Source organism: Sciurus vulgaris, assembly GCF_902686455.1.
Source record: "Sciurus vulgaris genome assembly, contig: HiC_scaffold_150_arrow_ctg1, whole genome shotgun sequence".
Lineage (NCBI taxonomy): Eukaryota > Metazoa > Chordata > Mammalia > Rodentia > Sciuridae > Sciurus > Sciurus vulgaris.
The window spans coordinates 2,563-146,741 of NW_027632903.1; the positions used below are offsets into that span (position 1 = coordinate 2,563).

Consider the following 144,179-nt stretch of genomic DNA (forward strand, 5'->3'; position numbering starts at 1 on the left):
TAAGAGTGTTTGCCTGGCATGTGCAATATCCTGGTTTCCATCCCACACACTAAAAATAAATAATATTATTAAAGTGTCTAATAACTCTTCACACTTTAAAAAATCAAGAATATGTCTTAGATCCAGAAGAAAAGGGAAGTCACAGGGCCAACTACAGCCCCCCAAATTGGAGAAATAGGTGAACATGAGGAATCACAGCCTACCAGAGCATAAAACCACAATGTGAAAACTTCATGGAAAGTAATGCCTGGGTAGGGAAAATCTAAACTTTTTTTTTTGTCTTTTTTTTTTAAATTAAGCTTTAATTGATGTATTTCTGGAGGCTCAATGTGTATATGTCTGAGAAGTAAAAATTTTAAGAGTCATAGTCATGGGAGATGGACATGTTTCTTGTAAATTTTACCTTCAGGAACTCAGTTTTCTGTAGAGAAAATTTGAAAAAATCCTCTCATGCCCTGGCAGGCCATTTATCATTAAGTTATGCACTCAGTCTTGCTCTTTTGCCTTTGATCCCGTGTAGGCTATACCTATTAATTTTTATATGGCTTAAATTTGTATCTGTAAATTATTTCTTAGCCATCTTTTTGACTTGGACAGATTATTTTATCTCTGCAACTTCATTTTCTTTGTTGTAGAATAGGAAAATATTACCTGTCTTGTAGTAGTGTTGTAAGATTAAAAGACTAATAAATGATAAAGCCCTTAATAGAATGCTCTGTGTGTTGGCTTATCAATTATCGTAAGCAAAGACCTGTCTCCTTCCATAGAGTATTTGCAGCATTTCATTTATGTAATTTAATTTTCTAAACAGTTTAACTCTCAGTTTAATCTAACAGAACTTTGTATTAAGGAATAATAAATACCATCATGTATTTCTTTCTTTCCTTTTCTTTTTCAGTACTCAGGATTGAATCCAGGGCTTGCACAGGTTAACCAAGGCCTTACCACTGATTTATACCCTACCCCTAAAATTTTAAAACTGAGAATGCCCTTTTTCTTGTTAAAATACCATATATGTTTACTAAATTGAATTTTATGCCTCTTTTTTTCCCCTGTGATAGGACTTTCTGTTAATTATAGGTAAGTGATTTAGTGACAGCTGTTAGATTAATTTTCAGATATATTCAGATTATTACTATTTGCTAGGTTATATATATATATATATATATATATATATATATATGTATTTATTTATTTATTTATTTTTACCAGGGATTGAACTCAGGAGCAATCCATCACTGAGCCACATATCCAGCCCTTAGTCACTTTAAGACAGTGTTTCTCCCAAGTTACTTAGGGCCTTGCTAAATTCTGAGGCTAGCTTTGAAGTTTCCATCCTCCCACCTCAGCCTCCTCAGCTGCTGGGATTCCAGGTGTTTGACACCCCCCCTGGCTTTCTAGATTTCTTAAGCCAGATTTTTTGATCATTTATGAAATCCCTTTTCAACAATTACATCAGTAAAAGAAATACAGTATTCATTGGATCTTTTTGGTTTTTGAGATTTTTATTACATAATTTTATTCACATAATTTACATAATTGTTCTATTTTGTTATTTTTGATCTATTACTATGTCTTGTTTTTTGTGATCTTTGCATTTAGTTCATGATATAGAAATTTAACATTTAATAATGGAGAATTTTCACTTTCAGATTATTGAGAAAAGATTCCACTTCTAATTTTCTGTTGCCTTATAACTTGAAAATGTGTCATAATTGTCCCATTTTGTACTGCTCTCCCTTGTAAAATTGATTGATACAAAGTATTGACATTTTCCACCAAGAGTCAGTAGACATTTTTCCCCTCACTGATAGAAACATAGATGACAGGAGCAAGCTTTTCCTTCTGGACTCCTGAAGCTCAGACTGCTGGTACTTTCACCCTACTCTGCCTGAGTCAGGAGGTGTGTCTTCTGTGGGAGAAAATGAGGCCAAAAAGGAAAGAAGAGCATTAGGTGAGGAGATGAGAAGATGGCACTGAGCCTTTGAGGCCTTCTGTTCTTTGTTTCTATGCATGACCTCCAAATCCTGTGAGACAATAATTTCTGATTTTGTTAGCTTGACTTGGATTTCTTTCACTTAAATTATGAAATTTCTGACTAAAAATTCAGTATTAATGTGAATAATACTGTTCCTACATTGGACTTTCTAAGTATTTAAAGATAATTTGGATTTTAATCTCAGGGTAAATATTTATTATACATAAGTAAACTCAGCTTATATATAAACTAATATTCAGAATCCATAGTGTGGAAATAATAAAGTATCTCATTTATTAATGACCCTTACTTAGAAGTAAAATTATTTTTGGGTATAGAATATACCAGTATTCCTTCCTCTATAAACTTTTACAGTGTAGGAGTTTCCTTTAAAGAGAAGGGCAGAGATAAAGTCAGAGTACTCATAATTTCTTTAATTAGGCGTAAATATTTTTTTAGGTACTTGGACTTGAACCAAGTTGGGCTCTGAAATACATCCCTAGTACTTATTATTTAATTTTGAGACAGGATGTTACTAATTTGCCAAGGCTGGTCTTGAACTTGTTCTTTTCCTGCCTCAGCCTCCCCAGTTGCTGGGATCAGAGGTGTGCTGTATTGTGAATGTCTTATTATTATTTTTAATCAAAGTAGCTGTGGTAACCACATTGAAGTGGCAGAAAGGGGTTAAGAAAACTTGGGTGAAAAATAGAACAGAAGAGGTCTGAGTTACATGTTTGCTAGATGTTGGTAAACATTAGTGATGGTTTTAGGTTCCATAGATTGTCCCATTCTGGATTAAATGCTAGACTCCTGCAAAAGGAATTCGTGACAGAGGTGAAGAAATATCTTAGTTTTCTTGAGGTTGAGGTTCATGATAATGTAGATAATTATATATTATGCTCAGCCTTCTTGTATTGCTTTTTAATAAGCTGCTGGTATTATGTTGACTCACACAATCTGGTTCTTCTGTTACTTAACACTAATTACTTAAGGGTAACACATGAGATGGGAATTGGAAATGAGTATAGTAATAGCCCCTTAACCCAGAGTTGATATCTGTTCTAAGATTCCCAGTGGATCCCTGGAAATACAAGTAGTACCAAATTCTTGTATATAAAAACTATGCTTTCTATTTATCTCTCAAAAACATTATTAGGTAGGCACTTTAAGAGGTTACCAATCTAGTTTAATTGTGAAAAAGAATAGTGTAATATACTGTAGTAAAAACTATCTGAATGTCTTGTCTTTTAAAATATCTTAATTCCTCGTTGCACCAAAGTAATGCCAGACTGTGGGTGACTGAATAACAAAATCATGGAAATCATAGATAGGGAGACTACAGTGCTTAAAATTTTCAGGATCATTTCAGAATTCTTTGAATATGATTAATGAATAGGGGTTGTGATGAATATTAACAATATTAAATATCCCAGTCCCAAAATAAACTTGACCCTTGACATCAGAATGTGGTAACCCAAGTATTTGAGGTATCTATGCCACAGTCTTCCAGTTTTTTACTGTTTGTCCCTATGTAAATTGAAACTTTAATGTTAAATATGGTTCCTGGAACTCCACTGAAATGATCTTAGTTATACAGACCTTCATTGTCATTCCTAACGCATACATTCCAAGTTTAGATTTATAGTAAAGTGGTCTGTATCCCAAAATATGACTCCACTGGTTACTAAAGGAATAACTTTGATGTCATTAATTTCTTATAGGTCTTCTAACTAAGAAAAAGGGAAAATATTTGTCTTACCTGAGAATGCATGTGTATTTTTGATTACTTTGCTGCCAAATCTTAAATAAAACTTTAGAGAGGTATGCTTTTCACAAATTTTACCTTTATTCTTGGATGTCATATATTGGAATCATACAGGATACTATTTTGTGCATGTTTTCTTTCAGTTAGAATGATACTTTGAGATTCATCTATGTTATTCAAAGGACTAGTATTTTGTTTAATTGCTAAATAGGATTTAATTATGTGGATGTTTCACATTTCTGTATGGGTCTTCTAGCTGATGGATACTTAGTCTGTTTCACAATAGCTAGATTGTGGAACCAATCTAGATGCCTTCAATTGATGAATGGATAAAGTTTTTGTTCTGGCAAATTTCCTATGAACATTTGCATACAGCTCTTTGTATGGACATGTATTTTTATTTTCTTAGGAGTAGAAAGTGCAGGGTTGTATGAAAAGTGTATGTCTGTAACTTTAAACCATCTGTTTTTCATTCTCACTAATAACTTCTGAATAATTTCATGTACTCTGCATCTTGTCAACACTTAGCATTATTAGCCTTTTTTAACTTTAGTGGTGGGTCTGTCATGATATAGCATCATGGTTTTAATCTGTAATTTCTAAAGAATAATGATGATCATCTTTTTATGTGCTTTTTCATTTATTTTGCTCAAATGTCTGTTCAGCTCTGTTACCCATTAAAAAATTAGGTTTTGTGTTCATTAAATTCCAGGAGTTTTTTTTTTATAATTTATTTATTTTGATTCATTGTAAACAAATGGGGTACAAATTGTTTTTCTGGTTGTATATGAAATAGTCATACCACTTATGTAATCATACCTGTACATAGGGTGATGATGCTTACCTCATTCTGTCATTTTTTTCTCCCCCCAGCACTCTCACCCCTCTGTTTCCTCTATACAATCCATCCTTCCTCATTCTTGCCTCCCTCCAACCCCCCATTATGTATCATCATTCGCTCATTAGAGAGATAATTTGTCTTTGGTTATTGGGATTGGGTTTTCTCACTTAGTATGATATTCTCCACTTTACGGCTCAGTAATATTCCATCGTATATATACACCACAGTTTCTTTATCCATTCATCAATTGAAGGCATCTAGATTGGTTCCACAATCTAGCTATTGTGAATTGAGCGACTATGAACACTGATCTTGCTGCTTCACTGTAGTACACTGATTTTAAGCCCTTTGGGTATAAGCCAAGGAGTGGGATAGTTGGGTCAAATGGTGGTTCCATTCCAAGTTTTCTAAGAAAACTCCACATTGCTTTCCAGAGTGGCTGCACCTATTTGCAGTCCACCAGAAATGTATGAGTGTGCCTTTTTCCCCACATTCTCGCCAACACCTATTGTTGCTTGTATTTTTGATAATTGACATTCTAATTTGGGTGAAATGAAATCTTAGGATAGTTTTGATTTGCATTTCTCTTATTACTAGAGATGTTGAACTTTTTTTTATGTATCTGTTGATTGTTTGTAGATATTCTATGAAGTGTCTGCTCATTTCCTTAGCCCATTTATTGATTGGGTTATTTTTATTCTTGGTGTAAATTTTTTTTGAGTTCTTTACAGAATCTAGAGTTTAGAGGTCTATCTGATGTGTGTGTGGCAAAGATTTTCTCCCACTCTGTAGACTCTCTTAACAAGGTTTATCATTTCCTTTAATGAGAGAAAGTTGTTAGTGTGAATTTATCCCAATTATTGATTCCTGCTTTTATTTTTTGTGCTTTGGAAGTCATGTTAAGGAAGTCTGGTCCTAATCTGACATGATGAAGATTTGGCCCTACTTTTTCTTCTATGAGGTGTAGGGTCTCTAGTCTAATTCTGAGGTCCATGATCCATTTTGAGTTGAGTTTTGTGCAGGGTGAGGGATAGGGATTTAGTCTGATTTTGCTGCACATGAATTTCCAGTTTTCCAAGTACCATTTATTGAAGAGGCTATGTTGTCTCCATTGTATGTTTTTGGCACCTTTGTCTAGTATGAGAAAACTGTATTTATTTGGGTTTGTTTGCACGTCCTCTATTCTGTTCCATTGGTCTACCTGTCTAGTTTGGTGCCAATACCATGCCATTTTTGTTACTGTTGCTCTGTAGTATAGTTGAAGGTCTGATATTGTGATGCCACCTGCTTTTTTCTTTCTGCTATGGATTGTTTTTAGCTATTCTGGGTCTTTTAATTTCCATGTAGTCCAAGTTACTGTTTTTTTTTTTTTTTTTTATCCACCCCTCTCTTTGTATCTTATTTGAGGATTTGTTTCTAAAGTCAATAATATTTTCTTTATTTTTCTTCAGGAAGTTTTTGTTTTGTTTTTTAGCTTTAGGTTTTACACTGTGGTCTTTGAAATGATGAGTTGAAGTTTGTTGAATGAGTGAGGTAAGGATTGAGGTTTTGTTTTTCTGTCTTTTTTTGGTGCATATTGCTGATTGAACTCAGGGTAGATTAACCACTTCCCCAGTCCTTCCCAGCCCTTTTGGGACATGCTGACCTTGACCCTATGATCCTCTTGTCTCCGTTTCCCCAGTAGCTGGTTCTGTAGATGTGTGCCACTGCGCCTGGCTTGCTCTTTGTTTTCTATTTATCGTATATTTTTTGTTTTCCTTTCATTGATTTGAATAAGTATTTTTAAGTATTTCATTTTATTACCAATAGTATATTTGCTGTATTTTTTAGAAAAAGTATAAAGTTTTATTGTTTTGTTAGCAAAATAGAAAGATAGAAGATTCCTGTCCCAGAGGCTGTGATACTCTGTTTTCTTTTTTAAATTTATTTTTATTGTAAACAAAGGGATACATGTTGTTTGTTTGTACATGGAGTAATGGCATACGATTTTTGTAATCATAAATTTATGTAGGGTATTGGTGTTTGATTCATTATGTTAATTTTCCTTCCCCTGCTCCTCCCACCCCTCTTTTCCCTCTATACAGTCCCTCCTTTCTCCATTCTTGTCCCCCTTCCACCCCCGATTTTTTTTATATTTTCTTTTTTTTTTTTTTTTTTTTTTTGTGGTGCTGTGTTTCTAACCAGTCATAGAGTGCCTGATTAAAATGGAAGTACATCCCCAGCCCTGTTTTATTTTTTCTATGACTGCTAGAGAGTTTATAGTAGGCACAATCTTCTTTAAAGTACAATTAATCTGCTTGATGTATTAAATAAGAACTCTGTGGTAGCAGATCTCTAATTTTCCACCTTCTGTCCATTTTGGTATTTTTCTGCATTTTATTTTTAGGAATGTTGTAAAACCCATACATTATAGTCAGCTTTTCTACTGCTCTGATCAAAAGAGCTGACAGAAACAATTTTAAGGAGGAAAGTTTATTTTCAGGTTTAAGGTTTCAGAGGTCTCAGTCCACAGATGGTCAAGTCCCTTGCCCTTGGCTTGAGTGAGGCAGAATATCATGGCAGACGTGTGTGACAGAGAAAAGCAACTGGGGATGTGGCATCAGAAATCATGGGGAGAGCTCCTCTCTACCACAGACAAATATACAAAGCCCACAGGTATGCCCTCAGTAACCGACCTTCTCCAGCCACCTGCCTATAGTTACCATCCAGGTAATTCCTATCAGGGGATTAATGTTATGACTAGGATAATGATCTCATTATCCAATCATTTCACTTCTAAACCTTCTTGCATCATCTCACAGGTGATTTTGTGGGGGACACCTAATATCTAAATAATTAACAACCACAGTTCATTGTTATTTTTATCTGCTTTAAATAGACATTTATCCCTTAAAGAGGAAAAGATGTATTTATCTAAAGACTTGTTTTTATAAAAATTTGTTAGAGTGGGTTTGGAGAGGGATCTTTGTCATAGGGCTAGTTTAGCCCAGTTTACAAGGTCTTAGCTGAATGCTTTGAGTTAAAACCTCTTTGGTCAGATAAAAAATGTCTGTGTCCACTCTGGTACTTAAGTTTATAGTGTCCAAGTACTTGCATGTTAAGTAAAGATTGATTCTTTGTCCATTGAATCTCACACATTGTTTGTCCATCTATTTTAACTACTAACGATGAAAGGGTGTCCTACAAATTACAGCTGTCACTGACTTCCAAAACCAGTTAGAGTTTCCGACTGGGTTTCTGCTCTGCTCAGATTCCCAGATTTCCCCATTCTGATCAGAATCTGGAAAACACTTCAAAAGCACAAGGCTTAACTGTCATAGGGCTCAGGTAATTTGTTTTCTCTGGGGAAACACAGTTCCATTTCATTGACCAACATTTACGAATGGTTATACAATGCATTTTGCAAATTTTTTAGGTGTTTAAGGTGGGGGGGACTCCCTCAAACATGTTAGTCCATCATGGCCAGACTCCTTTAATTTTCTGTAAATACAGGATTCCATGTGATAAGAGCCATTCCAATCTATTTTATAAATGAATAGATCACATTTTTAGGCAGCCTTCCAGCAGCAGTTGTCCTTGTATAGCCAACATTCATTTTCTAATCATTCATTACTAGATATTAAGTAAAGTAAGAAATGGTAGCTTTCTTAATAGTATTGTAAGTAGTGCCCTGGACCTACTATTTTACTGGTTGCTTTTTAATGCCTACAGTCAATTACCAGAAACCTCTCACTGGCCCCTGTTCCTATAGTAGTTGTAGCTTTAATATATAATCTCAGCATTCAAGTTTGGATTATTGTGTTCTTGTTCTACAATACTCCAGCACATATAGTAAAAGATTTTGTATTAGTTCTAACCACTATGGAAATAATTTAAGAACATGAGGCTCTTAAAAATTTGCTTTAATATTGGAGCAGAAAAAGTGATTGAAAATGGCTAATTTTTATATTAAGGAGACCTTAAATTACATTAATTACTTAAAGAGTGTTGCCAGAATTATCTCCCAGTTGGTTTGTTATTTAGGTCTATAGGCTTCAATTATTTTTTCTTAGCAGAATTAACCCAGTCTCCACTCATCATCCAAGAATGACCCTTCAGGTAAGATTTTAAAAATTACACTGGAACTCTCATTGCAGGTTGCAATATACACCTATGAGAGACTTCATAGACATAAATAGGTTTTTCATCTGCCTAATAAATAAAACTGTCTTATTTACCAGATATTTTATTTCACTATAACAAGTCTTTGTGCCAGATTTGGCATTTAAATATTGACAAATGAGTACAAATAACGTCCCCTAGTTTTATCATTTCTAGGCAAACAATACCATTATCAAAATATTGTGCTTTTATTTAAAACTTTTTAAATGTCTTCGTAAAAGTCATTTATAGGCAAATATTCATATTCAATGTATGCATGGGGTAAGATTGATCTTTGAGTAGCTAGAAGATCTTATGAGTCACAATGTTGGCTATTAAATGGATTTCAAATAGCTGTCAAAGTATCATTTCGTAAAGGGAAGGAGCTTACGTAGTTTGAAATTGTAAAACATTTTTCCCTTTGAAATTATATATATATATATATATATATATATATATATATATATATATATATATTTTTTTTCTTTTATTTTTGAGAGGGGGCTTCGCTAAGTTGCTTAGGGCCTTGCTAAGTTGCTAAGGCTGGCTTTGAACTCTGCTTTCTACTGCTTCAACCTCCCAGGCCTCTGAGATTACACGCATGGCCACAGTACCCAACTGGATGTGGAATTTTAATAAACATTGTCTTGGTAAATTTGCATATTCAGTTTTTGTACCTGAAAGATTACTGATTTGTACACTATTTAAATATTGTGTTATAGTTGTTGGTATTTAGATTTTCACCTACATAACAAAAATGATATGGTTGATATTTATCCTTTTTAAAAAATATTTAAACTTTTTGAAATGTTAGAAGAGAATCTTAGGCAAAGGAAATCATGGGAAGAATAGTGTAGACCTATCATGGATAAGGTTTCTTTGTTTCAGGTATTGAACTCAGGGGCACTCTACCACTATGGCACATCCCCAGCCTATAATTCCTTTATTTTGAGACAGCAGATTCTAACTAAGTTGCTTAGGGCTTTGTTAAGATGACTAAGCCGACTTAACTTGCCATCCTTTTCCCTCCCAAGCTCCTGGGATTGCAGGCCACCATACCCCACAGAGCTTTATTTTTTATATCTTTGCAGTACTGGGGATTGAGGACAGGGATGCTCTCCTACAAAAGAAACACTTTCTAGATTTTATTTTGAGATGGAGTCTCATGAGATGTCTGTGTTGGCTTTGAACTTGTGATCCTTTTGCCTCAGCTTTTGGAATTGCTGGTATCACAGGCATGTGCCACTGACTCAGATTTTTCTTATAATTTATGTATAATTCTCTACAATAGAAATTTCTTGAACATTATGTAAAGCATAGGCTTGAATTACATTTGAATTAATGATTGATGCTAACCAAATGCGAAGATAATTTTCAAGGATTTTGCTTTTCCTTCTAATTGTTGTTGACTTTTAATAGTCTTCTTTGAATATATCTGAATGGATGCTTACTTTCATGAAGATTTGCTAATTTTTTCCCCAGTGCTGAGCATTGAATCTGGGGCCTGGTTTATGCTTAGCAAATACTGAGCTATATCCCCACACCATCAGTTTTGTTTATTTTAAAGATTATTTTTTAAAGCTTACAGTGTTAGTGATGTAGCCCAGTTGTAGAGAGCATGCTTAGCATGTGGAAAGCTTTAGATTTGATTCCTAGCACACATGCATGCTCTCTATCTCACACACACACAAACAAGCCTTACAAATTTAGTATGTCGGAGTTGCAACAAAAAATTATTTCAGTTTTTTTGAGGTGAATGGGTGATGGTACATGGTAGTAATTAAAATATCTTTCTTAAAAATGTTACAATATCTTAATGAATATTCTGTTTTTCTGTTGGGAAGTTTCTTTTGAGAAGGCTTTGGATTTAATTATTTTTAATGAATTGTTCATTTATTTTCTGAAATTCTTGTTTCACTTTATTATGTATTTTAAAGTTATATTTCTGTGGCATGTAAGCAATTTATCATTTTTTGCAACTCTTGCCACCATTCATATTCAGAACTTTTTCATCCAAAACTCTGTATTCATTAAACTCTAATTTCCCATTCTTCACCCCCTACTAGTCCCTGGCAGCCACCATTCACATGTTCTATGAACTTCGCTACTATTAGTACTTGAATATAAGTGGCAATAGTAGAGTATTTGTTTTGTGACTGGTTTATTTCATTTAGCTTAAAATCCTCAAGCTTCATCTATATTGTGACATGAATAGAATTCCCTTCCTTTTACAGACTGAATAGCAACCATTATATATTTGTACCACATTTTGTTGATTTATTCATCCATTGATTGATAGTTAAAACCATTATAGCCATTGGGAATAATGCTGATGTGAGCATCAGTATACATACATCTATTCATGTTCCTGATTTTATGACTTTTGGGTCTATAGCCTGAAGTGAAATTGCTGAATCATATGGTTATTCTGTATTCAAATTGTTTTAAAGTTGGTCATTTATTCTAACATCTCTGAAAAATAAGTTTTTAGTGTTCTATGCTTGAGTATACAGTGAAAGGAAAAAACACAGAGACAGAACTATCACTTAATGCCACATTTTAATATTAAAGTATCTAATTCAGATGAAGATTTCAAACAACTAACATAAGACAACTGTACTCACTCATCAGTGGTTTCTCATTACCAGTGTGGCATTCCAAAATATCTTCTTATTCGAAATATTTGGATCAAATTTGATCTTTGATACTAGTGGGCAATTTGATAACTATGAAATTGGAAGAACATTATTTATTAAAGATGAACATGTAGAAAGTCAAATGAAAGTAAATCACAAAAGCAGCTAAGACTAGGGTCCCCTGTCAAGCCCACACTATTGTGCCTTGCTGTCAGAGAGTCTCATCTTCTCAACCATTGTATTACTATGGTTTAAGAAGCACTTCTGTTATAAAAGGCAATTCAAATGCTTCTTAATATAATGACATACTAATGCTTGCCTCTGTGCCTTGACTCTGGAGTTTCCCATCAACATGAAAGGTCTTTTTCCCCCTGCCACTAACCCAAATTCAAGACAGTGTAGTACAGATCAATTCCTACATCTTCAATGAAGTCTCCTCAATGAGCATAGGCTACCTTGATGCCTCTCAGATTCCAGTACCATACCTATGGTTACCATTTCATACGTAACTTTATCTCTTCAAATATACTCTACACTGCTTGGAAATGGTATTCATATTTTTATACTTCTTTTGTATCCCCAGTTGAAATAGTAATTGTAATTGGGCTAATACTTTATTTTAAAATATATTTATGGGCACTTTAGTTTTTAAAGTTATAACCAGTTACACTATCACTAATAATTATAATGCCACCTTTCCAAATGATTAAAACAAAGCAAAAGAAAACATAATTACATTCTAATAGGCTACCTCGAATGGAAGAAAAGTACAGAAATTGAACACTTACTTTTTCATAAACAAGTATCACATAAAAGAGGACTGAAAAATTTTGCTCTGGATTACCTACTATCTATCTACCATAATTAAATGAGCAAATATCAGAAATCTCATCAATGTGTAAATCATGACATCAGATGCTCTTAAAATTATGTATATTAACTTCCCTTATCCATAACCACAAACTAAGACCTAGTTATTTGTAGATCATGAAATGTTATTGGTCTGAAGGGAATACAGCCAAAGAATTAGAGGGAGCTTTGCAAATTCATCTATCAATCTTGCTAAAGTTAAGAGAATGAATGTCTTAATGTCAGAGTATTCTCATATGAAAACACTTTTGTTGTGCCACACCTTAAAGGTCAAGAGATAAAAATTAATTATATAAATTATGTGTGAGAGTATGGAATTATTTTATTCTACTTGAGAGAATCAGGAGAGGAACAAACTCTCTTTTACACATCATTACAAAAGCCCAAATTGAATGAGAACACTAATAAGAAAAATGACTTCCTTTTAAAACGCCACCTCTAATAAATGTTACAAAGAATCTTAGACACAAAAGTTCTGAAAATTTCAAGGGTAGAAGAACAAAACAATAAATATTCTGGTATTAAACTTGTGTTCTTACATATACCTGATATTTTCCACTGGAACTAAAAACAAGACTAAAAAGGTAAATATCTCTCCTTGAATAATTTCTTTTCCACACAAAACATGTCTTTAACATGTTACAAAACATTAATATTCAGATATTTCAAATATTCTCAAACTTTATTTATAGCATCATGTTGGTAAACATATCAGTCAAAATAAGTAAATTCCCTACAAGTTAGAGTAACTTTAATCCCTCATGTTCTCATTATCACTTTAAACATTTTTTTAACCACTTTACTTTTATAACATAAAATAAAAGTTTTGCCTATGGTGTTGGATTTTACAGAATCATAGATTCAGAAGTCCATATATTTATTTTTCTCTATACACATATATACCATATTATAGCTTGGTAATTACCCAATTAAGCAAAATGCTTAGAAACAATGACTTAGTATAAATACCCCACCATCCTTACAATGCACAATATTACAAGGCACCTAAGTAAAAATATTTTAATTATGATTTTTACATAAATTTCCATGAGTAATAATTACCTTCTGTTATTCAACAGTCCTCTCCCTCAACAAAGAGAAGCATGAGTTAGCCAAGAATCTTCAAAGGCTTTAAGTGAACCTACCTGCTATTGGGATACCTCCCAGGCATGTGTTGTGCTGTGGTGGGAGATTCAAGTCCAGGGAATTGCTATGTGAGGTGGGATTTACTGTGTGTTTCAAGTGCATGATGCTATTGTATGGAAAGGCCATCCAAGAATAGTAGGCCACCTGACCTGGAAAACTGAAGGAATTGTAAATTGCCTAGTGCTGCTTCAATTGAGGAAACCTTTGTGGCATGACAGGAAAGGTACAGTTAAGAGTTTGTCTATACAGCAGATTTAGGAATCCAGAGCCTAGACCTTTGGAAGTTGATGTATGTGAAGAGGAGTTCTGAACAGATGTGGGTGAAAGAGAAAGTTTATCTTGGATAAACAATTCCTGCTCACTGAGGTCTGCTAAGTAACATCAAAAGGATCAAACCCCAAGTTATCCTCTGGTTGTTTATTAGAACCAAAGTCAAATGCTGCTTGCCAGTCTGTAGAGGATGATACTGGGATTTTTTTTTTTCTGATGTTAAGAGACTCTGTGACTCTGATGCCATAGGCCAATCACTAGATGTCCATGGGGAACTGGGAAAAGGAGGAAGCCTACTTGGGATAGGGTTGGAATGGCAAAAGTTGTCAAGAGAATAATGACTGTGACTCTGTTACTGCCTCTTCAAATGGGGACCTTGTACTGTGATTGCATGAACTTGTGGGGATGCCTGGATTGGGTTTTGTTAAACCAGGTTGTGTTGAAGGTGTATCACTGTTAGATTCTGCTGTGAATTACCACAATGTCCTATACTGAGAGAATCTGAAGGTGTATCAATGGGGCTCTGCAGTGATGTCACTTGGTTCTGATTTTTATCAACTGAATCCATAAATAATTGAAGAAAATTGGAATTAACTTATACAATTCTTGAAATAATTTCTGTTCATATTATTGTTGTTCACCCATGAGCATTTCCTCTTTTGTGAACTTTCCTGCCTCACCTCCCAATTCATGTGGATATATGCAGTCAGGTTTTGGACAATGTATATCTTTTGTAAGAAGTAACTGCAGTAGTTTTTGTACCTAGAGATGTCTTAAGAGTTCTGCCATCTAACACCACATTGTTGACACACTGTAAAGCTCTTAGAGTATTTTCTGACCAGATACAGGTCAGATATAAGCATTGGCACTAGGACCCTGTGAGCCTGCATATGATGTGCTATTATTGATGACAAATTTTATGTGCTTTACCAAACTTCCCAAATTATTATGGTTGTTTTAAAACCTCTGGGTCAGCTAGGCACTGGAACAGACTTACAAAAAAGTTGAGGTTTGTTTGCAGGGCACATTTAAAAAAAAAAAAAAAAAAAAAAAACACCCACAGTGGAAGGTAGTTTTTCTGTTTTCTCTTATTTTGTTCTCATTTTTTATCCTTTGCAGTTCTTCCTGTGAGAGTGGTTTACAAATTTCTGGATCTTCTGGATGTGGCTTTCTGTGAGCAGGACAAAGACTATTTTCATGAGTGCAACATCTAGGCCAACAGAATTGACAAATCTGGTAGACACAGGTAGGTGCAAGGGAAAAAGTTCATCTCATACATCTCAAGGGCTCCACGCAAAGACTGCATTCCACAGGGTCTCCCTTAGCATCAGGATTTTGAGATTCTTCATGTTCATTAAACAGTAACAAAAGTTTATACTAATTTAAGGGACTGAGAGCTAAACTTCAGAAGTTTGAAGACCCACCTGCCTTCCCTCAGGTTTTCCTTAGTCAACTCCACTTGCTGTCATGTCCCCAGAAGAGACCACTGAACTAGTGTCTGGGAAAACTGGATTGCTTCAGCAGATCCAACATCTTTGGCTGAGAAAGTTTCTGCTTTTGGTCAATTCCGCAGCCAGCCGGATCACCATCTTTCATTAGGATAAGACTTCCCCTGTTTTTAATTCTATGAGAAATCTTGTTATTTCCTTAGTGTCTGTATTCTAGATTTACACCACAATGTTCAAGGGTTCTGTTTTCTTTATATCCTGAGCAATATTTCAAAAAATTCTTTAAAAAAATTTTAAATAGTAGCAATGCTAATGGAGGTGAAGTAGTGTTCCATTTGTTTGATTTGCATGACTCTAGTGAGTAGTGATGTTGATCATCTTTTGTGGTACATATTGGCCTTTTGTATGTCTTTGTTACAATGTCTGCTCAAGTGTATGCTAGTTTTTCCAGGCTAACATAACAAAATACTGCAGACTGGGTGGCTTAAGCAATCACTTTATTTTCTCATAGTTCTGGAGTTTGAAAAGTCTAAAATGAACATTCAGACAGTATTCAGTTTTTGGTGAGGGCTCTCTTCTTGGAGAGTGAGCCTCTGGTGTCTCTGAAAAACTCAATAATCCTGTTGAATCATGACAATTGAAGATCCTATTTAATCTTCATTTCAACTGTAAAGATCTCACTTCCAAATAAATTGTCACATTAGAGAATAGGGCTTGAAGATTTGAAATTTGAGGGGACACAAAGTTCATAAAAAAGTACTCTACCCACATTTGAGTTCTATTTGTTGTTTTGTAGAGGTATAAAAATTTTAAAATATATTCTGGATACCAATCATTTATCAGGTATATGCTTTATGCACATTTTCTCCTGTGGATTGCCTTCGTATTCTTTGATAGTGCTCTTTGAGACACAAAGCTTTTCACTTTGATGTAGAATAGTGTATTTTTTTTTGTCCTTTAGTCACTTAACATCCATGCCAACCAGCAAACCAGTGTTGCAGTATCACAGTACTTATGTTCAAGTAACCCCTAACCCATAGCCTAACATTACATCACAAAGGCTATCATTTACCTCTCTTCTTATCATCACATACATATTGTGTCATCTCATATCATGACAGGAAAGATAAGTACAGTACAAGAAGATATTTTAAGAGGTGTAACCACATTCACATACCTCTTGTAACAGAATTTTACTTTTATTACAATATTTTGTGTCTTTGGTTTTCATATTCAAGAAATAATTGCTAACTGCATTGTCATGAAGCATTCCCCTGTTTCCTTATGAGAATTTTTGAATTTTAGCTCTTATGCTTTTATCCATTTTGATCTAAGTTTTATATTTAGTATAAGGGAAGGGTCCAATTGTATTTAGGCACATACAGTTTTCCCAGACTATCAAAAAGATTGTCCTTCCCTTACTGAATATACTTAGTATCTTTGTTAAAATAGTATGATCATAGAGTAGTCACTTTTATCCATGAATAGGATGTTCTAAGACCCGTGGATGCCTGGAACTGTGGATAGTACTAAACACTGTACATACACTGTTTTTACCTATTTTGTGCAAAATTTCTATGATAATTTATAAAATAGCCACAGTAAGAGATTACTGATAATAATAAACAGTAACAATGACATGATTAAACAGAACAGTTAATAACAATATATTGTAAAAAATGTTATGTGAATGTAGTTTTCTCTTTCTCAAAATGTCCTCTTAAATCCTTCCTGTCATAATACAGTACTTGTGATGAGAAGAAGTGAGGTAAGTGACAGTCTTTGTTTCAGGCTATGATGTGATACTGGAATAGTTGATTGGATGGTTGATATGGCTACTAAGTAACTAGGGGACAGGAAATTTAAATTATGGACACAGGGATTCATGTCCTTACACAGATGATATTTTATTATCATACAAGAGCATGCAGTTTAAACCTCGTGAATTGTTGCTGTAATTTTAATACTGATATTTAATATTCTTGTGCCATGTTTGACCTCAGGTAACTGAACCACAGAAAGTGAAACTTGGCAAGGAGGACTACTGTATAAGTGATTATTTCTCAACTTTATATTTCATTCCATTAATTTATATGTCTCCACTGCCTTCTGTGGCTTTTTTTCTTTGGTTTGGTTTTACTTTTTTGTGCTGCTGGGGAGGGAACCTAGAGTCCTTCCTCATGCTAGTCAGCTGGTCTACCAGTGAACTTTAACATTGCTCCAATGACTATAACTTTGTATATTTTGAAATCAAGAAGCCTGAGTTCTCTAAAATTCTTCTTGATCTTCAAGGTTGTTCTGACCATAGGATCCTTTGAAATTCTGTGTGAAATTTAGGAGGAAATTGTCTATTTCTGCAAAAAAGAAAAGTCATTGAAATTTTGATAGTTATTATATTGAATCTGTAGATCAGTTTGGGTAGTATCAACATCTTCCATTAATATCTCTCAATTTATATATTTGTATATTCACTTTTGGGTGGCATTTCGTAGTAAGAACTGTATTAGTCTTTTGCTGCTTCAGTTAACTTCATACTTAAATGTTTGTTCTTTTTTGATGCCATTGTTCTTGAAATTGTTTTCTTAATTTCCATTGTGTGTGTATGTGTGTGTGGTGCTATATCCCCAGCTCTCCCTTTTATATTTTGGATCATGAACAGAATTGCTAGATTTTATGGATTTTATATAACTTGTTTATCCATACTGATGTTTATCATTAATTTGGTTGTCTTATGTAAAAGACTAAACATTTTTCCCTCTTCCTTTTTAATTTTTAATTTTTATTTATTTTTTTGCCATGCTAGGAGTCAGGCCCAGAGTTTTCAGCATGCTATACTGCAACTATATCCCTAGTCTCCCTTTAGTTTGCTGTTGTTTTTGAAAGCTGATGTTACTTTGTGTCTCCTCTGTTTGGTCCAGATATGGAGGTGGCAGGTGTTGTGATCCTTGATAATTGCAAATATACTTCAAAGTGATAAGTTCAATTTTTAAGAAAGGGAACAAAAGAGTAAGAATATAAAAATACTTTTTGTTTTTAATATAAGAAATAATTTTTAGTATATTAAGATTTGTGCAGTTACCACCACTAATTTTAGAACACTATGAATACCCTGTCCTTGTTACTCAAGTGTACCACCTCTCTATCTTCTAATTGAGCTTTAGTTTCTATAGATTTTGTTTGTATGGATTTTTCTGTTTTGAATAGTTCACATAAATGGAATTATATGGTTTGTGACCTTTTATGTGCATTTTTTCACTTAATACAATAGTGGTTTTTTAGATATTTCCTTTTTATTTTTACAGACTTCATTTGGATTTATTGTTCACAAATGGAGTACAACTTTTCATTTCTGTGGTTGTACATAATGTAGATTCATACAATTCTTGTAATCATATGTGTACATAGCATAGTGACATCTCTCATTCCACTCTTTCATACCCCAACAACCTCCCCCTTCTAATTTTTCTAATTTCCCTCTATGTAATCCAAAGTTGCTTCATTCTTCTCTTCCTCCCAACCCCCCATCATTATGTATCAGCATCCACTTAAGTGAAAACTTTCAACCTTTGGTTTTTTGGATTGGTTTATTTCACTTAGCTCGATAGTCTCCAGTTCCATCCATTTACCTGCAAATACCATAATTTTATTCTTCTTTACAACTGACCAATATTCCATTATGTATATTTACCAGTTTCTTTATTCATTCACCTACTAAAGGGTATCTAGGTTTCTTCCACAATCTAGCTATTGTGAATTGAGCTGCTGTAAACATTGATGTGACTGTGCTACTGTAGTATGCTGATTTGAATTCTTTTGGGTATAAAACGAGGAGTGCACTCATTCTTCCTTTTCACTCATAAATTATCTGTAGAACATTGGTATTTTTCTTGTATATACTCTGCCCTTCACTTACTTCTAAGGCTCTTACCTTCTTTTTTCTGGATTCCGCTTGAAACCAATATGCTTCTTCAGGCATACTTGTCCCCCTTGTCAGTTACATAATTTGATGGGTGGATTAATTTTTCATCCTCTCTTCCATGACAAAAAATGAACAATTCCCTTCTGATCACTCTAGTATCTCCTTTATTATTTCAAATCATTATCTCATCCATATTTGTCACATTTCTGACAAATTTCATTTTTTAAACTAGAGTTCATTCTTAAAAGCCCAGGTTGTCATCCAGCTGGGCTTTCAGGCTGGGAGGCATATTGAAGTTTTGCCAAGTTTGATTTTAAACATTAACATTTTTGTCAAAATGTCCTAATGCAAGTTGTCTATTGCTTTCTTGGTATAGTTAGAATTCATTCTTTTAACCAATGTTTATCTACACAACAGACATACTAATACCATTTTTTTAAATTTGGAAATATTCTCTTGAGTGAGACTGTGAAATAGTTGTAGAGTGATTTGGAAAACTTCATTCCAGGTAACTCCACTTACATTTTCTATATTCTTTGCTAAGATCTTCTATAAAATTGCATATGACCCTGGATCTGATCTCTAGCACTGGGAAAAAAAAAAAAAAAAACTACTCTAAATTTCTATGTGACCAACTGTTTCATATTCCACATGTGAATGAGATCATACGATAGGTACCTTCCTTTGCCTGGATTATTTCATTTCCCATAATGCTCTAAACAAAATTCCTCAAAGCGTCAAAGTTATCTGCACAGGAGAGAAGATTAACAGAGTGAAAGATAACATATAATATAGCAAAAAAATTGTAAATTATACATTTAATAAGGAATTAATATATTAAAACATCAAACAACCCGATAGCAAAAATCAAAAGAAGAGGGGGAAGGGAATCATATATCTAAGTAGACATTTCTTGAAAGAAGGCATACATATAAGCGGGGCACAGAGTCACATGCCTGTAATCCCAGTGGCTCAGGAGAGTGAGGCAGAAGGATTGCAAATTCAAAGCCAGCCTCAGCAACTTCTCAAGGCCTTAAGTAACTTAAGAGTCCCTGCCTCTAAATAAAATACAAAAGGTGGGGGATGTGGCCCAAAAGTTCAATCCCCAGATCCAGAAGCAAAAGAAAAAAAGATGTACAAATAATCAAAAGATGAAATAATGTTCAACATCAGAATCATCATGGAACTGCAAATAAAAACCACAATTTAGAACCACCATCATGAAAACATGTAAATTCCTAAAAAAAAAAAAAAATTGAATATAGAAGTACCACATGATCCAGAAATCCCACTACTGGATATATGTCTAAATCAGTATGTCAAAGAGATAGTCCATGGAGGAAGGAGGGACCTCATAGAGGGAAAAGAGGGGTGGAAGGGGTGAGGGGAAGGAAAAAATAACAGAATGAATCAAACGCCATTACCCTATGTAAGTGTATGATTACACAAATGGTACACCTCTACTTCATGTACAGAGAAACAAGCTGTACACCATTTTTTTCACAATTAAAGAGATAGTCCATGTTCATCACAGCATATTCAAAATAGCCAAGAAGTGGAAACACCTGTCTACTAACCAATGAGTGGATAAAGAAAATGTGATATATAAAAACAATGGAATACTATTCAGGAATACAAAGAAGGAAGTTCTGTCATTGTAACAACATGGATAATTTTACTGAGGATCCTTGAATGTTATCTTCAGGATCACTTTTATCTTGCTGCTTTCAAGGGTATCTCTTTATCTTTGTCTTTCAACAACTGGGTTATAATGTGTTTTGTTGTTCTGTATGTGTTTTTCTACCCACAGTTTGTTGAGATTCTTGGATTTGTGGATTCAAACATCTCATCACTGAGCTGGGGCTATAGCTCAGTGGTATAGCGCTTGCCTTGTATGAGTAAGGCACTGGGTTCATTCCTCAGCACCACCTAAAAATAAATAAATAAATAAATTTATTGTGTCCATCTACAACTAAATTTTTTTAAAAATTTCATCACATTTGAGATATTTTCAGTCTTTTTTCTTCAAATAATTACTCTGACACTTTTCTTTTTTATTCTTCTGGCACTTTGATCATGTGTGTATTTTCCTACTTAACAGTGGGTTACAAGTTCCTTAGTCTTCATTCAGTTTTCTTTAATCTCTTTTTATTTTTAGATATGATAACTGCAAATGTTTTTTTTATTCAAGTTTGGTGGTTCTTTTGTTTTTCTACTCAAAATTTCTGTTGAACCCTTGCAGTTAGTGACTTCTTCATTAATTTTTTTTTCATTTTCAGAAATTCTATTTGTTTTTTATAATTGTTATGTTTTGTTTATTTTCTCATTTTATTTGTATGATTTCCTGATTAAATGTTATTCTGTCTATATTTGTTTTAATGTTTTCTTTTTAATATTTTCATTTATGAAAAGATATTTAAGATAGTTGCTTTAACTTTTATGTTCAAAAATTATGATAATTGCATTTCTCCAGGAACAATTTCTAAGATTTTCTTCCTTAGAATCACCCATATTTCCTATTTCATTTATATCTTATGATTTTGTGTGTGTGAGTTTTGTTACTGAAAATCAGGCTATTGATAAAAACAGGAATTTCTCTGTCTTTGCAGACTTGATCTGTGCTATAATAGGCTTTGACTCATTAACTCAGAATCAGCCTGTTTAATGGCATTCTATTTTCTAAGCAAACATCGTGGTACAATTAGTGTGTGACTTTTTTTTCTCAATACACAATGCTTTTTAATATTGTAATTTCATTACACCTTTCCTGTTATGATTTAGATATGAGGTGTACCCCCAAATCTCATATGAGACCATTAAAGAAAGTTTAGAGGTGACGTTTTTGGGTTATGAGAATCTTAACCTAATTGGTGTATTAATCCAGTGATATGGATTAACTGGGCTGTAACTCTAGGCAGGTAGGCTTCTGAGGGATGTACCTTTGGGTTTATCTTTTGTTTCTGTTGAGCACAGAGTGCTCACGCTCTCTCCCCCACCACCCAGTGCATGTGTTCTGACCTGCTTTCCTACATCATACTTTTCCACCATGATATTCTGCCTCACCTCAGGCCCAGAGCAATGGAGTTGGCCATCTATGGACTGAGACCTCTGAAACCATGAGCCAAATAAACTATTGCTCCTGTAAAATTGTTCTAATCAGGTCTTTTGGTCAGAGAAGCAAAAAAAAAAAAAAAAACAACAAAATAAAAACTGAGTAAAACATTACCCAAGTTTCTCTCCAGACTTCCATTGTACATTTTCAAGTATAAAGTTTGCTTCAGGTGACTACTAGTCTTTACTCCTCCTGTAGTTTTCAGTAGCAGTGACCTTTGCTTCTCTCATGTGAGACATGAGACAGCAACCTGTGCTTTGGGCAGCTCCTAGACATGTTAAAATGTTGTAAACCAACTATGATCTGCTGCCTCTCATTTGCACAAAAGAACTGGTCTCTGCACTGCTGTCTCCTGTCCAAGACTGTGCAGTGCCTGGGAATGGATGAACAAAAATACACTTAAAAGACATGACATTTATTATTATATTTAATGTGGTATTTTTAAAATTTGATGTTTATTTGGTTGCTACTGACCTTTGAGTATATTTCATAGCTTCTATGAAGTTACTGTAGCCAGTTTATGGATGTTTAAAAAGAATGTTTTCATAGAGGAACAAAGACTTGGCCCTTTCTACTATGTTGTTTTGCTGAAACCACTGAAGATCTTTTTAATTCTGTATAATATCCCCTTTTATAAATGTACCACAGTTTGTACATACACCTTTTAAGGGAAATCTTGATTGCTTCCAAGTTTTGACAGTTATGAATAGCACTGTTATAATTTTTAATCTTTGCCCAGGTTGTTGTGTGAACATAAGTTTTCAATTCATTTTGGTAACTATCCAGGAGCATGATTGCTGGGTTATATGGTGATAGCATACTCGTTTTGTATGTACTTGCCAATCCTCCAGACTATACCATTTTGTAGTTTTACAAGTGATGAAGTAAATTCCTTTTGATCCACATCCTCACCAGGATTTGTTGTTGTCAATGTTTTGTATTCTTGTCATCCTAGTAGGTATGTACTATATGGTCATTTTAAATTGTCCTTCCATAATGGCATGTGATATTGAACATCTCCTGATATGCTTAGTTGCCATCTGTGCAGCTTTGGTGATGCATGTGTCCAGATCATTAGAACATTTTTAAATCATCTTATTGTTGAGTTTTAAGACTGATTTGTATGTTTTGGATATCAGACCTTCATATTATATATATTCTACACGTAGATGTTCAGCTGTTCCAGCAGTATTTGTTGAAAGGTCTGCTTTTGCTCCTTTGCATTGCCCTTGGTCTTTGACAAAACTCATTTGCTATATGTATGTAAGATGGCAAAAGAGAGGGAGAATTCCCACAATTGTGGAGGCTGGCAAGTACATTCATAGGTCCCTGGTGGACCTGTGTCACTAATATCCTGCCTGGACTGAGTCATTACAGGGTTTCATTGACTTTAAGCATGAGGCATGGTAATAACAAAAGGTACCCTAAGAGGCTCCTGTATTCCACACATACATTTTTTCACCTCTATTGTGGAATAGCACTCACTTTATCCTTAGTATCATAATTGATCACCCCTACCAGCATAGTAACTTCCTCTTTTGTCTTTTGATTGAGAGCCATGAGAAACCTAAAGACACTGAAAGGCACTCTTAACTTCCATTTCATTAGAATCACTGCTTTGTGTTCTGGTGAAAGCAGTCCTCCTTTTATGAATAGGTCTTGTAGGTCAGCAAAGCACAAGAACAAAGTGAGGGGAAGCAAATATTTTGCTAGTGGATAGCCAGGAGTAATAGGAATTGGGACCTCTATCATTTGCTATTATAAATTCCTGGAATCATAAATTTTGACTATGGAGTGCTGATTCAGAGAAAATACAGCCTCATGTGGAATACCACACCCCAAAAATGCAAGGTATAGCCATCTGGCTGCCAGTTTAGCTGAGCCTTCATAACACCATTACATATTTTGTTAAACCAGATGCACTAGGATGATTGGGAACATGATAAGAACAAAGAATATTAATGATCATGAGCCCACTGCTGCACTTTTAATTTGAATGACTTCCTGGATTGAAAGCAATGCATTGGGAAATAACCATCATAGAGGTTAAGTCAATTTCTAAGCTCATAAGTGGTAGTTTTGGAAACCAACTTGTTTTTCTTCAGACATTTCTATTTCTGCCCATATTTTACTTTATTTATACATCCCATATGGCTTTTTTAAGAATGCATTTGGAGATATAATACTTTGGCTAAAAAAAAGCACATAAGTCCAATTCTAACAAAAAGTAATATTTTATTTAAGACAAATCATTTCAGAATACAATGAAACATAAAATTATTTATATTGTGCTGAAATGTACAAGTTTGTCAAAAAGGGGAAAATGATCATTTAGTCTTGAGGCCAGAATGTTAAACACCAAGGTGTTCAGTTCATTACACTGGATGGTGATTTTATTGCATAATCACCATGTTTCTTCAAGTAATAGTCAATTCTCAAGTAGCAATGTCTTTGGCCAGCTGGGCAGCTTCTGTGGCAATTTACTTAACATTTAAAAATAGGTAGTGTCTTGTTTGTAATGCTTAGAGCCTGAGTTATATTCAGAATCTCTTTTTACTCAAGAGATGTATACATCTATTCACTTAAACAGATGCATGTGTCTGAACAGCTTCTGATTTCAAAGTTATTTCCTTCACTTATTTATAAAAATTCTGAACACATTCCCTGATGCTACCCTGGCATCATTATAAAAATAAAAATAAAAAAAGAAATATCTCCCAGATGCCACTGACTCTGAACAGATTCACCACAGAAAGAAGGCACATAATTCTGGTACTGTGCACATAATTCACTGAATCTTGTACAGCATACTACCTATCAGAAAATTAATTGGAATTAAATAGTTTTTAAAAATCCACCATGAGGACTACCACCAATTAAAATGTGAGCTGTGATTATTTTTAATAACAAAAATCTAAATTAGTATTTCAATGGTAAAAATAATTCAAATTTCTCCAGATTCCTTTTGTCTTTGTGCAGTGTCTATATTTCAACTGCAACTACACAAAGTATAGAAGCTGAACTGTGTAGGTTTTATGTTTATTGCTAGAAATGGCCTGATGGATCAGACACAGGGTTCACTTTAATGTAATCTAAACTTTCTTATTCTAGCTACATGATGAAAATATAGCTGATAAAACATGATTTAAGTAAATAATGAAGATTTTGCAGCAAAGACATAAATAATGAACATTTATTTTTGTTTTTATATCAACATAAAGCTTATGGCAAAGGAAATTTTGCTGTTCTTTTATACATTACAGATTGATGTATGATGTGTAACTCCATTCAAAAATGTGACCTGCCTTATAAAAAGCTAAAAAATTTAAATCAGAATGATAAAAAAATAGTTCTATACATCTATACACAGATGTTTTAAATCCTATAAAATGTATATTCTTCATAATCGGAAGGAAATTTAGTTATGTTTTTTCTTCAATCAGGAGAAAAAGGGAAATTATTTAATCCTTTTTGTCTGAATAAAAAGTGGGCTGCTCAGGTAATCAGAAAAGGCAAACCCTGACTTTGTTGTGTAATTACTGGAAGAATATAAGGCAGCATAAATCATTTTTAGTGTTATCTATGTAAAAGACACAGAAGAGCTATTTATATGAACATTTATACTACTGCCCCTAAATAAGAACTTAGATTATTATGTAAAATTCAACCCATGGTTTGGCTAAAATGAAATATTACAATGTATCATACTGCAAGTAGTCATTACCTCTGGAAATTCTTTCCTTTTTGATAAAATTAATTATAGCATCATTACATTTATTTAAAAGGGATACATTTTATGTGTCTGACAAAATTCAGGTGACTCGTGAGGAACCAGTTATTCTTTTCATTTAATAAAAATATTGTAAAATTATTTCACTCTATTATTTTTATATCTTAAATTTTATTAAAAATATCATTGAGCCATTTAATATATAACTCACCCTCAAAGTGCTGTATTTGATAAATTAGTAAATTTTGCATTTTATGGGCTTCACTCACCCCTCTCATTTCTCTAAAATTTTCTTATAGTTTTTACAATTATGGTTTGAAAAGGTCTTCAAGTGTTACACATAATGAGAGCTAACATATATTGAGCAATATTCCTGCCAGGACTGGGCTAACAATGTAAAGTGATATTTCATAGTGATTATTTGCTTTTTCCTGAAAATTAGAGATACAGATCCCCTTTTCATGTATCCATTGGACATGTTTATGTCTTCTTTTGGCAAATGTCTGTTCAGCTCCTTATCCCATTTTTAAGTCAGGTATTTGTTTTTCTACTACTGAGTTGTAAATCTAGAGGGTGCTATCTCATTGTTACCCCCAAATTTCATTGCTAGTGACAATTTGAGGAGCATTATTGCCCTGTTTCTTTCTATGGGTTTTACAGTTTGGGCTCTTACATTTAGGAGGACTTTTATCCATTTCAAATTGATTTTTGTGTATAATATGACATAGGTCCAATTTCTTTCTTTTGAATGTAGATATCCAGGTTTTCCCAATATCTTTGATGGAATAGACAACCCTCTTTCTGTTGTATTCTGGCTGAATATTAGTTGGGATTATGTGTTTTGGTTTGATTCTGGGGTATTTATTCTGTTCTACTCGTCTATGTGTCTTATGTTGGTGATAGTACTATATAATAATTTTTAGACTATTATAATCAATAGTGTAATTTTTAAATCAGGAAGTATAGTGCATCCATCTTGTTTTTCTTTCTCAGAATGTTTTGGTCATTCAGGGTCTTAAGTGGTTTCATAAACATTTTAGGATCTTTTGTTCTATATCTGAAAATTTTCACTGATATTTTTATACATATTACATTGCATCTATGTATTGCTTTGGGTGGGATGAATATTTCAACAATGAACTGCTTAGATCAGAAGAATAGAGGTTTATAATGTTTTAATACACAATGTATAAAATACAGTAGGTTAGATATAAAATATGCCATAGAAACAAAGCAATATGCACACATATTTGGAGACACTCCTGCATGTTTTGCCATGTAGCACAGGTTTGGAATACAGTTTTCAGTTGTACCTGTATTTCCTGTTTCCCTTACTCATATTTAAAGAGAAAGATTTTGCTTTAAAACCAAGGGGTTTTTCTGTTCCTTGGCAACCCATTTTTCCTAATATAAATTGTTAAACTCATTAATTAATTGTGCTGAGCCCTTGAATCACAAATATTAGTTAACTTATTAAGTTCTGCCAGATATACTGCTATATTAGCAGGACTGACAAGCATTTATAAAGAATTCCCCAAGAAGATAATCAGGTACTCTAAGCTATATTGGACACTAAGATTTTGGAATTATTTTCAGATAATAAAGTTTTTTTTAAACTTTGGAGTAGTTTAGACAGATATTTTGCAAAGATAGTGAAAAAAATTCCATATAACCCACACTATGTTCTCTATTTTAAACAATTCATGCTAGTACAACACTTTTGGCTCCACAAACAAATCAGTATTGACACAGTAGAAACTTCATTAAGATTTTCTTAGTTCTTAATTAAATATTCTTTTGATGTTCCAGTATCCTATTCAGGATACCATTTGGTATGGCTTAGTCTATTTCTTAATGCTATAACAGGACATCTGAGATTGAGTGATTTATAAAGAAAGTGATTTATTCAGTTCACAGTTCTGGAGGCTGACAATTAAGAACAGGTGACAATAACTGCTCAGCTTCAAAGATATCATGGTGAAAGGGGAATCAAGAAAAAGCCAGGGAAGTCAAACTTACTTTAAAACAACTCACTCCATGGTAAAAACTTCAGTGCTAGAAGAGAAACAACCCTTTCATGAAGCTCTATCCCCATGATCAATACCTGGCTCCACCTCCCAATTCCACCACATGCTGGAATTATATTTTGATGGGGATAAATCATCTCAAACAATGTCAACATATTTTATTATTGTATATCCTTAGGTATCTCTTTTCTTTGGTAGTTCCTCAGATTTTTTCTTTCTTTTTTTTTTTTTTTTTTTTGAAGACTGAATATTTCAGAAATACTGGTCAGGAATTCCACAGAATGGTCCTTTGACTGGAGGTTTTCTGCAATTAGATTGGGATTATGACTTTTGAGAAGACCACAAACTTGAAATGTTGTTTTCACTGTAGCATGTTGAGGGTACATGCTATGGCTGCTGAGTTTTAATTGCTGTTGTAACCTTAGCCGTGTGCCTGGAGTAGTGTTTATTAGAGTTCCACACTGGAAATTTAATTTGATTCCTTTGTTCTCTATGGAAATTTAGAAATGTGTAGCTATGCTGAGGTCACAATTAAGTAATAACAAAATATTTACTATTGTGAAGCAAATAATATGCTCATTATCTTCCATTACCACACATTTTGTGTTTGTGTGAAAAGAGCAACTAAAATGTGTAAATTTAGCAGGAATAACAAACACAGTACAGTTTTATTACCTATAGTCCTCATGTTGTATGTCTTTAGTGGACTGAGACCTCTGAAACCATGAGTGCCAAATAAACATTTCTTCCTCCTTGATGTATTCTTCTCAGGTCTTTTGATCATAGCAGTGGAAATATGACTAAACAAACACACACATATTTACATAATAAGTTTATATTAGATAATAACTCAAAAATAATGATCATAATAATGAAAAATTTTAAATGACAATAACATGAACAATTTACAAAGAAAATATATGAATCACAGATACAAAAAATGTACTCTATTATTCTGTGCAAATATACAAATTAAAACTATAATGTCATCACTTGTCTAGGTCATGGAGAAGCTAGAGCACTCAAATACTACTAGTGTGAATGGGAAGGGATACAACTATTTTGGAAATGTTGGCAGTTTTCTTACATATTACAAAGAAGTCTATTATATCTTTTAGCTGAGATATTTTCCTTATAAGAAAAAAAAATCAGAGCTTATGTGTATGCAACACTTTGTACAGGAATATTCACAGCAATTTCATTTATAATTATAATAAAAAAACTAGAATCTATCCAAATATTCCCAGAAGTGAATTATATATAACAGATTGTCAATCAGTAAGAACAGGAAAGCAAAGCTCCATTTCTAACAGAGGCGTGTATCCGTGATTCTCAGAAGGGAATGATCCACTTCCATGGGACACCTGGCGATGTCCAGAGGAACTCTTGGTTGTCACCTCTGAAGGGGCTACTGCTGGCATCTAGTGGGCAGAGACCCAGTGTGCTGCCAGATGCCCTGCTGCACACAGGACAGCCCCCACAACAAAGAATCATCAAGCCCAAAATGTCACCAGTGCCTGGGTTAACTCACAGGGCACATTAAAACAGGGGAACATGAGGTGTCATATGAAAAACACAGTGACAGGGAAGAACCCAGGGTGCTGTGGCAAGTGGAAAAAACCAGGTGTGGAACAGCAGGTGGATTCATCCCCAGAGACACCTGACCACATGTGGTGCAGGTGCTGGCTGTCCCACCAGGCACTGAGAACAAGGCTGGGCTTCTGGAGAGAATCTGATAATCAGGAAATTGGCGGCAGCAGTGTGAAAACCATACTTTGCTGGACTTCTTCATCTGTTTGGAATGCTTTTTAGTTTCATCTGGTGGCTGGTATCACAGGCTACTCAGGGCGGGGGCCTCTGAGTACCCAGTGCCCAGATTAAAACTGGTTGCACTGGTTTTATTTTGCAGAAGGAGCCAGGAAGGGAGAGTTGGACCTTGGAATTAGGAGTCAGTTTTGTTTTCTGATTTGCACTTTTTAGCATTTTCCGTGATTTCACACCCTGCCTGTTCATGTATTTTTTGAAATATGTGTTTACATCATACACACATCCAGAGACGGGAATGGTTAAGAACATGGGGGGTCTCCTTACAACGTGAAGTATCATGGACAGATATCTATGCTGTAGAGTGAAGTGAGAAAAGCTAGATTTGACCCCAAGTATAAAAAAAAAAAAACTCAAAAAAGGTCAGAAACGATGCCTTAAAATAGCAGTGATGATGTTGCTATTCTATAGTTGTTGCACATTTCTTCTCTGATCTCTATTTTCCAATTCTTCTATTTTACAATGGAGGAAAGATAAGTATAACTGAAAGCAGAACCATAACTGCCCTATTATCTTTTCTGATTCAGTACTTTGCCCCTCCTCTCTTTATTGGGCCCACTTTTCTTGTTGGACTGATCAGGGACAAACCTCTCCTTGCAGAAGAATGTCATGGAATTCCTGGCATCCCTGAAGCCAGTGGCCATTCAGATAGTGAGGAACATGCATGGGAACAAGACAGGTGAGGCCTGGGAGCTGGGCCTAGTCAGGGAGGCTGGCACAGGGTGGGGCATGTCTCCTCTCCTGGTGGTGGTCCTCACTCTACCCTGGTCAGGACACGGCTCTGATGGCCTCTTTCCTGCCTCTGGCAGCCGGGTGGACAGTGTTAGAATCCTCACCTGTCTTTTCTTGCCCAGCCTCCGCTCTTCTGGCAGGTTCCCCTGTCTGTTTAGATGGAGGCCAGCAGTCCTGGGTTTGCTGGGCTGAGTTCATGCTGGTGGAAGATGGTGGGGTAGACAGGGTGCTGCTCTAAGGCTCCACGGGTACAGGTTCCATGAGGCTGAGGCTGTGGAGGCCTCCCATAAGCAGGAAAGACCCCCCACCTGCTGGTGCTGTGTGAGTCGCAGTCTCTGTTGCTCCCTAGGAGTGGTGCTGGCAGGCGGCGCTTTACTCTGAGCATGCGTGGTGCTGCCCCCGGTTGTCTGCCCTGGACAGTGAGCCTCTGCCCCTGGCCTTGGAGCCCTGGATCTGGCTACCCAGAGGCAGGGGACATGGCTGGAGGGAAGTTGGCACTGGGAGAATAGTCACAGAGTCCAGCCCTCCAGTGCTAGGCCAGGTCATGGGGCCAGTTATGAGCATTTCTCCTTTGCAGAACATGGTCAGGGAAGGGCTGAGGCCGAGAGGGAGTCAGAAAGGCCCTTGTTTCTGACAATTGGCTTCTGGCGCCTTCAGCCAAGCAAGCCAGGCTGGTGCAGAGGGCTCCTCAAAAGGGAGTTTGGTCTAGTGGGGAGGGAGGGGGTTGTGCTTTGGAGGCTTCCAGCCTCTGCCCTGAGCTGTGTGCAGCAGCCCTAGTGACTCCCAGCATCTGCAGGGCCTGCAGTTAACCTTTGTCCTGGTCCCCCTCAGGGTACATCTTTGTGGATTTCAGCAGCAAAGAGGAAGTGAAGAAAGCCCTGAAGTGCGACAGGGCGTACATGGTAAGGGGGCGTTGGCAGAGCCCCTCGGGCTCCTCGTTCCTTCATGGGCTCCTTCATGTACGTCTGTGCTGAGCTCTTCCTCCCACCTGACACTGTGGGCTCTGAAGGTACAGCAGCAAACAGAGGGACTGTGGAGAGGCAGGCAGCACTGGAGCCCATGAGCAGGCACATGACCCTGGGCAGTACGGGCGGTCATGGCAGTGATGAGGGCTGGGGTTGGAGGAGGCAGGCCTCCAGTGGGCCAACTGTTGGGCCTCCTGGAGTGAGGAGCATGCTCTGGCCTCTGGGCAGGGTTGGTGGAGGTGCAGAAAGGGCACCTTCCCCGAGCTGGGACGTGGCCCTCCACCATCTCTGGCATGGACGGCGATTGGACTCAGCCATGGACTCCTGGGGATGCGTTGTGTCAGGGTAGACAGGGTCCCCAGGAGTCCTGCTGGCAGGTCAGTGGAAGGTATCTATCAAGCTCTTGCAGTGTGAGTGGAGGCAGGCCATCCCTGTGGCCTCCTTAGGCATGCAGGGTGGTTTTTGCAACCTGCTCACCAGCAGGTGATTGTTCAGGGTCAGGCTGTCACAAGACCTTTCACAAGGCAGAGCCACCAGCAGTGCCAGAGTGGGCTCAGAATTCAGAGGACATGTCACTTGGCCTATGACAGCAGGCTCCAAGGGCTGAGGCCATACTGGCAGGCTGGGCTAGGTCCCAGGGGCTCAGGCTGCTGCCCCTCTGCAGAGCCTGCTGCCGGGCCCCCGGGCCCATTGCCTTTCCCAGCTGGAGCATCTGGCAGCCTGCAGCCAGGAACTGGGTCCCCAGCCAGGTGTGTCAAGTCCCAGGCTCCTTGGACCCTCTCCTCCTACAGGTGGACTCTACATCAAGGTGTTCAGGGAGAAGGACGTGCCCATAGCCAAGGGGACCCTGCAGAACAGTGTGCAGCCCTGGCAAGGCTGGACGCTTGGGAAAAATGAAGAGGAGGAGGACCTGGCTGACTACGGGAGGCTCTTTCTGTGCAATCTGCCCTACACCAGCACCGAGGAGGACCTGGAGGTGCTCTTCTCCCCCTATGGTAGGTCTCTGCTCCTGACCGTGCATGTAGGCCCTTGCTGCGTCTGGCTCCCACTTGGCTGGGTCGGCCCAGTCTGCCTCCCACTCGCTCTTGACCTCGGGCAGTGGCTCCAGCTGGTCTCCTCATCTGAAAACAGAGCTCTCTGTCCCCACTGCAGATCTAGTGGCATCTTCTGCTTTCTGAACTTGAACTTGGATTCATTTTTTTTTTTTTTAATGGTGCTGGGGAGTGAACCCAGAGTCGCTCTGCCACCAAGCTACATCCCCAGTTTTTTTTTTTTTTTTTAATTTGACACTGTCTTGGTAAGTCCATGAGGCTGGCCTTGATCCTCCTGCCTCAGCCTCCCAAGTTGCTGGGACCACAGGCATAGCCAGCATGCCCTGCAGAAATTGATTCCTTAGCTCTCACCATCCAAATGCAGAGCAGGAGCGATGGAGGCATTTTCCTGAGATTCTTTGTCTTCTGGTGTTAGAATTCAGCAGCCGCCCAGCCTGTCCCACCCACCATGCTCCTGCCTGGGAATGCTTTTCTTTCTTAAGTCTTCCCAAGTAAACCGAGCTTCTGAGAAGAGGCAACAGCCAGGGCCATCTTTGGTTTTGCTGCCGTTGCTTCTTGGGCTGGGAACTTGCAGGCCGGTAGTTCAGCTTGGTCACAGGGGCCATTTGTCAAGGGGAGGAAGGTGGGCTCGCAGTGCAGGTGGTTCTGTGCTCTGGAGATGCTGCCGGCGCTCTTGTCTCCCAGGAGGCTGGCCTGGGTGTGGAGGATCAGTGAGGCTGTGTGAGTGTGGCTCGGGCCAAGGACGGCTCAGAGGTCCCAAGTGGAACCTGCTTGCAGGCCAGGTGATGGGACCTGAAGGTCTGTCCACACTGTCCTGCTCCCCAGGTCCTCACATGGGCTGGTGTCCTGGCCACATGGCATCACTGGGTGGATGGGAGGGCTTGACCTTAGACTGCAGGTATCCATTTGGGATGTGGCCACACCTGGTGTTCAGAGTGGAACCACTGCAGACAGTGTCCTCTGAGAGGGACGGCGTCATGAATACTTAGTGGCACTAACTGCAACAGGCCCTGGGTAGTGACCGCACACTAACTCTTGGACCCTCGAGGCCACTGTCTCTGGGGTGACCGTTGTGCCATTCACAGGCGAGAGGAGGCAGCCTGTGTGGGCAAGGCCACTGCCCAGGACAGGCTGTGCGCAGCAGGCCATGGAGCCAGGTGCAGCCTGGCATGTTCCTCCTTGCTTCTCTTAGTGTGGGGGGCGACAGGACTGGGAAATGACACCCTTGACCTGGAGGTGGACCTCATGGCTGGCAGTCACCGTCCTTCCCTCAGGCTGAGTGGACTTGGCCAGTGCACGGCAGCTGTGCTGTGTTCGTATGGCCAGCACTTAGTGCCCGGCTCTTTCCCCCAAGCTTGGGCCCGGCTCTAACACAGGTGACTTGATGCTCTCCTGTCCTCAGGTCCCCTGTCAGAGCTCCACTATCCCATCAACAGCCTGACCAAGGAACCCCAAGGGCTTTGCCTTCATCACCTTCATGTTCCCTGAGCATGTGGTGAAGGCCTACGTGGCAGTGGATGGGCAGGTGTTCCAGGTGAGGTTGCTCATGGGCCTGCCAGGGTCGCCGAGCCTGGTGATGGAGGAGGGATGGCTCTGTGGAATGCAGGGAGCTCTGCTCTTCAGGGTCACCTTGCGATGTGCCCAGGCCACCTCACCTCCGGTGTAACTTCATTCACAGCGTATGGACCTTGTGGGCTCCAGGCCAGACCTGGCCCACACACGGTCACTCATGTTCTCCCTGTGCAGAGCCTGGGGGCACAGTGTGAGGGGCTGTGGTGTATCACAGAAGGGCACCTTTCCCTTGGCATGTCAGGAAAGGTTGGCCGTGTCAGGGACCCCAGCGCCAACTGGACCGAGAGTAATCGTGTGTCTGCTCTGTCTGCTGTCCCTGTCCTCCTGCAGGTCTGGCCCTGGGTCCAACTCGTTTAGGACAGGAGGCCTCACTAGACAGGAGGCCCCACTGGAGAGCAGGGCTGGAGGGTGGGAGGGCAGCTTGCCCACTTCCTCCCCTGTCCCCGCAGGGCAGGATGCTGCACATGCTGCCTCCACCATCAGGTAGGAAACCAGTGAGGATGCTGACACCCCTGGCTCATCCTACAAGAAAAAGGTGTCCAAGGACAGAGTCAGCAGCTCCAGGTCCTTGCCAGCCCTGCCCAGGCTCCACCGCCCTTTCCCCCTTTCCAGGCCGCATGGTCCTTTTTGCTCTATAGCTTGAGGTTCATCCTCACCTCCGAGCCAACTTCCCCACTGCAGATGGGGAGAGCGGTGCCGAGCTCACTTATGCTCTGAGGTATCAAGTCCTCTATGAGTGGATGGTTGCCACCTGCTGGGCCCTGGCACAGGTCAGCTGCTGGCACTGCCAGAGGTTGGATCTGTCAGCCCCACTGCCTGCGGGTGGGGAGCCCACCCAGGACAGGCAAGCTGGCAGGAGGACTAGGAAGGCGGGGAGGCTTATCACAGGCTATGTGTCTGTGAGAGAGCGCCTGGTGGGTCCCAGCGTGGTCTGTCCTGCTCTGCCCCCACCCGCAGATTCCACAACTGGAACACGCTGTTCATGGGGCCCAACACCAGGGCTGATGCCATCACACAGAAATAAAGTGCCACCAAGAGCCAAGTGTTGGATCACGTGAGTGGCCTGTGACTTGCGAGCTTTGTATCTGCAGACCTTCTTGGCAAATTTGTCCAGGGCTGGACCCCTGCGGAGTTCTTTCTGGGCAAAACCAGGAGCGCATTTCAGCCATGTGGCAAGGGATGTCCCTTGATTCTGCCCATTGGCTGCTTTCTCCACGGTCCTCTGCCCTTCCTCAAGACACTAGAGGCCAACCTGTCTGTGGAGGTGGACAGCAAGCCCATGTGTAACTGAATGGCCTGGTGGCCATGTTTTCAAAAGAAGCAGAAAAATTAATTCTAATAAATGTCATCTTCAGCTAATGCGTCTGAGGGATCGTCACTTCACTGTGCCCAGCATAGTCACAGGGTGTTTCTCCCCCCTCGTTCCCACCCAGGCCACTGAATTCCATGCATAGCTGGACATGGGTTTGAACGAGCCACGCCTCAGGTGCCCAGTGGCTCATGGCTGCCATGCTAGGCAGTTCAGGTTGGCGTGAGTTGGAGGGAGGGATAAGGGACAGTCGCAGTGGCTCTGGTGCTGCAAGTGCCCCGAGCACCCCGAGTACCAGGGCTTCACAGTGCTGGCACAGGGTCCTGCCTTCTAGAGCCTTCTGGTGCCTTCTGGAGCCTCCTAGTGGAGACAGGTGGAGAGAGGAGAGCCCGGGCTTGTAGGGGAGGTGACAGAGCAAGGACTGCTTGGAGTGAGGGGTTGGGGTCAGGTTGAGCCCTGCAGAAGCCCCCAGGGGTTGCAGGAGGAGCTGCAGACATGCCCACTATGGAGAAGGGAAGAGCCCAAGTGAGTGCGGAGATACATGACTGGAGAGGGCAGCAGAGGGAGTCAGGCAGGTGTGGCTGGGTGAGAGCCACTGCTGAACCCACTTCCACTGGGTCTGCTCAGCTTCTGGCTAGAAAGAGCAGATCAGGTCCACCTGATGGCTGTGGGCCTCCTTTCCCCTCTTTCTCAGGTGACCAAGTGCAGTGTGGCTGTCCATGTGCCCCTTGGGGAGACCCAGCTGGTACAAGAGGTGTGGCACTTCCTTCTCCACAACGGGATCAGCCTGGACTTCTTCAGCCAGGTGGGTCCCCACTGCCCTCCCTGTGGACTCTGATGGCCCCTAATGATGGCTGCTGCAGAGCTGGGGACGGGGCTCCAGGGAGGCTGGGGGTATGTCGACAGGCCCTGTGGTGACTGGAACCAAAATCTGAGGGCTCACTGCTCAGCTGCCCCCAAAGGGACAGGCTGCTTCTGGGGCTTCTCCATCTATGCCTGTGGCAGCAGGTGGCCTGAAGTTCCACACTGAGATGCCAGTCTGATCAGTGGAACAGTAGCTGGGGCACCTGGGAGGTCCAGCAGGCTGGTCATTCACTGTCAGGGTCTGCACGATTCAGTGGGAGGGCTGGGGGCTGACTTCTCAGCAGAGCTGCCCAACTGTGGAGCCAGCATATGGCCTGCTGGAGAGGGTGGCACCTCCTGGGTCTGCTTCCCAGACACCTGGCCCCTGGCGCTCCAGACAGTGCTGGTGTCAGACTGAACCCCTGCTGCCATCCCTCACAAGTCCTGTCTGCTCCATAGGCCACAGCCGAGTGAAGCAAGACCATGATACTGGCCAAGAACCTTCTCACAGGCACCCTGGCAGCTGAGTTGCAGGAGACCGTCGGCCACTTCCGGAGCCTGGGCCAAGTGCTGCTGCCCAAGGGTGGTGTCACTGCCATCTTGGTGTTCCTGGAGCCCCTGGATGTGCACAGGGCCTTCCAAAACTTGGCCACTCCAAGGTAGGGCTGCCACAGGGGAGAGGGAGCTGGCATGTGGGAGGGCCCTCAGCCTGAGCTCCGCCCTTCCGCAGTGCACCTGCAGAAAGCACCCTGCTCTGCCCCCTGCCCCATCCCTGCTTTCCCTGGCTTCCTTTCCTGCCTTAGCCTGAGCCTTCACTGTCTGCCTCTCTGCTGTCCTGTACCTGTGATAAGCTGAAAGTCAGTTCCCTACACAGGGCTGTTTAAGAATATCTATAGCCATGACACGTTGGCTTAGACCAACAGAAAGTTACCCGTGGCAGAGCATGCAGGCAGGTGTCCAAGTCCAGGGCGTGGCCAGCGCCTCTGAGGGCTCAGAGAAGGACCTGTCCTTGTCTCTGCCACCATTGGGCTCCTGGTGTCCCTCGGCTCCCTGAACCACTACCATCCCACTCCCGTCTGTGCCCCATCTTTGGGCCTTCTTGGTCCCACATCTCCTCCTGGGTTTACAGCCCACCCAGATAACACAGGACATCCCACCTCGGGATCTTGGTGACAGTGGCATGGGACGTCTACTTAGATTCTGGGGTGGAGGCATAGCCGTCTCTTGGGGAGACACCTTTTAACCCACCACGAGTACTTTGTCCAGCACTTTAATGCTTTGCAAACCACGGTCCCCCAATGATCCTCAGGGCAGACATTGCAGGTGTTGAGGTCATTTCTCCACAGCTGCTGCCCCCCATGGTCATCCCCAGCTCTGGCCCTGCCCACTGTGCTGCCAGGAACTCAGTGTGCTCCAGACACACAAGACAGGTGCCAGAGCCAGCACCACAGACGCCCTTCTTCCTTCCTCCTGCTGCTGTGGGAGGGAATCATCACCAGGTGAAGGGTGGTGAATGGCCTGCCCAGGCAAGGCCATGTCCCTCTTCTGCACATAAGGAAACTGAGGCCCAGTGACCCAAAGTCACCCAGCTGAGAAGTGGTACAGATCCACAGCCTACTCCCGAGCACGAGTTTTCATTTTTCTTTTTTTTTTGTTTACTGGGGATTGAATCCAGGGACATTTAATCAGTTAGCCACATCCCCAGCCCTTTTTTATATTTTATCAGAGACAGGGTCTCGCTGAGCTGTTTAGGGCCTTCCGGAGTTGCTGAGGCTGGCTTTCAACTTGAGATCCTCCTGCCTCAGCCTCCAGAGCTGCTGGGATTACACACATGCCCCACAGCACCTGACTGCTTGTGTGTGTGTGTTTTTTTTTTTTTTTTTCCTGATTGTAATTAACTTGTGAGCCTCGCATTGTGAAATTTGAAACAATTCCCAGAGGTCCCAGGTTGACAAGTCTCCTTCCACCCTGCCCTGCAGCTCACAGCGTCTTCTACTGTAGCAGCCATTAGCAACATCTGTGTCTCCTTAGTTAAGAAACCACCACTGCACGTGTGTGTGGAACAAGAGCGCTTCTCTGGGTGACCACACTGACTTCCTGCTGGAGCCTCCCCTTGCTACCAGTTCTTCAGCTTGTCACACTCCCCCTTTCATCCTCTGACTAGAGAAAATGCAGGGGGCACCTTGACTCCACCCCGGTCCAAGGCAGCAGAGGCCTGGGCTCTCCTTTGCAAGCTGAGGTGCAGCCCAGGGGCTGGAGTGTTTTCTCTTGGGGCTCCAGGCCGCATTTCTCTTTCTGGCTCCTCTGCCCTGGGGAGCACCCATCTCCTCTGACCCTCAGACTCTTCATCTGTATGTGGGACTGAGTCTTTCTCCAGCCACGTCCCAAGATGGAGTCCCACAAGGTTGGCACCTTTGCCTCTGCAGTTCCACCACGTCCCACTGTATCTCAAGTGGGCTCCAGTTGGCATCTTCTCTGGCACAGCCCCACAGAGGAAAGAGCGCCAAGAGGCACCAACGATATCTGCAGAAAAGAATGTGGTGGATCCAGAAATGGGTAAGAATGGTCTATGTGGGAGGAGAGCAGGGCAGCACGGAAGTGTTCATCAGGCCACTGGTTTAACACTTTGTTCATTTGCACACCAACGGACTTCAGTATCTTAATTGTATAGGTGTGTAAAACATTCCTGAAAAATAGAGCATCAGACCCAGGCACAGTGGCACACACCTGCAGTCCCAGGGGCTTGGGAGGCTGAGGCAGGAGGATCGTGAGTTCAAAGCCAGCCTCAGCAACATAGTGAGGCACTAAGCAACTCAGTGAGACCCTGTTTCTAAAATATAAAATAGGGCTGGGGGTGTGACTCCGTGGTTAGGCACCCCTGGTTCAATCCCTGGTACCAAATAGAGCATTGTGAGCACAGTGTAAGGTAGCAGCTGCGGGTAAGGAAAGAAGACCTAGATTTCTTAATACTCAGAATAGTGGGGAAGGACCCTGCTCTGTAGGTGGGGAGAGCTGTTGGCAGGGAGGAGAGCCCTGTTTGCATGTGGCACAGTGCCCCCTGGTGTCCAGAAACTGCACAGGCAGGAAAGGGAAGAGCAGTGGTGGGCCACCCTGGCCTGGGCGGTCCCAGCCCCCTGGCTGACCCACACAGTGGGTTTGTGAGCAGGGTAAGCGTTCCTTGTCAGGACTGTTGTGCAGATTGCAGGACCTGGCACGTCCCTGGACCTCACCCCTCTCAGAATGCCCGAGAACTGATACCTGCCCCATACCTACAGCTGCCCCAGGAGACGGGCAGCTCCCAGGGACCCACAACCACACCTTGTAGTCAGACACCTTCAGGAGCCTCCTGTGGACTGGGTTGTTTGACCCAGGTGTTAAGATTCTACCCCTCGGCCCACCACACACAGGGTTACCAATTGCTCAGTTTACTAAAATGAGAATTTTCCTCTTAAATACAGATAAGCCCCTTGTCTACCATCTCCATTGTCCTCATATATTTACAAAAAAAAGTGTTTTATGGCAAAAAAAAAAAAAAAAAAGCAGAGGGCTGTGGAGCCTCTGATTGCCCCTGTAAGATTTGAATCCGTGGCCTTGCCGGGTTGGGGCCTTCCTGCATGCCTACGGCTCACGTAAGTGTGCCTGTGAGTCGTCAGGACTGGCCATCTGTAAGGGCATTTGGGACTCGCTGGCCTGGAAGCCACACCCATCCCTTTACTCTCTGCCTGTTCCTTCGCTCTGCGGATGGAGCGCACCCCATCTGCTAGGTGGATGGTGAAAGGCGTGAACCTTCCCAGTCTGTCCTTGGAGCCACCCAGGTCGGCTTTGTGGTGGGGTCCTTTCCACCCTCCTTGTACTCCTGGACAACTTCCCTTGTGGGGTCCTCCTGGGTCCCTAAGCAGCCATCACCCTGCAGCTGCCAGCCACCGTGGCTTTCTGTCTTTCAATTCTGCTGCTGCACATGAACCCGGGTGATGATTTCTGACCCAATTGAACCCTCCTCTCAAGCACACACACTGGCGGGGTCAGGAGGCTTGCAGACAGCTCTGGTCTGGCTTCTTCCTCCCTGCTTTGGGCTCAGTCAGGGGAAAGGCGCATGGGACACCATGCCTCCTGGTGCGTCCATCTCCCATCTGGCTGGGCTGATTTCATTTGAACTTGATGGTACCCTCTCAAGCAGGCACCTCGTCTACCTCACTGTCCATGCAACCTGCGGAGTGCCAGGCCCTGGGAGTGCAGAGAGGGTGTTTCCCCAAGGCAGAGAGGGGTCCACTCCCTGCCTGCTGGCACCAAGCTCTCCATGTCCTCACACTGAGGTGCTGCTTCTGGGGAGCAGGACATGCATGCCGGTGATGGTGGCCAGGGTCCCTGTCCCATGCCCTCTTGGGCTGGGCAAGCTGCCTCCCTTCAGGCCATTTCTGGCCCTGAACAGTGAGGGTGGCACCCACGCACCCCCGAGGATGGGGGGAGATGCCATGCTGACCACTGTTAGCCCCACACAGCCCGAGTGCACGTCTGTTACTCTGTCGCTGCTGTCCAGGGTGACCACAATGGACATGGCCCAGATTTCCCAGGAGTACCTGGGCTGCTCACAGCCATGTCTGAGGAGGGCCTGGGGTGCAGGTCTGCTCTGGGGCATGAGCAGTGTCTTCTCAGCACCAGTGTCTGGACCCTGTTAAAATGCTCTTTGGTCCCCAGGCTCAGGTTAGTGTTGAGGGTCCTGACAGGCCTGCAGCTTGGAGGGACTGGTGTCTGCCCACTGGCTGACAAGAGGCCTCAGAGCTGGGATCTGTCCAGCCCTGCTGGGTTCACCGCAGCCTGTGGTAGCTGATCTCCTTTTCTGACCACGTTGCCTGCACAGCCCCCAGTCTCTGGTCCCGAGCTGTGCCCTCTCCCCTGCAGAACCCCACCCACCCTCTGCACATTGTTCCAGATGCTTCCTCAGGATGATAAGAGGTGGGGGGACCAGCAGACCCAGGCCCACAAACAAGATCCTCACCTCCAGATAAGGAACTCTGGAGTGGGGGGTGTCCTGGAAAGCAGTTTGCATACGTCTGCCGGCAGCCACAGCACGGAGCCTAGAGGAGTGGCACGGCGATTATAACAAAGCTATGTGGCGCTGTGTGACTGGATTTGATTGTGGGGCTGTGGTGGAAGCCCCTTCTTGCCTCCTGCCTGCAGCCCAGTGGCTCCTGCTCCTGCTCCCATAGCCGGCCCCTCCGCTGCTTCCTCCTGCCGGGGCCTGGCGATTCTGTTGGTGAACATCTGCTTGAGTTTTGCAGTCACTTAGTTTTTCTTTCCCATCGTCCTTTGTCTCCCCATTGAGGCCAGCAGCAAAGTACTTCTTAAAAAGAACTTTGGCTGGTGGCCTCAGCCCTGGGCCACATCTGGACGCCCCTGGATCTGAATGCGGGTTGCAGTTGGGTTTGTCGTGGTGGCTCGGGGGTGCTGGTAGGTGCTGGAGTGACTGGGTCAGGCTGGGTCCTGTCCTCAGGGCCAGCAGGGACACAGTCCCCTGAACACAGATGTCTGGCCTGGAACCTGCAGGAGAAGGGCTGGGCTTCCCCAAAGCCACCTTCTTTCAGAGGGGATAATGGGCTCCCCTGGGTGCCAGCCCGGCCAGCTGGACATGCAGGGTCCAGGGGCAGTGTTGGTGGTGCGGTGTTACTTCTGGGGTGTCGTATAGGCCCAGGGGCTGTTGCAGAGCCTCGATGTTCATCTCCCAGTCATCCTGCAGGCAGCTCTGGCCATGGTCCCCACTCACATATGGAAAAGAGTAAGCCGCGGGGTTAGTGGCCTCTGGAGGTCACACACTTGGAGGGCGTGGGGGTGTGCCCCACAGTTGTGAGCCCTGAGGCCTGAGACCTTGCCCGTCTGCACTGCTCCTTTGAGCACTCAGCTTGTTGGCCATCTGCAGATGTTTCTGGAGTGTCCTCTCTGGACAAGTGCTGGGGGTGCAGTTGTGATGCATTAGGCTGTGTCCTGTCCTCAGTGAACTCCCCTTTAGTTGGGGACCCAGATGCAACCAGTAAGGAAGGTGGTTTCAGAACAGGCTAGGAGTTCTAGAAAGAGGACACCAGGGTATGGTGGCCTTTTTTACTAGTGTGGCCAGGAAGAGCTGTCTGAGGGCAGGATATTTGGACTGACACTGGGCAAGCAGAAACCAGGCCTGGGAAGACAGGAGGGGAGCTGGTTGGGCCAGGAGGTAGCAAGTGCAACGGGGTCAGCATGGCACTGGCAGGCTTGAGCATCAGTGAAGAGGCCAGTGAGGTCAGCAATGAGGTCAAAGGAGCTGGCAAACTGGGAGCAGGCACTAAGAGGCCACTGGAAGGCCAGCCACTCTGTTGTCCAATGACAGGTGATAGTAAAAAGGCTTCTGGATGAGTAGTGGATCTTGTTTTCTTAACAGCTCAACACAGTGCAGGAGAGAGAGAGAGAGAGTGTGTGTGTGTGTGTGTGTCTGTGTGGTTTTACTCCAGGCTGCAGGAGGGATGCGGAGGCAGGGTGGCCCCGTCACTGGCCCAGGCTGTGTGTGTGGTACACAGCAGAGCCTGGTGGTACAGGCCCACAGCCTTGTGTTCCCACATGCATGTCCCATGGCTCTGCCCCTCCTGACTGCTGTCTCCAGGCCCCTCCTCTCCAGGCCCCGTGGTCAGCAGATCTCTAAAGACTGCCATGCCCTCTTCTTGTAGCATTACAGGATCCGGGCACTCCAGGGGCAGGGATGTCATCGTGGGCCTGAAGGGTTAGGGTGTGGACGTCTCTGGAACTAGCCAACCTGTGCTGTTGGGGAAAGGCCGGGCACAGGGGAACACGGCTTTCATCTCCAGCCAGCTGCTTTTCCCAGTGCCCCTCCCTGGGCGGGGCTGAGAGCGGCTGACCTGCTCAGGGAGGGATCTTTCCTGAGCACAGTTACTGAGGTGCCCACTGACCCAGCCTGCTCAGCTCAGCTCGGCTCTCACTAAACCCAAACGCCACACCCCAGGTGGTGCCTGTGACCATCTGACCAGGCTCCTGGGCCGGGGTCGGGTGGGGTCGACTCCACCTTGCTGAGGGCCCTGGGCTCTCCAAGGTGTCCCTGGGAGACCCCTGGGACAGTGCAGGAAAGGTGATCAGTCTTTGCCAGAGGTCTCTGAGCAAGAGAGAGGTGTCTGCTTGCTGCCTGGCACAAAAGCCATTGAGTTAGGTTGCCAAGATTGAAAAACTGGATTTTCCAGTGTAAAGTTGGGTTTTATGCTTCTTTTCAAAACTCTGAACTTCTGGCCATACCGAGTTGGCCTCCCCAGGGGGCAGAAGCTGGTGATTGCTGAGGAGAGGCTACCCCCTGCACTGGCCATGAACCTTCTGGGGCACCATTGTCTCCATGCCTCTCTCCTCTGTAAGTTTCTGTCAGTCTTCTGGGAACCTGTCTTGCCTTCCTGAAACTACTTGGCGTTTAACGTTGGGATTCCTAAGGTCAGCTGTTTGTATGTGTGATGTGATTGATCTCTGTGGTTGTGGATGAGGCCAGGTAGCCAAGGCACCCAGCTGAGTCCTGGCAAATGACAGGAGATTTACTGCCAATTCTTTTCTTGGCCTTTAACCTCTGAGATGCAGGATGACCAGGAGTCCCAGAGGGTCTTCCTACTGACAGTCTTGACTTTCACTTTGATTGAAGTTCTCCTCCAGGACCTGGAGTCTGATCTGCTGTGTCCTTAGTAGGCTGTTTTCTCGTCTCTCCTTTGAAAGTGGGTTTCTGTGTATCAATGGCCACACCTGCAGTCCCTTGCTGGGTCTGTTGGTTGTTTCTTGGGCGGGGGAAGCCTGCATGCAGATTTCTTCCTTGTGGTCTGGGACCCAGGAAGCTGGAGGACTGGAGGTGTCCTCTGGGCCCTGGGAGGGATCCAGCTCGGTCACTACCTGTTTCTGTGAGGCTTGAAAGGCTTGTTCAGTGGCTAAGCAGTTGACAACTAATCAGAACTGGAAAGCTTCAAGCCAAAAGCAAGAGGCAGGGAACAGGGCCCTAGAGTTTGGTGTGACAGAGCAGGGAAGGTCTGAGCACCCAGAAGCCCCCTTAGGCCCTGCACAGGTGGGAGCTGTTGGAGGGAAGCATGCTAGGGAGAAGCCCATGGGCTCCTCTTGGGCTGTGGGAACTCGGGAGCTTCTGCAAGCCTGGGGGGCAGAGATGGAATCTGGGGCAGGGTGGCCACCTGCTGAGCACCAAGGTGGGATAGGGTGTGAGGAATCCCCACCCTGGGGCTGTAGGATAGCTGTTGAACCTTTCCTGGGAAAGGGGCTTGTCCCCAGGCCCAGCTCTCAGGACTTGGTGAAACTGGGGAGGTTGAGCCAAAATGAGTGCATTTCCCTAAAGTAGGGTTTCTCCAATGGTCCTCAGGCTGAGGCATCCACCACCCTCACCGGGACAGACACCCACACTGGGCCCTGGCCAACCACCCATGGCCCTGCCCCTTCTGTCCAATGTACCCATGGGCACTGCCACTAACTGGCAAGGCCATGTTTTCCCTCCCTCTCCTGGGAACCTGTTCCTTCAGAGGGGGTGAGGTGCAGGGGCAGTGGTGACAGGTACTGGTGCAGCTGCCCAGGTCTGCTGCTATGGAAGTGGCCATGGCCCCTTCCCTCTGTTCTTACAACTGCATGCACATGTGTACTTTCCCTGCCTGAGCAGACTGATGGAACCACACACCACCCTCCTCATCTTCACTTTCTGCTCCCAGGGTCCATCAGCGCCCTTCAGCGTTCCTCAGCACATTGTTTAAGTGGCGACCTACCATCCCAGGCTCCGGCGGCCTTGCTGGTCTATCTGTGACTCTGCGGTGAGTTTTCCCAGTTTCCACTATTAGGAAATACTATGACTTCCTTGTGTATAGACAGAATCACTTTTGACATACATGCATGTGCAAGGGGTATTTGAAATCCATATTCAAGGGGTTTTAGAATGCTCTGTTTTCCCATTCTGTAATTTTTGCAAAACTCTAAGATGCGTTTCAGTTTGAAAGTTCACTAAGTGCTGTTTTTTAAGGAAGAATAGCATTTTCCTTAGGTTCATGGTTCAAGAACATAGTTTCCATAATTTATTTTGAAGTTAGTATGAGTGTAGCCTAGTCCTATCTGGGGCTTGTAGGTTTGGATCTCTGTCATATTCTTTTTAAAACAGAGCAGGATCTGGGTGCAGTGGCACATGTCTGGAATTCCAGCAGCTCGGGAGGCTGAGGCAGGAGGATCTTGAATTCAAAGCCAGCCTCAGCAAAAGGGAGGCGCTAAGCAACTCAGCGAGACCTGGTCTCTAAATAAAATACAAAATAGGGCTGGGGATGTGGTTTAGTGGGTAAGTGCCCCTGGGTTCAATCCCTAGTACAAAAAAAGAAGTGAAATACCACAGGGGCGCATGGTGGGACTTTGTCTCTCTCCCTGGCTCTCTTGCTGCTGACACCTGTGGTCCCTCCTGACTGTGCCACAGAGGCAGAGCCCCTTGGTACAGCGCTCTGTGCTTTAGGCCCTGGCTTTGTGGGTAGATGTTACTTAATGGAGTGGTTTGTTTTTGATGGGGTTAGTGGTTGACAGAACTCAGAAGGTGAGAAGCCAGCAGGGGAAGGAGCAGAGGCCCCCATAGCCAAGGGCAGAAGAAGAGGAGGAGGAGGAGGAGAAGGAGGAGGAAGACAAGAGCCTTCCAGAATGTGCTCTGTTTATTAAAAATCTCAACTTCAGCACCACAGATGAGACACTGAGGGATGTGAGTATCCACCAGAAATGGGAGATGCTCCAGGCTGTGATGCAGGCAGCATGTTTGCTCTGGGTCCGGCATGGCTCAGGTGGTGGACAGCCCACCCTGCCACACACCACCCCTGCTGTCAGTTGGGGGGGGGTCAGAGTTCCAAGCATGCTTGGAAACAGTTTGCAAACTGTTTCTGTTGTGAGCAGCCCAGAAATTGATGCCACCACTGTGTGTGGCCTGATGGAGCCTGCAGGAGACTTGTCAGTGAGGTGTCCCCATCTGGCACATTGTATGGTGTGAGTCTGCACCTGTGGGAGGAGAGCAGGAGGGGCGGGGTAGAGAGCTCCAAGCCGGGGTTTAGCAGATGACCAGTGAGCATGGCAGCCCATGGGTGGCAGGGCCAGGATGGGCGAGGGGCCCCTCCCAGAGTATGGGGTCTGCAAGCTCCCCACCTCCCCAAATGGGACTCCCCAGCAGAAGTGCTGCTTTCAGTGAATCGAGCACAGCACAGAACAGATGTTCACCAGATTTCCTGCTTAATGGATGAGTTACACAGCTCACAGCCGTGAACTAAGAGAGATGACCAGAGGATAGAAATCCTCTGATTCCCCTTTCAAAAGGTCCCCTGAGCCCTAAAATTCTATAGAGGGTTCAAGAGAAGAGGCAGTGTCCACTGACCCCGACTCTGTGCCATGACTGTCCCTAGGTAGGAGGACAACCACAGCAATGAAGAGGCCCAGACCCAAGCAGGCAGCATGGCCAGGGGCCCCAGAGGACCTGGTGAAGCACTGATACCGATGCGACTTAGTTTTAGAGGTGCACCCTAGCAGTGTCTCAAAGGCAGGTGACTCAACCTGTCAGGCCAGCTCTGGTCCTGTGTCGTCCTTGTCACTTCCGGCCTGCTGTGGGACATCACTATTGGATCAGTGTCTCCTGGAGTTTCACAAACGGCAGCTCAAGGGTGTCCTCAGAATTGAAGGCCCTGGAGCTGGAAGGTTCAGCCAGGACCATCTAGTTCAACTGGGAGATGGAGCTTCAGAGAGGTTGCCTCACTATCCTGAGCTCACACAGCCCATTAGAGCACTGTTGGGAAGCACACCCAGATCACAGGACCCCTGTCCCACCACCTGAGTGTGGAGCCCATAGCCGGGGGTAAGTCCTCCCGGGCCTGGATCCTGGCCTCCCTCCTTGCTAATGGGCAAGCCCTGCAGCCTTTCTGTGCCTCAGTTTCTCTGGCTGTCATAGAGGCATGAGTGGAACTTTCCCACTGGGTTGTTCTGAAGGTTTGACTAGGACGACTGAGATCCTCCTGGTAGAGGGTCCTAGCCTGAAGCACAAGTCTGCTGCTGATGTGTGTGAGGGTCTGGGCTCCTCCTGCTACCCATTGCTCACTTGGTGGACAGTACTGAGCACCTGCCTGTCTTTGGTACTGAAGACAGGGCCAGAGCCAGGGCCACGTGGAGTGTGCCTTAACTGGGCTCTAAAGGGAGACAGGGAAAGGGAGGGGAAATGTAGAGTGTGACTTACAGGTTTTTAGAATTATTTTGGCTTTAAGCACAGAGGGCAGTGAGGTGGTAGGGCCTGGGGTCAGTAGATTCCATGCCCCTGAACTGATACCGGCTTCTGGGGTCTGCAGCAGGCCTCTCAGCTGTTCCAAAGCCTAGTTCTTCCCTCTGTAAGTGGAGGAAGAAAGCAGCCCAGCTGCCGTTTCAAGAGGCCCCGGGGACTGGCAAGGTTACTTGGAACAGGCCATTGCTTACCACATCTGAATGACCCAGGATCTCCGTGGGCAGACATGGGAGGACAGCTCAGCAGGCTGCAAAGTGGCTCAGAGCCTGACTCAGCCGCCTAGGCCCAGGTCCAGCATGTCTGGCTTTGTGACACCAACTGCTAGCTCCCTGGCCCTCGGCTGCCCATCTGAGGGCATATCTGGGTCACTAGGTGGGTGGATGGTGTGGGGCCTGGCACAGGCCCGTGCACAGTGAGCAGCCTCCTCGGGTCAGCTCTGTGTGCCTCCTGCTTCCTGTGCCTGTAGGTGGACCCATGGTGACTGGAGAGTCTCCCGCGCAGGTGGCGGATGCTCCCATTAGTCGGGGGCTGCATGATCCTCTCTTCTCCAGGTGTTTTCCAAAGTGGGTGTCGTGAGTAGCTGCTCCATCTCCAAGAAGAGCAAAGCAGGTTACCCATGGAAATATGGACTAGAAGGAAGTGGTTCCAGAAGAAATCGTACCTGCGGGTGGAGAGGGCGGCCAGGCTTGTCTGAAACAGCCCCTCCTCTCTCCTGGAGACTCCTGCTGCACAGTCAAAGACACCCACACATCCTGGGATGTCCAGAGCCTCACAGGCTGTCACATGGTCCTGGAGCTATGCACGTAGTGGGCAGGCAGTGTATCATCAGCACCTGAGGGCTTCCTCCCCACTCCTTCCAGAAGGAAGGACCGATTGTGAACTTAACCCGCTTCAGTTCCAAGGGAAATGACCCATACATAGAACTTCTAGATCATTCCACCAAGTCATTAATCTGCAACTCCCTGGCCCTTAGGTAGTGGGCAGGCAGAGACCACCTGGCCTCTCCCTTCAGCCCTGTGTCTTGTTCAGAGGCTCCTGGCCTCCCCTCATTCATGTGCTGATTCCCAGCAGAACATGAGCAAGGACACATCCTTTGTCCTTTATCACAGCCACGTACCCAGTGCAGCAGCCCTTTGATTCACAGACATTGTGGGGTGCAGCACAAGCCAATAGTGACCACTGCTCATTTACTCCTTAATTGGTCTGGACCACCAGGCAGTGAGCACCAGAGATGTGGTCCCTGTCCCCAGGTACCTGCAGTAGCTGGGGGACATGTGAGCTGGTTGGTTCAGCACAGGACCAGGAGGAATGTGGCAGGTTCTTCAAGTCAGAGTGGGCCTAGAGGCAGGGAGGCTGAGCAGCCTGGTGGCAGAGACCAAGGCAGGAGGTGGAAAGGGAGGCAGTTTTCAGCTTAGGAAGTGGCTTTTATGCCCTGTAGGGGTTTGGACTGCAGCCTGGTGGGGAACCACCGAGGGTTTTAAGCAGATGCTTCTGTGCATGCATGAAGTTGGAGGTCCCTTGCCTCTGTCTTCTCAGGCTGCTGTGGCAGCAGGTAAACCAGGCTGCAGGGACACTGCCACTCTGGGAACCTGCCCTTGCCCCTGAGAGCACTCAGCAGCACCTTGCCACCCATTGTTGAAGTTGGAAGCAGCTCTTGGGGTGTCCACTCTCCTTTCTGGAGCCTGCCATCCAGCCAGGCATTGGGGAGAGCTAGGTGGCATCTGGTCAGCTAGGTGCAGCAGGATGAAGCCATGTTTGGCCTGGGGCTGGTGTGAAGGATGGCCAGGCGCAGGTGGCTGTGTAGCAGCAGGTCATACTGCTAACCCTTGAGGGGCACAAGGAGAGATAGTGGGCAGAGCTTGTGCAGAACTGGCACATGGGGGGGCCAGCAGAGCTGGGTTCTTGGCACCAGCATGTGCCCCCCTCCCTCAATCCCAGGTCAGCATTTCCTGTGGGCTGAACCCACAGGCACAGAGGCCAGGAGCATGTGCTGCTCTTGGCAGAGACCAGCCTCCCAGGCAGTATGGCCCTGCCGTGTTGGAGGGTGGGTGAGCTCCTCTTTCTCAGGAGTACGTTTGACACTCAGATACAGATGCCACCAGCCCACTGCCCACAACTTTCTGCCCCCAAACAACAGCTCTCTGCTCAGAGAGCAAACTGACAGTCACCATGGGACAGGACTGCCTGTCTCCTGCAGTTCCAAGTCACGTTTGGGCTGTTCACAAGGTTCCCCAGTGCACCTAGCACTGGGTCTCTCAGCCTCTGAATAGAAACACACTTGCAGGGTTCTGCAGGGGAGGCAGAGGTGCAGTTAGAGACCTTGTGCTTAGGGGTGCTCCATGAGACTCCCCAGCATTACCCCTCTATGCCTGACACACAGTCAGGAAGCAGTGCCCCTGGAGAGGCTGCTGTTGCTCTTGCTCTCTGACCTCCTGTTGCCTTGGAATGGGGAACCAGGCAGAGCCAGGGCACCTTCACCACCCTGTTAGAACTTTAGACCTGAAATCTAGGAACCAGATCCAAGGGTCAGTAATGCACACAGGAGGCAGCCCTGGGTGCTTGCGACGCCACATGGAGGCAGGGCTGTCCAGGTAGTGGCTCCTTCTGGAGAACAGTGGTCAGCCCTGTCAGTTTCTCCTCCCTCATTATGGTGGGATCCTATTAGGAAGTTAATTATCACATCAGTCATTTGTTAATTAATAGTGGCATTGGATTCACTGGGGCAACTAGTCATAAATGGCATCCCTGGAGCTGAGGCCATGTGGGGGCTGGAAAGGGAACTGGAAAGGATCCAAAGCCGAGCACTGGCTAAGGCTGTGCTCCCTCTCATGGTGGGTCCCCTGTTCCAGGAGTGCTGCTTTCTGTGGGGTTTGAATTCGTGGAGTACCTGAAGCCAGAGCAAGCCCAGAAAGCCCTCAAGCAGCTGCAGGTAAGCAGGCTGTGAGGCAGGGTCCATGCTGGGGGCCCATCACCTCTGAAACTGGGGGCAACCCCTGATCTCTAATCCTGCTGGGCCCATCCTTTCACCAGTTTTCCAGGGGACAATGCCCAAGCAATGAAGACCCCTCAGCCCTACACAGCCACTTTCATTCACTTACTCCACCCACACGCTTGTGTTGTGGGCCTAGCACTGTGGTAGGCCCTTCCTCTTTCTGGTGGGGAGACGGGCAGTGGAGCCATGAATTAATACAAGACAAGATCATGCTGAATGCTTAGTCACATGACTTCAGAAGTGGGGCTGCCTTAGGCTGGGTGGGCAAAGGGGTACCCCTGAGGTGCAGATGACTGAGGTGACACCTGCCCACGTGAAGTCACCTGCATAGAGACCTCGAGGTAAAGCTGTCCAGGAGCAGGGGATGGCATGTGCAAAAGGCCTGTGTCAGGCACTTGAGGAATAAGTCCCCGAGGGCAGCTGGCACAGCAGTGTGTGGCAGGCATCAGGGTAGGTGGAGGTGTTTAGGACTAGATTTGCAGGTCACTGAAGAGACTGGATGTCAGCCTGAAGACCGGGCGAGACTGTTGGAGGGCGGGGAGCACATGGGGAAGTGTCTCATTTGTGCTTCAGGACAGTTTCCAGCCCCTTTGTGGAGATGAGATGGGAGGAGGGTGGACAGGAAGCCTTCAGTGGCCAGAGAACAGTATCTTGGGCCAGGGATGGGCAGCAAACATGGGGGGAGGGGCTGGAGAGTATTTGAATGTAGATTGAACATCCTGTGCAGATGGAGGAGACAGCCTTCTTGCTGAGTCCTAAGACCAGGGATAAATGGGACCCTTAGCAGGAGGAGCCATCACCGCAGGAAGCACATGGCCAGGGATCTGTACCACCCCCGGGGAGATGACCTCACTGCTAGTGACCACATCTCCCTCACTGAGGCCCATGTGTCAGGTCCTGCCAGTGCAGGGAAGAGGGAAGAGCACTTCCTTGTCTTTGGTTAGACACCAGAACTCCCCACTGTCACCAGCACTGTGTGCTGTCAGCTCAGACATGGCTTCTCAGACCCTGTGGTCATCTTCCTCTTGCACTCAGGTCACAGTTAAATTCAACTCCTGAGCGCACTGCTCAGCCCCAGCTGTGTGTACCTGTGTGCCTATGGCCAACGAGGATTGCTTATGCAGACCCACCTGGCTGTATTTTCTGGGAGGTTGGAGGGACTTTTGAGGTATTTCACTCAGACGCCAGCTTCACCCCCCAAGGACCATTGCTTTAGTTGCAGGGCACTGGGACGGGGATTTTGGGAGCTGCAGACTAGATAACACGCTCTCTGCAAGCCACACCATAAGGGCCCCTGAACCTTCAGATGCTTTTAAACAGTGACCAAGACTGTGCCCTTGAATGCTGTAAAAGTCAAGGCTGCCACAGAGTTCAGGCAGAATTTGGAGGCTGAGTCTCTGTGACCACTGGTCACTGCCTGCCTCTCACCCTAACATATTGGGGAATGCCCTTCTGTGCCTGCTCTCCCATCCCCTCAGCATGGCCTCTGTGAGTTCAAACTCTGTGAGCACAGTCTCTGTGAGCTCTTCCTCTGTGAGCAAGGCCTCTGTGAGATTGGCCTCTGTAAGAATGGCCTCTGTGAGCAAGGTCTCTGTGAGCATGGTCTCTGTGAGAACAGCCTCTGTGAGCATGGCCTCTGTGAGCTTGAACCCTGTGAGCTTGGAATCTGTGATAACGGCCTCTGTGAGCAAGGCCTCTGTGAGTAAGGCATCTGTGAGCTCAGCCACTGTGAGGTCAGCCTCTGTGAAAATGGCCTCTGTGAGTAAGTCATCTGTGAACTCAGGCTCTGACCTAGGCCTCCATGAGTTCAGCCACTGTGAGGTTGGCCTTTGTGAGCTAGGCCTCTGTGAGCTCAACCTCTGAGAATGGCCTTTATGTGCATGGCCTCTGTGAACAAGGCCTCTGTGGCAAAGTCCTCTGTGAGAATGGCCTTTGTGAGTTCAGCCTCTGTGAGTATGGCTTCTGAGAGCTCAGACTCTGTGAGGAAGGTCTCTGTGAGAAAGGGCTCTGTGAGCACAGCCTCTATGAGCAAGGCCTTTGTAAGCAAGGCCACTCTGAGCATGGCCTCTGTGATCACAGCCTCTGTGAGAACGGCCTATGTGAGCAAGCCCTCTGTGAGGAAGGCCTCTGTGAGCTCTGCTTTTATGAGCAAGACCTCTGTGAGCACAGCCTGTGTGAGAACGGCCCCTGTGAGTGTGTCCTTGTGAGTATGGACCCTGTGAGCTCGGCCTCTGTGAAGCCCTGCCTATGTGAGCAAGCGTTCTGTGTGCTAGGCCACTGTGAGCATGGCCTCTGTGAGCTCACTCTGTGAGCAAGACCTCTGTGAGACCGGCCTGTTTGAGACAGCTCTCTTTGACCTCGGCCTCTGTGAGAAAAGCCTCTCTGCACACAGCCACTGTGTGCACAGACTCTATGAGCAAGGTCTCTGTGAGCTTGGCCTCTGTGAACAAGGTGTTTGTGTGAAAGGCCTCTGAGAGCACAGCCTCTGTGAACAATGCCTCTGTGAGCACAGCTTCTGTGAGCTTGGAGTCTGTAAGCAGGGACTCTGCAAGCAAGGTCTCCATGACCAAGGTGTGAGCAAGGCCTCTGTGAGCCTGGCTTCTGTGAGAACAGCCTCTATGTGCACAGCCTCTGTTAGCATGCCCTCTGTGAGGAAGGCTTCTGTGAGTAAAGCCTCTCTGAAAAAGGCCTCTTCGAGGCCTCTGTAATCAAGCCCTCATTGTGGAAGGCCTGTGTGAGCACAGCCTCTATGAGAACAGCCTCTTAGAATGGCCTTTGTGAGAACTGCCTCTGTGATCATGGCCTCTGTAAGCTTGAACTCTGTGAGCAAGGCCTCTGTGAGCAAGAGCTCTGTGAGTTCAGCCTCTGTGAGAATGGCTTCTATGTGCATGGCCACTGTGAGCATGAACTCTGTGAGCAAGGTCTCAGTGAGTATGGCCTCTGTGAGCAAGCCCTCTGTGAGGACAGCATCTGTGAGCAAGGCCTCTGAGAGCTTGGCCTTTGTGAGCAAGGTGTCTGTGAAAAAGGGCTTTGCGAGCACAGCTTCTGAGCATGGCCTGTTTGAGAATGACCTCTGTGAGTTCGTTCTGTGTGAGCTCAGACTCTGTGAGCGAGGTCTCTGCAAGCAGAGCCTCTGTGAGCAAGGCCTCTGTGAGTTTGATTTCTGTGAGAATGGCCTTTGTGAGCAAGGCCTCTGTGAGTTTGATTTCTGTGAGAATGGCCTTTGTGAGCAAGGCCTCTGTGATCACGGTCTGTGTGAAAATGTCCTCTGTGATCTTGGCCTCTGTGATCTCGGTCTCTGTGAGCAAGGCCTCTGTGAGAATGGCCTCTATGCCCTTGGCCATTGTGAGCACAAACTCTATTAGCAAGGCCTCTGTCCACACAGCCTCTCTGTGTACAGCCTCTGTGAGCATGGTCTGTGTGAGAATGGCCTCTGTGAGCTCGGCCTCTGAGCATTCCTCTAAGAAAGTCCTCTGTGAGCTTGGCCCCTGTGGGCAAGGTCTCTGTAATCATGGCCTTTGTGAGCAACCCCTCTGTTAGCTAGGCCTCTGTGTGCAAGCCCTCTGTGAGCCCAGCCTATGTGAACACAGCCTCTGTGAGCACCACCTATGTGAGCAAGGCCTCTGTGAGCTCGGCCTCTGTAAGCACAAACTCTTTGAGTAAGGCCTCTGTGAGCATGGTCTCTGAGAAAGCCCTCTGTGAGCTTGGACTCTGGGAGCAAGATCTCTGTGATCACAACCTCTTTGAGCAAGCCCTCTGTGAGCACTGCCTCTGTGAGCACAGCCCCTGTGAGATTGGCCTCTGTGAGCTCGTACTTTGTGAGAACCAACTCTCTGATCTTGGCCTGTGTGAGCACTGCCTATGTGAACTAGGTCTTTGACAGCACAGCCTCTGTGAGCTCGCCCTCTGTGAGCAAGGCCTCCATGGGCTCTTTTTCCTTCATACTGAAGAGAAGCATAGAGGACACAGCAAATGTGTGTCATGGGTTGGGAAACCAGTCACAGGTTGACCAGGGTTCCCTGCTGGCTGTGGAGGCCAACCTGTTTCCAGGACCTTTTGCCTTGGAACTCCTGAGCGGAGTGGCCATCACACTGCCCCTGCTCACTTGCTTTCATCTCGTGCTGCAGGATGGGAAGGGAAATGGTGTTGAGCAGCAGCAGACTCCCTTGGCTTCTTTCTCGCCTGGCTCAGGGATCCCTGCAGGACTCTGGCTGCCTGTGTCCACTCTTGGCCCATGTGTATCCCCAGCCAGCACTCGGCTTTGAGCCCTCAGCCACCACAACCCACTCAGTTTGCAAGAAGGAGTTGTCTCCTTTCCGGGAGAAGATTTGAGGCTGTAAGCCATTTTCTGGACAAGATGCACACTGATGGAACATGGGAGGCAGATGGCGGGAAGAGGCAGGAGCAGGCCACACCTGTGCAGGTGCACAGATACCCGGCTCCCAGAATCACTCATATTTAATCCACTTGCAGGAAGCATTTTCCCATGTGGTGATGCAAGGTCCTTATAGAGCTTTAGAGAAGGCAGGAAGCAAACCAAAGAAAGCAGATGGGAGGTATCAGGTGGGCGTGGTAGGGAGAGTGACCAGGGGACATGGGTGGCCAGCTGAAAATGTCCAGTATGCCCCGGTCTCACCCTGCTCTGTCCCTGAGTGGGCATGCTGTCCAGGTGCTCCCCTGGAGCACAGAGTCAGGGACCCAAGCCCACAGAACTACACTAGGGTGCTGGGGCCTTGAGACCATGTCTGGAGGGCCTCAGTTGATGGAGGCATGAAGCGGTCCAAGGCCGATCCCTGGTGCTGGTTGTGGACAATCCTTAGTGACTGCTGGCTGCCCTTGCCAGGGTTGCTTCCCTCTCTGCTGGACACCAGCCCCTGCCAGGACCTGGACCTATGGCAGGCCTGATCTGGCCCCAGATGGGGCCAGGTGGGAAATGGGAGCTCAGAAGGTCAGGTGAAGAAGAGTGAAGGAGGGTTGGCCAGCCCTCCTGCCCAGAGAAGATGAGCCCTGCCAAGAACACAGAGCCCCAAAACTGCTGGGCATGGAGGCAGAGAGCATGCCCAACACTGGTCCAGGGAGTGGGTGTCACCATGGACCTTGGGGAGCGCCTGCCCTGGGCCCAGCTGTGGCTGGCATCTCTGTCCCCCAGAGTCCTGAGCTGTGCCCTCTGTGTGGGTGAAAGAAGAGGTTGGGCCTCTGGAAAACTCTGAGTTTGTGCTGAGACCAGAAATGACGGATGCACAGTGATGGCCTGGGGAGGTGTCCTGCCAGATCCCAGTGGTGCTGGGGAAAGCAGCACTGACCTCGCTGCTGGGGAGCAATAGCCACATGGTCACTCCCACCTGTAAGCATGTGAGCTCTCTATCAGGAAAGGTGGAGAGACCTGTGTTCTCCCACACTAGGATATGCCAGGGATCTTGGTGCAGGACCTCAGCCTCAGCTCAGCAGAAGCCATCTGGGAACTGCCTTGGGCTCTGGCTGGCTCAGTAGAGGGGCCCAGCAAATTGTGGCAGGTGCTCTGCCCCTCCCTGAAGCTCCTGCCTGCCCACGGACACTAGGACTCCTGTGGCCCCACTGCCCAGATGCCTCACCTTTGCGTGGGCTCCCCCTCTGTACCTATGCATCTTAACACTAGTCAGCCGCCATCAAAGCACATCCCACCTGACACTTGCTTACTACCCTCTGTGGGCTGCTTTGCTAGGCAGGATCTCAAGTGTCATTCTGAGAAGTGAGTTTTAGCAGATACAGGCTAACAGACAGGTGGAGGCCAAGGTGCCCAGCACCATGCCTGCAAGGTCAGCTTGGATGGGAATGCTTCCTCTGCACTTGGCTCTCAAGCCGAGCCACCTCTCAGACTGTCCCTGGTCTGGATGCTTCTGTGCAGCCTCCATTATGTTCTTTGTTCAGACTATGTTAGATATGACTTCTTCAGTTAGAAGAGGAAGTGCAGGGTGGCTCAAAACAAAGTTCATTTTTACAAGATGACATGGAGATCACAATGTCTGTGAATTCAAGTCCTGCCTTTTTCACTTAGGATTATGCCATGAGCATGTCCCCATGTCATTAGATGCTTTACTACAGGGACTTTGGATTTATACAGAGATGCTTTATGGAAATGTAGTCACTACTTTTAAATCGACTCAATTAAAACCACTGTCTTGATGAACACTCCATTGTTTTCCCCAGGTTTGGTTTTAAAACTTACAATTCACATTCTTGGTGGTCCAGTTCTTAGTGTGTGTCTGTTTGATTGTTTCCTCAGGAGAAAAGTCAGGAGTTAGAATTGCTGATCCAAAGGAGGTAAAGGTCTAAGACACGCCTGACACATGGAAGATCTGCTCTTCTGAGATTTCACACAAAAGGACACACTCATCAGAAAGGTACAGAAATAATGCTTAATTCCTAGCAACAGCTGACAACCTGAGTGTTTTATTTTGTTTTGTTTTGGAAAATCTGCTTTTTTTTTTTTTTTTTTTACCATTTAAAGAATGGCACCTGGTTTAGGTTGTGTTCTCTTGTAGCCGGTGAGGTAACAGGGTGCTTATTAGTCTTTTCTGAATTGCCTATTTGTATCCATAATACTTTCTTCCATGGAGATAACCTTTTTTCTATTGATTTGCAAGTACTCTTTACATATTGAGAAAATTAACAGCCTTTGGATACTGCATGTTTTAAGTATTTTCCCCAACTTATCATTCTCTCCTATTTTTTAACATGAAAACGGTATGAAATTTTTAGGTTGCCAAATCCATCAAATTTTTCCTTAGTGTGTCTACGTTGATATCATGTTTACAGAAATCCATCTCCACACCAGATATGTATGTATTAAATATTCTTTCCTTAGTTTCTTATGACTTTGCTGTTGTAGTAATTCATCTGGAGTCTGTATAGATATGTGGTGTTCTACGTGTCCAATGTATTTATCTGTTTACAGTTGAGCAGTTATTCTGGTTCAGTTCATCTCCACTGATTTAAGGTGCAAGTGGCCTTACACTAAAGGGCTGCACACTCTGGTTTTATCTTTGCCTGCTCTGTTGAACTCTGCCTTGTCTCTGGCACTGACTCAGGCTTCCTGTTTCCTTACCCTGGTGAACTTCCACATCCCATTTCATATAAATTAGTGAAGTTCACAAAACTATGCAGGAAGATTTTTTTTGTGTGTGTGGGAATTTCATGTGGTTTGCTAGTCAATTTGGGGTGAACTGGCATCCTTAGAGTATATATCGGATTGTTCATCTAGGAAAAGAAAGTGCTTTTATTTGGTTTGTTTCCTTAGTAAACATATGGCTGGATAAAGGGTATTTTTCATCATGTTTATTGACTTTTATTTTTATGTCACATGATTATTCTGAACAGCTTTCTAATTATTGCTGATGTATAGAAATTCATTATATTCATAATAGTATTATTTTGCTGCTGACTGTATACCCTGACACCACAGTTCACATTTCTTGGCTCTTTGTGATTTGCTGTTTGAGAGAGGGGCAGAGGAGAAAACCTTCCTGTTGCCAATAACAACAGTGGCTCTTCTTTCCAACTCCTGGGTTCCAGATGAGGGTGGGTGACAGGAATGAGGGTCACATGCTGACTTTGCTCCTTGCAAGGTGCCCACAAAGCTAGGGACGCACTGACCACTGATTCTCCATCTGGGGCACAGGTCCCTTGTGAAGTTTGGTGGTTTTGGGTACCAGGATTGAAGCAGGGAGTACTCTACCACTGAGCCACATCCCTGGCCCTTTGATTTTGAGGCAGAGTCTCCCTGAACTTGCAATCCTCTTGCCTAATCCTCCCAAGATGCTGGGATTGCAGGCATGTGCCACCACACCCAGCCCTGGTAAAGCTTTAAATACATATTTGGTTTCTGTCCATCTTTACTGGACTTTCCAGCCATGGCTCACTAGTACTCCTCGACATTCTTCTGGCCTTTCTCTATCTCTAAATGCATATGTATTTTCACTCTAGGACTTGAAATGTGTAAATTTGAAGTCTGGTTTCTCTGGTGGCCGTACTTGGTGTTTCTAAGATCTGAGCTCTGCTGGAGTTCTTTGCCAACCTCAGGACTAGCTCTCACTGTGCAAGACCAGGGAGGACTGTCCTCCCTGCCTAGAAATGCTCTAGAACATGTCAAGTGAGGTCTGGGGCCTTACAGCAGTAAAGAACCAGTAGGGGTTCCTCGGTGTTGGGGGAACTTTTCCGTCAGTGGTGAAACTGCGTGTATGGTTGCACACCTGTGCCAGGAGCACCCCTGCTGTGTCCCCCACTCAGGTACCGTGGATTCATGGTTGCACTCTGTGACTGTTTAGAAAGGCCTTGCTGTCTTTCTGAGTGATTCGTGTCTGGCACAGGGTCCTGCACTAAAGGCTGCACCCACACACACTCTGAGGGATCTGGGTCAGTGACCATCTGGGAACCTCCATTTCAGCTGATGTGCAGTTTACCCTGAATGCTCTGGCACCTGCCAGGGAGACTCGCCACACTTCGTGAGTCTCACAGGCTTCTGCTCACTGTGGGAGCTCTCTGCACTTTCTGCTCTTCATGCGTCTAACAGAGCTTCTCTATGAATTGCCCTGGCTTTCAGCAAGCCCCAGGAAGGGATCCCAGGTCTGCAGTGAGCTTTCCTACTGCCAGTGGGCTCTGCTTGCTTCCATGGAGACCTAAATCCCCAGCTTGCTTTGTGGTTTCTCTGAATCCTCCTGTGTCCCATCTTCCTGTTCCCTGCCAGTCCTTACCCAGTTGTCTTCTGGGCAGTCTTCCTCTTTACCCCATCTCCTCTCTTGGTTCTCTGCAGCCTGTGTTCTGAGCATTCTCACTGAAGACATGAAAGAAATGCCTTCAGTTTTCTTCAGCCTTCCACAGAGGGTGCTGTTCCTCTGAACCCTGTTCTTCATGCTTGATGAGACCTGGCCCTTTGCCTGTGTGGCTGTGTAGCTCTGCCACCTGTGCTGGGTTCTCCTCTCATTGCAGATCCTGGTCAGGAAAGGTAGCCAGTGGTGCCCTTTCCACCTGCCATGGGGTCTGTGGTCAGGTGTTACACACTGTCCCTGGCAGGTGTCCAGCTGGCTAGATCTGTGTCAGGAGTGAGACTGGCCTGCTGCTCTCTAAGTACAGTCCTGGATACATTGGAAAGCCATCTGTCCCTCTTCCCTTCCCTAAAACAATGTGGGAACCGCTCAGCCACTGGAGCCTGGGCTCTACCCACCACCTCCTACTGCTGGCCAATCCACCCTTGGGTCAGGGAGCCCAGGAGGGGTGCAGAAAGAGACCAGGAGAACCTGCTTCTGAGAGGGTCCCAGGGCAGCAGGTGGAAGGCGGCAGGGGAGGGCTCTTGAGGGTCTTCCCGGGGCACTGCCGGCCTTCCTGACCTCAGTGCTCTGCTGCATGCCAGACCCCATCATTATTCATCATGGGCCAGTCCATCCTGAGTGCTTCCTCCTGGGCTTGGTCAGCAGTGACCCCCAAGGTCAGGAGGAGCCAGGCATTTCCCAGCCCACATTACTTCCTCAGCCCTCACAGCGATCCCGTCATCCACAGATGGGGCGTCTCCTGTGGTCCACAGCCTAACCGCTTTTCTGTTTTTCTCTCCTTTACTAATTATTCTGCAGGCAGAAGTTTTCAGCTGGTACAAGAGAATAAACTCTCTGAAATAAGGTGGCCATGTGCCTCTGGAATGCCCCTTTATTTTAGCAGAGAAAACGGCAACAGCAATCATGGCCTTGCTGGCTCAGGGCGGAGGGGCAGCTCTGACCGCATGCTGGGTCTCTTCCATGTCTCTATGGCCACGTAGCTGTTTCTTGTATTCCTCTTTCCCATCCAAGGTCCCATCCTGGGCCTGGTCATCTTGACCCTCAGAGGAAGCCTGTTTTTCAAAGGGAGTTTGTTCATGGCCCACTGTGATCTCCTGTGCTCTGTTGGCCCACCTGCCCCAGGCCAGCTGCCTCCTGGCCATGGGCAGCTGTGGTCCACAGCTCTGCCCTGGCCCCAGGGCATGGATCAGCCCCTGGCTGCACTGGCACACCCACCGCCAGCCCTCCTTAGGCCAGGCCCTGCAGCCTCCACTCAGCCTGCCTCTCCCCTGGCCCTTGCTCCCAGCTGCTCAGGACTCAGCCTGAGCACTCGAACTTTGCCTCAGGCTACAACAAGCCAAGCCAAAATAAGCTCCCTGAGGCGGAGGCCAGCAGAGGACTGAAAGGCAATGTGTTTTTGGCACCTTTGTGAACTATCATTTACAAACCTGGGGATTGAATGCTGGATCCTTTTCTGACTCACTGAGAAATGTGTGTTGGTACTGAAGCTGCTGCATACTGAATTTGGAGCAACTGACCCTCAGACACATCAGTGACTTGACTAAGTTGGAAGCAAAGAGAATACTTGGACAGGAGGTCATCTACTTTAAGTCAAATGCTCTATTATATTCTACTCCTGCCCCCTGGTCTCTGCACAGCCCCATCTCTGGGTGCTAGGAACTCCAGAGGAAACAGAATAATCTTAGAATTTGAAAGATGGTTGGATGCTAATATTTCAGACACATATGGCTTTGAGCTTTGCAGCTATTGGTGTATGCATAGATACACAAATATAAAATAATTTTACAGTAAATGAAAGTTTGATGTGCACCTAGAATGGGTTTAAAACCTGCTGGATGTATTGGAGAATGTAACAAACTGACTGCAGTGCCTATACTCAAGTACTCATATTTGGCATTATCGAAAATTCCTGGATAAACAATTGAATGGCACTTTGCATCAGCACACATGGGGTCTAATTACACACTAAAGTTTCAAAGGAAAAGCATAGGATGTTAAATCATCTCTGAGTTCAAATTCTGATTCTGCTACTTATTCTCTGTGTTATCCTTCCTCCCTGAAATTCAGATTTGTTTTTATAAAGAAAGTGAGACTCTTGCAAGTAAATATCATATATGAAATATGAAACATGATTGCCTGCCTATTGGGAAATTTTTTTTTTCTAAAAGTGTGTACTATGTCCTCCTGCAATAAGTGAATTTTCTTTTTGTAACTGTGACCCCTAAATGACAAACAACTTCAATTCCCATGTTATTTTCAGTCAAAATATACAACATAACTGGCAAAAACAACTGAGCCACATCTGCACTGTCATATCCTCAGCCCTTTTTACATTTTATTTTGCAACAGAGTCTCCCAAGATTGCTGAGGTTGGTTTTGAACTTGCAATACTCCTGCAGCATCCTCCCCAACTGCTGGGATTATAGGTATGTGCCACTATGCCTGGCTGTTTTCTTCTTCTTTTTTTTTTTTTTTTTGTTTTGTTTTCTTTCTTTTAAAAAATTCTTTCTATATAGATATACAGGACAGTAGAATGCATTTTGACATGTTGTACACAAATGGAGCATAATTTCTAATTCCTCTGGTTGTATATGGTGATGAGTCCCACCAATAGTGTAATCATACATGTATATAGGGTAGTAATGTATTTCTCATTCTATTGTCTTTCCCACCCCCACTGCCCCACTCCTCACCTCACTCCCCTCTGCACAATCCAAAGTTCCTCCATTCTTTCCTACCCCCTCTACAGATCAGCAATGGCTTATCAGAGAAAACATTTGGCCTTTGGTTTTGGGGATTGGCTTATTTCAATTAGCATGATATTCTCTAGTTCCATGCATTTACCTGCACAAGTCATAACTTCATTCCTCCTTAAGGCTGAGTAATATTCCATTGTGTATATGTACAACAATTTCTTTATCCATTCATCTGCTGATGGGCACCTAAGTTGGTACTATAGTTTAGCTATTGTGAATTGAGCTGCTGTAAACATTGATGTGACTGCATTACTGTAGTATGCTCATTTTAAGTCATTTGGTTATAGCCTGAAGAGTGGGATAGCTGGGTAATTCCTTTACAAGTTTTCTGAGGAATGTCCATACTGCTTTCCAGCATGGTTGCATTAATTTGGAGTCCCACCAGACATATATGAGTGTACCTTTTCCCCCACATCTTCGTGAACATTTATTATTGCTTGTATTATAATTGCCATTCTGACTAGAGTGAAAGAAAATCTCAGCGTATTTGAGATTTGCATTTCCCAAATTTCTACTAATATTGGATATTATTTCATATATTTTTGAACATTTCTATTTCTTCTTTTCAGAACTGTCTGCTTAGCTCACTTGCTCACTTGTTAACTGTGTTATTCATTTAGTTTTTTTTTGTTGCTGTTCATCTTTTTTTTTTTTTTTTTTTGGTCCTTGTATATTCTGGATATTAATCCTTTGTTAGAGGAAGAGCCAGCAAAGATTTTCTCCCTTTCTTGAAGTTCTCTCTTCACACTCTTAAATACTTGCCTTGCTTACAGATTTTTAATTTGATGCCATCCCATATATTAACTCTTGGCATTATTTCCTGAGCTTTAGGGGACCCATTGAAAAAAAATTCCTGTGCTTATATAGTGAAATGTTTTGACCCTGTTTTCTTATAGAATTTGCATAGTTTTTGTTTAGTTCCTAGGTCTTTAATTCATTCTGAGTTGACATTTTTGCAGGTTGAGAAATGAGAATCTAGTTTTATTCTTTTATATAGGGAAAACAGCTGTACCAGCACTATTTGTTAAAAAGTCTTATCTTTTCTCCAGTGCATGTTTTTGGCAATTTTTTTCAAGGATTGGATGACTATGGATGTGTGGATTTGTTTCTGTGTCTTGTAGTCTATAGCATTGCTCTATGTCTGCTTTTAAACCAGTACCATGTACTTTTTGTTACTATTTCTCTGTAGTATAATTTGAAGTCAGGTATTATGATCCCTCTAGCATTACTTTTTGGGCTCAGTGTTTCTTTGGCTATTCTGTTTTTTTTTTTTTGTTTTTTTTTTTTTTTAATTCCCCAAATGAACTTTAGGACAGTTCTTTCTAATTCTATGAAGGAAGTTATTGGTATTTTGATGGAGATTGCTCTGAAACTGTATATTTCTTTTGGTAGTGTGGAAATTTTGACAACATTCTTCCTATTTCAGCTCATGGTAGGTCTTTCCATCTTCTGAGGTCTTCTTCAAATTCTTTCTTCAATGTTCTGTAGTTTTCATTGTGGATGCCTTTCATCTCCTGGTTAGATTTATTCTTGGGTATTTCTTTTTTGAGGCTGTTATAAATGAAAATGTTTTCCTAGTGTCTTTGTCAGCAGATTCATTACTGATATATAGGTAAGTATTGATTTCTATCTTGATTTTGCAACCTGCAACTTAGTTGAATTTATTAGCTTTAGTAGTCTTCTGGTGGAGCTTTGAGTCTTCTAGGTATAGGATCATATCATTTACAAATAGTGATAATTTGACTATTCTTTCCTTTTTTTATCTTTTTCATTTCCTTCGCTTGCCTAATTACTCTGCCTAGAATTTCCATCTCTATATTGAATAGAGGTGGTGAGACTAGACATCATTGTATGTTTCTAGATTTTGAAAGAAGTATTTTCACTTTTTCCCCATTCACTCTGATTCATTTGGGTTTTTCATACTAGCCTTCAGGATATTGAGGTAAATTCCTTCTCTTCCTAGTTTCTTCAGTGTTTTTGTCATGAATGGGTGCTGGATTGTTTTGATTGTTTCTTCTGCATCTATTGAGATGACTACATGATTTTGTCCTAAATTCTATTTAGGTGGTGACTTACATTTATTGATTTACATGTGTTAAACTATCCTTGCATCACTGGGCTAAGACCAATTTGATCATTATATCAAATACTCTTAATATTTTGTTGAACATGATTTGCTAATATTTTATTAAGAATTTTTACATCTAACTTCATCAGAGATATTGGATATTGGTCTCTAACTTTCTTTCCATCATGTGTCCTTATCTGATTTTGGTATGAGTGTGATACTGGCTTCTTAGAATGAATTTGGAAATATTCCATTGCTTTCTATTTTATGGAATAGTTTCCATAAAATTGGCATTAATTGTTTTCTGAAGATCTGGTGGAACTCTGCCAATGATCCGTCTGGTCCTGGGCTTGTCTTTGTTGGATGGCTTTTTATTACTGCTTCTATTTCATCTTTATTTATTGGCCTGTTTAGGTTTTCTCTGTACTCTTCAATCAAAAATGGCAGGATTTGTATATTTGTCTAAAAATATATCAATTTTGTCTAGATTTTCCAATTTATTGGATTGTGAGTTTTCAAAATCATCTCTAATGATCCTCTGAATTTCTGTGATGTCTGTGGGGATATTTCCTTTGTCATCTTGGTTTGGTCAGCTTTTTTGCTGTTGTGACCCAAAGATCTGACAAGAACTATTAGAGGAGGAAAAGTTTACGTTGGGCTGACAGTTTCAGAGGTCTCAATCATAGATGGTGATATCCTTTTCTGGGGTTCTGAGACGAGGCAGAACATCATGGTGGAAGTGTGTTCTGGAGGAAAGTTATTCAGGTCATGGTGATCAGGAAACAGAGAGAGGCCTGTGCTAATGCGGGCAAACTATAATCCCCAAAGCCACATCTCAAGGGACCAGCTTCTTCCAGCCATACCTTACTTTTCCACAGATACCATCCCATTAATTACTATCAGAGAATTAATATACTGATTAAGTTAAACCTCTTATTATCCAATCATTTCATCTCTCAAGTCTCTTACATTGTACCACACATGAGCTTTTTTAAGACATCTCATATCTAAACCGTAACACATGTCTAATTTTATTAATCTGGTTCTTCTTGCTTTGTTTTGTTTAGGTTGGCTGAGTTTGAACACCTTTTTTTCCAACTCTTTGTTTTTTTTGATCCTTTGTCCTTTTTTATTCTCTAATTCATTGATTTCAGCTCTGAACTTAGTTATTTCCTCCCTTCTACTGATTTTGGAATTGATTTGTCCTTACATTCTGAGGGTTTGAAATACATCAGTAGGTTGTTTATTTGGGATATTTATTGTTTTCTTATGCAGTCACTCATAGGTATAATCCTTACTCTGAAAACCACTATAATAAGGTTTCAGATTTTCTGATGTTTTATCAATATTCACATTTACTTAACTTTTTTACCACTAAAATGCCCAATAAGAGCAATTTAGAGGAGGAAAAGTTCATTTGGTGCTCATGTTTTCAGAGGTCTCAGTGCATAGATAGCTGATTGCATTGCCGTGGGACCATGGGGAGGCAGCTCATTGTAGGGGAAGGACCCAGCAGAGGAAATCCACTCATTCTGTGATGGGATCAGAAAACAAAAGAGAGGGAGATAAAGGGGTTTAGGAAGAACAAATTTCCAGACCATGACCCTAGTGAATTACTCCTCTAGCCACACTACACCTGCCAGTAGTCACCACACCAGCATCCATTCAAAGTAGAACAGATTAGGTTCAGCTGTCATAATTTAATCATCTCATCTCTGAATATGCCTGTATTAACTGGAGTTTTGTGTGGACATCTCATATACAAATCAGAATAATAAACTGTAAATTGATGAGACAAGTGAGTTGGAATAATTCAGTATTATTATACTGGAGTCTGTAATGTAGACTCTAATTCAGGTAATATCTGTTTTAGGTAATTAGGTACACCAACATTTGGGGAATAAAAATTTGCTAGAAATATATGCTATTATTTGACTATTCCATTTATTAGTTTGATGTTACTTTCTTTGTCTAAGTCTTTTGCTTGAAATATGCTTTTTAAAAAAAATATGAGATTATCTACTCCTGGTTATTGGGCACTTCAACTATATGCTATATAAATTTCAATTCTTTTCACTTTCAGCCTTTGAAAGTAAATTGCCTTTGCCATATATCTTATTTTAAAATCTATTCTGTAATCCTTTGCATTTAAATGTAATGTTATTACTGAGAGATGTTGATTAGTTCATGTCACTTTATTTCTGATGATTAATTTGGTGCTATTTCTCATTTGCCCATGAGTCTTCAAATGTGAACTCATGATTTGTTTTACAAGTCTACACATAGTATTTATTCAAACACTTTCTGTAGAGTCAACTTAGAAGTCATTAATTCTTTTAGTTTCTGCTTATTTTATTTCTTATTTGATTCTAAATGATAACCTTGTTGTATATAGTAATCTGGATTGACAGTTTTCTTTTTTTAAAATATATTTTTGGATTTTGATAGACCTTCAATTCATTTATTTTTATGTGGTGCTGAGAATCAAACCCAGTGCCTCACACATGCCAGGCAAGCACCCTACCTCTCAGCATCAATCCCAGCCCTCAGTTATTTTCTTTCAGGGCTTGAAACAGATGATTCTAAATCTTTCTGTGCTGAGAAATCAGAAGTAATTCTTATTGACTCCCCTGTAAATGTGAGAGGATTTATTTTTTCTTGAGGTTTTAAAAATTCTATTCTTGCTGTATATATTATTCATTTCAATTCCAATGTATGGTGAAGAGGTTCTTTTTTGATCTTGTCTATTTGGGGTTCTGAGTTCCTCCCATAGTTAGATGTCCATCTCACTCTTAAGGTTTCAAAGATGTCCTGTCAGTATTACGCTGAAGAAGAATTACAGGCTATTAGCTTCTATCTCACAATATTCTTCAATTCCAATGATTTGTAAATTTAATGTTGACCCAGAGTTCTTGTATGCTTTGATCTTAATTACTTATTTTCTTTTTTTATACTACTATATGGATAGTCTAGACCAGCCACTTTGTCTTCCAGATCTGTCATTCTGTCTTTAGTAAGGTCTACTCTATTAGAGAGACTTTTGAGTGAACATTTTATTTGATTTATTGAGCCCTTCATTACTAAGTTCCTGCTAAGTTATTGTTCAATATATCTATCTCTTTTTCAAATTCTTTATTCATAGCCTGTATTTACTTCTTTAATTCATTCAGTTATTTTTCTGTGTTCTCTCAGAATTCATTGATTGTTTTTATGATCATGCTTGTGAACTTTTATCTGGTATTTTATACACTACAGTATCTTTTGAATCAGTTGGTAGTGAATGATGAAATTTGGATGGTGTGGCATTACCTTGTTTTCCTTATTTCTTGTATTTCTTTGAGTTTTATGCATCTATTTTTGTATGAATTTCTCTTCATACCATTTTAAGGCACAGCCTTCTCTTTCCAAAATATCCTAGATTGTTCTAGATTGAGAACTCTCATAGTGTGGTATCTACGGACTTTGTGTTAATTCCCCACTTTTACTGTAGGAGTAGGTGTCCATTAGTGGGACCTGGAGGTTCTTCCTGCAGTCATTACTACTCAGGGCCTGTCTGTTAGGGTTTTTTTTGTTTGTTTGTATGTTTGTTTGTTTTGTTCTTTTCTATTCTTTGTTTTTAAGTACTGCAGAAGGGGAGAGCTAGGGAAGAGTAGGTTTACTTTAGATTATGTAGAGGGGAGTGAAAGGAGGGGAAGTGGTATGGGGGTAGGAAGAATAGTGGGTGAAACAGGCCTTATTACCTCATATACAAATATGACTGCATAACTGATATGATCCTACAATATGTACAATCAGAAAAATGAGAAGTTATTCTACATTTTTTATGATTAATCAAAAATGCATAAGTGCCTTCTACTGCCATGTATAAATAATTAGAACAAATACAAAATTTTTAAAAATCACAGAATTTGAGTGTGCTTAATTTGTGTGGAGCAGTAGGCACTATCTCTCATCTGGATTTAGCTTACCAGAAGATTCTCTACTCTGAAATTCTAGTGTTCACTTAGATTACCAGCACCAATCTGGAAGCTGGAGTAGCCTAAAACAGAAGCTGGTTGAAAAAGCTTTCTACTTCCCTTTACACCAACATAAGGTAAGATGAAATGGGAAGTACAGTTTTGTCTGGACAAACCAAATTGTTGTATTGCTGGGGTCGGGCATCTACAGAGTTCTTAGAGGAAATTTCTGACAATGAGGCTTAGCTCTAATAAGGGTTTTAGGAGCTTTGTTGGGTGGTATCTGTTCTGGAGAGCACTCCCCTTAACTGAAATAGACTTTGGATGGCTGAGAGAGTAGTCTGGGGAAACCGGGTACACAGAGGATGTTCTTTGGAAGACCTGTCCTCATGTTACTGAATCTCTATGCCTCACTTCTGTCTACTTTCCAAGCAGGTATGCAGTGTGCTAATACCTTCTTCAATGCCCCCATGCCATCCTTGTTTCTGAGACTGTAGATGAGAGGATTAAGCATGGGTGTGACAATGGTATAGAAGGCAGACACTACCTTGTCCTGTTCAGGTGTGTGGAATGACAGGGGCAGCACATATGTGTAGAAGGTAGCCCTGTCGAAAATGCTGACCACAGTCAGGTGGAATGAACATGTGGCAAAGGCCTTTTTGCAGCCCTCAGCAGAGTGCATGCGGTGAAAGGTGAACAAGATGAGAGCATAGGAAGTGGAGATGATAGAGATGGGAATGAGCAGCATGAGGACACAGCAGATGTACATCAGGGTTTCATACAAAGATGTGTCAGCACAGGCCAGTTTGAGAACTTTCTTGCATCCTCTTTGGTCTCTCTTTGTACCCCTAGTCTCCTGCATAATAACCAAAGTGACTTTGGGGGACCTCATCAAACCAGGTCACTTTCTGCTGAAGCCTGCATTGTGTGACAGTCTATTCTAACTCTTATCTTGAAGTTGGCTCCTACCCCCTCCAGTGTGCTGGTCACAGGGCTGCAGCCCCATGGTCACCTTGCTGATCCTCTCTCCCCTCTCAGTGTTTCCAGCCCAGGACCTCCATCCCCATCTTCCCTTGCCCAGGCCCCTCCACACATCTGAATCCTGTGTGCTTCAGGGGTTGGTGCAGAGGCCACCTTCTCAGAGGACTGCTCTTGATGCCTTTGTGTTTCTTCCTGGTTCTTATCACCACCTGATGGGCTACAGGTTCATTTTGCTTTTGTTTGACTGTTGGTCTGGAAATTGAGCCCTGTGTGGGTGAGGATCAGTGCCTATTGTGTTATCCACTCTCACCATCTAAAAGAATGAAAGGTGTGTTGTAAATACTTGTTAAATCATTAAATGGATGGCTTTTAAAACACATCAGTCAATGAAATGCAGATCATGTATTTTTGATTTTTAAGTTGATCCACTTCTTGGATAAATTATTTTAAATACTTCTAGGTTTGTTTTATCAAGTGTGCTAATGGAAAATACATTTAAAAAAAAATACCAGGCCTGAGCTGGTTCAGTTTGAGGATGAGCACTTGCCTAAAGTGTAGAGGTCCTGGGCTCCATCCTCAGAACCATGAAAATAAGGCAAACAAGGAAATACATCCCAGGCCTTTGTATTTGTCTTTTCACCAAAATAAAATTGTCATAAAACAGGAACCCCCCACATTTTATAAACAAACTTAGTTCTAGGAAACAAAGAATGAAATTATGGCATTTGCCAGAAAATAGATGGAACTGGAGAATATCATGTTAAATGAAATAAGCCACTCCTCAAAACCAATAGCCAGATGTGGATGCTAACCCACAACAAGGGAGGGTGGAGAGGGGAGAATAAAACAGACTTCTAAGGTCAAGAACCAAGACAAATTTACTCCTAAGTCTCTGAGGTTTATGTATATAAATTTAGGACAATTACTCCCTGATCCTTAAAATCCAGACACCTCCTCACAGAGTACCTAAAATGGCCACCTACTTGACAATACAAGATGGATTTACACTTTCTTTTGTCTTCTGAATCTGCCCTTGCTATGACAACTCTTCCTTCAGGTAGGGCCCAATGACTATGTTAAAGATAACTGAAGCTTCCATTGTTATTGGACATGCAGAGATTGTACTGTAGGGTTAAATGGTTAGAGTTTGAATTTCCCCTGTTAAAAATAGTTTTTAAAAAGCAAAAAATTGTTATGCATGATTTGTTTTAATAGCAAGTATTCATCTCCTTCCTATTACCATAAAAATTGTATCTTAAAAAGTGCCAAGAGATTTATGATTAACTTTCTTCTTTAATAAGTTTAGTAAAGTTGTAATAGGTATAGCAAGTGTTAAAACATGTGGGCAGAAGAATCCTCCTCCTATAACTCCACAGCTCATCCCTGAAACCCAGGAACACACTTTTGTGTATGACAGAGAAATCACAGAGGTCAGGGATGAGATCACTCTAGACACAATATGATCAAAAATGTCTTTGAATAAAGCTGAGAGGAAGGAGAGTCAGGGAAAGGGTGCTGTTGTAAACTGCACCCAAACTGATTCAGTCCCTGATTTGAAGTAGAGGGAGCTGTTAGGGGCATCATAGGCCAGAAGGCTGGCTCTGGGATCTAACAAACCAGGTCTGGCAACTCAAAAACCAAGCAGAAAATGTCCAGGTCAAAAGCATGAAAGAAGATCTGTAGGGAGGTTGAGGGGACCCATCTCCTCAGCCCTGAATTGAGTGTCTGAAATGAGGTTTTATAGAAAGAGAGTGAGGATGAGGATTGGGGCTTGGAAGGCTTTGCAGAGTTTCCAAAGCATGACCTCTTGACCAGGTGTGCTCTTTTGATGGTTATCTCAGGACTGGTCAGGCAAGGCCTTGTGCAGTAAGGAAGCTCTTGTTGCCTGGCAGGGGCCTCTGCTTCTCAAATGAAGTCTATAAGATCTGACTTTGTTCCTGGAATCCAAGGTGACTTGGAGCAATGGAGGGGAATGCAAAATGGAGACAGAGGTTCCAAGTTTTACTCCTGCTTTCAACCAAGCACTAGGCATTAGCAGGCAAAGAAAAGATTCTAAGTTCTTGTTACAGGTCTATGGACCAAGGAATATCTCTGGCTTCTTACAAGCTGGAAAAGCCTAGAAAATGAACCTGAGGTTTGCATGAGGGAATGCAGCCCTGCTGACAAAACCAGGATTTGAGCCAGTGTATCCACCTTTGGAATTGTGATCTTCTGGACTATAATATATTAAACTGGCCTTTTGATAACACAATAGCTTTAGGAAACCAATATACCAATGATATTCTCAGTTTTTAAATAAAATGTAGACAAGTTGCTGATAACAAGTTGGCCTGTAACTATGCAGTCCTCAGTGTATCAGACGTTGCTGTGCATGCTCCAAGGTTTGGATGAGGCCACTCTTAGCCCAGCAATGAAGTCATGACTCTAAGCGTCATCATCTCACAGTTGGCAAACCTGTGCTCAGAGAGGTGAAGCTGCAGTGCTGAGTTAAGGCTCAGAGACCCATCCTCCATCTTCCCTGCTCTCTGCTACTACTCTTAACTACTGTCAAATGACAAAATATCTTTTTATCCTATGCATCAGTTAAGTTTGAATCACCTAGTAAAAGGTAAATGAATACAAAGGAAGGAGTTATAATCACACTCAGGAAAACTTTGTCCTTCAAACATAGTCAGTAAGTAATAAAGTAGCAAAAGGAAGATAATTTGTTAAGAAATTGAAAATTCCTTCTATCTTTTGGAAAATCTCCATATGAAGGTAGGAAACACACACACACACACACACACACACACACACACACACACACACACACACTGTTCTCAGCCATCATCCCTTTAGAAAGGCCATGAAACTCCTAGCTCATAATTCTGACTGTTGAGCATCTGTCACAAGGACAGCTTCTTATCTCCAAGTGAACAGGGTGCCTGTCCTTCCTCTGGGCATGCTCCCAGTCCTACACCAGCATCTTCACCATTACATCATGTGAGATCCATATTGATTCATGGTGCCTGGGAGTTGAAGGAGATTTTCTGCAAATCGTGTCAGGAGGAGATGGAAGAGTTTACTCTAATCAAGAACCCGTAAGGCCAAGGCTACTGTAGAAAAAAAGCAACACAGACATTTAGAAAAAAAAAAAATTGCATGGAAGTGCAAGTCTAATTTAAAACTTTGTGAAATAAATTAAAATAGTATTAGAAAAATCCTGTCAATGATTTAAAAAACTACAGCTGTGAGCTAAGTTAGCATATGTTTTGATGCAACTGGCTTTTCCTACAGTATTTTCCTAGGTCTAAATGTCCCCAAATATGAAGGAGTTGGGTTTTGTTCCTTAAACAACATTTTGAAAAACACTTCAAGGGAAACGACGACTTGTGCAACTTGAACCCAGTTTTCTCACACAGTGTCTTTCTGGTCCTGGAAGCACACCACAGCATTCTCTTCAATAGGGCTTCCTGAGAGTGTGGTGCTCAGAGAGGTACAGGCAACCTCCAGACCCTGAACCTAGGACAGTGTTTACAGGGACACCCTCAATCTCATGATTTACTGCCAGAGCTGACTGTGCTCTCCAGAGTTAATACTAAGCATCACACCTTGGGGAAGTGAAGGTAATGGGCCTTCTTTTTCATCCAGGTAGTCTCCTTTGTCCCTCTTGCAGAGTCAAGGACACAGTCCTGGGCTCTCTCCCTGGGCACGTGTTGAACACTGCTTACCTGGTGCCACCTCCTCTTCTCTTTGCCACACCCATGTGAGGCTATGTAGTGGAGGGGCATGCAGTCCTCCTCCCACACACTCCTCTGGGTCTCAGGTCACAGGCACAGGGCTGACACCTACGGCCATCCTTTCCCAGACCAGGAGCACCTGGAACTTGCTTAGCAAGAAGATGGGAAGCAGTGGTCACTTGTGCCTCTGTTGCAGAGACCCAGGTGTGGGGTGGAGACATTGTATCACAAGTGGGCTCCACCAGTCTGGCAAGTTTGAGCCCCCAGTGAGAGCTGGGCTGTGTCAACATTGGGGACTGAGGAAGGACCCTTGAAAATTGCTGGTAGAAATGGGCACTGATTCAATATGAAAATCTGAAAGATAATAAGCATAAATTTCACTAGGATATTTTAATATGAAGATAATCAGATGAGTGGCAACTTGTTCTATTAAAATACTCATCTTGGTGTTATTTCCAATAAGAAAGCAGAGGAAACTGAGCATTTGCCATCTGAATACATACTGAGTAACTTAGGTTTCAGCATATAAAGGAACTCCAAGTGGCCATCGTGAGATGAGAGAGGACTACACCATCTCCATGGTTTGACAGTTTCATTGTGCTTTTAAGAGAAGATGGTGGCTTGTGTGTGTACTTCATGTACGCAGTCTAACACCAGCTCTCCATCTTCAGACTGAAAGCATTCAATGCATTCATGGCACCTGTTACAATTGAATTTTAGAAATACTCGGAGTTTATTAATTTCAAATTAGAACCATTACTTGGAATCAACCCTGCCTTCAGCAGAATTAACTACCCTTTCTGCCTTTGAAGAGAATCCCCATAGCTTGTCTGGGAGGAGGAAAAGCAGTTGTCTGCAGAGCCCTCATCGGCTGTTCAGAATCTGAGGCCACAGGTTTGTTCTTAACTGTGTTCAAAGAAGCTTCCTCTTTGCACCTTTCTAAAGGCACAGCCTGCATCACTAGTGCTCACTGTAGCTAAACACCTTGGACACTCATGGAAAGAGCAATACTGATAACGCCAACCAGCACAGCAGCCCCAGCCTCGCCTCACACCTGAATTTTCAGTCCTAGGAAAGAGAGTCCCTTCCTGCCTCCACACTGGAGCCTATGTCCCCTACAGTACCTACCACCTGCCTGCTCCAATAGGAAGGAACATCTGTGAGAAATCTGCCCAAAACCAGTGGTGTTTCTTTATCTGAGTCAGTATTGAATACTACCTAGAAGTCACTTAAGAATTAGTTATGTGGGAAAGAATTTAAAGTTCTTTTGATTTTAGCTCAACATACAATTCTATGTGAGCTTTTACAATTCATCTAATTTAATTGACTTTCAGTTTCCATGCAGTCCTTCAAACAGGAAATAACTAGAAAAAGTGAAAAAAAGATTTATTAAATTGAAATTTGTATATTAGAGTGCCACACCTTCTAAATGAAATGGTTTCCACTCATTCATTACCCCGGTATTTACTGACAACATTTTCTCTCAGGAAATGTCTAGATGCTTGGAAAGCATCAAAGAACAAAGTGAAGATCCTATTTTTCATTACATGATAAGTAAAATTTGAATAAAATAAAATGAGCCTAAACGACTCATCAAATAAAAAAGAAAGTCTGTGACCTAATGCAGAGGTGTTTATGAATTTCTTACCTTGCTTCTTTCAGCTGGTTTGCCCCAGCCAGTCAAAAACAACTGAAGCATTTCTGCAGTCCTCATAATGTTGAGTGAAGCAGGCAAGGGGTGTTTGACAATGAACTTGTTTGTCTGTCAGATTTATGAAGTTCTGCCCTTAATACAATCTCAACAGAAGAAATAATTAACAAACCTGCCTACTGTTTCACTCATTGTTTTCATGGAAAACAGTCTGTTGTTTCAGGTCAATCTGTGGATGCAACATAGATATCTGCCATTATTATGGCCCTGCCCCAGTATGTATGAACTCCTATATGGAGTCAGGACCAATGTCCGTGGTCAGGGCCTTTAGCAGAGCCCCACTTCATTCCACCAGCCTCAGAGATATGGCAGGCACATGCTGTCACCCTCTACACCCTAGGTGGCAGAGGTCTGCTTTCTCCTCTCCATGCTAATTCAACATCTGAATAATTGTTGTCAACTTATCACTCCTTTTCTGAAAACTTCCTTGTGTTTACTAGACTATAGAATACTTACTTTGTGTTCTTCACTGTTATAATTTTATGTTGCATAAATGTAAATATTTACTTACATAAAACAATATATCAAAGCCTGAGTTCAGATAATTTCATGCCCACACGGCTCATATTTGTAAAAAAGACCTCACAGGAGGTCTTTTTACTTTCCATATTGGTCCTCAGACACTTAGTAGACCAGTTCACCTGGCATCTGGCAAAAATTAATCATGACTTTTATGAGCACATCACACTTGGGAACCTTTGTCCCAGGCCATTTTCAGGATTATCATGCTGGCAACTGTGTTGTGCACAACCTGCTTGTCTCCTTTGGCAATTGTCTGCCAGTTAATATCAAGGTTTGCACACAGTGAATATTAGACATAAGATGGCCTGACCTGAGTCCCCGTGCCTGTTGCTCAAGTGAGGTGACAATTTGTCTGAACACCAGCTTCTCCATCTCCCATGTGGCTAATTAATTTTTAAATACTGCATAAACTTTGTGAGGATCACAGAATACAATTGAATATGTTTTAAAATATAGGTACAGATCTTTATTCTTCTTTTTGCAATCATCTGGAATGGTACATGCCCTGTTGCAAGTATGCAATTAATTAAATTAATTTTAGATTTTTATGATTGTCATTTTCAAGTTAATGCATTATCTTTCATAAAGAGGAAAATCTAGTGACCACAAATTTTCTCATATGGGAATTTGGTGAACTGACCTTCAAAAAAGTCCCTTCTTGTTCCCTTTTAGTTTGTGACTCATCTTGGTGTCGGAGGAGTGGACACCTACCATGTGTCATGTATGATGGGTTTTCCAGATTTTTAGAGATCTTATTAAAGTAGAGCATAGGAATTGTCAATGTTGATCAGCCATCACAAAGTGACATTTCATGTAACTGCCACCAACTTTTCTGACTAGATTTCTCAGTGGCATGGCAGAGTTCCCCTCCCTCCATGATTAGCCAGTGAGGCCCGTGATCTCTCAAGGGATTTTTCAAATGCTCTTCTATTACTTGTTGCATTTCAAGTGTTTTGAACATTTTGAATTATCAATCAATGTGTAAGTTAAATGTCCTTGTTAATCATGAAAGAAAATTAATCTTGGAAATATGAGAGCAAATATCCTAGCAGTTATTAAAACATGCCTCAGGTAATGTATGGGTTCCATGGAAATGGGAAGGAGACAGAGTCCCAGTGGAGGAGAAATGGGAAGTGTGGTATGCAGGGTCCTTGTGGAGGGGAAACAAAAAACAGAGGTGCTGCAGGCAGAAGGAAGGAGAAGGGATGGTCAGTAGGGCAGAGCGACATAATGTTCAACAGTCTGGAGATGAACTGAGGCAACTGTGAGGATGTTTCTAAAACTAATCCCAGGCTGCCTTGCTCTCAAGAAATGCACCCCTCCAGCCATCCTTCAATCTCCTTTCTTCTCCTTACCTGTTTAATATCAGGATAAAGTAAAATTCTCAGAAACTTGTGAGACAAAGCCAGGCTAGTGGTTGGAGTGCTGCAGGGGACGCTCGTCACCAGTGTGGGCATGCTAGAGGAGATGTTTCCCTCCACCTCAGAGTTGGCACTCAAAGAGCAAAGGTTGGAGTGAACATTGCTTAATCTTTGTCAATGGCACATCACCTGAAAATCATCTTTTTCTAAACCTTGTGGTGGTGCTAGAGGAAAGGAGCACTGAGTGAAACCCCACAGTGTTTTATTTCTCAATTTTGAGGCCCCTACACAGAAGAAAGTGAAGTAAGTAGATCATGGAAGGATCCTTGTCCTCTGTTCAGATGAAGTTGTATTCAGGTTGACCACCTGTCAAAAAATCACATGTAACCCCAACAAATTGGAAAAGAAATGCATGTCTACCAGCACACCAATGAAAGAGAGTAAGAACAAAGATCAAGTGGTGTTGAAGGCAGATACAACCTTTTCTTTCTCTGGCATATAGTAGAAATAGGGGAGAACGTTAGTATAGAAGGCAGCCCTATAGAATATGCTCACCAATGTAATGTGCCCAAAGGAAAAATGTTAGCTAGGCAAAGGTCTTGATTTGCTCATTCCACATTTATATTTTTCCACTTTATTAGAGTAATGGATGTTATTTTAGACTTGTATCAACATTAAAAACTTAAACAGAGTCAATTTTCAATCAATCAAGCAAACAATAATTAATTTTCAGTTATACATTAGACTATGGAAAGAGAGGTATGGTAAGAATCTACCATGTAATTTCATAGGCAAGAAAATAAAGACACAAAATATGAATAAAAACACAGAACCCAAAATACAACTCCATGTTCACAAAACTTCCTAAATAAAACTGTGACACTTCGTGTCAGAAACTATTTCAACATTTTGAATGTTTGAAACTAAATCATCAAAGACATGGAAAGACTTGCAATTTGCATGATTAGCAATGCAAATTGGTTAACAATGAGGACCTGAATGCCCAGGACCCCATGTGACATGCAAAAGCATCTATGCAGGGCACTCCAAAGAGGTGCTCACCTGGGGCTAGAGTGCCACCTGACTGAGAACACTGGCTAGAAAACATTTGCTGTTTGACCTGTGCAAGAGGTTGGCTAGTGCTGATGCACTTGCTAGTTTTATTATGACTTCTTCATGATGCTTGCACAGTCTGGTTAGCCAACTGAGAACTTCAGACTACCAGAATGACACCAAGCATATTTCAGAACCAAGATAATATCTTCTGGAAACACACTGTGTCACTGATCACACGAGCAGGGATGCCCTTGGTCCCCTAGTATTTCCTAAACACATCCCTTCTCTTATTCTCTGGGAGGAAGCGTATCTCCCCAGAACTTTCCTCAAAGCTGAGGCCACCTCTTTATTCCTCAAGCTGTAGATGAGGGGGTTGAGCATGGGGTTGAGGATAGTGTAGAAGGCAGATACAACCTTGTCTTTCTCTGGCATATGGTAGGAATGGGGCAGAATATTAGTGTAGAAGGCAGCTCCATAGAACCTGCTCACCAACATGATGTGGGAGGGGCAAGTAGCGAAGACTTTGCCCTCCACAGAGTTCATGTAGTAGATGGTGATGAGGATGTGCATGTAAGACACAGGTGAATGAAATGAGGATAAGCAGCATCAGCATGCAGAAAGCATACATCAGATTCTCATAGAGTGATATATTTATGCAGGACAACTTCAGCACTGCTGAGATCTCATAGAAAAATTGGTTGATCTCTTGGGACCTACAGTAGGGGAAACTCAAGGTCACAGGTGTCAATATGAATCCATTCAAGGAGCCCCCAACCCAGGAGCCCAGAATCATGATCAAGCAAATCCTGCAGTTTTTGAGGAGACGGTACCACAGAAGACTGTGCTCAGCCACATACCAGTCATAGGTCATAAGGCCCAGCCAAAAGAACTCCTCTCCAATCAGGGTTAGGTAGAGGAAGATCTGAAGTGCACATCCCAGAAAGTAAATGGTCTTTCCTTGAACAGCAGGTCTTGGAGCATCTTGGGAACAGTGACAGATGTAGACAGTGTACATGTTGGAGAACTGGTTCAGCAAGAAGTACATAGGTGTGTGGAGGTGGGAGTCCACATGAATGAGTAGAACCATTACCATGTCGGCTATGATGACCACCATGAAGATGAAGAACATACTGCAAAGATAAGCCCAGGGAGTGCTGGACATGTGATGAGGTCCAGGAGGAGGAAGTCAGTGGAGTTCTGGAAATGGGCCCCATGTCCAGGTCACATGGTAGCCCCTGGGCTGTGAGACAGAAAGTTGTTGGTTTTACTGGTTGTCCAATAATTACTCAGCACAAATAGCAGGCGAGAAGCAGTGTGGAATCGTGGTGTGTGTGCTGTGCGTGTCTGAGTGTGCCTACATGTTCTTGAGTTCATCCATGTGTGTACTGTAGGTGCTGTGTTGTGTGGTGTGTGTGTGTGAATGTGTAAGGAACACTTTGTAAGGAGTATCACCCTACAAGCCTTAGTCAGCCCTGAAGAACAACTTTCTAAGAGCAGCTGAATCAGGGCTTGTACTACAAACATACTATTTCTCGAGGTTGTTCTGCTCATGTGGGTTCCTGGCACCCACCTCTCACACTACAGTGGCACTTCTGTTCAATGTACATAGGCTTGGGTTTTTTCCCTTACTTCAGAGCCTGATCAGGCTTTCTCTCCTCCCCTCTCATCTCCATTCTCAATGCCTCATGCTTTCTCTGATTTCCCTGACCAATGTCAGACTTTCTAAAAATATAAAATAGAATAAAGTCAAACCTCTTATTTGCATGATCTGAGCTTCAGGCCTTTCTGCTGTTCAAGGCAGAGAATGACCTTTCTTAGTGTTGGTTAGAATGTCACCTAGGATATTGTCTCCCAGTACTGGTGGCATCCCCACCAGACTGTGGGCAGGACTCTAGAGTTCTGTAGTCTGTACCTTTGGTTGCAGAGGGACAAGAGGGCTGGGTTTGGTGAGAGGATTGGCACCCATTTGGTTAGCCTCCTAGGAAGGAGAGTGAGGGAAGTCCACAGTCTCTGCAGATCACCAGGCAGGAGAAGCTGTGTGTCTGAGATAACAGTTTCTGGGATGTTCTGGAGAAGTAACAGAACCCAAATACAGTTGGTGCCACTCACAGCAACTTAAGATGAGGACAAAGAACATGACACCAGGGGGAGGTGCCTGGGCCCATGCCTTCTGACACCTTCACAGGTATCTCACAGCACTGGAACTCGGGCTAGTGCCAAGATCCTGCATGGCACGTGGCTTCTTGCCCAGCCAAGCTGGGGTCCTGCAATATCCCCACATGAAAGAGGTGCACCCACTGCCAGGGACACAACCCCTCATGTGCCCCACACCTGTGCTTAATTCACTGTGCCCAGCACAGCCTGGGTCTCAGAGAGCAGGAACCCTGACACTGTCCAGGGTGCAGCCAGCTGGACAGATGTGGTCTTCGGCAGAAGTCCTCAGAGAGCTGGTTACTGTGAGCCTATCATGGGGCTACCTGAGATCATCTGTCCCTCCTGTCACTTGTGCTGACTGCAGGAGACACCCTAATGTGTCTCCTACAGGCTCACTGTACCACAGGCCCAGCTGTCAACTAGGGAGGAGGGTTGGTGCATGATGCCCTTGGTTTGTGGTGCCTGGCTAATTTGCACAGCCTCCCCAGGGCTCACTGTCCTAATCGGCTCCCTTCCCTCACACCTCCCTCTCACTGGACAAGGAGTCCTGGACCAAACTCCACTCAGGCTGTCTTGGCTTTTTCCAACCAGGCCTGACTTAGGGCCTTCTGTGCTCATCTCTACATCTTCCAGTTTCAGCAATACTCCAACTGAGCATATAGTCAGAGCTCCTACCCAGGGTGTTGACTGCCCTGGGTGTCCCCTGTGCTCCTTACCATCTACCCCCCAGATCATGTCTGGTCCTGCTCTGCCTTCAACAAAAATTCCTCCAGGTCAGCTTAGCCAAGACCAATCACCAGACATTTCCTCACACTGACTTTTCATCTGAGGAAACCACAGCTGCAATTTTAGCTGCAGACCCTGCTTAACCAGCTGCCAATACTCTCCCCACCCTTCTGGTGCCTCTTCCCTAGCCATAGCCCCCACTGGGTAAAGCCTTCTGTTGGGTCTATAGAAATCACTGGATCGCTGATGTATTATTCATGTTTAATCAATGTCTTGAGTGGTTTCCTCAGTCCCCTCATTCACTGAAAGTTAGACCTCCCTGCTGGTCCGTCCCTCTGTGTGGCACTTGCTTCTCCAGCTCTGAGCCACACTTCCCTCCAGCTTTTGGGGTGAACCCTTCTCAGTGTGAGAGGTGGGGCTTCGCCTGGAGACATCTCCCTGTCTGGAGCACCACCTGTCTCTCCCAGACTGAGCTCAACATCTCCTTTCTGCTCTTCCCCATAAGCATCACAGAAGCCTGGGCATATTTACTGAGCAGGTACTACCTGCTGGGAACTGTTCCAGGCACTTGTGATCCTGTGAGGCAGGCTCTGTATTGTCCCCAATTATGACAAGGATCAGCATCTCAGATGGCATTGTAACTCACCCCAAGTCTCACAACTAGCAAGAAAAGCCCGATTTCATGCCCAGGCCAGCTGGCTGCCCACTCTGCTCTCAGGCACTGCTTCAACCACCCTATGGTTCCTACTGCTGCTGCCTGGAGCAGGGACCTTGCTTATCAAGGTCTCTGCCTCCCAGCTGACCTCCTGACTTTCCGTCTGTGGCTCTGGGAACTTCTTCCTTGGTCCCTGAGCAGCATGTTGAGTGAGGATCAGAAATCTGGGAGAGGAGGCTCAAGTTAGAAGCTGCCAGAATGGGGATCAACAATGTGCCAGTGCCCTTTTCCATGGCCACATGTCTCCTAATGGCCGGAGCATCTTGTGTGTAGAGCCCAGGCTCAAGATGGGGGAGTCTGGTTCTCAGACATCTCTCAGCAAATGTGTCTAGTGTAAACTGTGCCACACACTGTTCAGGATGCTGGGGGCAGAGCACTGAGCAAACTAACCTGGGTCCTGCTCCCCTGGAGCTTGTGGCCCAGAAGAGGGGATGGGGGCACAATATGCAGATATATAAATAGACATACTCTCCATGATATGAAGGAGTGTGCTGGGAGCACAAAGACAAGGGCAGCTGCTTTGGGGGTGAGGGAGCTTCTCTAGCAGCGGCCAGCCCTGGAAGAGTAAGTGGAAGCCCAGGGCAGGCAGTCAGAAGAGGCCAACTCCTCAGTTCTCAGACTGTGTGTGTGCTGCTCATCTGCACTTCTCCATCACACAGGGTCCCTCCACCAGCCTCCCACAAGACACCATGCACCACCTGTGTCTACCCGACCCAACTCCCTCATTCCCTGACTGATAGAAGCACCTGTTCTCTACATTATTGCCCACTAATCCTGTCCCCTGTCCTCCTCTAGTACTTAAAAGACCACTCTCTTGCTCATGCATCATTGTGCTGAGACTCCCCCAGGCCCATGCCACTGCCTGTCATGAGATAAAAATGGAAACAGTAACAGTACTGTGTATACTGAGCATGATGAGTCAGGCAACTGTGACATTTTGCTTAGTCCACCTAACAACTCTGAGAGGGTAAAAACGTGCCAAAGTCACACAGTTATGAGTGGTGGGCCCAGGCCTTGGATCCAGGTCATAGGCCTTCAGAACCCATGTGTAATGTGACTAAATATTTGTGAATGAATGAATGTGATGGTCTAGCCATAGGGACTTTTTGCTGGATGATGGTAAGGAAGAGTAGATGAGGTCTTTGGGAAGAACTTCATTGGCTACATAAAGGGTCAAGTAGGATCCAGAGAGGCCAATGTCCACTCAAGTTTACACTGTCTCCAGCAGTGGGAATAGGGCTGGAAACCAAACTCCTGACCAGCAAGTCTCTTCCTGCTTCCTGCCACCAGGAATGCAGCAGAATGTTTCAAGTCAGGCACTGAGGACTATTTAGGGCCCAGGGGAGAACACAGCAGGCTTTGGGTCTTAACAAGGATGTGTGTGTAGCCTGCACTTCTTTCTCCATTAGTTTCTGAAGAATATAGAGCCAAGTCTCTGTGGAAGGATGAGGATGCTCCAAGAAGCCATGTTTATTTGGTAGGCTTGGCTGTGTGCAGGGACCTGGGGGACACAGCTGGGGGTCAGACTGGGTATCCTCCCACCCTGCCAGGGACTGTGCCTCGTGTGCCTGTGTGACTGCCATGATGTCCTCTCCCAGTGACTTGCCAATGCTCACGAGCCTCCTCAGAGGCTCTTCTCCCTGGAGAGCAGGCATCTCCTCTCCCAAGCTCCCACAGAGCCTCGTGCAGACATCCCTGAGGCTGTCCCCCTCCAGCCTGGGACCTCACGGTACCTGCCTGCCCCCTCCTGTGAGCATCTTGGATGCCCGGTTTCTGCTGTGCCCTTGCTAGCCAGCCTGGGCATAAATCTGTGACACAGCAGGTCCTGTGCCCAGGCTTGTGCATAGACAGCATGTGTGATGTGGCCTGTGAGCATTCGACTGCAGGCTGGATCACCTCCCTCTCTCCCTTCCCTCCCTTCTTCTCCCTCTCCCCCTCCCTCCCCCCCCCCCTCTCTCTCTCTCTCTCTCTCTCTGTCGTTTTTGTTTCTCTGATGCTAACAAACCCAGGTCCTCACTCACACCAGGCGAGCACTCTGCCCCCACATCCCCGGCTCCAAAGGAACCATCTCTGAATTGGGACCCTCCTGAGCTTCCCAGTGGCTCCTGGCATTGGCCACAGTGATCAAGTAAGCAGAGCAGGCTTCTGCCCTGATGGAGCAGCTGGCTATGGGGCCTCCATAGCAGAACAGAGAGGGCTATGGAGCCACAGTGTTGCGCAGCAACTTCTAAGGCAAGCCTCCCACCACCTACTGAATGGAACTCAGAACCAGCCTCCATCTATGATGCAGAGCTCAGCCCAAGAGAGCAGAGCTTCCTTCCTCCTTCCTAGGAAGAGTGAAGGGAAGCTGGCATCACTGGGGCAGGCAGGAAGGAGGAACGGCTTTTCTCCCCAGTGCAACCTCTTGGCAGCTCCCTCCTCTCCCCACCTCCACCTCAAGGGTCCCCACTGCTATGGAGGCTCTTGCTTCTCCCTTCATCCTCTTCCTCCTGTCTACCCTTCAGATCCTTCCACAAATGCCATCCCTGACTCCGCTTAGGTCAGCCCTGCTACTTAAATGCTCACCACACCCTGTGCCTCTTCTCCAGGTCAGTTGTCTTCATCAGGATTTTGTACTTACTTGGGTGATTATTTAAAAAATCTGTTTCTGATAAAATATGAACACCTAAAGGGCAAATGTCATGTGTGGGTCTGCAGTACAGTGACTGGCACATAATAGGAGCTCAACAGGCATTTGTTGGATGGATGGATGAATAGGTTGATTGATGGGTGGATGGATGGATGGGTGGGTGGGTGGATGGATGGATGGATAGGTTGATGGATGGGTGGGTGGATGAATGGATGAAGAGATAGATGGGTGGGTTGATGGGTGGATGGATGGATGGGTGGGTTGATGGGTGGATGGGAGGATGGATGGATGGATGGATGGATAGAAAAATAGATGGAAGGAAGGAATAGGTGGGTGGATAGGTGGATGAACAGATGAACAGATAAATGAATGGGTGGATGGATGATTGGATGGATGGATAGGTGAGTGTACAGAAGGATGAATGAATGGAAGGAAGGAAGGAACAAAGGAAGGAAGGAAGAAAAAAAATGAATGGATGAATGAGTGAATGGTTGGATGTTTGGGTGCAAGGAAGGAAGGGAGAGAGGGAGGAAGAATGGGATGGATAGGTAGATGAATGGATGAACAGGTGGATGGGTAGGTGGATGGACAGAGGGGTGGTAAATGGCGCTGCTTCCCTGGACTTCCTGAAAGGAAAGCAAAGCAGACACTCTTCTAATATAATCTGTCCTCCTCTTCTAAAGGGCGCCAAATGGCCTCACATGAGTCCTGCGTTGGTCCAGCTAGATGTCAGCATTTCATTTATGTTTTCTCAGAGCTCTGAAGAGTTAGAGGGACTTGTGACATGGCAGTTAAGACAGCCACGTGTTGACTTGGCTGCCTCACCCCTCCACCCACCCTACCTGCTATGGAGTACTGAATTACTGTCCCAGCTTTAGACACCCCTGTCCTTGGGTGACACCTCCACCCCTTCATCGGGGAACAGCCCTCTGCCACCTCTCCACTCTGTGACTCCCCTTGTGACCTGCATTGTCCCAGGAGATGTCAGCCCAAGGAAACCTGCTGGTCCTCAGGGGACAGGAGACCTGTGGAGCAGATCTGGAGCCAAGTCAAGGTCAGACTCCACTGACACCCAGATTGTGAGTGGGAAGTCACCACTTGGTGTTTGCCATCGGGATGTCTGTGGCCATTCCCGATGCCACGTCATGCTTCCTAGGTGACCAATGCTCCATGGTGTGACCTCCAGCATGTGAGGCTTTCCTGCCTCAGTGCCCTCACTGGTAAAAGGTTGACCAATCCTGTTCTTTGTGATCATCAATCTGTCACCACTGCAGTGAGGATTAAATGTGGTAACAAGAAGTAATGGATTTACTCCCCTGGCGCAGAACTCGCCAGTAACTTTGGGTAAATTAATGTCATCGCCGTCATCACCACCATCATCACCAGCCTCAGTAACTCCTTGTAAAAGTTGCTAACACGGAAGCAGGAGTTGGGGATAGATGTCAATCATACTTAAAGTTCAATAATCGACCTGAGAGATGAATTTTTTTTCATGTTCGCAAATAATTGCATTTGTTGAGCTCCTGCCTGGTGCCCAGCCTCAACCTAAAGATGACCCAGGTTTTGTTTTGTTTTTTTTTTTTTATTCTGCTGAATTCTCACAATGGGTCACAAAGTTGACATCACCATGGACCCTGCAGTCCAAGAGTGTGAAGAGCTAGTAAATGACAGGGCTGCCATCAAATCTGTTGGAAGCTCCAGACGCTACATAGCAAGCCTCACACTGCACAGTGAAAGATGGCCACATAGTTTACAGATAAAACTAAGACTCAGAGAGGGATGATGTCTGACCTAAGGACACACAGCAAAGAAACCACCCTCTCAGCTTTCCCATGACATTCTCAGTTATGGAGAGTGGGAGATCTCAGAGGTGGTCCAGGGACAGAAGGAAGGTGCCTATTCTCCAGCCTGATGTCTGAATGCCCAGGAATGTTTTCTTGAGGATGGATTCTAAAAAGAAATTCCCCTGACATCTGAGAGGCCAGTGTATGCTGAGACTAACTGGCATAGACTTCTGGACCAACTGCCAGAAAACACGCAAATGCAGAACTATTTTCCCTGCTGAGCGGGGTGGCGTGCAGCTGTGAGCCTGCTGAGTTTTTGGCCATGCCTCACCCCCTCCACTGCTGGCATGGTCATCGCCATGGGGTGGGGACCCAGAGCACTCGAGGTTGAATTTGGTGTTTACGCCTCCATGGGCCAGATCAGATGTGCCGGCCAAGAGTCCCCTCCCCTGCTTCTCTCTAGCTGAGAAACGTGGGCAGGGTTGGCTCCTGGAAGAAGCACCAGAAGAACAAAGGCAGAGAGCTTGAATGGAGTGCCTGTTGTATACTGAGCCCTAGCTCAGCCATGGCTCATTAACTGAGAAACACATGTTCCCTACAAAATTGGAAGAGCTGCAGGTCTGGCCATGGACCAGCTGAGTCAGACTTCAATTGAGCAGCCTCCTTCTGGAACCCAGTGCACAGTGGCTCTATTGAAATCTCATGGCAAGCTGGGTGCGGTGGTGCATGCCTGTCTTCCCAGCAGCTAGGGAGGCTGAGACAGGAGGATTGCAAGTTCAAGGCCAGCCTCAGCAACAGCGAGACCTAAGCAACTCAGTGAGAACCTGTCACTAAATAAATACAAAATAGGGATGGGGAGGTGACTCCGTGGTTGAGTGCCTGAGTTAAGTCATGCCATTCCTTCAGATGTGAGCACGCGGACTCCATTTTATTGGGAAATGGAGGCTCCTGGCAGTAGAGACCTGTGCTCATTCATCTATTCTTGTTTCTCTCTGGCCCTGGAACTTGTGTCCTTTGGGTCATGACACCAGCAGAAATGGCTCAGGGCTCTGTGGTTTCAGAGGAGGGTGAGAAGGTGGGGAGACGCTTGAGGTGTTGTTCTGTAACCTTGGATCTGCCACTCACTTGCTAAGACATCTCACAGGACTCAGTTTCCCCATCCATGAAATGGGGACATGGAGGCACCAAAGCACACAATGTCTGCCCTCATTTTGAGCTGGGAAACTTGAGACTCAGAGGATCGGTGCCAGGGACCTGACCCGTCTTAACAGGGGTCAAGTCACACCTGGCCTCCAGACTCCAGGAGCTGCCTGGGAGCCTCTCCCATCCTTCGGTCACACAGAACCACCCAACTGCCTCCAACAGCACAAAAAATTGCAGGACACAGGGCAGAAAACCCAATTATTCTCAGCAGTTACACTGCTTAATTTAATATTTCCAACCAGTTCCTTGGGCCTGTTCCTCAAGAATAAAATGCATATTTGGGCTCTGTCACAAAACATTGCATTTCTGTCAAGGTGATCCATTCTGCCACTGTGATTTTTAAGTGCATCCAGCCCCCTGTCCCCAGCCCTGCCTGGTCTGGGGGCTTTCACAGGGTCTTCCAGGCAGAAGGGCCAGGAGCCAGGGGTCTCTTCCATGACAGGCGGGATAGTGGGGTGGACCTCATGCTGCATCTGTCTTTCTGAAACTCCAGGGACTGTTTTGGAGAGAACCCAGAGAAGCTGGGGCAGGAGCAGGGGAGGTATTTTGCTGGTTTCAGATAAGGAGGGAGGTGGGGTCAGAAAAGGAAAGGAAGGTGGGGAAGGAGGAAGGAAGGAGGAAGGAGAGGGTTTGCCCCTTGTCCCTGTGCCTTTTCTGTGTCCTGGTCACAGTTCCCTTCCCCAGGGTCAGGAAAGCCCCTGGTGGTGATCCACCCTGACAGGCCTGTGCACATGGGAACAAGCAACTCTCCATAGGGGCTTGCCCAGCAGAGACCCCAGGTGTGCCCACTTTGCACTTCAGAATGCATCTCAGAGGTGGGGTCAAGTCCACCCTGAAGGCCTCATCCTAGTTAAGGCCAGCCAGTCACCCATGCAGGGACCTGCTTTCCCTCCAGAGCCCATTGGTGGCCCTTTGGTTTGCATCTGCCCTGACAGTCAATGCTGATGGCAAACCCCTTGTGTAGGACATTTGAACTGTGTGGGACATTGTCTGTGGGACATCGTCTGTGGCCTAGATCCTCAAGGTGTAAGGGCTGGGTTACGTGGTAGGGACAGGGGCAGCTGCCACAGCCATGGCCACCCACCTCACCAGGAATTTGCTGTGACCTCTGCCCCCAGGAGCACCTTGGAGCTTTTGAATCTTCCAGTTCCACAGGTGAAAACCGCATCTCCCCGGAGGATTGGTTAGCATTTATTTTCTCAAACACGAAGCAGGGAGCCTTGCTTCTCCGCCATTCAGACTATTGGTTATTTTTTTTTCTATTAACTACATTAGTGTTCCTCTGCCTATTTTTCTGTTAGGTTGGTTTTCTTTTCATATTGATCAGAAAATAGTGCTCTTTAAGGACTGAGCAATTAGCCATTCTACCTAGGACAGGCAATGCTAATGCCTTTCCCAGCTTCCTGTTGTCTCTGGATTTTGGTGACACACAAAATGAAATAATAATATGTGTGCAACGAAGGCACAGAAATGTACTGTGGTTCACCAGGCTCCTGAGGCCAGGCTAGGTTCCTATCTGAATTCGGCTTTGGTGCCTGGAGGTCACTTCTGGCCCATTTTTCCCAAAGAAACCCACAGTCAAAACACACCTGGCTCATCCCCAGTGTCTTGGGTTTGATTTCTTCTCAGCAGGGCAAGAACTTAAAGTGTTGCATTTTGGGGGGGAAAGTGGTGATAGAGATTGAACCACAGAGCTACATCCCTAACCTTTTTATTTTTTTATTTCAAGGCAGGGTGTTGCTAAGTTGCTTAAGGCCTCACTAAGTTACTGAGGCTGGCCTTCATTCAACTTGTGATCCTCCTGCCTCAACCTCCTGAGCCACTGGGATGACAGGTGTGTGCCACCATGATCAGCTAAGAATTTAAAAACACATGAATGCTGAATTTTCTCAATCTTCAGCTCACCTCTTCCAGTTTAAAAAAGTGTTTGAAAAACACCTGAATTCTGAATTTTCTCAGTCTCCAGCTCACTTCTTCCAGTTTCTTGCGTATATCAAGTTAGACAAATAGACATTGGGATATACATATGTAGTTTGATTTTGAAGCAACTCATTGTTATAGTGTCTTTTTAAGAATTCAGTTTATTTTTTGTGGGAATGACAGATTTCTCTTACACACTCACAAGTCATTGGTCACCCTAAAGTTTAATTAAGTGATCAAATTATGCCAACCACTGATATAAGTAGATTTGGGAACAAACCGTACTGACTTTGGTTTGCTTAGGCCCTTAATTAGGGGAGGGAATGTACTCAGGTGAGGAGAGGAGTCACTGGCTAAGGGTGTTGGACCATGGGCAGTGCTCTGTGATTGACAGGAGGAAGGTGAAGGTTGGTTACTCCAGTGAGCTTGGATACATCAGTGTGTGTAGCAGCTCAATTCACAATAGCCAAGCTGTGGAAGAAACCTAGGTGTGCTTCAACAGATGAGTGGATAAAGAAGTGGAATATTACTCATCCTTAAAGAAGAATGAAATTCTGGTATTTGCTGGTGAGTGGATGGAACTGGAGACTGTCGTGCTAAGTGAAAGAAACCAATCCTCCAAAACCAAAGGCCGATTGTTGTCTCTGATATGCGGATTCTGGGTCACAAAAAAGAGGGAGAACAGACATTCACTGGACTGAAGGAAAGGGATGGGGATGGGACTAGGAGAGGCAGTGGAATGAACTGGCATCACTGGCCTATGTTTGTATTTGAAAACACGACCAGTGAAACCACATCACATGCAACTACAAGAGTGGGATCCTAATAGACTAAGTTACACTCCATGTGTGTAGAACATGTCAAAATAGACTCTACTGTTGTGTACAGCTAAAAAGAACAAATAAAATCAAAAAACAAACCAAAGAAAATGGTGTGCTTCTCCTGAAGAAGGATGGTCAGACGGCGGAGGCGGGCAATGATCAGTGGGAAGGCAGGTACTTCATGGAGGTGCACTCTAGCTGCAGGGAGCTCCAGAGAGCTTCCTCTGGCCAGGATGGAAGACCTTCCACAAGAAAGAGAAGTGATGAAGAGTGTGTGGCAGTTAGAGGGAGGAGTCCAGCTGGACCAGGGACAGGTCAGAGTCTGACACTAGGGGAACATGGACACCTTCACTGGGGGAGGATTTGGGAAAGCATGGAGAATGTGTTGATCCCAAGCACCAGGTTTCTTGAGCACCTACTATGTGCTGGAGCTCGGGGCAGACTCTGTGTTTTCCCCTAACTCCTTGAGATAAGCAGCTATGTTGTCACCGGTTTTGTCCCACAGTAGCAGTATAGCTGTTTATCAAGCCAGGCACAAGTTCTTCCTAGTATGAACTGCTGCTGTCCCCATTCTGCAGACCAGGACATAGATGCTCAGAGGGAATGGGGTCACACAGTTCACTGGGCTCAGGTGCCCCCCATGTGACCACCTGGCAGCAGTTCAGGTGGGTCCAGCTGAGTGTCCCCAGGATAGGTTAACTGAGTGACTGCTGAGATGCACGGGACAGGCTGCTGCATTCTGCTCAGAAAAACCTCAGGTACAATAGCAGGAAGGTTGATATAAGAAGGTTCTAAAGGGCTGCCCCAAACCCTAAGTGTGGGCTGGAGCTATGTCAGCTGGCAGTGTGGGTGGCCTCGACCCGCTCACAGGTGGAGGATGCCACAGGGCTGTTTGCACTCCATGATGTCATGGCTCTAGTTTGGTCAGGACTCCTTCAAATTAAAGGTGAGTGAGTTGCCTCAGTGTTGGGAAGAAACTGCAGTTTCCCCATCTGCTGTGTCCCTGGTGCCATGGCTGAGTTGGCTCATGCTGGAAGGTTCCTCTCAGCATCGAAAGGGCTCATTGTCATCTGCCTGATGGGGCTGGTTTCCGGGCAGCAGCTTCAAGGCAGCTCCAAGGCTGTGGGACAGAGAATGGCTTCCCTGGCACCCAGCAGCTTCCCAGGAGATCACAGGGGCTGCCCGGCCTGGTTCTCTCACAGGTAGGACCAGGTAGGAAGGTGTCCCTGGAGCACCTACTACAAGCCAGCCTCTGCCCTGCAAAGGCCACTCAGCTCCACACATCCTCTCCAGCCCTTGAAGGAACAGGTTACTGGGTCTCAATGTGGAAGACCTTTCATCAGATTCATGGCGAGTGCTAAGCCTGGTTCCATCTGAGACTCAATGGGCACCACAAGGAAAGAGGCACCCCAGCTCCTGTCCCCAGGGGTTTCACAGGCCAGAGTGGATGCAGGCATGCTTCTAGCCAAGGCCAGGCAGTGTGGTGGCCAAGGCCAAAACATGCCAGTCACACGCACACAGACTCACCAGAGTGACCATGAGCAGCATACCCATGGCTGCTCCTGCCCCTGGCTCCTTGTCTGAGGTTAAGAGCCCATTTCACAAATGAGACCGAGGGACCTGAACATAAGCCATGGACCTGAGGGATAAGGGCCACAATTCTCTGGGCACATTATAAGACATCTACCCAGAACCTTCTAGTCTCAGTGCCCGCTCCTCCCTTAGCCACAAGGAACTGCATGCAGGATGTTTGCTCCTCTCCTCTCCTTCACCTGCTGAAAGTATCTTCCTAAACAAGATCCATGTCACACCTAGGTCCCTTCCCACTCCTAGTACTAGTAGAGTACCTGGAATGTAGCTGGGATCAGTAAGTATTCTAGAGAATGGTGGATGGATGGATGGATGGACGGACAGACAGGTGAGTGGGTCGACGGATGATGGATGGATGGATGGAAAGATGGATGGGAGGATGGGTGAATGGAAGGATGGATAGGTGGGTGGATGTATAGATGGATGAAAATGTGGGTGGGTGGATAGATGGATAGACAGGTGGGTGGATGGATGATGGATGGGTGGGTGGATGAGTGATGGATGGGTGTATGGATGGAAGGATAGATGGATGGGTGGATGAATGATGGATGGATAGATGGAAGGATGGATGGATGGATGGGTAAATGGAAGGATGGATAGGTGGGTGGGTTGGTGGCTAGATGGATGGATAGACAGGTGGGTGGATGAATGATGGATGGATGTGGAAGGTCAAATGGATGGTTGGACATACAATTGGAGAAATGAATGGATCATTGGTTGGACTTATTAATTATTTAGTAAATATTTAATAATAATTAGAGTGAAAGATGGATAATAGGTGGTTGTTCAGCTAACTGGATGGATAGGAACTTTGGTTTTATTTATTTAACCTTGCTATCCAAGTCTTACAAATCAATAATTGTTTCTTTAATAATTCTAAGAAAGTTGAAAATGGGGTGGAACTAACAGCATGCAGAGTCGTTTGCTCTGAGCATTCTTCCACTCATATGCCCTCCCCCATCACTACTAGGACATGCCCAACATCATTTTAAATGCTCTGCTAAGCCCTGCAGTAAATCTCTAGCTTCACATACCTGGAGATTGTCAGATCCACAATGACAGACTTTGTTTTCCCTGGGTGACACTGAACACAACTGGGTGCATTCTTCAATGCACAACTTTGTGACTGACAGTGCAAAATATTTCTAGAAACTTCTTCCTTGGAAATTTCTTAGTTAAGTTCTTCTGAAATGGGAAAGTCACTTTGCATGTGCATGTCTGTGTGTGTTTGTGTGCATGTGTCTGCAGCTCATGTGTGTATCCTTGTGTGCATGTGTTCAGATGGCAAGGATTTGGAGACTACAGACCCATGATGTGTGCTCGCTGCAGGTAGGTCTTGCTCTGTGGCCTTGAGGCCTTCCTTCCTTGGCCTCCTGTCCATCATCCCTGAAACCACACATTTGACAGCTCATTCTCCCTTCTCTTCCACCTTTGGCCTGCCGCATTCCATGACACCTGCTCCCCAGAGATTCATCCAAAGGAGCACCTACTATTGTCCCCCACCCTAGTTTCCCTCTTCCGCAAGATGCCTGCCTTTCCATTTGTGGAAGGGACAGACTTGCCACAAAGGGATGAGTCACCTACCTACATCTGCTCTAGTTCTTGGGACTTACTGACACTGTGACTTAAATTTCCATGAAGCATCACCTTTCACTCAGTACTTTCTTTTTCTCCACTTAGGTCAACTTAGAATAATGCAGATTCCATCCAATGGTGCATTTGATGGTGTTTACTGAGCAAGAACTCTCCTCCCCAGGCTGACCTACAGAAGGTGGTTAACCATGTACTCTACTTTCCTGTGAACAGACTTGGCTTCAACTATTCTTTCCCATTGTCCCCAAATGGTTAAAAAAATACCTTGAAATTCAAGAATTTGGCATCCAATGTATATTTCTCCAAGGATTCCTTGCTCTGAGGAATAGTGTGAAAATACTTCGTGTGGTTATGTAGCATTATTATTATCATTATTCTTTTTTGATGGGGCAAGAAAGGGAATTAAACTTTTCCAAAACCATAATAATTGTGTCACTGCTGACCCTTTGCTGAGGACCTAAGCTGCCCCAGGCTCCATGCTCTGCCTTGTCCATGTGACTTTTATTTAGCCCTTTCTGCTTCTCTGTAAGATGGCTGCCAGCAGTAATGAATCATGGTAATCATAAGGGACAGTGTGCCTGTGTCATTTCTAAGGTCAAGCATTTAGAGAGTGGAGGACCTGGGACATAGCTTTGGGCTTCCAGACTGCCCCCTGGCTCCTGTGTATTTTCACTGTGTATTTCACCTCCCTCAGCACAGTGAGGCTGGAAAACCAAAGACAACATCTCTAGAATCTCTTGCAGCTAAAACTCTGAATGCAGATTTGCTTCTGCCAATGAAGGGCAGTTGTGTGAGATTTGGGGAACTGATAGGAAGCCCCCTTCCCTGGTTGTGGCTACTGACATCAACAAATATAGTGCAGGCATACTCTGTTTTCTGCATCAGGAACCCAGCTTCAATCTCCTGCACCCTGGGTATCAAGAGCAGTGGTCTCGGAAATTATTCAGTTGCTCATTTCAGGCTTAATTCCAGCAGATTCTCTGCAGATGCTTCTGCTCAGAATTTCCTGGGAGTCATTCCAGGAGGCTGAACCTAGAACTGGCTCCTTCTGCCCCTGCAGTAGGAACTTGATTCCCTATATTAAATACCTTCCTGTTCAAAACACCTAGGCTGGGATTGCTTTCTGGCACAGAGCAGGGCCTGCTTTGAAGTGTGACAGAAGGGACACACATTCTGATTTCTGAGCCTCAGTTTCAGCATCCATGCACTTTACAGAGTCACCGGGGGCTTTCAGGAAGGAATGGTGGCGAGCGGGCTCTCTGTCCTTCCAGTGTTCTGGCGAATTGTGCTCAAGTAAACAGACCGTTCACTCCCTTTAGTCTCAAGCCCTTGAGAGGATCTGGTTCCAAGCAGTTTGCTGAGGGTTTGGGGAGCAGATGGAGCTGGGAGCAGGTGGCTGCGTGGGTTCATAGCTCTGCAGGTGAGTCTCCCAACCTGTGGTTCATCACCTGTGCCAGCTCACTGGGATCCTTGCTGGGACAGTGTAGCAAGAAGATACAGACACAAGTCACAGAGTCCTTGCCTTTCTATGGTATGGGGGTGGGGCGGAGCTGCAGGAACAAGTTTTGTTGACATGTTGAGGAGGACAACGGCATTGTTCAGGGGCCTCTGGGGTCATATTTAAACATTTGGGGGAGCTGTCATGAAAAGTGAGGCTAAGTATTTGCCAACTTCTCAAGATTTTTGTTCTGAGACATGGGATTCCAGACGGGGCTGGGAAGGTGCCAAGCCAATGGGTTTGGTCATCTCTTCAATCCACATTTTATTGACCACCTGCTAGGTGCCCGTCCTCCTGGTGCTGATCATATTTCAGGAGAGGGAGAGAAGTAAAGATCTACTTGTACATGAGAGTGATTCCTATCAGAATGTCAGGGAGACCACCTGACCCAGCTGGGGGCAATCAGGGGAGTCTTCCTGGAGGAGGTGACATCTAAGCTAAGACTCTAAGAGTGTGTGCAAGTATGTGTCAGGCCAAGCAGGAGATGGGACTGGGATGGAGAGAGAGGGCAAAGCTTGGGGGCAACTCTGGAATGAAAGGGTGTAAGAACTCAGAGTCATTCAGGGGCACTGGAGCCAGCTACCAGCACACCAGGGGAAGGTGGGAGGATCTGGGCAAGGAAAGGCACCTGAGGAACCAGTACTGGTGTGTCACTGTCAGCCAATGCCCAGGTGGTAACAGAGGGGTTCACTCCTGGTGTCAGACATCTATGGGTTCTGACTAATTCACAAAACCAGGATTCCACAGTAAGACATCATATGGAATGGCTTCCCTGCCCTAGAATTCCTCATGGAGATGTTTTATTTATTTTTCTCTTTCCACCTTTTTATTTTTTTCTGACTGGTACATTAGAGTTGTGCAGACAAGTATGATCTGTTGTGACATATTGGTACATGCATACATGACAGTACACTCTGGCCAATGTCACTCCCAGCCCATCCCCTGCCTTCCTCCCTTTCCTCCCCTGAGCGCCCCTTGATTTTTAGGACATCCACCCCCACCTTTTTTCCTCGCCCCCACCTTTGTCTTCCTTTTTCCTTTCTAGCTTCTGCAGATGAGAGAAAACATACAACCCCTGACCTTCTGAGTTTGACTTATTTCACTTAACATGAGGGTCTCTAGTTCCAACCATTTCCCTGTAAATGACATGATTTCAGTCTTCTTTATGGCTGAATAATACTCCACTGTGTTCACATACCACAGTTCTTTGTCCACTCCTGCACTGATGGACACCTAGGCTGGTTCCATACTTTGGCTGTTGTGGATTGTCCTGCTATAACCATGGGTATGCAGGTAAGATGACTTCAGTTCTTTAGAAAACATGCTCAGGAGTGGTACAGCTGGGTCCTATGGTGGCTCCATGCCTAGTCTTTTGAGGAACCTCCATGCTGATTTCCTTAGTGGTGGGGTTGCACTAATTGACAATCCCACCAAAACAGTGGAATTCAAGCAGAGTGTACACAAGTCTGCTCCGAACATTCACCGGCTTTATGTTTGACATTTTTTATGATAAAGCATTGGTGAAGGAGAAGGACTGGGAGCCTCCTCAGTTCATCAGCCTTACCCCCTACTTGATATTCCTAGACCAATGGGAAATGAACAATGAAGCAATCCAGGGCACCCAAGAGCTGGCATATGGACATAAATGTGTTTGCATGTATAAATGGTTTTGTTCCTGAACTCATAAGAGGAAAACTGGCTCTCTGTATTTTTGACTCATATATTTGCTTCAAGAGCCCAACGGTAGGTACTGTCCATTGCTTCCATCTTGCAGTCAACAAAACTGAGGTTTGGAGAGAGAGGCGAGTCCACTAGAAGCCTGGATTTGAACTTAGATCCCACATCTGTGTATATGATGCCATGCTTGCCCTGTGAGATGAAGCTCTGCCTCTGGTTCAGATCAAGAAACTCGTTGTTGCTGAAGTCTGTGGGACTTACCATAAGAAATTCTGATTCTGTTGTTGATGATTTAAAATCCCAACTTTGGGAGGGGGATACCAGCCACATCCCCAGACATTTTTAAAAAATACTTTATTTAGAGACTGGTGCTCATAGTTGTTTAGAGCATTGCTAAGTTGCTGAGGTTGGCCTCTGTGATCCTCTTGCCTCAGCCTGCCCAGCAGCTGGGATTAAATTTGGCTTAAAGTGTTCATTTTTTAAAGGCTTATTCTGTGCTACTTTCAGAAACAAGCGAGATGAAGTAATTAACTCTACCCTCCCCCTGCCCAGCCTCTCTCTTTGCTCTTTAAAAGATCCCAACTGACCCCACAGGCACAGGTGTGGGGTTTTTGGCACCTTGGACAGCCCAGCTGTGGCTCTTCACAGGTCAAAGGGTGCAAAGAGTCCCACCAGGTTAGAGTGGGAGAGGAGAGGGGGTTGAAATGGTCTAAAGTGATGGTCCTCTGAGACTTGCTGGGCAGGAAGTGCCAGATCAGATTAGAGTCACTAGTTGCCACATGATCTTGTTTGAGTCCACTAATGCTCATTTGGAGGACTTTGCTGTGTAAATATTATTCCACCATTAAATCCTGCCACAAGAGCAAGAACTGGGATTCTCAGCAGAGCCACCCAGGGCTGCGGGGCCCTGGGCATCACGGCCAAAGGGCTCTGCCGAGAAGCCCTCACGGGCAGACGCAGTAACTCATGTGGGCTAAAGGAAGGGCCTAGGGAGCACAATCAGGGCCAGGGATTAAACACGCCATCGAGAGCCACTCAGAGCAAGGGCCTGCCTTGGAAGCTGGCCACCCTTGGATCCTGTCACCGCAGGTGGGGCTGTGACATGCAGCCCCCTTGGCTGAGATCATGACTGTCCCCATCCCTCCAGCCCCTGCTGCAAATGCAGCCATCCATCTCCAGAAAGGGACTTTTCCCAGCCGAGGTGCCAGCTCGGGTAGTCCTTCTGTCGCCTGCACACCCAGAGCCCCTCCTTCCCTGATATATGTAGTGGGCGTGGCCCAGTGATTCCCACCAAAGATGCAAATGGACATCCTAGCTCAGCACATGCTGCAGCTGCTGGCCCAGCTGGAATGAATGTCTCTGCCTTTTGTTTTCTTTTTAAAAAATGAATTTATTTATCTTCTTGCAGGTTGCACTTAGGAGATGTAGAAATAGGAGAAAAATGGACTCAAATGTGGAAACGTCAGATATGGCACCTGGTCCCTGGGGAGCATTCCCTGTTTCACAAATGATCTTTGAACACAGGCGGCCATTTTCATTGGTGTCCATACATGGGGGACCTAGCAGTGTGCGAGACAGACATGCAGGTCTTTGCCTCCAGGAGGTCACAGTGTAGCACTTGGGTGTAGAGAAACCTGGGGTTCTGGGCCTCAAGGAATGTGACTGCACAGGACAGCAGGCCCTGGCATGCAGCAGGTGCCCTGTAAGTGGGTAGTGGGACTGAGTCTGCAGAGCCCCGTCACTGGGCTTAGCATAGAGTACTTGCTCAATTAATGCCATCTCTTTCTCCTCCTTAGGAGAGTTGCAGTCAACCTCAGTTTTGCAGGTGTGTGACTTTGAGGAAGTGACTTTCCCTGCTGGAACTCAGTCTCCATGTCTTTAAAGGGTGCTGATCCTGACGTTATGGCTTGGATCTGGAATATCCCCCAAAAGGCTCGTGTGCTGAAGGCTTGGCCCCAAAGGCAGCAGTGTTCAGAGGTGGGGATTTGGGGAAGAGATTGGATCATAAGGCTGCTCACCTCCTGGGTGGGTTAATACAGTCATGGGGCCATCATTTGATGGTGTATCGGGAGACGGTGGAATCTGTGGGAGGTGGCACCGAGTTGGGTCACTGGGGCCAAGGGACTCTGGACAGAAACTTCTGAAACCCTGAACCAAAATACATTTTTCCTCCTATAAGTTGGTCTCCTCAGGTGTTTTGTCACAGCCACGGAAAATGGATCAACATGGACCATCTGCCACTTAGAACTCTTAGAAGGACATGCTGGTCCACACATGGGCTTGCCGAATAGGTAGTCATGGAGGACCTACTATGTGCAGATGATGAGGGTTTCATCATGAATACAAACTGGTGCTTCCTTCAAAGACCACTTAGGCAGATGTGTTGGTCCACAGTTGGTGCTGTGACAGAAGAACTGAGCAGTACTGATGAGAAGCCACCACAAGGGGACCTCTCCAGCCTGATGAGGGAGCAGGGGCGGCCAGCTATTGCCTGTAGGCCAATGGTGGCTCCTTGTCTCTTTTGCATGGTTCTCAAGCTGAGAATGGTTTTACATTTTTAAATGAGTAAAAATATAGTGAAAAAAAAGGTTTCCTACCATGTGAAAATGAGATTCAAACTTCAGTGCCCCTAAACAAAGCTTCTGGAAACACATCCGGGTCCAAACATTCACATGTCATCTCCGGATCCTTTGCACTAGGAAGGCAGAGTGGAGGCTTGCCACGCAGCCTGTGTGCCCCAAGGTGTCTGCATACCTATTATCCGGATCTGTTCAGAAGAAGTTTTCGAGCCCATCTTGGAGGGACTGATGCATGGGCCCAAACTGAAGGAAGGGCAGGGTTGGTCAGAAGGGATGAGGAAAGGTTGGCATGCCAGGCTGGAGAAAAAGCCTGGCATCTTTAAGATTCAAGAACCATGTGGGGAACTGCAAAGTGCCGATCTGAGTAGGTATTTAGAACAGTGGAAGGCAGGCCTATCAATGCAGAGGAAGCACACAGGGAAATAATAAAGACACTAGGTCTCGTTTATTAAGCACCTTTGTGGTCCACTGTAGCTTCCCTAACAGTCCTCCCAATGATCCCGAGAGGTGAGATCATTAATTAACTCACTTCATGGATAAACTACTGGGAGCTCAGAAAGGGAAAGACACCCAGCCAAGGTCACACAACAAATCTTAGATCAGATCTCTTCCCTGTCCCATTTGCAGAGCTATGTCCCAGACCTACACTCCTAAACCCAGTTTCTCATTCTAAAGCTACATATTGGTAAGAAGCAAGAAAAAATTTAAAAAGGAAACTGGGCCAGAATCCGAAGTAAAATTTTCACAGCTGCTCCCCACTCTCAAACATCCTGGAGGCTGGATCCAGTCCCCTCTGACACACTGTGGTAGACTCTCCTGAAATCCAGCCACACCACTGGGAAGTAGAAAGAGGAAGAAATAAATGGACTTCCCAGAAAAAGCCAGCAGGGGAGAACTCGCTGAGATGGGTGGAGAGGCATGTCCCCAAACGCGGAGTTGGCAGGCTTGGCCTGCAGCTGTTGGCTGCGCACAGAATAAAACAAGCAGATGGATGGGTTCGGGCTGGGGAGTCACCGCGCCTCTGGGCTCCAGGCACGGCCAATAGGCGCTGGTGGGAAGTGACTCCGCGCAGGGTTTGTGCTTTTTGCTACTTGGCGAGGGTGTGCGCCACATCCGCGGGGAAACTGATGAGGTCTGAGAGGCTCTGGAGACCCAAGGTCCTGGAACTTCCTGTCTGTGCGTCCTGGAGCGAGACTGGTCACTCACCGAGGATCCTCCTGCCTACCTTTGGGGACAGTTGTACAGTGACCACCTGCACAAATAAGGGAGGTATCATCCCCCAGCGGCTGAGAGTTCTGTCCTCTGTTGATGGCCTCAGCCCCTGCCGGATGGTCCAAACTCCCAAGAGCCCCCTCGCTGCATCCCCCACACTATCACACCCTTCTGGAGCTGGCCGGCATTGTTCTATGACTGGTGGACTTGTGGTCTGCAGCCTGCAGAACTCAGAAGGGCAGTTCTAGCTCCAGGACCGCTGGTGGAGTGACATAGGCCACCAGCCACCTGCCTGGCAGCCCGCTTCCCACACACTCTCCCTGTTTCCCTCCCTGAGCAGGCCCCCTGCAGGGGGCCTTCCTAATTCACATGTGCTCTGTGGCTCAGTGGTTAAGCACCCCTGGGGTTCAATCCCTGCTACCAAAAATTTCGAAAAGGGAAAAATCAGGACCTCACAAAATTACAATATGAGCCTGCATCCAGGATTTTATTTAACATATAAATTAATGAGGGGAGCAGAAAGACAGTAGGACCGGCTCAAAGGAGAATTCGAACCACACACACATACACACACACACACACACACACACACACACCACACACAGGCAATCCGAGGTGCTGGGATTAAGTCACAAGTAGATGAAAGCTGGTCAATAACTGGAGGGCAATAATCAATTGCATTCCACCGGACAAAATGCATTTGCATTTCTGTGGCATGAATCATCGGTATTGCTATCCTTTTCTTCTTTGTTTTTTCACCTAGAGAGTTGTGAAAGTGCTCAAAGACAATGAAAGGCACAAAGGAGGGAGGGCTGTTTCAGCCAGAACATTCTGGGACCTAGGTTTTTGCTTACATTAAGACCTTTCACAATTTTTCCTGGTGGGGAAGAGCCACCCCCACTATTCTGGACAAGAAGTGGAAGATCGTGTGGTGTCTCCTGATCCTCCATTGGCTCATCTGCACAATGGGCTGAAGAAGAGTCCTCGGCAGCTCAGGGACAGGGGACCCAAGTGGGACAGTTACAGCAGAAAGAAACCTTGAGAAGAAGATTTCTAGACCTCAATCCCTGTGTTCCTCTTTCCTGACCTGGGTCACATCTGTTCTTCCTTCAAAGTCGCATTCCACCAACTTCAATTTGATAATGCCGGGAAATCAGAGACTGATGCCCCCCCCACCTAATAATACAAAACTAGACATGTAGCCATTGAGATAAGAAAAATAATTTCATCCAGGTACTGACCCATAGGGGGCTCCGAGGGAAGGACGGGATTAGGAAGAAATTCCAGGAGAGTGGGAAGGAAAGAAAGGAGACAGCACATGTGCGCACACTTTACATGAGCATGTACACACACACATACACACATACACTCCACCATCACATTCCTCTGCAAATCTTTATAATTTTCAAATCTCTTGGAATGGGAGTAAAAGCAACCCTGAACAACAGGGAGGCCAGAGCCAGTGGGCCAGGGAGGCAGCCTCCCCCATCCCCCCCATCCCCACAGCTCCTCCCTGTGGTACTGCCCCTGGCAGGTGGGACAGGGGCCCCTCCTGTGATTCATTGGGCAGGAATTGGGAGTTCTCCGATTGCTCCCGCTGAAGTCTTTTAATTCCCCTTCGGTGATGAATGGGCGAGGCCCTCAAATGAAAATTGGAGCCTGGAGCCCCCGCCTCCCCGCCGTAATTATTTCTGCGCAGAACATGTCAAGTGCTCTGCTTCCTGGGAACTCATTTTGCATGCAAACATTTGGTGATTAAGCGAGGCTTACTTAATTAAGCACTTTGTAATGACTCTTAAACCAAAAAACAGTGGATTAGGAGTCTGATCCGTGCCTGAGTCATGAAAGGGCCATGGGATTGGGGAGGTGCCTGGGGATCCAAACCGGCGGGGTGATCACGCCTCCATCCCTCAGCAGGTAATTTAGGGCACCCAGTCCAGGGCCAATAACATCAATGGTAGCAGGGCCCGCAGGCTGCAGCATGACAGGTGGAGCCAGGAACAGGAGATCCCCAGGAAGAACCCGCCGGACCAGGGACTGAGCTGCTCTCTGAGAGCCAAGAAGGGGCAGTCACCCTGTGGTTGTCGTCTTCACCATCTCACAAAGACACTTGCACTGAATTTCGTCCTAGCCCTTTGTGCCCTTGAACACTGCTGGGTTTCCGCAGTGGCGTTGGTCTTGGGGGAAGCCCCTCTTTGCCTCCATGGCTTCCCACTCACCAGGGACTCACCCTCACCATCTGTAGAATGGGCAATTTGATGTGCATCAACTACAACACACCTTCCAATGGCTCTTCCTTAGAGTCTTGAGAATCCCTTTTGTTTTGGGGGCCACAGGAAGGCATTATCACTCAGGGTCTTGGCTCTCAGATGCCACGTTGCAGAAGACTTCATAATCCAGCCCTGGTCAACTCTGAGACATAAGCTGTGTGGCCTTCCTCAAGTGGCTTGCCCTCTCTGAGATGTAGGACCATCGCCTCGTGAAGGCGATCCTTCTGTCTGCCTCTAGGGCTGCTGTGAGCCAATCGTACAAGCTCATGGAACAAAAGTCCTTTATAAATTTTAAATTTAAAAATAAATGGATTTAAGTAAATATGGGTAGATCTCTTCATTTTCACTTCTTGAAAGGGACTCATATATTCTTTAAGAAGTTCTAGATAGGGACTTGTCCCAAGATTTGGCCAGGATCCCTCTCTTCTTCCCACCAATCCCTCTAGTTGGAGTCAAGCAGGAGAACCAGGTGAGAAGAATTCAAGCTGAGGATCCCAGTCATGGACATCAAGCAAGAGCAGGAATAGAAGCAATTCTGCCCTTCATTCTCAAACCTTTTCCCACTCATGCCACGACCCAGCAGCTTTTGTCTTCTCAGTGTTTCCTGACCCGGAGTGAGACCAGAAAGCAGAAATTTCCAGCCATCTCTGCGAGAGGCTGTTGTGATATAGCATTCCATGCAGGAGCCCATGCAGGGAAGGCAGGAGCTGGGAGGGAAACCCTGCCTGATGAGATTTCCATCACCAGACAGAGCTGCTGCCACAACCCATCTCAGGTAGTATTTAAAATTAGGGTATACAGCTTTCAGATTTCACACCCACGGGTCATTTTTATTTCTCTCTGGATCTGGATCCTACTTGTTATCTTCGTCTGTTTCTTAAGTAAAATACAAACACCCTCACACATGTGAGCACACTCTAATGCACAGTTGCATTTCTCTATCCAAGGATTCTGCATCTGCAGATTTAACCAACCTCAGGTCAAAATACTAAGAAAAAACAATCAGCTATACTGAACATATACAGGCCTTTTGTCTTGCATTGTATTTGGCATCGTAAATCACCTGAACTATGATATCATTATAATGACAATTTAAGATATGGGAAGATGTGCAAAGGTTGTATACTGTGCCATTTTATATAAGGAACTTGAGCACCCAGAGTTTTGGTGTCTGTGGGTAGGGCATCCTGTATGTGCACACACACACACACATGCACACACACACATATAAACTTTCTGCAACTTTTTGAAGAACACCTTTTGGTCATCTTTTCAAGGCAGAATTGTGGATCCACCCCATCACTGCTGAAAAGTATTCCAAACTATGCAACTACCATAATTTATCTTTAAATTGGTAATAAAGCAAGCATAAGGTTTTGGTGAGTGGAAGAACAAGGCTAAAAGCTCATACCAGAGCTAGGCAGAGTGCTGCAAACCTACAATCCCCCGTCTCAGGAGTCTGAGGCTGGAGGATCATGAATTTAAAGTCAGAGTCACCAACTTAGCAAGGTACTAAGCAACTTAGCAAGAATCCATCTATAAATTTTGAAATGTCTGGGGAAATGTCTGGGGAAGCTGGAGATGTGCTTCAGGGGTTAAGCACCCCTAGATTCAATCCCTGGTATAAAACAAAACAAAATCCTCATACCATACCAGTGTCTCATGGGCTCATTTCACAGATGGGGAAACTTGAGGCTTGATGATGACATCTCATCTCATGTCTAGAAGACAGAAAGGCCCTGTGTGGGTCCCTTTTCTGCCCCCCATAGCTTATATTCACCTGGACTGGGTCCCCAGAGTACTCTACAAACCCCTGCTTCCAGGTCCACCAGCCAAGGTAGTGACCACACTTTCAATGTGTGGACTTGTAGGTGGAATTATTGGACCTTAATTGAATTAAAAACAAAAGGAGATTGAGTTTTATGGGGAGCAGGAGGCTGAGGGAGGGAAGAAATCAAACTCAGAAGAAGCAGGAAAGATTCTTGAGGAGAGGTGAGCAGCACCAGGAGTGCAGAGCCTCTGCTATTTATGGTCTAAGGTGGGAAGGAGGTCCTGCATTTGAGGTTGATCCTTCTCTCCAGGCCCCCTGTTCATACTGAAGATGCTGAGAGAAACAGGATGCAGATGCAGCCAGCTTCAGTGGAGCACCTTGTGGCTTTAGGGTCTCATACTGGGTAACCCAGCTGAGCACAGTGGACTACAGCCCCATCCAGGAGCCAATCTGTGGAGAATGTTCCTGTGCATCATCAATCTTCTCCATGACTCCTCAGCCCACAGGGTATCAGGCAGAATATAAGTCCAGGAGAATCAATCCAGCCAGGTCTCTGATGCCCCAAGACCCATGCTTTGGGTTCTGCATCCTCATCCATTCATCTCTACATGGTGTCTTTCTATACCTGCAGACTGACCTGCTTGACGACTGGGCTCAGAGATTGCAGAATATTTATTTCTGCTTCTCCTGCTTCAGTTCAGTACCTGGAACCTCCCTAGTCCATGGGGAGCTTTATATAGACTCCTGTTTACAGAATAGATAAATATGAAAGGGACTGAGAACATCACTAGATGGAGAGGGTACCCAGGACTCTCCAAGGAAGGATCTGTTGGTAGAAGGGACCTTGGGGGACAATCAGGGAAGGGCATTCCAGTGAGAGGGACCAGGTGAGAAGAACCACAGAATAAAAATTTCAGGGGTTGAGGGCAATAGCAAGATGTTTTCTGACCAGCAGAATCTTCATGGCAGGAGGGAACAGGGGGCAAGAAGAGACCTCTCTGGGTAGGCCCCTATGTAGCATGTCCAGTGCTAGACCTCCACTCTGCAGCTTTTGACTCTTACAACCCTACCGTTTTGCAGCATCTCCAGGAATGTGCAGCACACCACACTCTCCTGGGAACATAAAACCTCTAATAAACACAATACATCTTCCTGACCTGTGAATTTTAGTCTTTTTTTTTTTTTTTTTTTTTTTTTTTTTTTTTTTAGAGACAGTGTCTTGCTGAGTTGCTTAGGGCTTTGCTAAGTTGCTGAGGCTGGCTTTGAACTCAAAATCCTCCTTCTCCAACCTCCTGAGACACTGGGATTACTGGTGGGTGCCAACACAGCTGGCAAGATTCAGTCTTACAGATGGCTAAAAGCATAGTGTCTGGATTCACCACCTGGGTTAACATCTTTATTCAAATTGCTAGCAATGTGACATTGTTTAGGTCACTTGATGTCTTTTACCTCTGTAACTTCATCTGTTAAATTTAGGTAATTACAGAAAAAAACTGTACATGAGTACTCATAGCAACTTATTTGTAAAAGTCCCAAATTGTAAATAACCAGCAGTACTTCAATTGATGAGTGGATAGACTGTAGTACATTCATATAGTGGAATACTACTCAGTCATAAAAAGGAATGAGCTATTGACAACTGCAACCACTTGGATGGATCTCAAGGGTATTGTGCTGAGTGAGGAATATTGATCTTCAAGGCTACATAATAGACGATTCCATTTCTATAAGTTTCTTAAAGTGATTGAATTATGGTGACAAGGATTAGATTACTGCTTTTCAGGTATTAGAGTTAAAAGGAGGTAAATTCATTATGAAGTAGCCCAAGGCAATTCTGTTTTGGAGATGAGAAAATTCTATAATCTGATATGGTGACATTTGTTCTTACCTAAATATGATGTAAAATGTCATAGAGCAATTTTTTCTAAAAAATAGAGTGCATATATATACTTACAAAATCTGCATAATGTGTGTGGCATTGTACTTAAGTCAATTTCCTAATACTAACCATGTGCTATGGCCATACCAGTTGGACAATGGAAGTGAGATACATCAGGACTCTTTGCTCTTTTTGCAACTTCCTGTGAGTCTTCAACTACTTATGACTACCAAGTTATTTTTGAAACAGAGATTGTCATAACTCTTAACTTGCCCTGCAGTTGACATAAGATCATTGATATCAAGGAGACTGTACCCTGGATAAATTTTAGCCAGAATTTGAGCTGACAGAATTTCCCAATGGAAATTATTAAGGTTGAGAAAGAGAGTGAATTCAGAGTTACTCTCTCAAGAAAGAGGGAGAGAGAGAAAGGAACAGTTCTGGTTTCTATATGAGCCTGCTCAATCCTGTCAAACAACTCCTCCAAATGTTTTGTGACTTCCTTGTTCAATATCTGTTAATTTCATAATTTTAAAGCTCCAACTTTCCAAACCTGGGAAAACACTGCCATGTTTTACTGACTTCCCCACAGTTCTCCATAGAATCACCATGTTACTCAGAAACACACCGTCCTTATTGTCAACACTTAGTGTAACCACTTTTATAAACTCAGCATTAGTGTTGGAATCATCTGGAGTGGATGGATGAAATTGTCAGCTTTCCAAACAGCCAAACCCCATAAAACAACACCCAGGTAATGAGACTCTGAGGAAGGGGATGCTTGACAGCCACACAGACATGTGATAAGCAGATGACTCACCTCTGGGCTTGAAGGATTGGTGGGTCCCAGGAGGAAGGCTTAGCTCCAGGAGCAGGGGAGAGGGGAGCAGCGGACCCTGGAGGGAGTTTTTCATAGAAGATTCTGTACCATGTATTAGAGAGATACCTGGAAGGAAGCCAGGGACCAGAGGAGGTTGGGGAGAAGGGTGTGTCCACAGGATGGACTTGGGTATCTGGACAAAATAAAGCTTTATTTTGGTATTGCTTGTTTTTTTTATTGACTGGTGACCTCGAGAGTGATAGTCTGGATAAGCTTCAGAAGATTCTGTATCCTCCGTCCCTCAGTCTGTCTGGTATTTACCTGATATTACAGGGCTCAACAGATGAAGGCTGAGCTCTGCCCTTGTCCTGGGCCTTAGACACTGCCTGCTGGCAGCCCTGTTTGGGAGGTGGTTCCATTTGCCCACTCAGTCCCTACAATGTGCTGGGCCAAGTGCCATAGACATGCCAGTGAACAAGAAGGATATTGGTCCTTTTCTCATGGGTGAGGAATGGAGTCAGATGCTGGACAAGTGATTACAGCAGATGCCCTATCTCAGGCTGGGGAATCAGAGAAGTTTCCTTCAAGGAGGTGATATTGAAGTGATGCCCAGAGGATGAGACAGAGATAGCTTTGAGAGGGATTCTAGGCAGAAAAAGGTGACCCTGAGGCTGCAGGACAGGGGTCTGTGTGAATGATGGGGAGGAGTGAGGCCAGAGAATGAGGAAGAAATTGGAAGGGCAAGGTCACACATGGACTTTCAAGGCCAAGGCACCTTTTGTTGGCCTATGCCTTTCTAAGCCAACCAAGATAGAAGCCTGGGTCTACCTTGCTCTGCCCCACCATTATCCCTGAATCCCAGGGTGTAGAAAGTCCTGGCTGGATGGAGAATATTCCTCAATAGTAAAGCAACAGATGGCACCTTGGTCTCCTATTAAGGCTGCCTCCTCCTTTGCATGAAAGCCAAGATCCCCAGGCTGCAGCACAAGGAGAGACCAAGCAGCCAAGCCACCCCTTCTCCCTCTGCCATACCTTGCCTTCTCTGCAGGCCCCACTCTACTCCTTTCACATCATCTTTGCTTCCATGAATTTCCTAAGGTCTGGAGTGGCTCCTTATTTCCTTGTCTTTCCCCACTGATAACACTGAATCTGGCTGTAACATCTAATGCACAAATGAGAGAATGCACCTCAGTAAAGGAGAGTGGAAGGGTAAACTGTGTTGATCTATCTGGGACAGTATCATAAAACTTAGACTGGTGCTCTATTTAATAGAATTGGAGCAGTTCAAACTTTATCCTTGGTCTGCTTGTTAGCATTTCTTAATTTACTTGTCCACTTTCTTATTTATACATTCTTTTAACAAACTAATACAACTAACCAAACTTCCATCTATCCATTCAGTCAACCAATATGTCAACCAACCAAACCACCCACACACCAAACTGATGTCCACATTTAAGTCATCTGGAATGTTCCCTTCTTCAGGAAGTTTGTCCTGATCACTTCCCTTTTCTTGTGCTTGGATATCTCCCCTTCTCTTACTTCTCAACTCATGATATACTAGGGACAGTTGACAAGGCTACTTTGTTCCTCCCACTGAATTGTCAGCCCCTGAGTGTGGGAGTGAATGATCAGTGACACTATCTTCTTCAGTGTGTCTCAGAGTTGTTCCAATAAATAATGGGAGAGATGAATTACTGGCTTTGCTGGAAATTGGGTTGGGAATAAAGTATGAGGTCTTTCCCTCACTCAAGGAGCTTATAGAAAAGCAGGATTCATGACTTAGCAAATAGGAATGAATGGTCACCTAAAAATGGCAACAGTATCTGTCCCAGCACCAGATAGATAGTGCTACTTGAGGTGCTACTGGGTCTTCCTGGATGAGGCAGGCCGAGCTGAGCCTCAAAGCCTGAGTGGTATTTGAATATGCCAACTGGGGACCAGTGAAAAATCTTGATGGGTCTGGCACATATTCATGGCTCTTCTCAACTTCCTCCAAACCTGAGGTTTGGAGGGAGAATATTTGGTCAGTGTCCCAAGGGTCTCATCCATGAGATTGCAGCAGCCATCTTGTTCTCCCTCAGCCCTCTTCTTGAGGGCCTGCCTTGGGTTCTGCTATCTTTGCAGGCATTTTTGAACAAAGTGTAGTTATGGTGGGCCAGGGAGAAAGCACTTAAACTCATAGCTCCCTCCATGGATTGGAAAAGGGCTTTGGGGTTTAGGAAAGAGATAGGTATCCTAGTTCCCATCCTGAGTGTAACAGATGGACTGGATGCCCTGGTGGGTGGGGGAAAGGGAGCTGAATTCTTTCCCCTATAGAATCTTATTCCATCTTCCTGGAGTTGACACCTTCCCTAATGATTCCTAGCTGGTTTCCCCAGATGGTGTTGGTGGGATGGAATTCTGCCAAAGCCCCACTTTGGAAAGATGGCTTTTGAAGCTCAGTTTTCTCAGGGGCATTTTGGTCAAAGTTCATCAAGTCACAAAAATGGTCTGCCAGGGACACTTTCTGCAAAACTAGATTCTGTGCAAATGCCTCATTCCAGAAAATACTGATTTGTAGTCTCAGTTCATTCCACAAGAAGTTACTAAAGCCATGGGATTTCTTTCATTTCCTGTTGAGAACAGTTTTGTGACCATGGGCCCTAAGAATTGGGGCTTCTTCCTGACAGAGTAAATAGCTTTTGATCTCAGGCTAAACACATGGTATTTAATTTTGTTCAACTCAATGAAGCATTTATAGAGGGCCCCTTGCTTATTTAAGTGGTGTTGGGGAGCCCGTAAGAGTCTGAGACATCTATACCAATGCATGCCACAGGATTGGTGTGGGGGGCAGGCAAGTGACTGGGACATGGCAGAGCACCAGAGAGTCTGGATTGCTTCAGGGATTATTAAGCTCTTGGTTGTATTGAGTACTCACTACATTACAGGGCCCATTAAAAAAGCTTTAGAATCTTATTTAGTTGTTGGATCTATTGGACAGGTGGGGAAACTGAGGTGAATAATGTTCAACAAGGGTGAGTTCATACAGGCAGCCTGGCTCAAGAAGCCTCCTTCTCTGCTATCTTTAGGTCCTGCCTGGAGATGAAGGTCTCCTGGGAAACTGAGCAAGGACTTGGAGTGTGTGTGTGTGTGTGTGTGTGTGTGTGTGTGTGTGTGTGTGTATGTGTGTATGTGTGTGTGTATTAGGACCGGGAAAAGGGATTGGCAGACTGGACAGGTGTCTTCAGAGCCAAGTTTTCTATTGTAAGCAACAGAAATAGAAAGGTCACTACATTTTGGGTTATGCTGTAGTTTTTTTTTACCTGATAGAGCCATGCTTCAGAAATATTAATTTGGGGGCTGATGACTGGCAGCAGGACCCCAGCTTAGAAGGCAGGTGGGCTCTGACCTTACTGCCAGAGGACTGAGGAGGCAGGGATCTCAGAAGCCACAGGATTGTATGGGATGCAAGGAAGGCTGTGGGCCTAGAGGACAGGGCTGCACACACAGCAGGTGTGGGGGACTGGGAAGGTGAGACCCTGGTTGGATCAGGAAGAAGATAAGGGGCTTATCTCTGGACACTTTCAGGGGAGCTTTTGTTTCCACAGGTCTCAGGGAATCTCAGTTCAGATGCTGGGAGAGAAGCAGCTTAGGGAGGTGCTGGCTTATGCTAATAGATGAAGTACTTGAGGGGCAGACATTGCCAAGAGTGGCTGATCAAGATACCATGGCTAAAGTCCTGCAGTGGGAGACCCATGTGCTTGATCTGGGACAAGAAACAGTAGTGGTCAGTGCAGGAAGAGGACTGGGGAGTTGAGAATCTAGCTCAGCAGAGGCAAGGGGAGAGATGTTATCCAGGAGACAGGGATATGGCAGCTTTGGACCCTTAGGAGAGGTTAGGAAGGTCACTTTGTTGGATGACAGGTGTGGGTTGGGCAATCCTGTGTGGCTTTGGAGAAAGCACATTGAGTAGGGTCCTGGGAATAGGAGGTTAACAGTTGTGTGCTGAAGAGCAGGATGGATAAGGACACACAGAATTGGGAGCCCCACTGAAGGGCATGAAAGTGAAGGGAAGCATAGGGATCCCTGGCAGCTCAAGGTGGTAGAGCATTAAGGAATAGGGTCCTTCGCTCAGGTAGGGTGAGATGTTTGCAGCCAAGTTCTGGAGGACAGCAGCAAAGAACAGAGATCTGCCATCTGCAGATTCTCTGGGGAGTCTGGGTTTGTGCTGGGTTGGGATCTGTGAGCAGGCAATGCCAACAATAATGGATCCATTATCTGCCACCTGTCTGTAATGATGGCTTGGGCATAATGAGCTCCCAGAGTGCCTTTCAAATCTCCAGAGAAAGAGTGGATTCTGTTCTGCAGAGTTTTGAGTTACTTGAACTTCAGTTCAACTAAGCAAAGCTTTGTTAAGTCAAGTTGTTGGAAACTGCTCTTTGGGAAACATTGCCCCTTATTGTATTGCTAGACTTCAAAACTCAGCTCACCATCTTTAAGATGTTCAGTAATTCTTGGCATGGTGAAGTTGAGAGGGCCTCAGATCTATAATGGAAGAGGCTTGGGTTTGAATCCCAATTCTGCCATGTGGATGAATTTGGGTGATTTTTTTTTAAACACCCTCGCATATTTGTTTCTTCATCTAAAGAGTGGATGGTAGCTGGGCATGTAGACTGCCGAGTATACACGAGGCTCTGGGTTCTATCCCAGAACAGGGTGGGAAGTGGAACTAGGTGGGGGGGATTAATCTAACATAATATATATTAAGCTTTTGGCTCACAATAGGCACAATAGTTACTTTAATAAATACTAGCCCCTCTGCCCCTTGCCACTTGGTTAATCAAAACACCCTTGTATAAAGAAGGGAAGGGTGTGTGAGAGAAGGAAGGATAGTAGACTGGAACAGACATTATCACCTCATGTAGACATGTGACTGCATGACTGATGTGATCCTGCAATATGTATATCAGAAAAATGAGAAGTTACACTCCATTGCTGTATAATCTATCAAAATGTTTACATACATTCTACTGTCACGTGGGCTGGCAAAGTGAGCTGCCCGTGCCTGGGACACTAAAGTGTGATCCTCTCTCTGGTCTCACTGTTTCTGCCTCTGGTCCAGGACTTTGTTGGCTTCTGTGAAGGGGCAGGCCAAATGGAGAATCTTCAGGAGACATTCCTGTAAGTGATGATGTGGCTCCCGTTAACCCCTGAGTCACTTGATTGAGCCTCTCTTCCTCCAAATATGAATTCTTTGAAATGGGAAAAAAGACAACAAAGGGCCCTGAAAACATCAGGGTTGGAAAGCAGATCCTGTACTCTGCCCCCACTGGAGGCCTGGAGGCTCTGCTCCAAGGCTCAGAGTCACTTCATGTTTTCATGTCCACCTCCTCACAGAAAAGTGACACTCTGTTTACAATCCAGAAGCTGCTGTTTGGAGCACAAATGAACTTACAATGGCATTTTGAGAGGTGCCTAGGAGTCAGTCCTGGAGCTGCCAAGAAGATCCATCCATTCCACAGACTTCTACAACCCAGAGCCTCCCCTGGTCCCCTGCCAAGCTCTCCAACAAACCTCAAGTTGCTTTCTAGACTGGACATGAATGATCAGAGGTTCTTAAAAGTCAGTGCTCCCCAGGAGTGTATCAGAATAGGAAAAGAGAAGTTCAAAGTATCCACTGTACATACAAAATAAAAGCAGATCTGGCCAACTTAATATTCAACAAAGACATTACAACAGATTTATTATACTTCTTTTTGAAGAAAATAACTCCAAAAGGGCATATGCCCCAGATTCAGGGATCTGGGAGAGCTTAGACAAGGATCATGGTTTTGAAAAGTGTTGTCATACAAATAAAGCCCACAGAGATTTTGCAGGAGAACTTCCTCATTCTTTGGGGAGGTGGGCTGAGGGATTCAGGGGTGGTGTGTCATGATTTTGCAATTTGCTTTCAAGTGGTTCAGCAGAACATAATACCAAACCCAAGAAACCAGAGGTATGTGTGTTGAGAGACAATGAACAAGGCAGATATCAACTGTCATTTAAGTGAGGGCCACATTTGTGTTTGTATATATATTGTTTCTTGAGTTTTTCTTGTGGTTTCACAGTTTTCAAAACAAGGTAAAAAACAGAAAATGGATAGAACAGATAGAGGAATTGTTCATGGACCCTCTCATCTCTGAGTGAAGATCATAAATATAACAAGGTCAGAGTGTATGAAGTGCTGAAATTTGGGCGAAGTGACGGAGTAAAACACAGGATGGCTCCAGAAAACCTTGGGAACACCAGATGCAGAGACAAGTGTGGTTATGATAGCTCCTTCCTTGGTTACACGGGAGCATCTGTGACCTCCAAGGAGCCAGCGAGTGTCAGAGAATCGACAGCGTGCATGTGTTTTTCAGATTGTGCAGAAAGTAGCCTCCTTTTTTGTGTGGTTTGTGTTCCCTTGCTTTATGGCTCATGGAGTTTCAGCACTAATTTCCACCTTGAATGGTCGGGTTCCCAGTTGTGTCCCAGCTCTTTGATGATCCTTTGACCCACTTGGCTTCCACCCATGAGCTATCTGTGCTGAGCAGCTGGGAACCCTCTTGTGGGCAGGAGGCTGTACACCCTCTTGAATAAGTTAATTTAAAAATTGTCAGAGGACTAAGGTCAGGTTTGGAGGCAGATTCAGCCCTTGTAGGCCTGAAACTCATGCAATCAGAGTGGCCTCTTTAAGAAAAAGAGTATAGAATTTTGCAAATTTTCCAAAAATATGAAACCATATGAACACTTTTTCCAATTGTCTTGGAAAGGAGGGTCCCTGAAACTTGATCCCCATTATTTTCATGGTACATCATATATAATTCAGGCTATTATTTGCTGGTAAATTAAAGACATTGACAATTTCATAAAACTTTAAAAAGTTGGAATAGACACAATCTTAAAATAAAGGGTCAACATTTAAAAAAAGTGAAATAATTAAGCTTTGTGAAACATTTCACTGCATTTTAAAATTTTTTTCTTAAAATTTTATCATAACATTATGAATAAAAACCTCTGTGTCCTCATCTGTAAGAACAGGGCCAGCACATCCCTGTGCCACTTGCCACACAAGACATTTGTGAGAATTAAATTTAGAAATGTGCTTTGCAAGCACTTGAGAAAGCAGAAGGTGTTTTCCAGATAAACAATTACTATTGTAAGGGCAAAACTGTAGTATATTTAGAATCCCTGGAATGTCACAAAAAAAGGAAGTTGAAGCCCAGAGTAGGTGCGCAGTTGCTCAAGGCCACTTGGGGAAAGTCACGAGCTTCAAAAAATTAAGTGTGTAAGTGCATGCATCTTGACCTTCCTGAGAGCAAAGGGGCTGACTCTCTCCTCTTTCCGGATGGCTATGGGACCCACATGGTGCTGCTTCAAAGAGGTCATGTCCTGTTCTTTATTGAGTGCTGATGTAGAGGAATGTTTCATGAGTTGGAAATGAAAAGACTTCATCCTTGACGTCATTTTACGTTCCCCTTTGGCCTGTTTAACCAAATAGAATCTAGATGGGTTGAATGTTGAATTGGACTAGGAGAAAGTTGGCCTCTGTCCTTGGTGTGGCTTTCTTCTCTGAGTATCAGGACAGTAAAATACAGAATCAGTGCTCCAATGTGGTTCCTCCTGGTAGCCAAGCAAATGTATCCATGCATCATTCCAGTCCAGGTGGTGACTGGCAGCAACTCTCACCTACTGTCTTTTGGGCACCTGTCAGAATCTTCCCTTTCATAACTTCAAGGACAACATTTGACTACTTGGGACAGGGCCAAGTTTGTAGAGGCACTCCTTTCCATCTCAGGCACTCATATGAACCTCAGGAAGGCAGGGCTGGGGATCTTTGTCCCGGTAGAGACATCCCCATTCCTTACTTCATGGGGGAGGGAGGTCAGGTTTTCCAGGAGCCTCAATCAGAGGCAGCCACAGTTGTCCTGCTGGCTGAGTGTGCAGTCTGTGTCCTGGTTGCACCTGGGACCTGTGTGGCATGGGTCACATCTCCGTCATTGGCCCTGATCCTTGGGCTCATCCAACATCTCATGGTGGGTGGACATTTTGGAGTCTGGCAGCCCATGCTAATGGGCAGAGGGGCAGTGAGCCCAAGATGAAGGAAACTGATGGACTAGCACCACTGTGCTTGTTGAACTGCCTGACTGAGGTGGAAGAATGATTCCTCCATGAACTTGACCCCATCCTAGGGATATGCTCCATAGATGACCACTTTTCCCTCAAGAAGGTATTTTCCCTCAGGTAAGACACCACCTGGCCAAATGTGCTCACTGTCTGTTGAGCAACTCCTTCCTCTTGCACCTTGAAGAGCTGAACTTTCCACACCCAGGAAACTTCAGCCCCAGATTGAGATATGGGTTGGGAGAACCACAAAGTACTGCTGGATTGTATCTGTTCAGGGAAGAGCAAATGACCTGTCCTAATGCATTTGGGGTCTTAAAGAAAATGCTCCCAAAATGTCTAACATCTAAACTTGGATGCAAGAAAATGAATTGAGCTAAGGGTCTGCAGCCTTAAATCCTCTGTCTGTCTTTGACTCCTGCCCAGAGAGCCTTGGGGGAAGGTCTGCCCCTTTCCCTACCCCCACCAGGTCCAGGTTTGCTGGCTTAGACTGAACAATCTGGATTGGCTTTCTAATCTTCCAGCTGGATGTGCTGCATCTCAGGTGTGCTCTGAGTACTCCTTGGTTTCCAGAGACAACATTCATTAGATAACAGTTGTATGCTAAGGCCTTGAGCCAAATTGGAAGAATGGAAGAATAATATGAGGGAAGGTCATACCTAGTACAATTTTTTTTTGAGAACTGTGTGCCCTTGAAGGAACTTTCTAAACTGGAGATGAGGGTAAAATTCTTCTCTGTTCCTGGAATGCTCCAGAAGCCTGCTTGACTCATGGAATGGATACACAGGAAGGAGAAATGTTGGGCATGGTTTTGGATCTTGCTATGGCTCTGCATACTTATTGTCAAGGGTGTGTGCCAAGGTCTATCAAGAGGGACCCACACAGAAAGAGAGTTATGCTGAGAAATCATCACTCCTGAAGAACAGGAGGCTGAGTACAGTGTGTGTTCTATTTAGCTCAATGGCCTGGACTGGTAGTTTTTCCAGGAGGATGCAGGGCCATCAGTGGTCCCTGCCCCCCAATCTGTCCTCATCTGGTGATCTCTATCTTTGTCAACCTTGTCATCAAGGGCCCGGATGAGAGACTTGGGTATGCAGCCTGATTCAAAATTAGGGATTTCCAATAGTTTCAGTAAGATCTTTTATTTGGGTTGAATTGTTAAGGCAGATTGTTTTCACAGTATCCAAGCAGTGAGTTTTCTCACAGGAAATATCAGACCAGGCAATGATAGTCAGGTTTTCCATATCCTTAAAAGCAAAGAAAGACAGAAAAAAAAAAAAAAAAAAAAAAAAAAGATTTCTTTTATATGTCAAAAGTCAGCTGTTGGAGAACTGGCAATGCAGGGTATCAAACTGAACTCTGTTAAAGTCCCTAGTGATGGTTAAGGCTCACAGATACTGCTCTGTGGCCTAACCCCAAACAAGGTCTCCAGTTCTACATGACTCAATTTTAAAAATGACTGCAGATTGAAGCTGGGGGAGATGGAAGAAGCCCCTCCAGAGTCCTGGACACCTCCCATCCACCAGACTGACAAACCAGCAGACACTGGGGGACTTCCTTAAGCTCCTCAGAACTTAGTTTCCTCATTGCTAACACCATAGCTCATACCAGCTCCCCCAAGTGACCTAGCAGAGTCCCCACGTCTAATCACCACACTGTCCCTTGTCTTACCCTTGAGGGGTTTGCCTAGGGGCTCAATACAAAGCCAAAGAGAAATGGAAAGAGGAAATTTAAATGAAAAAAATCTTTTCTTCTGTGGAGAATTGAAATGTTTTTTTTATGTTTGTTTGTTTTTGTTTTTTATTGTAAACAAATGGGATACATGTTGTTTCTCTGTACATGGCGTAAAGGCATACCATTTGTGTAATCATAAATTTACATAGAGTAATGTTGTTTGATTCATTCTGTTATTTTTCCCTTCCCCCCACCCCTCCCACCCCTCTTTTCCCTCTATACAGTCCTTCCTTCCTCCATTCTTGCCCCCCTTCCCTAATCCTAACTCTAACCCTAACACTAACCCCTCCCTCCCCCCATTATGTATCATCATCCACTTATTAGCGATATCATTCATCCTTTGTTTTTTTTGAGATTGGCTTATCCCACTTAGCATGATATTCTCCAATTTCATCCATTTGCCTGCAAATGCCATAATTTTATCATTCTTTATGGCTGAGAAATATTCCATTGTATATATATACCACAGTTTCTTTATTCATTCGTCAATTGAAGGACATCTAGGTTGGTTCCACAATCTGGCTATTGTGAAATGAGCAGCTTTGAACATTGATGTGGCTGTATCTCTGTAGTGTGCTGATTTTAAATCCTTTGGGTATAGGCCAAGGAGTGGGATAGTGAAATTTTTTTTAAAAGCTCTTTTCCATCAGCTTACCTTCAGGAAGGCTACTCAGAAAGGCTTACAGCTTCCCAAGCATTCCTGAGGGCTGCTTAGATGCAAGGGATTGTGCAGAGTCCCTGCTGGGAATGCAGGAGAAACAGCACCACACAGGTGCTCCAGAGGACACCTCCACAATACTCAGGGTGGAGATGAGGTGAGTCTCAAGGGCCCAGGATCACTAGATATTATGGTCCTTACAGTCTCTGAAAGATGGCCTGCCTGCTCAAGGGAAGTGGAGACTCAATTTGTCAATTTCCTGTTGATAGCAATCTTCTCTGGTCTGCACTGGTCCCTGGCTTTTTTTTTTTTTTTTTTTAATCTGATCCTCTGTTGAAAAAGCTGAATTCTGGCCTCAAGGCTGTCAGGATTACTTGTCTTTTTGCACTGCCTCAAGGGTATTCCTGTATAACATGAGCACCCTGGGTGCTGACATGCTTATCTTGTTATCTCCTCTAGTGGGGGTGTTTCTAGTGTCTCGGATTTGTAGATAATATTCTGTAGTTTTCAAATATATATATTTGAACATATCTATATCTATATCTATCTCTCTATTATCTATCTATCATCTATCTATCTATCATCTATCTATCTCATGGAAGAAAAAAACTTCACCTCCCTTGAGCTTGCTATCTTTTTGTTTTGTTTTGTTTTAGAAACATATGCAGGTATTTATTTTCTGCATCTTTGGAGATTATTTCACATTTTAAAATCTCCAAATTGTGGTGTCAATTATATTAGATTTTCTACTGTTATCTTTGTTTATTTACTTATTTATTTATTTTATGGTACTGGTGATCAGACTCAGGGCCTCACACATGACAAGCAAGAGCTCCACTATGGAACTGCCCCCCTCAGCTCTTTGTTAAAATATTCTTGCTCTGCTCCTTGGTTTTGATTTTCTCCAGACTCATGGTTGGTGCAGTTGTCTATGGTTTTATTTCATATTTTGTACTTAGGTGTACAATGTTAGGTTTTGGGGATTGAGGTTGTACTAGAAATTTCTCAGCAGACATGTAGCAATTACTGTGAGTCAAGCACTATTCTCTGCATGTATTTGATATATTAATTCATTTGGTTCTCACAACTCTCAGAAAACTAATGTCCAAAGAAGCTGAACATTGCCTCCCTTGTGCACAGGTGTCCTGGTGCTGCTGGGCTCCAGCATCCACATGCACTGCATGCAGAATGCAAATTGGGGAGACTGTTCTCTCCTTGGTGAAACACATCGGTAAGACTATTTGTGTGTATATTGCATGTGTTAGTGTGGGAAATGGGGGTGAATTTTAAATTAATGATTTTTTTAAACAAGTGCAGATTTCCTTTTGTTCAATTTTTTTGAGAAAATGTCTTACTGTGTTGCCCAGGTGTGTCTCGAAGTCATGGACTCAGGTGATGCCCCCACTGCAGCCTCCTCCTGGGTAGCTGGAACCACAGGTGTGTGCCACCAGGCCTAGCAATGATTTTTTGAAAATGAGTACAGATAGTTTCAGGTTTTCTGTATGTTCTTGAATTGACTGTGTGATCCTTCTAGAAAAGAGTCCAGTCTGCCAATTTTCAAGTGTATTATTTTGATCTCATCCCTACTCTTTTCTTACTAAAGACATTCTACTTTTAATGTTTGGTTCTATTCTTTCCTTGTACTCTTCACATTGTTAACTATACTTTCCTTTTCTCATAATCAATTTTGTCAAAGCTTTGTTCTTTATTAGTCTCTTCAAACAACAAGTTCTGAGGATTGCTGAATCTATTTATTATCAGATTAACTTTTTATCTCACATTTAGTTTTCCTTCCTTTCTGTTCTCTTGGTTTGCTCTGCTGTCCTTTGGAGTGAGAAGCTTCGTTCCTCATTTTTCACTCTCTATAATAACAGGCATCTCTGGGCTGTGTGTTCCCATGTACTACCTCAAATGCCTCTCACAGGATTTTATCAGTTGTGTTTTTAATGCCCACCATTTCAAAATTTTTTCCAGTTTCTACTATTTATTTCTTAACATTTTCTGATATGTAGGTTCTTTGGGGGGCAATGTAGAGGATCTCTGCCTTTATTGCCAAAGTTTTAAAAATCTCTTTGCAATCAAACATGCAGTTGGAAAATTTTTGAAATATAATTTGTGGGTTGCTATATGACCACCTTTCATAAGTATGCTATGTGTTCTTGTAAAGAATATGTATTATTTATCAGTCAGGTGTATTGGATCAAGCTTATTTTCTTAATTCTTATTTCTTTATTCTTTAAAAAAAAAAAACAACTCCTAAACATTTTTATTGATTTTCCATCAAAAGGCATTACCCTGTACAATAATGTGCAGGGAGAAAGCTAACCTTAAAATAGACATTAAAGCATCATCTTTATTCTTATTCATGTCTTTTCCTACTTGATCTATTAGTTGCTGACAGAGACATACTAAAATTTCATATCATACTCAAGAATTGGACACTTTCATTCTAAATTTTAAATGTTTTAAGATTCTGCTGTAAGGAGCATGGAGGTTTGTGGTGGCTAGAATTTCCTATTGAATTTTTCCTTTTGTTATTCTGTAATCACTAGAATTATCAATAATAATGCTTTAATTCCAAAATATGTTAATATGAATATTTAAATCTAAATAATTTAATATTCAGCTATATTTGCTTTTAAGTGGCTTGTGTATTTGTAGTGTATTTCTTCCCCAGGCTTTGCCACTATGCTTTTGTGTCATGGATCTCTTGAAACAGCACACAACTTATTAGGAGCAAAAAGTCTCATTTGAGCATCTCAGTCTTTTAATTGCAAGATTAATTGATGTTTATAGCAGCATAATTCACAGAAGCTAAGCTATGAAGCCTTTCAAGGTACCCTTCAACAGAAGAACGATAAAGAAAATGTGATATATATATACACAATGGAATAATAGCCACAAAGAAGAATGAAATAATGGCATTTGCTGGTAAATGGATGGAACTGGAGATTTACATGCTGAGTGAAATAAGCCAGACTCTGAAAGGCAAAGGTTCTATGTTCTTTCTGGTATGCAAAAAGATAGTCCAAAGTGAAAGAAAGAAAGGGAAAAAGAGAAAAAGAAAGAAAAAAAATAATGTGTGTGGGTGTGTGTATGTGTGTGTGTGTGTGTGTGTGTGTGTGAGTTCCATCAAAATAGAAGAAAGATCAGTGGAGTAGAGGAAGGGGATTGAGGAGGAGGGAGGAAGGACAGGATAAGGGCAGAACAGTGAAATGAATCGAATCTAACTTCCCTGTGTATATATATAAATACACCAGAGCAAATCTCACCATTTTGTTCATCCACATGACACAATTAGAAAGAAACTGTAAGTAAATATCAGAAAGATCAGTAGAATAGAGATAAAGGAATGAGGAAGGGAGAAGGGGAGGGAGAGGGGAAATAGTGGGGACTGAATTAGAGCAGATTACATTCCATGCTTTCACAATTATGTCAAGGTGAATATCCAATAAAAATTTCATTTGTCTTATAATTACTTATATATTTGAATTTATTTGTCCTGTTACATCTTATACTTCCATTTTGACACACTTTTTCTTTATTTCCTTCCTCCTTTTTTTCTTTTGAATTGGCCATTTTAAAAGGAACACATGTGTGGCATTTAGTACATTCTTCCTCTTGTGTAACGGTTACCTCTGTCTAGTTCTGAGACATTTTCATCTTCTCCACTGGGCCTTGCCAATCCATCCCTCCTCCTGACCTCAGCTCCTGGCAGCCAGCAGTCTGTGATGCTTCACATAAATGGAATTGTATAGTATAATACATGACCTTGTGTGTCTGACTTTTTCCCCTTAGCATAAAGTGTTCGAAGTTCATTCACATTGTAGCAAATATCAATTATTTCATTCCCTTTTGTGGCAGAAATAGTATTCCATTGTATGGATATATGACATTTTATTTATCCACTCATATATTGATAGACAGGGGTTGTTCCATCTTCTGGCTGTCACAAATCATGCTGCTATGAACATCTCTGTGTGAGTCCCAATTTTCAAACCTTTGGGACTAGACACCTAGCAGTGCAACTGCAGAGTTAGCTGATAATGGTAAATTTTTTATAAACTTTTTATTAGAGCATGATAGTTATTAATTATTAGAGCATTATAGTTATTTTATTTAGAGACAGGATCTCATTGAGTTGTTTTAGAACCTTGCCATTGCTGAGGCTTGCTTTGAACTTTTGATCCTCTTGCCTCAGCCTCTGGAACTGCTTGGATTACAGGCATGCAGCACCCTACCTGGCAATTTGGATTCATTTTGATGAAATCAAACAAATATGAGATTTGATTTACTACATTTCAGTCCCTGGTGTTTCCACTTTCCCTTCCATCCTCCCTCTACCTCCTCTCCTTCTTTGACTACTGATCTTCCTTTCAGTCATTTGTTTATTTATTTATTTTTTGGGGGATACTGGGTATTGGACTTAGGGACACTTAGCCACTGAGTCACATCCCCAGTTCTATTTTGTATTTTATTTAGAGACAAGGTCTCACTGAGTTGCTTAGAACCTTAATTTTACTGAGGCTGACTTTAAACTCATAATCTTCCTACCTCAGCCTTTGGAGCTGCTGGTACCACAGGCTTGTGCCTATTTATTAATTTTTGATTAGTGCTTGATATACATACATAAAGGTGGAATTCACTGTGGCATATTTTATGTGCACATTGAGAAATTTTGTTAAATTCCTTCTGAATTTCCTTCCCTTTCCAGTCCCTCCTCTCTTCCACTTGATCTCCTTCCTCTACTCCACTGATATTTCCTATATCTTTATGTTACCCAATCTTCTCTGCTCCCTGCTTTTTCCTTTACTTTGCTTCCACAGATGAGAGAAAATATTTGACCTTTGATTTTCTGAGTCTGACTTATTTCACTTAGCATGATATTCTCCAGTTCCATTCACTTACCAGCAAATGCCATTATTTAATTCTTCTTTATGACTGAGCAAAGCTCCATTGTGTATATTTACCACATTTTCTTAATCCATTAATCCATTGATGGGCAGCTGGGCTGGTTCCATAATTTGACTATTGTGAATTGTGCTATTATAAACATTGAACTGACTATATTACTGTAGTAGGCTGATTTTAGTTCTTTTGGATCTATGCTGAGGAGTGGGATAGCTGGGTCACATGGTAGTTCCATTACTAGTCTTATTGAGGAATCCCATACTGCTTTCCAGAGGTTTACACTAATTTGCAATTTTCCCAACAATGTGAGTGTACCTTTCTTCCCACATTACCACCAGCATCTGTTATTGTTTTTTGTTTGTTTCTTTTTATTTGTTTGTTTGTTTTTAGGGTACTGGGGATTGAACTCAGGGGCTTTCAGCTATGGAGGCCCCTCGCAGCCCTATTTTGTGTTTTATTTAGAGACGGGGTCTCACTTAAATTGCTTAGAGCCTCACTTTTACTGAGACTGGCTTTGAACTCTGGATTCCCCTGCCTCAGCTTCCTGAGTCTCCGGCATTACAGGTGTGTGCCACCGGGTTCAGTTATTGTATGTATTGATGACTGCCATTCTGACAGGAGTGAGATGAAATCTTAGAGTAGTTTTGATTTGCATTTTTCTGGTTGCTAGAGATGTTGAACATTTTTCATATTTGTTGTCCATTTGTGTTTCTTCTTTAGAGAAGCATCACTTTAGTTCCCTCTCCTGGTAATGGCAAACTTTTTGAAGGACTGCCACACTCTTTTCCATCAGCACTTTCTAGAGATTAACTAATAAGTATTTTTTCCTCTCTTTTCTAATTTGGAAAATGTATATTATGTTTTTAGGGTTTTAGCAGTTATTTTAAATTTCTCAGTCAGGATCAGTTGCTATTATAATTATTTCTGTTATTTTTATTATCTGTTATCATTAATGTTTACTGAAGTGTATGGAGTTTCTTTTCTCACCATTGCTCCTATTGTAGGCTTTCCTTCTGAGATGAGTTTCCTTCTTCCTGAAATAAGCCCTGTTGTAGTTCATTCAGTGAAGGTCAATGGTTAACTCCTTTTGTCTTTGCCCATATATGTCTTCATTCTGTCCTTACCTTTAATGATATGTTAGCTAGGAAGTTTCAAGTTGGCACTTACTTTTTCTCGGTGCTCTGAAAATGTTATTTCATTGTTTTACAATCTTTATTGTTGTCACTGAAGTCTGTTATGTAAGTCATTGTTGTTCGTAGGTAATTGACCTTTTTGCTAAGATTTTTCTCATTCCCTTTGGTATTCTGGTACTTTTATTATGACACATGTGGGTGTGTGTTTATTTTTACATGTCTCATTAAGGCTCGGTAAGTTTCTGTGAGGATTCATGACTGGAGAGGTCTTAGAACTATGTTTTCAACCTTTTCCTTTCCAACATCGTCTTTATCTTTCCTTCAGTAACTCCTTGTAAATATACATTGGGCTTCAGTGTTTATGAATTGTATATACCATTTTTGACAAACATTTGAAGTGAAATTTAGGTATCGTAGCATTTCACCTGCAAATATTTCACTTTTTTTGTGTGTGTGTGTGTGTGATATTGGGGATTGAACCCAGGGCTTATGCATGTGAGGTAAGCACTCTACCAACTGAGCTATATCCCCACCCCCTTCACCTGCAAATATATCAGTGTGTGTCTCCTGTGAATGAGAACATTCTCCTATACAACCACAGTACCATTATCACACCCAAGAAACTTCACAATGATTCAGTAGCATCATCTAACACATAGCTCATAACAAAATAAGTTCTTGGACTTATTTTTTTCAATCTAGGATCCATTCAAGGCTCACCCATTGTTTTAGTTCATGCACATCTCTTATCTATTTTAATCTCAAATAGTTTTAGATTTTCACAAACAGCATAGACTTGTTGTTTAAAGGATGCCCACATTTCAGATTTGCAGGTCTGTTTCCTGCCTAGGTTTACCTTAAGCCCTTTCTGGGAAGAGAGAATACATATGTGGTGCTGGTTCCTTCCCATAACATCACACCAGGAGCTCCTAATGTCAATGTGTTTTTTTTTTTTTTTTTTTTGATGACACCCAGTAGGATCACTTATGAGGTGGTATATGTCAATCTCTCCATTGTCATAAAGATGATTTCCCCGTTGCACTTAGTAAGTCATTTGTTACTTTCAGGTCAAAATATCCTGCTCCTCAAATCTTTCATCTAGTGGTATACATTGATGATGTTTTTCCATAAATGATTAGATTGGTATAAAATGGTGGCCTTTCCAATTTTATTTTTCCTTCTACATTTGGTAGTTGGCAGTGTTCTATAGAGAAGAACGTTTCTGTTCTCTGTCTCTTGCACTCTTCTCTGACTTTTCTTTTCTCCTTCCCTCCTCCTCCCTCCTTCAGTAGCAAACTTGTGGATTTTTTAAAAATATTCACTTGTCATCCATCTCCATCATTATACGCCAATGAATTATTGCATGACTGCATAAGCTGCTTGTTCTTTCTTCATAGTGTCAACTTTTCTTATAATTTCCATTCTCTTTTAAAATATTTTCTCCAATCTATCTAACTTACAGTGTTTCCTAGATTGTTACTCCATCCTCCTGAGTTCCCAAGGGCCCCAGGTGCTGTCTGCTGGTGTTCACTCATGACGCATCATTTTTTCATATGTTTAAGTGTTTTTATTTTAAGCACATTTTCAATGGCTTTTTTAATTTAAATTTTACATTGCCTTGGTTATGTGTGCTGGGGGTGTCACTGAATTGGTAAAAATTCATGTTAATTTCCTATATTCCAGATTCTTGGGTCACATGAATGGAGGTCCATTTCAACTCCATTGACACAGGGTTGTGGTACTGAATTGAGTACAATAAACAGTAACTGATCAATACCTTTATTATAAGGAGTCGGCTTTCTTTTGTTAATTAATCCAGCCATGTGCCCAGTATCAAACATAGATGAAACAGAGGAACAAGGCTCTTCCTCCTGTCTGTCATGCTAAGGGTTAAGAGCTGGTGAGCTTCTGCTGAATGTGTCCTGAGGCAAGGGCACAAAATACCTTCCAGAAGACCATGACTAGGCTCACCAGTCCTTGAGAACCCCTTTGTTCCATGGTAAGTAGATACCTCAGGCTTTGACCATGGTACAGATAAAGAGAGTGAAGCCCACAGAGGGTAAGTGGCTTGCCCAAGGCCACGTAGAGTAGAGGAGAGCAAGGACAAGAACCCATATCTCTGAGTGGCATTCTAATTCAGCCAAGGACTCAGTCACTCCGGAATCAAGTCCTGATCCTGTGTAGGACTGAACACGCTGCCCTGGCCCTGGCCTCAATGTGGAGCACAGAGCAGAGCTGGAGTGGGAAGCAGAGATCTCAGACAGAGCAGGATGTCTGCTGCCTGGAGACTTTCTAGATGGACATTTTTACACACTTCTCTGGGCTGTCTGCACAATTACACTTTGAAAGTGCATTTTGAACCCCTTGATTCTTTTTGTCACTGTTGTTTATAATAGTATTCACTCAAAGGTAAGAGCACACTTTTAAACTGACCTTCTAAACTCAAAGCTTACACCACAAAGGGAGACATGAAAAGAACAATAAGCAGAGTCTCCGTGGGTGCACATCACTTGAAGGCTCCTCTGGGGAACAGGCACAAAGCTTCTAAGCTGCCCTCACAGTTGATGGATGGCCCTCTGGGTGGAAATCTTGTGATTAGGGAGAGGCCCCACAGTTCCTGTTTCCGAGCCATGGGCACAGCATCCCCACCCTGTTCATCATGACTTGGGGCCACCACACTGACCTCAGGATCCCAGGAAACACTAGGAATACTTGCATTTTATCCCATGGAAGTTTCTAGGAAGGAGAAGGACATGCAAATTGGAGGAGATAGGAAGTGGAGTATTCAAAGGCAGTGGCCTCAGTCTGAGTCTTGGCTCAGTCATGACTTCTGAGTCTTGAGAAATTGTGTAAGTCACCAAGCTTTCTGAGAGTCACTTGGGCATTCAGCACCCATTAATGGAGCACTGGCTACATGCTGGACCCCTGGGAACTGGGAAACCAAGAGAATTCTTTCTTCCTCCTTGGAACAGTTCTTACCAGGGTTTTTACTTGCTCCTCGCTATTGTTGCAGATTATTACCAAATGCAGTGGCTTTACAGGAGCATTCATTATCTCACAGTTCCAAAGGGCTAATGCCTGAGATGGGTTCCACTGGGCGAAAGTCAAGGAACTGGCAAGGCTGGCTGTTCTGGAGCCTTCTCACCCTCTGGCACCCGCATTTATTCCTCTGCCTGTGGCCAGTTCCTCCACCTGCAAAGAACAGCTCTCCTGTCCTGCTATTACCACCATGTGTCCTCCTCTTCTGTGTCACAGCTTCTGCTATTTTTCTTAAATGAATTCTTGTGACTACCTAACTCCCTCCTGGAGAATCCAGAATGACCTCCCCATCATAAGATCCCCTACAAACCTATTTGTGAGATTGCTTTTGTCATGCAACATTTGCGGGCTATGGGGATGAGGACGTGTGTGTCCTTGGAGAACAGTCCTATTGTACCATGTCTTGTGCAGTTTATGTCTGTTCAATGTACACATCTAGGTCCCCTCTGGGTGGGGAGGTCAGCCTGCCTGATAAACCCCACATATGTGCTGAGAGAATGATGGGAGAAATGAATCACTGCATGCTTTGGAGTTGAGAAGGAAGGAGGGAGCATTCCAGTTGGGATTTAGGGGATTGTATGAGCTTGTCAAAGGCATTCTACATGAGTTAGCAGATTATGCAAAGGTATAGGGGCCTGGGTGAAGATATTCTGCATAGAAGAAAAGTAGGTGGAATACAGTGGACCAGAGTGAGATGAGACCAGACAGGAGGTGGCCAGGTCATAGAGAGACTTGGAGGACACCCTCATGGACTGGGTTTTATTTTGCAAGGAAGCTGTATGTGTGGTAGTTCTGCCATTATTTTAAGAGTCATTGTTGGAGTTTACACCTCTGCTGCCATTTATTTGCTGTGTAATCCTGGGGAAATGACTAAACATCTCTGAGACTGAAATATCTGCTTAATACAGCTGTTCTGAGAAGCAGGTGAATTTCAAGTTTTGCAAAGCACTTAGCAGAATTCCCAAAATAGTGAAGGCAGACAGAAGGGACTGGTCATTCTTATTGTGGTTTTTTTAAAGTAAATATAGTTACCATTGTTAACTACAACAGTGGAGATCAATGGGAACCTTTGGAGAATTGCAGTTGGGTGAGAGTGTCATGGTCAGACATTCTTTGGAGAAAGAGGACATGTGGAGCACTGGGGGGCTGAGGGGTAAGTCACACTTGTGGACTGAAAAGCAGTAAGGAGGTTATTAAGATAATCCAGGTGAGATATGAAGGGGCAGAGAGCTTCGGTGGGTTCCAGGGAGATGCTGATGGGCATGGGTATCCGCGAGTGAGCAGTCAGCCCTGGCTATTCCCTGTGTGTACTCATTCATCTTGGACTGCTGCCACCATGCTCCCTTTTCTGACAGGGACACTGAGGCACAGCAAGGGGGTGGCATCTTGCCTTAGTCTCCAGATGAGATGGTGACTGAAGGACAGGCAGGGGGCTCAGGTCCCCAGTCTTTCATTGGGGAGCAGCTGGGGCTGGGACAAGTGGGGTGCAGAAGCTTCTGTCATGTGCAGTTCAGTTCTTCCCAGATTGTGGAGGGGTCCCCTCCCCCCATCCCTCTATGCCTTAACCCCTCTCTCAGCTCTACCACTCCCTGTTAGGATCACCTGTAGGATCCTGGAGGTGTTGGCCTCAGAAAATTTAGGGTTTGGAAAGGAGGAAAATGGCTTGGCTGAGTGGTGAGGTATAGCAGAGAGAGGATGGGGCTGCCTGGGAGGGAGGTGGCCAGAGTGAAAACCAGCCAAGAAAGCAGAAGTCCAAAGCAGCATGTGCTCAGGGTTGAGGACTGGATGTCCTCTGTGGTCTTCCATTCACACCATTCATACATCTTGAGGAGGAAACCAGTTCAATAGAGTGCACTGTGGCAAGATTATGATTGTTACTTCAATCATATCTGACCTGCATGAGTGTTGGAGGAAGAGATATTTCAATGCCACATTCAAAAGAGCCATCATTTTGAAACACAGGGAATGGGATTTCAGAGAGTGATGTAATGTTATTTTTAATAGATTCTTTAAAAATTATTTTCCTTTAGTGTAGATGGATGCTTGCTAGAGGAAAAATTAATCTGAGGGAGCAACCATACAGGTGGACCATGTTAAGAAAGCAATGTGTATATCCTTGAATTTACAAATCAGAATCATAGGGCAAATTTTCAGGTAACAGAGAGAGATACAGGACAGTTTCCTTTAAGCTTGTAGGTACATTCCAGAGGTCTTTTTATAAGTGGCACCTGATGACTTTACAAGAACACTGGGAGAGAGAAAACAGACAAAAAGTTCATAGATATTAGATGAAAAAATTCTTTACAATGATTGCAAGATCTTGATCTCTCTGTATGAGCTTCTTCCTGCAGAATCTTAGTGATGTCAGTAAAATGTGCTGGCATTCAGTGCTTGGCAAGTGTCAAACTGTAGTTTACTGTCCTGTGTTGACTGGTGTGGGTGCCTCTTTGTTAGAACATGGCATTGACAAACACCTTGGGGGACATTTGGTGTTGTCTACATGGAGCCTGTGCTTAGAGCAGAAGGCACCAGCTCAAGATACACTCTGAGTGGTCATGTCTAGTGCTAGAAAGAACCCTTCACAGGACCCCCATCCAGCATTCCTTCCAGTCTTCTCTGCTGTTTGCTTTTCACTGTTATGCTCCAGCACATTGACATTATCTTTTTTCCAGGAAATATCAGCTGCTGTTATCCAACAAGGTAGATGATAACCTAAGTAACCTGCAGCTCGGTAGGTGCGGCCAGTGCCTCTGCTGTGCACATCAAGTTTCCCCTGATTGCTCTTCCTGGGGTGGCAGATGATGGTTGCTCCCTCCTGGCTAGGGTGGGGGCACCTTTAATCCCACCTGACCTCAGGAAGCAGGGGTAGGCTTCTCTTCTCTCTGTGAATGTCTTCTTCCACTGCCTGGGTTTCTCTCCTGGAGAAATCCTCATGGGAAGGCTGGTCACTTCTGAGTTCAAGTTGTTGGGAGGAGCAAGGGAGCCCTTTCTGCATTTTCTTTTAAGTCTATCCAGAACCCACTCAGATTTTCATGAGATAATTAATGGTCAAAATATGAATATCGCTCTGCCTGGAGAGGTTCATCCTTTTTAAAGTTTATAAACAAGGGGGAGGGAGAAGGAGAGGGAAAGGGAAATAAAGAGGGAATGAAATGGATCAAATTATCCTGGTGCTTGCATGAAAATAACCACAATGTATTCAAATTTTATATATAATGATAAGGCATCAACTTAAAAATAAATACAAGGGCTGGGAGTGGAGGTGCACGCCTGTAATCTGAGGGGCTTGGAAGACTGAGGCATGAGGATCGTGTGTTCAAATCAGCCTCAGTAACTTATTGAGGGCCTCAGCAACTTCAGAAGACCCTGTCTGTAAATAAAATATAAAAGGGACTGAGGATATGGCTCAGGGGTAAAGTACCCCTGGGTTCAATCTTAGTACAAGAAACAAAGAAGAAAAGAAAGAAAGAAAGAGAGAGAGAGAGAGAGAAAGAGAGAGAGAGAGAGAGAGAGAGAGAGAGAGAGAAAGGAAGGAAGGAAGGAAGGAAGGAAGGAAGAAAGGAAAGAAGAGAGAGAAAGAAGACCAATAGAGTAGAGGAAGGGACTTGGGGGGCAGGGGAGGAGGGAGGAAAAGGGGTAGTCCTGAGGATTGAAATGGAAAAAAACTGTTATATGCATTTGTGACTATGTCAAAACAAACTCCACTATTATAATTTTAATGCAATAAAAATTTATAAACATATTATCAAGGTGTGGAATACAAATACTGAAGTGTGTAAGGTGTACACAACTTTCAGTCTTCAGCCTTGGGCATTTCACATGTGGATACATCTGTTCAACTGCCCTCTGAGATCAAGATAGGGATCATTTCCTTCCACTCTTGTTTTGAAACAATTTTTTTCTCTTTCTGCAATTCTGTACCCTTGAAGACTGAGGGCTTGGTAAAAACCACTGTAGAACTAAGGACAACAGGCCAAGGATTGGATGGGAATGGGTGGACTCCAGTGCTGTCACCATTTGCTCCCTTCCTGGAAGCTGGCTGGTTACCTGCTGGGCCATTCTGACTAAGAAAGCCTGTTCTCACATGCTTTTCTTCTCCTTTTTTTAAAGCATTCCCGTTTAAGGAAGAGACCAATGCCGCCTTCAGAAGTTCCTCTTGTGAGACATGCACCTGACAGCCTGCTTCAATCCAGTTGAAAGCCAGGGCCAGGCCTCTGAACAGCACAGGCAGGGCTTTTGTTATTCTGCTTCACTCCCTTCAGAGGTCACCGAGCCTCTGAGTTTTAATCACCAGAAATGTCTGGTGAGGATCATTGGGTCCTACACAGGAAGGGCACGTTTCTGTACATGGCAGAGTGAAGAATGGAGCCAGAAAGCCCTGGCATTCAAAGCCTTCTGGGAAGTGCTGAAACTTGAAGATTTTCCTGTGAAAACCACTCACATTTGGACCCAAAGAAAAGCACCACCCGACCTTCAGAACCCAGAGAGCATCTGTTGAAATGAAGACCTTTAGCAATAATCAAATTCAGGTGTTCGGAGGGTGTGCATGTGCTTTTCTGAGGGAGGCAGACACCCTCTCTGCTACTGACTCAGTTAGAGGTGTAGAAAAGGAAAAGGAGATAAACAGTAAGAGGCCAGGGGACAAGTCACTAAGAGAGTTTATGGGTTTTTTAATTTTTTTTTTATTTAAAGACAAAGTCTCACTAAGTTGCAAAAGCTGGCTTTGAACTTGTGATCCTCCTTCCTCAGCCTCCTGAGCTACTGGGATTACAGGGGTGTGCCACCACACCCAGCCTCACTAAGAGAGTTTATGAAAGAGAAAAGTAGAGAAGGCTTGGGGGTACAACAGTAATAAAGAGAAAAAGGGTTAAATTTGGTTATAGGCATGGCATTCCCTTCCCCACCCCAATCCATTTTTCTACAGTTCAACTCTGTGAACTTTTGTTAGCAGCTCCCTACCTGCCAGGGTGTGGTGAGGCTCCACTGAAGGCAGACCCAGGTGAGCAAAGGACACCAAGCCTTCTTGGAAGGTAAGGCTGGATGGGACAAAGGAGAAGAGGTGTCTTCCCACAGCAGCACAGGAAGCACATGAACAGTGTGCTTAGCTGCTTCAGCAGACCTGGAAGCCAAGACCTATGGTGGGTTCTGGAACTTTCCATGGTGAGGTGGCATTTAGACTGAACTTGGAAGCATGGGAAATGTCTTCCCACATAGGCATGGGGCAGGAACCACATGGGAAAAGACCACAAGGGGAGCAGAGAGAGAGAGGGGTGTGGGAGAGGAAGAGACTGGAGGAGAGTGACCTGGAGGGAGGTTGGTGGGGATGAGGCTGGAGAAGACAGGTTGGCAGAGAACACTAGTGCTGTGCTAAAGGGGTGACTAGGGATTGCTGGGCAGGAAGGGGCCCTTGAACATCTTTGTGGCTCTACCTGATTTTGATACAGGATGGATTTTGAAGTAAGAACCTACACACTGGGGACTGGAGAGGGGCTCTAGGAAGAATCCAGAGGTGTCTTCTCACTGGAAAGACTGCCAGATATTTCAAGATTCTACTCAAATACCACCTCTGTGGGATTCCCTGGCCCTTTATGGCAGAATTCACTTTCTCACCCCTAAAGCCTTGCACTCATTCCTATTTCTGCACATAACCATATTTTGCTACTATTTGGCACTGTCTCCCTCTGGGCAGGGGTAGTACCTTCTTCATCTCTGCACCTCCTCTGTCCTGCATCGTCCCTGGCACATCAGCCATCCATGAAGCACTTGAGACATGCATTCCCATAGTAGAAGGAGGAAGGTGGAGGTGCACATACAAGACACTCTGGAGGCAGAATAATCCAGAGGCAGGAGCAGAGCTAAGTGGGAGAGGGTTGTGGTTTCAGCCTGGGGCACTGTAGAGGGTCCTTTATCAAAACTAGAGTCTGAAGGATGACGAAGTTTCTGGTATTGGTCTCTGGTAGCTTTTATAAGATTCCAACTAAGATGGCTTCTCATTTAAGTTCATCTTCTTATGTGAATTTAAGACTTCTTTTTATTGGGTACTGGAGATTGAACTCAGGGGCACTTGACCACTGAGTCACATCCCCAGTCCTATTTTGTGTTTATTTAGAGACAGCATCTCACTGAGTTGCTTAGTCCCTTGCCATTGCTGAGGCTGGTTTTGAACTTGAGATCCTCCTGCCTCAGCCTCTTGAGCTGCTGGGATTATAGGCATGTTCCATCATACCAGACTCAGAATCAGTCTCATCATTCACAGGACTGAGTCTCAGAAGTTTGCCTTGTACTGTGGCTAGTTCTCCCCTACAGGAAAAAAGAAGGCTGTAGAAGATGATGTTAGCTATGTGTTGACCAGTTGACACCCCCCCCCACCCCACAAACAGGCCACTCTGACTGCAAGTGTAGGGGACTGTATTCACAGCACCTCAGCCTTGGTGACCCCCAGGAGCTCATCCTGCTCAGATCTGTCCTGGTCAGCTTGGCCAGCACACATGCCTTAGGATGGTTTCTCCTTGGGTCCTCTGAGTGCTCAGGTAAATGCAGTGGCAGCAGTGGAAGGGTCATGTGGGCCTCACACAGCCAGAAAGTTACAGACTGGTGATGTCAAAGACTTTGGCAGATGCTCTCAGAGCTCAGTTGCCCCAACTGTAAGAGGACTATATCTGGAATCTGGCTTAGCATCCTTTCTGAATAGAGATTCAGGACAGGCGGGATGGCTGAGGGGTTAACAGTTGGCCTGCAGTTACATCCTGTCTCTGCCATTTCCCATCTGCCTGACTTGGGGTCAGAGACTCCTCTAAGCCTCAGCATCCTTGTCTGTCCATGGAACTATTAATATTATTATATTGTTCTGAGGGTGCAGCTCAGTGGTTGAGGCTTCCTGGAGTGTGTGAGTCCCTGATTTTGATCCCCAGCATTGATAAAAAGAATAATTCCCTCATAGGGCCATTATGGGGATTAGGTGACACAATCCAAGAAGCAAATAATGTAAAGCACAACTGTGATAAACTGTTACTAGTGTTATTTATTTTTCAGAAATGTTACAGTTTCTTTCCTAATTCTCTCATCCTCATGTGTGTTCTCAGGGTAGCAGATTTGTGCATTGTGCCAGCTATTTGTAGAAATGTCTCTGAGCTAGGCTTTTTCTTGACCTTGCTTGGTGGTTCAGGTCCTAGGCACTCAATTGGCGCTATGTTCACATGGGGCATTTCCTAGTGGATCAGTCACTAAGTCTCACCCACAAGCATCTCTGTTGCATAAACAGGGAGGTATAGGAACAAGTAGCAAGTTTCCTCTTTTTTTTTTTTTTTGTTTTCTTTTTTGGTGGTGCTGGGGATCAAACCCAGGGCCTTGTGTTTGCAAGGCAAGCACTCTACCAACTGAGCTATCTCCCCACCCCACAAGTTTCCTCTTGATCCACCATTCCTAGCCTGAAGCCATCAGTCTGTGGCTAAGGGAATGCAGATGAGGTTTAGCCAGAAAATTCAAGTATCTATAGTTGCTAGTTTCTTGGGAAATGAGAAACACAGTTCAAACTCATGGAGGATTGTAGCTGACACAAGGACGGGAATTGGCCACAAGAGAAAAATTCACACATTCAATGTGTCATTGGCTCACATTTGGTGGCACAGATGCTTCTGCCATAGAGATTTCCTTACACTCAAGGAAAGAAATAATCACCAATTCTAGTCAGAAGTATTCAGAGTCTATAGGAAAACCCTGACCTGAGAGTTGGTCAGGGGTGAGCTGGAGACTCTACCTGTGGGTCCCTGAGGCTTCAGGGTCCCCTTGGATATAAAACCATGGTTATGAGAGGGAAGTTCAACATGGGGTGGGGAGTCTCTGCCTCCCCCTCTGAGGGTCTGACAGTGGAGAGTGGTGGGCCCTTCCTGGGCTCTGGACCATGCAACTTGAGTTGTGGGAAGTGAACAGTGAGATCAATATCATCTAGAAATCTAAAGAAGACAGAACTCTGAAAAATGAAGGGGTTGCTACCTTGAGAGGTGGTGGGAGCCCCTTTATGGGTGTGTGGTGTTTGAGCAGAGTTCACTGGGAATCACTCATGGTGGCTCTGAAGGGCTGGACAGCATATATATATATATATATATATATATATATATATATTCTATGGTCTTCACTGCAAACACTGATCTCTACTGTTGTAATATAAAAGCAGCCATAAACAATTCATAAACAAATTAGCACTGCTGCATAACAAAACTTTATTTACAAAAGTGCAGAGGGCAGATTTGGTTTGTGGGTCACAGTTTGCCAGCCCCATAAGAGAGCACTGGTTCTCAAACCTGGCTACAAAATGGGATTACATGGGGGCAGTCTGAAAAGTACTGATAGTAGGGCAGGGGAGGTGGCTCAGTGGCAGAACCCTCACCTAGCATGTGCAGAGTTTTGGAATTGATCCCCAGCATTAAAAAACAGCAAAACCAAAATAAAAATCAAAGATGCTGATACCAGAGTCTCTCACTCAGGAGACCAGACTTAATTGAGGTCAGCTTTGTCAACTTCTAGTCTTTCTTACAAGAACTTCTGAGATTCCTTGTAAAATATGTCTTGTGTCTCAAGGCCTCTGTAAGGAACCTACAAAGATCTTGGCCCAAGTCAGCATAGCCTGGTTTGGCTTACAGATGTTACAGAGGTAAGACCGTAGGACCTGGTTTCTCTTCCCTCAAATATGAGAAGAATGGGCTCGCAAAATAAAGAGAACCTGACTAGGACTATTGAAAGCACTGCCACGCTATAAAATTCAAGCCCAACTCCTGTGGGGAGGTGAGCACCATGCACTTCAGCATTTTTGCTTTTAAAACAAAGACTTTCTTCTCTCCACAGGGAATAAAGACCCTTCTGTTTGGTTCTTGCTTTTGCTCCTTCAATGAAGAGTTTTTCCTTCAGTGACACAACTTCATTAAAATGTGGCATTATGCAGAACAAGGTAGGTGGACTTTCAGGTTCTCAGGGGGCTTTGCCTGGGCCACCATGGTCCAGTGTGGGGATATCACCCAGCTGGGGTACTCCTACCAGCATCGGCTGGTCTATACAAGGCTGACCACTCCACATTGGCCAAGTTGTCACTTGGTGCAGGCACTTCACCATGTAGCTGGGGGTGAGAGCTGGAAATCCAGACCCTCTGCTTAGCAATCATTCTCATCAAGCACCCACTTGCTGTGAGTGGTGATAGGACCACACAGCAGGGCACAGAGAGGGTGCAGAAGAAGCTAGATGGATGGAAGGAGATGATGGCAGGCTTCACACTTGGTCTGGACGTATTTCTCATGAAAGACCCTTAGATACTCAAGCTCTGAGATCAAGGAACTGCCAGAGGGAGCAGCGTGGCTATTCTGGGGCCTGATCTTACTGCCAAAGGAGGAGCCCCAAGACCTCTAGCTTTGCCCCTCCCTTGCAGGGTCAAGCTCTGCTTGCACTACCACTTCTAGGACACCCCTGGGTGGTTGCTCTGACAATCCTTGAACCTGGATGGCAGCTGTTTTTGCTACTCAGTTCCACAGACGTTTGCTGATGTGTTCTGGGGGCCAGGTCCCATGCTGAGCCCTGTGATCTCTACAGGGATAAACTTCTCAAGAATCCCTCATATTACAGAATGGGAGGAGATAAAGTCACACCTGCTAGGGTGCTGAGGCAGCCCACAAGCTGAGCTCACATAAGCAGATGCTTACTGCTAGCTGAGGTAGTCAGGGAAGCCTTCCTGGAACACACAGCCTTTAGGATAGGTCTAAGGGCTGGGTAGACAATTGCATAGGTTGGGTCACCTGTATATATTGAAGCATTTCCCCAGATGACAGGAACCCTAAGATGACACCTGGCTGGTTGTGAACAGCTGACACATTGCAGAATAATCCTTCCTCTCGGGGCCTTGTCACACTCTCTATGCCTCAGGGTCAACAGATTGCAGACAGTCACATGTCAGGCTCCTGTTTGTGAGGGAGCAGGACAGTGGGGGCTCCAGCCTTCTAACCTGGGTCTGGGAGATGGTGAGGATGGAGCAGAGCTCTGCCCTGGGCCCCTTTGCTCTGTGGTAACACATGCTTCTCTGCAGAGCAGCCCCTGTGGGGTTCTGTGGGCTACAGAAACTCCTGTTTGAAGATGAGAGTGGAGTCAACTGCACACTATAAGTCAGGGTTCATTCTAGCAAACTGTTTCCTTTCCCATGGCTTCTCCAGAGTATCCAGAACAAGCAAGGAAGCGTGTTTGTTCCCTGATATCCCGTCTCCTGGAGGTCAAGACAGGAAGGGGACTCCACAGTGAAATAGCAGGGTGGCACTGGCCCTGTTAAATGGATGTGTGGGCATTTGTTTCTGGAGGTGGGGAGAACTGGGGGGCATTCACATGCTAAGCACTGCTGGATAGCATGGAAATGGGGCCTGCTACCTCCTCAGAAGGCCTGATGCTGTCCACACTGATGTCGATCTGCTGACTCATGACCCCTCCCTCCTACTTTATCTCCCCTCTGTCATTAGCCAGAACCACACATTCCAGTCAGCCCCACAATACATGACTTCCTTTCCCTGCAGCTGTTCATTTTCCATGTTGCATGCTAAGTGTTTGCACTTGGGCACCCCAATTTCATCCTCTGTCTTCCAGTGCTTCATGCTGGAACTCTGTGCAGACTCGAGGGATGCAGTGGAGAACCACATGCATCTCTCCTCCCCAGAGATATAACATGAGGTGGAGGGACCGTAACCCTGTACCATGGTTGGTATTGAGAAGAAATGATGGGTGAGGTCCTAGCTGATGTTGCAGGCTGGCACGGCCTTCCAGAGGATGTGCCAGTCATACCATCTCCTCCTCACATCCCAGTTCCTAGCTTATAGCACATAGGAACCTCCTTCTCTCCACCTAATTTGCCCCCAGAGAGCTACCCAGCTTCTAGCATGGTCTTTGTTTTTCCTATTAGTTGAAAATATTATATATATAATTAATAGATATTTTTATCTTTTATCTGGAGGAGGAACAGGGTTTCTGACTCCCCTTCACATGTATCCTTGAACTTCTTGTAATTTCTCAAGAGAGAAAACATTCTCAGTGCTCCCTGGGAGTTCCCTGTCCAGATGGCATCCCAGGTTACAGTGCAATGGATTCTGAAATCATAGCTTAGCTTTGCCAGTTCCTGAACTTTATTAAAATATCCTTGCTCTTTGAAATAAGCATTAAAGAACCTTTAAAAAAGAAAAACAGGGTTAGGGCTTAGGTGTTGTGTACATGACAGGGCCCACTCCCCTTTACTTAAGTCCAGGTGCCTAGGAGAGATGCTCGCAGTAGGGACCTCAGCCAAGCTCGGCACTCAATCAAGTTGCATTTTCCCAGAACAGGGGACTTGACCTTGACAGGGTCCAAGTGGGGGTAGTTTTTCACACTTACCATCTTATAATTTTTCTCATAGTTTTACAAGATAATAGTCATGTGGTTACTATTGAACCAAAAGAAAGATGCTAACTGCAAGCACAGTCACCATAGCAGGATTGCACCACCTCCTCCTGTGTCTCCTCGATTCCCACCCTGGTCTGTCCAGTTGCTTCTTTCTGTGAAGGGTCATTCCCCTCTGCCTGTTGTAGAAGATTGGCCTGGCCACATGCTGTGGACAGAGACCCCACCATTCATTCCTGGGGAGACCAACACAGGCCTCTATGCCCAGAAATGCTCCTGATAGGGTGGCACATGCAGCATGAGGGTTCTCTGGCTGGCTTCAAAGGGTGTAGGGGCTCTGTGAGCACATAGGTACCTCCTTCCCTCCCCCTAATTTGCCCCCAGAGGGCATGCAGAACAAGCCTACCAGGTATTTAGCAAGGATTCAATGCCAAACAATACCCATGTGGTCTTACCCTTGTGGCACTTATGATTGAACAGGACAGGAAGTGAATGGGGACATGGACACTGCTAAGGGTTCACCCATTTGTAAAGGTGAGTGTAGGCTTCCTGCAGGGACACACTTTAATCTTAGTGGTAGCCAAGGGAGGAACACAGACTTGGATTCCCCATCACACACATCCCTGTACACTCTTGTCCCCACCCTCATTTTCTTCCCCTCTTATTGGACAAACACCCTCATGTCCTCCCAGGTCAGCAGGCCTGTATGCTCAGAGGCTCTGCCTGCCAGCTACTCTGACCCTGTATCTTCTCTGACCACCCAAGTTATGATAAACCTATGCCCTGCCCCTGGTGACTCCACCACCAAGCGTGTCCTTGTTCCTTGGTTTTGTTACCTGTCTGTATCTGTCCCCATTCTCCAGCAGAGCACAAGTCCCATGAGAACAGGGCCCTTCCTGGGTTTCCTGCTCTACAGCATGTCCCTGGCATGTAGCCCAGTTTCTGGTCCACCAGAGAGGCCCTCAAAATTTTTGTTGAATGATCGCATGGACAAATGAATGAGTTATCCAGACAAACAGGGAGGGGAGGCAAAATGGCATTCCAGTAAAGAGAACAGGATGAGCAACATCCTGAGGGCAGAGGGAAAGACAGCCTAGCCTGGGGTGGTCTGGCAGTGTTTGGAGGGGCAGGATGTGACCTGGGGCTGGTGGGTGGGATTAGGCCCTGGCTGTCAGATTGGCAGGTTTGCAACCAGTCTTGGAGTCAGTTGAGGGGAGCCATGTCCCATGACTCATTTCAGCTCAAAGCCCCTTCTTAGTTGCTTTTGAACTTCAGCTTTGACATCTCAGGGAAAGTCATGGATCACTTCCCAGTAGTTAGGATGTAGCATTTAAGTAGGAAGGACCCATTCTGCTCAGGACATAAGGCTGGCTTGATTCCTGGTTGCCCACCACCTGACCCCATTAAAGGATGCAAAGGTCTACTCTCTACACCAGAGAGAAAGTTGGGGCTTGGAAGTCAGAAGTCCATCCAGCTAGGTGGAGCAAGGCGGGCTCTAGGTACAAACAAAACCCTACCAAGATATGAGAAGGGATGTTCTTTTCTGCCTCCCATGCTGGCTGGTCTGGTGCCTGCTAAGTGCTGACCCAGGCCTCACTGTCTATTGACAGGGGTCTGTTGGTGCACCAATTAGACAGTTCCACCAGGGCTCTGCTGGGGAAGAATGGGGCTGCAGGTATGTGGCCTTGGCCCCCAGGGCTCTCTATCTGCTGGGATCTGGGAGCTTGGGCTAGCCTGGTTAGCAGTCTCAGAGGTCAGGCTGCTTGTGTCTGTGTATCCAGGACAGTGGGCCTCAGTAGGCCAAGAGGGTGCACGTGGAGGAAAAGGGAAGTTGCCACTGGGCTTATGTGATGTGTGAAGGTTCTGCTCTGTTGGAAGGTTGTGTGTGTGTGTGTGTGTGTGTGTGTGTGTGTGTGTGTTGTGTGTGTGTGTGTGTGTGTGTTGTGTGAGTGTTGTGTGTGTGGGTGTGCCTAGTGGGAAGGATCCATCTGGGGGCTTGGTGGGGAGGTTGCCTGGCTGTCCTGGAGGAGGAGACCTTTGCCAAACAGTTGGTCAGGGCCACCTTCTCCTGGAAGCCTGGAAGGATTCATGCTGTGGAAGATGCTGTCACTTTTTCTTGGGACCCTGTAACTCTGAGTACTGCTTGTACCCCCTGCTCCCAGCATCCCTCACCTCTGTCATCCCCAGGCCAAGCACACAGGATGCTCCATCATGCATTGAACTTTGCAGACCTGAGAGGGGACAGTTTTAATACCTAATGACAGGGAGGCATGGGAGCTTGGCTTAGTCCCTGCACGTTCTGATGGAGTCTAAGGGCACTCAGGAAAAGGTGGTGGATGGGGTGAGCTCACAGGTCCCAGAGACCCTCTCCCTGATCCAGTCAGGACTCTCCTTTTTCTGTTGGTGGGATGTGGGCAAGGAGTCAAGATGCCCTCCTCTGCCCTCCTACCTCTGTCTCCTCCTCAGCTCCTCCCCCTAGGCTTGCTTCAGGGGCTGGAAGGCAGATAGAGCAATGAGTGGAGCCCTCCTGGGGCTTGGGTTAGGCCAAAGGCCAGTGAATGAGGGGCTGCCTGGGGTCAGGTCAGAAACCACAGGAAGTCCTCATTGCCAAGTGGGCAGAGGGATATTCCACAGCTGTGGATGCCCAGGCTGGGGGAGGGTGTGGGGTGGGGAATTAGGGAGGAGCTCAGGACTTGGATTATGGTGGAATGAGCAGGGGCCTCACTTTGCCACCCATGAGTTAGGAATAGTCATCTCTGGCCTAAATGGGTTTAGAATGAAAATGCAAATAAAATCTTCAAGGGCTGTGTAAGTAGTACTGTTGATCTCAGCTGACCATGGTACAGACAGGAAAACTGAGGCTCAGAGAGTGAGGGATGCTAGCTCAGGGTCACATCTAGCACCATGGTAAAGCTGAGGTGGGAGCCCTGTCTATCACACCATGCTGCTGTACCCTAGAGGCACAAGAGCCAGAGAGGGTAGGGTACCCAGGCTGAGGGTTAGGAGTTTGGAACAGCTGACAACTGGGCACCCTCTGAACTCTTGGAAACCAAGGGTGGCTCTGTTCATGAAGGGGTTGTTGTCAGAAGCTGCCTGTTGCCCTCATTTAGAAAAAAATCAGCACAGCAGAAAAGAGTAACAGCAGAGCATTTGCCCTGCATCAGCAAGGGTGGCATGCGGACAGGCTGACAGGGACCTCTCTGTATTCCAGGTCCACAACTTCCACTGACCTATTGAGACAGCATTTAAAGACAGATTGGGCTGTCCAGGTTCTTTCATGGGTGGTATGTGCAGGGCTGTCCTTGAGGCTTCAGCCTCTCCTTTTTGACTTGTAAATTCCAGGATTTCAGTAATGATCCAGCTTTAAAAATAAAAGAGGCCAGTGCCTCTGCTGTCTTTGGGACACTGCCTCCCTGTGTGCTGGGTCTGCTGGCCTGGGGGATGGGGAAAGGATTCTGCAGAAGTAGAGCAGAGCTGGGCTGGCACCTCCAGGGAAGCCATGCTGAAGTAAAGTTTTCTTGGCAGCTGGGCTGTTTTCCCGCAGGACTGCCTGGCTTCATTAAGACTAATCTTTCAGGCCAGCAGCCCTCCTCTCTTCCATCAGCAAGGCAGAGCCGGGTGGCAGGCCTCTGTGATTTTTCCACTCAGGGAGGGCTGGAGCGACTGAGCTCATGGGAAAAAGATGGGCTCTCGATGCCTGCAGGCCTGGAGAGGGCCCCAGAGAGGGAAGCCCTGCAGAGACCACCGCAGCTAGTGTGGTGGTAGAGAATCAAGGACATCATCCTCTCGCTCCCTCTTGCCCTCTGAAATGGGGCTGAAGGCTCAGAGAAGAGGCGGCACTTACCCTTAGCCCTCTGGACATTTGTGGTAGAGCTGGACTTGGAACTCAGGTCCTGTGGTCCCAGGCCAGCCATCTCCCTGCCTCCTCTTGATCCTGAGAGGGAGTCAAGAGCAGAGACTCCTTAGGCCTGCACACATTGGCCAACTTTCTCCTGAACTTCCTGTAGACTCTGTCTACATAAGCACATCTGAGTGGACAGGTGAGGCTATTTTGAGGTAATCGGGATAGAAACGCATCTTCTGTCTCTGAAACACTTGAACAAACTCAGGATGTGCTGTGGCCCTGCTCACCCATTCCATAGACAGATCTCTTCATGCCGAACTTCTCCTGGAGGAATTGGACTTTTAAACTCCTGCTGGCCTAAGAACCTGGCCAGGTTCCAGATTCCTGGTAGGAGCATGGCAGATGGGTGTCAGCTACACCTAGAACATGGGAGCCCTGGACCATGAGAAGAGTATGACTACCATGAGGCCACCATGCAGTAAGGAAGCCCAAGCCACAAGTGGAGGCCAACTGTAAGTTTTCAGGGCACAAAGTGTGGGTTTTTTTTTTTATACTTTGGATATAAAGTGTTCCCTGAAAAATTTATGTGTTAGAAAATGCAGGAATGTTCAGAGGTGCAATGATTAAGTCATAATATCTGGAACCTCATAAGTGGATTAGTTCATTTGATGGATTAAGAATTTGAATGCACCTTTGGGTGGTAAATGTAAGCAGGTGCAGAGTGACTGGAGGAGGCATACCACTGGGGATGAATCCTTGGTGAAGGCATCTTGTCCCTGGCTTCCTGCTTTTCCTGCTTCACAGCTACCATGTGCTGGACAGCTTTCCTCTGCCATGACCTTCTACCATGATGTTCTTTTCTACCCACCCTCTGCCTGGTGCACCTCCCAGACCAAACCCTGGAAATCTAGGACACATTTCTGTCCGGGAGCCTGGACCACAGCCTTCACTATGTCTATGGACCATCTGCACCCATTATTTGCTGAACATTTTTCTCAACTTGACTGCTTGTTCTTTGCTCAAATTTTAAGTCAAAATGAAATTATATGCCATGACCATCTGAGAGAGACTGGTGCCTATTTTCATAAGCAGAAGGTCACAAGAGTCATATAATAAATATCAGGCAAAGTTGCCTCCTGTATTCTCTGAGCATGAAGGTTCTCTCTCTCTTCCTTAAAAAAAGACACTTTTCAAGGAACAGGAAGGTTGTTATAGTCACACCAGCACCCTGCTGAGATTCCCTCCTTGATGCACCAGGGTGGATAGAAGAAGCCATGTCATCCCAAGTTGTTCTTCCTTGGCCTCTTTCCCCACATGGCATGGTTCAGAAACACTTGAATTGTTGCAGGGGGCTTGATGGTGTCCCCAAAAGACAAGTCCTTAGAGACCCCTCAGTAACTGGAAGGTATTTTGAAATAGGGTCTTTGCAGGTAGAATAGTCCGAATGAGATCATCCTTGAACTGGCATGGCCCCTAAATACAAAGACAAGAGTTCTTCTGGAGAAAGGAGGAACATACTTGACACACACAGGGGAGAGGTCATGGAAGATGGTGGCAGAGATTGGTGTTATAGACCACAAGCCAGGGGACACCCAGGGCCATCAGAAACTGGAAGAGGTGAGGAAGGATTCTCCCAAGTTTGAGGGCATATGGCATTGATGTCACCTTGATTTCAGTCTTCCAGCCTCCAGGACAGTGAGAGAATAGGTTTTTATTGCTCTAAGTCACTTGTTTGTGGACTTTTGTTGCAGCAGTCCCAGAGACTAACATGATCACCAAACCTGTTCCCAGTTTGACATTTGTCCACCTAGCCCAGTGAGTCATTTATCCTCTGCAAGTTTCCCCTGAACCACGAGCCAGGAGATGCCATTTCAGAACAGCTTTGCCTACCTCGAGAGCATCTTTGTTCCCCTAGTGCAGAAGGGTCCCTGGCCATCCCTCAGCAATAGACAAGAAGTACCCCTGGCTGGAAGACCTTTCTGTGTTCTCACGACTCTCCACCTTGGACTTTATCATTCCCAATCCTCCATACATTCCTTCACCAGTCCCACTGAAAAGATTCCCAAGAGAAAGAGGAAGGACGAATCTCCATCTTTTGAACCAAAACACAGCTTTTGGTTGCTATTTTTAAAAATAGTAGAAAAAGAGAAACCTCATGAATAAATCAAGTTTTGCAATTTTTTTTCAAGCTGTAATTCCAGAGCAAATCAATGATTGGAACTTTCCAGCTTAATGCAAACCAGACCCCTACCTCCTCACCTGTCCCCTCTCTCAGGTTCCCTCTTTCTTTCCCTTATACCAAAAGCTGTCTGCTAAACTTCTAAAATAGCCTTTGCCTTTTTGGCCCTTTGATTTGTCTTGAACTTCAGAAAAAATTGGGAAAATGGCACTGAGTGAATTATATATAAGTCTTGGGCATGCAAGGAGGAGGGAGAGAGGGGGCTGTGCAGGGGAAGGAGCTCACCATGAACTTGGAGCCTTGCAGATTTGCTTTGAAAAAAAAAAAAAAAAAACCCTCGTCTTTTAATGGAATTAGTAAATCTTTGTTGCTGTGTTCTAGGCAGGTGCCCCAGGGGGATATCTAGAGGAAGGGGAAAAAGGCAAATAAAAATAAAATACAAGCTACTTTTCTACCCTTTTCCCTCCAAAGACACTAAATGGACAAGTGGGAGGATTATAAAGAGGACTTGTGTGACTGCTGCAAGCAGGAAGTCGCAAGGGGTCTTTGTAGTGGTAGGGACAGTGGAGAGGAAGCTGGGGCCTGCTCTATGGTATGGGAATGCCATTCCCGGTTAATGAAATGATTACTGGCCCAGTTCCTGAGTTATGGAGCAGTCAGCAGAGTCCCTGAGTCCCTGGCTGGCCTCCTGGAGCCCAGAGACCCCAGGTGGGGCCAGGCCTGATGTTCAAACAGCCATCAGGAAGAGAGAGAGAGGGCCACAGGGAAGGAAGGGATCAGGACAGGAGACAGAGAAATGGGGCTGGGGAACCAGAGGCAGATAGAGAGGGGAAGACAGGGGACAGAGAGACAGAATATGAAGGATTGGAGGCAGACAGAGAAGGCTATGAGACCTAGACTCCATCAGGCTCAAGGAGATAAATGCACCAGAGAGGT

General features: G+C 44.7%; 1 long non-coding RNA gene and 3 pseudogenes across 5 annotated transcripts; 2 read left to right on the plus strand and 2 right to left on the minus strand.

The window, feature by feature from the left end:
• Positions 1-13,266: 13,266 nt before the first annotated feature.
• On the minus strand, positions 13,267-30,350 carry LOC306652225 (CCR4-NOT transcription complex subunit 4-like; annotated as a pseudogene). The gene is made up of 3 exons: positions 30,237-30,350; positions 14,708-15,023; positions 13,267-14,610 (listed from the first exon to the last, which is right to left on the minus strand). The product of its transcript is annotated as a CCR4-NOT transcription complex subunit 4-like (transcript).
• A 16-nt stretch (positions 30,351-30,366) lies between these two features.
• On the plus strand, positions 30,367-44,923 carry LOC306652226 (putative RNA-binding protein 19; annotated as a pseudogene). Its single transcript has 11 exons — positions 30,367-30,385; positions 31,270-31,340; positions 32,068-32,152; positions 32,195-32,398; positions 33,858-33,989; positions 34,477-34,591; positions 34,985-35,081; positions 36,031-36,141; positions 36,639-36,838; positions 38,606-38,735; positions 44,842-44,923. The product of its transcript is annotated as a putative RNA-binding protein 19 (transcript).
• A 5,316-nt stretch (positions 44,924-50,239) lies between these two features.
• LOC306652229 lies at positions 50,240-100,563 on the plus strand. Of its 2 annotated transcripts, XR_013761326.1 has the most exons (4): positions 50,240-50,386; positions 56,712-56,829; positions 97,519-97,670; positions 100,248-100,563. It is a non-coding gene; the product is annotated as an uncharacterized lncRNA (long non-coding RNA). The 2 variants fall into 2 exon arrangements; XR_013761327.1 differs by lacking the exons at positions 97,519-97,670; positions 100,248-100,563 and adding an exon at positions 61,603-61,686.
• On the minus strand, positions 77,615-90,889 carry LOC306652230 (olfactory receptor 2T2-like; annotated as a pseudogene). The gene is made up of 2 exons: positions 90,863-90,889; positions 77,615-78,580 (listed from the first exon to the last, which is right to left on the minus strand). The product of its transcript is annotated as an olfactory receptor 2T2-like (transcript).
• Positions 100,564-144,179: the final 43,616 nt, after the last annotated feature.